Genomic DNA, 132860 nt, shown 5'->3' on the forward strand with positions numbered 1-132860 from the left:
TTTCACTCAGTCTCAGCTTGGTCCAGTCGGGTGCCCACAGGACACGTGGTGGGAGGCCAGAGAAGGCTCCCAGATACCCGCTTCCCTTTTCTAGGCGCCAGCGCAGGGCTGAGTGGTGGCTAAGGGCAGGAGAGCAGGGGGCTGCTAGATGGAGGGCAGGTGGGTGGGGGTCCCAGCAGGAGGCCCCGGGGACCTATGCTGTGACCCCGATGGTTTAACACCTGTGAGCTGGAAGAGACCTGGAAGAACCATTCAGGGCCTCTTGACAAGCACAACCAAGCACAAAACTGCTGCTTTTTGAAGAACAACAGAGCAGCTGGGGTGCTTCAGCCTGGAGGGGGGTGAGGGAGGGCTGAGGTCTGAAGCCATTGGTGACCTGGGGAGGGGCAGAGGACCAGGTGCTCCTGTCACCCCCAGCACAAGAAGAGGGGCAGCCCAAACAACACCAGCCTGAGACAGCTTCAGAAGAAGCAAAAAGGGCTTCTCCACCCCACCTGTGGCTGGGGACTCATTGCTACGGGATGCTGCAGGTGCTGACAGTTTACAGGGGATCAAAAGAAGACTGATAAATCACAGATTTATCCACTGATGGTTATTAAATGGATAAAAAGCCCTTAGGGAGGAGGTATTAGTGCCCCAAAGGAAGTAAGAAACTTAATGGACGTGGGACAGGCAGAGCAGCCCCATGATCCCGAGAAGAAGGGATGGGCCACCACTGTTTAAAACCCACTGTTGCTGAGGGAGCTCAGCCTGGGGCCAGGGCTAGGCAAAGCACCTCCCAAGCTGGACATGTCTCTGGAAAGCCCATCTCCATGTGGCCCTGTATAATATGGGGACAGAGGAGGCAACTGCCAAATTCTTTGGCTGGGACACCTGTGTACCCAACGCCTGATCACCCCCCCCGTTTCCTCATTGGCTGAGTGCTACAGGTTCACAAGCTACTCGACGCTCCTCTATACCATATATGTACAATTTTTCTTTTTTTTTTTAACCTTTTAATTTCTCCCGTTTCCCTTTTTTTCCCTTTCTTATGTTTTGAGAACCTGTGATCTTTGTTTTACTGTTCCCACACTGCTCATCCTGTTTTTCTCAAGCTTCCACCTTATTCTGGAACAGTGAGGCCTTCTACTGTCCACTTATCTACTTAGCATTTCTCCTTATTATGACTACACAACTACCTTGGAATATAGAAAAGTAATTCTCTACTGCAAAAACACAACTTAGTTTCTCACACCAAGAACCTGACAGAGATCAGGGGAGGCTCCAGGCACGTTCACAGCATTCCCCTACCTTCGCCTCCTGTCACTGTGGGACTTCCTCAGCCTTTTCCAGGTTATTACAAATTCTTGAGCGTTTAACCAAGACCCTTTGCTGGCTAAGCCAAGCCCTGGCTGCAGCCATCTGCTCAGCCCATGGTGCTGGGACCTCAGGGAAGGCTGAGCCCTTCCACTGCTCCAACCACTGCACCACGGCCCTCCCTAGATTAGTTTGTGCTGCACCAGATCAGCTCTTTTGGATTCTCTCAAAGCATCCAAAAGTTGTCTTTCCCTGCCTTTGCAAGCACCTTGCTGGCTCAGCAGAGAGCTCGGTTCTTGCTGCATTTGGACAGGGATTTAACCACGAACGGTTTGGGCAGTTCGACATCTTCAGTGACATGATGAGGAGCTTCAGCTGTGATTTGTTTGCCTCCGAAGCATCCCGTGATACTGTCTGTGCTTGCTTTGCCAGGGAGGTGCACACAGCCCAAGACGTGGGGCACGGGAAGCTGAGGATGCCCCTCACCCACCTGTACCACGCGTGGGGCTTTCCATGAGCTCCGGCACCGTGGTTAGCCGAAGGCCACGGCACGTGCTGCCCGGGGGCACACCGCCTGCACATCGGTGTTTTGGAAACCTCCAGGGTGAGACGCTACCATCCTCGCTGGGGCCCACAGCGTGGGTGCTTTACACGGAGCTGATTTCCTTGCCCAACTAAATCTCGACCAGACGCAACACCACCAGCCTGCTTCGAAGTGCCACAACAGTGGTTTGGGGAGGTCCTTTTGGTGTTTTTTTTTAAGCACCTCAAACCTTCTGGCACAATGCACACCGCCCTGGGCCCTTGCCTTGAGTGCGTAACAGCACGCAGTGAGGGGGAGCCACAACCACTGCCCTCAGGAAAGGCAATCCTAAGCAGAGAGCAGCCTGCCTGCAGCTTGCCACCAGCCAAGGCACAAGCTGGAAACACAAACTGTCGGTTACAGCAAGAGGCCATGGAGGACAAAGCATCTGCAGCCAGCCGTGATGTCTCTTTGCTCTGGTCCTCGCCTCCTGTGCGGATGAGATGGTTCTTCCACACTGGTTCGTTACTCCAATTAGCAACAGCTACGGACTGAGGCTGTGGGGCAGAGGTTGGCTGGAAGCAGAAGTAAAAGGGACAGAAATAGGGTGCCTGCGTGCTGGGGGGGATGGAAGGAGAGCGGCCAGGCTCCACCACGGGCAGGACAGCCACCCGGCTGCTCGGGGCAGGAGGAAGGTGGGGAGCAGGGCAGCTGGCTCCAGCAGGAGCCTCCTGAGATGGCCGGGGAAGCAGGCAGAGCTGGCCCGGCACAGGAGGAAGCCATTTGCTTGATATTTTAGCCAGCCTTCACGTAGGAGAAGCAAACAGCACTTTGTCTATACCCACAAGCCCTCCCCAGGCTGGAAAGCAGGTCAAACATCCTGCAAAGCAGGTTTGCTGGGGTTTCTACAAACACCAAACCACCAACCTGGAGACAAGCACAAGTAGCTCACCACTGGCCTCTCTATGCAGCTGTTCCTTCTTCCCACCCTTTTAGTTTTGCAAATGCTTGAACTGAATGTGGCTGTGGGCATGCCTGAATCAAGGTCCTTGTGCATGCAGCCCCCAGAGACCCCTGGCAAGGGGCCCGTGGCTCCACAAAGTGGCTTCCAGGAGGATTTGCTCCCTCAGCTCCCCAGAGACAGAGGGGTGGCTGGGCAGGCTGTAGCTCCCCAAGCTCTCCTTCTCACCCTGCCCCACATTGGGTGTGATGCTCGCCTTGTCCCACTCTTCAGGAACCTCCCCAATCACTATTGTCCAAAGAGACATGGCATGGGCCAGCTCCCTCAGCACCCTCCAGTGCATCCCACTGGGTCCTGTGGACTTGTCTGTGTTCGGCTGGCTGAGGTGTGCCCTGAGTCAATCTTCTTCTAGCATGGGTGATGCCTCCCTGCTGCAGACTCTGCTGCTAGGACCAGGGGCTGGCAGGCATGAAGGCAAACCTCAGCAGTAAAAAAGTCAAAGGTGGCCTTGAGCACCTCGTCTGCTCTGGCTCTGTGGTCACCAGGTGTCCTGCCCCCGTGAGCAGCAGGGCCACCTGTCCCTCAGCCTCCCTTCTGCTGCCCATGTACTTCTAGGAGCCTCCTCCTGACCCTTTGCATCCCTTGTTGGTTCCCACCGCAGCTGAGCCTTGGCTGTGGCGATGCGAGGTGCCCCGGCACTCCTGCCGTGTGCTCGCTGCCCCTGGAGCTGCACGCGGGGCTGTGGTCGGGGACGCTGAGAGCCACCCTCCCTGCTAGAAGGAATTCACTTCTGCCAAAGTTCAGCTCACCCCTGGCATACTGCACTTAACAAAATTAAGCTTGTTTTGATTTCCTTCCTCATTCCAGCCTGGCTCAGCCACTCCGTGAGCTGCTGGAGGTGCTGGGGCTTTCCAGAGGTGTAAACTCCCAGATGTCACAACCTGCGGCATCCCCCTGTGCTGCCCAGGGCCGGATTCCTGCGGGCCAGGGAACCTCCTGGAAGTTCAGCGTGGGAGGGCTCCCGCGCCTTCACCCACTGCCTGCGCCTGCCATAGCTCCTTTCATTTTCACTTCGCTCCTCACCGGGTTTTCAGGAACTATGCGGCTCTGCCCTCGGCACTGGGAGCAAGCCCAGGCGCTGCCCTCGGAAGGGAGACAGAAGCAGTGTTTGTCTGGGCTGGGCTCTGCGCACAGCGCCCACAGCGCACAAAGCCCAGGCAGCTCCCGGCGTCGCGGCCGTAGTCGCTCCGGTGAGTGCACAGCGGGAGCCCCTGGGCGCAGAGCTGGGGCTTGGCATTGGTGGGGGAGCGGGGTGGCCGGCAAGGCTCTGGCTTGCCAGCCCATTTGGGCACTCGGGGCAGGGAGGAACCTCCCCAGACGCACACAAAGGAACTGGTAGCTTTGTTGCAAGCTCTGGGGTGCTGGCTGAGCTCTGCATGTGCGCGTTTGCTCTCCACCACTGTGCTGATGTGGGTCCTGGGGGCCACAGCTGCTGCTGCTGCTGACCCCCCCCTCCGCTGCAGATGTCTCAGGAACCGCAGCGCCGGAGCAGCCCCGCTGCCTTGCTCATCCCCAAGCCCAGGGAAGGGCGAGCGCAGCGCGCGGTGTACGTCCTCCTGGCCACCTGCACCGCGGCGCTGTGCCTGGCTGGGGAGCCCCTGTCACCCGCTGCCCACCGCCTCACCGCCCACCTGGCAGCCCTGCAGATCGGGGCCCTGCTCAAGGGCTGCTGCTGCCTGGCAGAGGAGATCTTCCACCTCCAGTCCAGGTGAGCCACCTCGGGGCCGCTGTGGAGACAAGGCCACGGAGCACCGCGGGGAAATCTGCTCCTCGTTTCTGTCCCCACGAGTGCCCCCACAGCTGCTCACTGTCATCCTCGCTGCTCCCGACTTTCCCGTCTTCCTCTTCTCCTCCTGCCCTTCCCCACGCCTCTGTGGACCTATGCGTGGTCACTCGCTGGTGTCCCTTTTCCCTGGGGCAGAAATCACAGCCCCAGCCTTCCTCCACCATCAGCTTCCAGAGAGCATGGGGATTTTGGAGATCTCCCCTTGGTGTCCAGCCCCACACTGCTCCCCTCCAGGCCCACGAGCGCTGCTGGAGACCCAAGGTCCTTCCTGACCAGGGGCTGCAGGGTGCTGTGCTGCTCCAGGAGGCCTGGCGGGGAGGTGGGAGCACCCCTGGACAAGCACCCCACAAGTGGGCGTCAGCCCACCTCGCGCCTCCCTCTCCCACCCAGATACCACGGCAGCTTCTGGAGGGCACTGAGCGCCTGCTTCCCACCACGCTGGCACCTGGCCCTGCTGTTCATCGGTGGCTCAGCCTACCTGGACCTGCAGCAGGGAGACAGGCTCAGCCCCTACCTTGCCCTGACCTGCCTGTGCCATCTCCTCGCCCTCGCCCTCGGGCTCCAGGTAAGGCACCGGCACCCTGCGCCTGCCCGTGCTCCCCGGGGATGCTCAGCACACGGTGCGGGGTGCCTGGCTCCGTACCTGCAGTACAGCCCCACCCGCACGCTGCCCTGCTGCAGGAGGGACAAATTCCACCTGGCTTGGCTCAGCCCTGCAGAGCTATGCCCTGGGCAGCAGCCTGCCAGGCGTCCATCCGGAGGGCCCCGTGCTCCTGCGTTTAATGAGAGCAGCCGCTCTGTGGCACGGGCACCAGCCCTGCACAGCAAGGGCCCCGCAGGGATGAAAAATGGGGGTTACGTCTGTCAATCAATGTAGTCTTTGGTGGAAAGGGCAGCCCATGAGGTCTCCAAAGGGTTGACTCTCATCACCAGAATGCACTGAGTGCCGAGCTCCAGGTCCCTCTGCAGCATTGCGGAGGGCTCTGCCTTCCTCCAGCAGTGGTGGAGCGGATAGGGATCCCACAGGCTACCCAGGGGTGCTCTGAGGAGGCCTGAACACCCATTTCCACCTAAACAAACACACAGGGCTAGCGGGCAGCAACAATGGCCCTGGAAATCCCAACGCTGTCAAACACTGGGATGTCTCCTCCTACAGGCTGGAGGCAGTGGGCTGATGCACAGCTTGTGCTGGGGTACAGGGCCACAAAGGTGCCAGGCTCACCCAGCACCACCCGCCTCGCCAGGGGCTGCTGCGCCGGGTCCTCTGGAGACGGCCGCCGCTCTCCGTTCCCGCTGAGAGCCGGGTGCTGCCGGAGAGCCAGGCAGGCGCTGCTGCCACTTCCTCTCCTCTGCCTTCTTCTCACATCTTTCTCTCCTTGCCTCTGCAGAAGCCCTCGGCGGCGGAGATCTCTGAGATGACTGAGAGGTCCAAGCAGAACATCGCTCATGGGCTTGCCTGGTCTTACTATGTTGGGTACCTGAAAATAGTTCTGCCACGTACGTGGCTGTTTCCCTGCATTATCAGGCCTAGATAGGCAGATAAGCCTATAGCAGAGCAGCAGGGAGCAGACTCCATAGCAGCTTTCTTCACACAGGCACCCTTGTCCCATGCTCTCTCCCCCCAGGCATAAAGGAGTCTATGGAGGAAATCAGCAAAGCCAACCCCAACGTGCAGGCATGCAGGGAGACCTGGAAGCTCCACATCTTGATCCCTCTGAGCTGTAACATCTGGGATGACCTGGAGAAAGCTGACAGCAATATCCAGTACCTGACAGACCTCACAGAAACCACCCTGACCCGAGGCGGCATCAAAAAAAGGGTCTACAAGCACAGCTTCTATGCAATCAGGGATGGGGACAACCAGGTATGCCAGGGGCAGCCCCACTGCAGCACTCAGCATGCCCGAAGGTCTTTCTGGCCTCAGGTCCCAGACCGAAAGGAGCTGTAAGGGCAGGACAGTGACCCTGCTCTGTTAGAAATGCCCAGCTTCCAGCAGTCTCCCATTAGATGGAGAGGTCCTTCCCATGCCCCCCTCCCTCCTGGCTCCCTCCCTCCTGGCTGCACGCTCCCCACCTCAGCCCTGCAGGCATCTGGGGCTTGCTTAACCCCTCCTGGAGTTGATTGGAGTCCAGAAAACTGCAGAGAGCTGAACAGAAAGAAAAAAAAAAAAAAAAAGCAGCGGATGTCAGGTCTGCAGCATCACTTGCCCTCTTCCCATGGGATGGAGGAAAATTTCCTTCTGTTAAGAAAAGGTGCTTGAAAATGCCCATGTGATTTCCCCTGGGAACCTCTTTTCCAGGCTGGTGATCCCCCAGCCCCCTGCAGTGCGCTCATCTCCTTCCACATCCCCACGCACCCTTGGCGCAGGCTGCACGTCGGTCCTGCCGACACATCTGGGGATAGAGGCACGGGCATAGCCGTGCTTCTCACGGGGGTCCTTCTCATCTGCCTTCTGATGGTGGCAGTGCCTTGAATCTCTCCTAAATTGTGTGGTTGACCACCCTCCTCCTAGCTGTACGTTCACCTTGCCAGGATCTATCCTCCTCCCATGTCCCTGCTCTCCATCAGAGTGCTCAGACGTCTCTAGCAGAGGAGCCACCAAGAGGGCACAATGGAACGCAAACAAGGGGCATCCCCATGGGGACCCAGCCTCCAGGGGGAAACTGCCCCCAGGCTGTGCCTCGCCAACGCTGTCCGCAGCCCCCGGGCAGCTCTCCGAGCCCCAACACTTGGGACATGGCACTGCCAGGTCCCTGCCCGGCCGCTCGCTCCCTCCCCGCGCGGCACGGCCGGGGGACGCCAGTGGCCGCACTCCTCGCCTCCCGCCCTGCAGGCCAGGCACTGTGCGGTGGAGTACGCCACGCCGCTGCAGACGCTCTATGCCATGTCTCAGGACGAGTGTGCTGCCTTCAGCCGGGATGACCGCCTGGAGCAGGCCAAGCTTTTCTACAGGACCTTGGAGGAGATCCTGAGAGGCTCCAAGGAGTGCACAGGAACCTACCGGCTCATTGCGTACGAGGGTGAGCGAGCGGGGGATGAGGGCAGGGGTGCCCAGCACGGTGGCCGTGCTCTCCAGCCTCTTGTGTGTTGTTGGATCAGGACATGCAAGGGGAAATCTGCAGGATCCGTGCAGTGTTTGGCAGCAGGTGTGGGTAATGTGACTTGTTGCTGCAGGCCCCAGAGCAGCAGGGAGGATACTGGTAGGATGCTGGTCCCCACTCAAGTCCCCCCAGGCCCCTGAGATGAGCAGTCTTCAGCTGTGGCAGCAAGATGCTCCTGCAAACCTTAGATATAACAGCAGCCTTCCAGGGGCAGGAGCAGGTGCTGTCACTGCTGATTTTGCTGGGAGAAGTGTCTGGGGTCGTCAAGTCCCCCAGCAGCATGTGTGCTGCTCCCCAGCACTCCCCAGGGAGTGAGCCTTCCCCTTCACCCTTTCATTTCCCCTTTTCCCACCTCTGCCAGGACAGCGGGGCTTGACAACAGCTTGCTGTTTCTTGCCGAAACAAGAAAATTCTCATCAGTTTTTTTCAGAGAAATTCAGTGCTCTCCCTGACTGGGAGCAGCATTTCCGCCCAGCAAGGTAGTTCCTACCACAGTAGGCACTACTGGGAGCCCAGCACATGGTGCCTGTGTTTTATTCTCCTTCCTGCACTTTGTGTTTTATTTTGTTTGTTCCGGTGTGAGGAAAAGGGAAGTAGGAACCATATTCTGACTTTTCAGGAAATTCTGCATATTTTGGGGCATCTCTCAGAGACTGCTTCCTGCCCAGAACCCTGCCTCAGGCCAGACCATGAAGGATGGTTTCATCTTTCTTCTGTTCCAGAGCCGAGAGAAGCCGAGCCCCACTTCTTGTCCAGAGAGATCCTCTGGCACCTGCGGCAGCAGCAGCAGGAGGAATTCACGGTGTACGAGGGGACCCCTCCACGCACCCTGGCCACGGCCCTGGGCTCAACAGATCTCAGCCTCCAGATCAGTGCCTCCGACCTGCCCCAGCCCCTGCGGAGCGACCACCCCTGAGGTCCCCGTCCTGCGAGCCCACTCCTGCAGCAGGAGCCTCCCGTGGCTGTGAGCCCCGGCCTCCCGCAGGAGCTGTGCACCCGGAGCTCCCATGTTTCACATTTACAGCTGACCCAAACCACAGCCTTGTTCCCATTTCCCATTTCCTTTGTTTTGTTGTATATTTCTAATATATTATATACAGAATCAGAATCACAGAATCATGTAGGTTGGAAGAGACCTCCAAGATCACCGAGTCCAACCTCTGACCTAACACTAACAAGTCCTCCACTAAACCATATCACCAAGCTCTACATCTAAACGTCTTTTAAAGACCTCCAGGGATGGTGACTGAACCACTTCCCTGAATATATATTATTATGTTATTTTTATTTTTTAGTCTGCTTCAATTTTTATCATATACAGCATTTTTCTCTGGGGTAAGTTGCATGACCACAACTCCTGGGAATGGCACGCAGCCTGCCCTTGGACACCCTGCAATGCTGAAATCCCAGCCCCACATGTGTAGGTGTGCGCTGGGCCCAAGCAATCCTGGCCTTTCAAGGGGCTGGATTTGGGTTTTCCTGCTGGCCCCAGGCAGGGGCTGAGCCTGTGCCCCGTTCCTGGCCCTCAGCTGCCCGGCTCCTTTTTGCAGCTCCCACCCCAAAGATGCTGGATGCACCTCACTCTGCCCACGGCTCCCACAGGAAGAGTCATGCAGACAGCCTGGGACAGCTCGCAGCTCACGGGGCTGGGAATGGCCATGGCAGCACTCCAGCAGGAAGATGGGTGCCCTGCCAGGCCCCAAGCCCCGTGCTTCAGTGGTCCCGACTGAGAAAAACTAAGTGGCTGGACATGGATGTCACTGCTTCCTCAAGCACCTGGTGGAACAGCTTTGGTGACAGTGGGGGCTCCGGCGGGCAAGAAGGCAGTTCCAGTGGGCAACGTGGCACAGCAGCAGCCACGGCCGCAGACAGGCTGAGGAGCAGCCTTGCTGCACTGCTCCGGCACTGCAACGTGAAGGGCTCCAGCACAACGGCGCTGCTCCAGCCTTGTTTGCTCTGCGAAGGCAGCATTGGACTCGCCTCTGAGACGTGGCCGTGCCACCCCGTGTTCCCCTCTAAGTGCAGGGAAAAAAGCCTGGGTGCAAACCGAGGCACAGAAAGCCCATAACCTAGCACCTAACCACGCTGTGAAGCCTCTGGGCCCACTCTCCTGACCTGGATGAGCACAATGTGGTGACACCTTCTGCACCCCAAGGGTCACCCCCTCTTTAAGGGATCAGCTGCAGCTTGCTCCTCCCTCATCTAAAGCCACTTAAGAAATAGCTCCCGCTCATTCTGCCTCCCCTCAGCTTTCCTTCCCAGGACAAAACTGCTCGTGGCTCGCAGCTGCCTCTCAGCAAAGCAGCCCAGGCAAACAAGAGAGCTCCATCTGCCATGCACCAGGAAGAACGAGATGGGAAATGCTTCTCCCCAGCACCAGCAAGCTTACAGAAGAGGTTTGTCTGCACATTGGTCCCGCTGGGATTTGGAGTTGGAACCCATTGCAGGATTTGGTAAACCTTAACCTGAAGCCTAATCTCTGGGTATTGCATCTGCACAGAAAAACAAAAGTGACAGATGAAAGGTGAGGGACCCCTCGCCGGCAGTGGGAGCACACACCCCTCGTGCAGAGAGCAGAGTCCTGGACCAAGGGGTCTGGTCCCGGTGCGTGGGCAGGAGGACATGCTCCTGGCTGCCCCACATCACCCATCTCTCCTTTTTGGAGCACAGAGCGGCTGTGACCACCTGCTGAGACTGGAAACACACAGCACCAGGGCTGAGCTCAGCAGCACAGGCACCGCCAGCCACAGCTGTGAGGGATGCAGAGCCAGCACGAGGGCACCCCCAAGGTTTGTGCCTTTTTTCCCCCAGGGATCCTCGTGCGGCAACAACACAGCCTCTTTCCTGACTCCCTTCGGGTACGGGCGCTTCCCACCTTCCCCGTCACCACCCCCAGTCTGGCTGAAGCTGGGCTCAGCCCCTGTGAGCAGGGCACAGGCAGACACAGGAGCCTCAGAGGAAAGCTGACGGTGCAGCCTTGTTCCAGCAGAAACCATGCTGGTGTCCGACAGCTCAGCTTCTGACGCTGCTCAAGAGCAAACCAGGGCCAAGCAAATGGCAAGGTGACAGCCTTCGCTGGCAGAGTATGGCAGGCAGGGCTGACAGAGGCAGGAATAGCAAGCCTCAGAAGGAAGTGGAAGCTTGCTGCCCACGCTGGCAAGCAGAAGATAGCCGTTAGGGATAGCCATTAGGGATAGTTTTCCCTCAACCTCCCTAACAGCACAAATTGGCCAAGTCTTTGCACTAATTGCAGCTTTCTCTGTCGGCCCTGACCCAGGGTTCCCCAGCTTGTAGGTGGGTGAAGGTGCCGCAGGGCGTCAGCAGCACAGCCTGGCCTGCCGCTGGCTGGCACTTGCAAAGTGGTGGCATCCCCAGCAGCTATTGTCACCTGTGTGTCTGCTGACCACAGTGTGGACACCACCACCCAGTGCCACTGGCCTTGCTCGGTGGGGTTCGTGCTGGCTCAGAAGTGCCCAGCGTGGCACAGGGGTGAGGGCTGAGCCCATGGCACCTTGCAGGGCAGCACGGACTCGGCATGCCACATCAGGAAGCCACGCTTGCCACTGCAGAGATGGGGCAGGCGTCCCTGGGGAGCTGGAGCCCGCCCCCCCACCCCCAGCCTGGCAGACTTGCAGCAGCTGCTCGCTCAGGGCTGTGGGCCCCAGATCTCATCTGTGACCAGGGTGCCCCTGAGGCACCAACCACCCACCAGCCCCTCCAGGCCCAGGGTGCTCTTGCTGAGCACTTTTCTCCAACACCCTGCCTGCTCTCGAGCCTGAGCAGCTCTCCTCTGCCCTCAGGATGGAGGAGAGGCGTTAGGGAGCGGCAGACCCCCCACCCCGGCTGGGATGGAGTTAAGTTTTCCTGCAGTGGCCCATATAGTATTGTGTCACACGGATGTTTTGTCTACTGCTGAGCAGTGCTGGCACAGCACCAAGACTCTCTCCAAACCCCCCGGGGCCAGCAGGCTGGGGTGGGCAAGAGGTGGGGAGAGGACATGGCCAGGGCAGCTGACCTAAACCAACCAAAGGGATACCCCATGCCATATGGGGTCACTGTCAGCAACAAAAGCCGGGAAAGGGGAAGGAGAAGGAGGGCTCTCGTTATGAAGACACCTGTCCTGAGCAGCCACTATGGGTATTGAGGCCATCCCAGGACATGGCCAGACATTGCTTGTTGATGGGAAGTAGAGAATATTTTTTTTCTTCTCTCTGTGCTTTCTTTCCTTTTTTTTTTCCTGTTCCTTTTCCCTTTAATTAAATTATCCTTATCTCAACCCATGAGCATTTTTTTTTCTTTCCAGCATACTTGCTTATTCCCCCTCTCTTCTTTCGAGGAGAGGGAGTGAGAGAGCGGTTGTGGTGGAGCTTGGCTGCCCAGCAGGTTGTAGAACAACCACAGGCAGGCAAGCCAGAAAGCCCCTCTTTGGGGTCTCCTGCCATCCAGTGGTGATGGGACGGGCCTGGGGGTGAGCAGGGAGGTGAGTTCATGGTCAGGGTGCAGGGGAGGAAGGCAGAGCCAGGCACAGCCTGGTTGAGCCAGGACTGAGGCCAGGGTTGAGCTTGGATGCTCAAAGCAAGGACAAGGCTTCTCACAGCTATTCCTCGCATCCCATCTGGTTTTGTTAGTGCCATTTGGATATAAATAAGCCCAGCTCCTGTTTGTTCAGAACCACGGAGTTTGCCAGGTTGGCAGTTCTTTCGGAGGCACACTGGTCTTCTCTCCTTGTGGGTGACCAGAAATTCGACTATTAGCTGCCTGGAAGGATCCAGTCTCGCTCCATGGAGCAGAGGCTTCTTTTCTGACCTCAGGGTGTCTGATGCATGAGTTGTCTCAAAGACTCGTCGCAAAGCAGGTGCTTGGGCTTTCATCATGAACTTATGACAACTGGCCTTCTGTTTTTCTGCTGGAGATGCACGTGCCGATTACAAGTGTCTTTACTCCTGCTTTGTGTGTCTTCTTCGAGATGGGTGAGTGCAGCCTGGGATGTCTGGGACAGAGGCATGGGGAGAAGGGAGGCAGAGTGCTCCCTAAATCTTGCCTTTTTGTTTGGCTATAGTGAATTTAGGATTTATTTTTACAGAGGTTGCTTTTTACTGCCTAAAACATCTCTGGACTCTATTTTTTTTTCTTTGGAGGGACATGTGCATTAAAGATCACTACACTGAAAGTCCCAGGAACTTTAAGGTTGACTCTGGCTACATGGATCAATGTTTAAAGCATCCGAGAGCTGACTTAGGTTTAGGATGAGAGGTGTTTTTGCCTCAGGAGCCAGCTCCAACCCACATGGCACCGGTGGGTGCCAGAAGACAGCAGGAGATCTGGGCACTCCTCCCCAGCCCTGCATCAGGCAAACAAGAGCCTTTGGGAGGGAGAGCACATTGCCCAGAGCTGCCTTCCCCAGGTGTCCTTTGAGATTTTGTAACTCCTACTGCTTTTGCATAGAATTCTCAGCTGACACTGACATCTCTGTGACTCTGGGTTTAAGGCTAGAGAGTTCCTCTTCTTCTGTTTTACTGCGGGGTTCGGGGTTAAGAGGTCAGCACCTATATGGCCCTCTAGAGTCTGTTCCTGTAAAGGACTGAGGTTTGGGAGCTGGAAAACTCATCCAGCTCTTCTGGGAAACCTTGTCCATTTTCTTTTTGGCCTGTAATGGATGGTGGCACCTCAGACAGGTTTTGGTTGCTCCTGCTGCAGTGATGAGCAGCAAGAAAACTTTTAAAAAGATAACTTGTGTTGCTCATCAACACTAAAATGTGGCCCTTATTGCACACTGGTTCCTTCAGTCTGGCAACTCTTATTGGCTATCTTCAGCAATGACTTTTTTTAAGTCTTCTCAAACATGTCTAGGTATCAATCGCTTGGCATCCAACAAGGGATTTGGGGAACATTGCTACTGACCATTGGGAAATGACCCTTTTTGTTTGTAGATTTAAGCCTCTGTGCAGTTTCTCTGGCCCCCAGACAGTGCATAAATCACTGCCTTGCTCAAAATCAGAAGAACTCGTTGAGTCATTTAAGTTCATTCAGTTTGTGGTGGGAACTGGAATTGATAAAGTGCTGTACAAAATGCTTATGCACTCACATACCATTAGCAGCAGAGTAAGGAAAGACATGTGGCTTAAAGGAAGAAGAAAAAAATGCAGGGTTCCTTGCTCTTGGCTATTCTATCACTAACATTTGTGAGGCTGAGCAGCTGATCTGCACGTTGGTTTTCTCCCCCTTGCTCTCACTGGTGTTTAGTGACTGGATCATGGAAAATGGGTTGAGGTTTCCCATTTTTGCTTACATTCCTGGGAACTACCGTCTGCTGTGTCTTGAGATCATGTGCCAAGTATATACCTTGGCTGTAATGTTTCCCTAGGAGCCACGGTGAATTTTGAAGCTTTGAAAGTTTTATGGAGTGGTTTGAATATACATGTCGGCATTAACAACATAGATCTTCTAGAAGACCCCCAAACCTGACCTCTGGTGCTGAGGCAAGAAGGGTTCTCAGCTTCATTTGTGCTCCCACCCACCCAACAAACACATCCTGCCGCTTGGGCCCTGGAGCATTTGGGCAGAAATTTGCTGATTTTTTTAAAAGGCCAAATTCTGGATCCTTGCAAATGCAGGATGCTTCTGTATCTATGGCAGGAGGGAAGGAGAAGTCAAAGGTTATTCCTGAAGCCTGAGAATAGCTAAAAATATTCAGCAGGACCTGCTTTTATTTGTGTTCGTAGGTCTTACACCCGTGTAATTTCTACCGAGCAGGTCAATTTGGTTGATAACTGCAACTCCCAAGCAAAGAAGGCTTTGTGAATGATGATGCTTTACAGTCAGCTTTGCAATGGTGTTCACTTCGTGAGGCTGGAATAAAACAAATTATTGGCAAATTCGTGTGCATGGAGTCAGGGAGCTCCATGTGCTGCGATGGAGAAAAACGTTCTTCTGCAGAAAGGGGCTCGCAAGGCTGGCACTTGGTAAACGTCCCACGAGGAACCAGCCAGAGGAGGTGAGCAGCAGTGGCTGTGCAGCGGTGCTATGCTGCCCTCAAGTGTTGCTTTTTAGGGATATTCAAATCTGCAAGGCCTGCAGTTTGCACTTCTAAAGTTTGGTGATTGTGCTTCAAGAAAGGCCCTTGCAATGACGCTGATTATTTTACCTTTTATGTAGGAAACTTCCTGCTTGAAAAGTGGGCTTATTTGAAGTGATTGATTTAAACAGCGTGTTGACCAAGTTCACTCCTCCCTGCGGTTAAAATTTGGCATCCTGCAAAGCAAGGAAAACAGCAGCTCAGGGCTTCGGCTATCAGCCTCTCACATATCTCTGGGGCTTAAACTGGCTGTTCCTTACCTGCCCTGGTGTCGTGGGGTCCCTGTGCTGACTTTGTAGTCCCTTTCATTTATTCTTCCCAGCAATTCAGGGGGGGACGTGTAATAAATATGGTGAATGGGTATAAATAAAATTTGAGAGCCACCAGCAAGACAGTCCAGAAACCCTCATGGGGCTGACTCGATGCTCGTGCATGCTGTAACTGCAAGCTCACACCTGAGCCTTTAAATTCTGGTGTAGTGTGCATGGGGTTAACGTATACATCAAGCCCAGCACCCCAGTTTTCAATTAAATTGTTAGCCAAGCATCCGAAACATTAATTTCTTTCAATTGCTCAGGCTTGCTTCTATAGTCCCTATTTCCCAAGCTGTTAGTGATGTCACTTATGTTTAGCAGGTAGCATTAGTGGCTGTGTTAGACTGAGTAAGGTCCCCAGCGTGACTTAGTTCTCACAAAAAGGTGCACAAAGAAAGGCAAAAATAAATGCAAAGCTCACACAGGGAAAAAGGGTTATTTCTATGTGATGGGTAAGGGTCACATAGCATCTTACTTGAAGCGTGCTTTTACCCCCCAGTGAGATGCAGTGGAAGCTGGTGACTTTTTTCCCCTCGAAGCAATATAAAAGGATCTGCCTTACCAAGCACCTGGGCTTGTCTAATCCTTGCAGCCCGTGTCTGTGCAAAGGCAGACTTGTGCTGTGAGCAGCTGTGCACTGGGGACGAACAGGGGCACAGTGTTTCTTCTCTCTCATGCCTGGTGCAGCACCCACTGCCTGCTCCCAAGGAGCGGTTCCGTGAGGCCATAGGTGCTTCCAGTGCTCCAGATCACAGCGCTCCACTGAGATGTGTGGTGGGTTGCTGGGAATGGCCACTGAAGGCATTTATTTTCCTTACAGTAGGAGGTGAGTCTCTTTGAATTCAATGGTAAGTTCCATCTTCATGTCCCAAAGGCCAGCTCACCAGCTCTCTGTTCCCAGCAAGGGCTATAGGATCACCCATGGAATTGTCATGGGGTCTGCAGAGCCACCATGTGGACTTGCCACAGGGGGCTGCAGGGCCACCACAGGAACCCCCACGGGGGCTGCAGTGCCACCCACGGCTCACAGCGTTGGGTGAGGGGCACTGCCAGGCTGGGCAGAGTGCAGAGGCCCCAGGGACCCCTCTACAGAGGTTCCAGCCCAGGTCCCTCTGAGCAGTGGGCTGAGAGCCCGGCCTGGTCCGGTGGTCTACTCCCAGGCAGCTCAGTGGAGTGTTTTTTGCATTGGGTGCAGGAACAGAGCCACATCCCATCCTGGCCATCCTCCCCCCAGGTACTCGACTCCCAAAGGGGCCAAGTCCCATTCCAGCCATCCTCCCTCCTGAGGTGCATCCCTGTGACACCAGCCTCTTCTCAGAAGGAACGTACTCACACAGAAAACAAACTGGGAGCAGGTGCCAGGTGTGACGCCTCCTGGAGGAAGCCACAAGCCAGCACAGCACAGGTTGGAAGACAATATCACATTCATGGTGAACCAGCCCAAATACCAAGGAACAAAGTGTGGCAGCAGGATGCCGAGTCAAGCACTGACAGATCACTGTTTGTATGTGCAGGGGATGAGGTGTCCCCTTGACTGCCCTTCACTGAAAAAGAAGCTTTATTCCTCAAGGCTTTGGCCAATTTTTTTTTCCAGACAACTCTGCAGATGGAGCAGTAACTAGATTTTGCTTTCATTAATCCACGGGCAAAATACTGCAGAAGAAGGGAAGCAGGCAGGCCTGCAAGCGCATTTGTGCCCATCAGTTTGCACTGCTCCCAGCAGCTTGGGCATCCTTTTCTGTGGAGCTACCACAGGAAAAGCTGAGCAGGAACCACACAAGAGCAACATGCCACATCGTTTCCACTCTTGGGAACAAAACCTGGATGGCCACAACTGAGACAAAGCAGTTCTTCATGCATTTAATCCATGGCAACAGACCTAATTTGCAGAAGGACTACACAACCCCACTGCTTGTAGCCTAGCTCCTCTTTGTGCAGAGCTCTTGGGCAATGCTGCTGCAGCTGGGAGAGGTCAGCCAAAAGCCATGTCCACATCCCTGCTGCTCTCTGCCCACTTTTCTCCCTTCAGCGAGCCTCAGTGGGGAAGGGAGCATTCTCCTTGGGTTCTTTTCTTTCACTCCCTCTTTACACACACTTCCTTTGTCCCACCTTGCTCTTTCCCTTCCTCTTACAAACTGTATCGAAAGCACAATCTCAGTACTTACATTGATATGTTCTATTTACAGGGCTATAAAACACTCATAAATCAATACTAATATCATGGTTTAAATATTAATATATATATATATTGGAAATAGAAGACCCTGTCTACTCCTGTTCCCTGGGTGGAAAGAAAAGTAGCCTTTACCCTGGAAACTGTATCAGCACATGAATCAGATTCCTGTATTGCCTGTTTGTAGCTATTAGCATCTGAAGAGAGATTCCACTTTCTGTAGCACCCAAGCAAGCATCCTGCCTGTGGTTTCCCCAAAGACCGACACCAAACCTCCCATTTTGGCTCCCAAACCAATCAAGTGGAGCCAAATGCCCCAGTCACTGGTGTAGTGGCTGCTGAAGGAGAGCTGAGGCCCTGGAGGCCCTGTTCCACATACCGAACCCTGCTGTGCTTTTATTGTTTGGAAACTGCAGCTACACTTGATAACTTGGCAGAGACACAGCCATCAACTAGGTCACTTGGATACAGTCTCTCCACTGCTGTTAAAGAGCTTCCCCATTCCTAAAGTCCTCTCACAGAATAGTAGCAGCTGCTGATTCATCCCCCTCTTCAGGAAAACAAAACGTGAGAGCTGGAAAGGCAGCCAGGCAGAGCAGGAGGCGCTTTTTCCATCCCACAGCACTTGAGAGGAATATACATACCCTGTCCATGTGCTTGCTCCAGGGCAAAGGAGGAGCTGAGGCCATTTTTGGTCCTGAATGTACTACAGTAAATACAACAGACCGAAGCCAGAGCATATCTCCGTGGCCCTGGGGCCCCAAGCAGAGATGTTTTCTTGGGGCCATCTTGCTTTGGAAGGAGACGGCATTGGCAGCAGTTTGCTTGGACTGCAGGTGCTGTGTTGCTGGGGCCCTGCTCTGCCTGGACGCAGGGCTTCCAGGGTTACTGGTTTCTTGCCAGCAAAACATGTATCTACTCAGCTGCTGAGAAGGCAAAGCAACATGAGTAACCTTGCTTCAGCAGCTGCAAAGCGGGCAAGGAAATGGGCTGAGACCTAAGATGGGAGCTGGGGGCTTTTGTCCAGTTGCCTCACCCTGAGCAACCTGCTGTGCTGGGAGCAGATCCCTGCAGAGAAACCACCCTGACTGCTCCAGAGCCACAGCAGCCTGCTTAGAATCAACTGCCAGCTCCAGCCCCTAGAAAGTTCAAGGCTTTAGTTTTGGGGAGTCGTTCTTGTTGTTTCCTCATCAATTTTGTTCAGGACTCTGGTGCTGGGGTCTGCCAAGCCACTGTTTCCACCATACTTGAATATCTTTGCCATGGACGTGCACCCCGGCCACACAGCTCTCCTGAAAGGCAGACACATGTTCACATCTGCCCAGCCCCTGAGGGGCGCAGGGCAATGACACGTCCTCTCATCCCACCAGCAGTCCTGTGGGACTTGTCCCAGCACCCGGGCAGGGAGGCGGGTGCCGCTGCAGTCCCACCAGCCCTCCTCACAGCCCACGGCAGCCCCCACTTCCCGCACGAAGGGGCCGCCATCACAGCACGGCGGGACCGCCCCGCCTCAAGATGGTGCCCGGCCGGCTCCGCACCGCCCCGCCTCAAAATGGCGGCGGGCAGGGCCGGCCTCTCCCGCCCCCCTCAGCCGGGGCGGCGCCTGCGGCAGCATGGCGGACGATAAGGTGAGTGGGGCGGCTAGGCAGGCCCGGCGCGGCGCTGCGGGCACGGTGCTGCAGCCTGTGTGTTTCCCTAGGACCCGCTGCCCAAGCTGAAGGACCTCGCCTTCCTGAAGGGGCAGCTGGAGAGCCTGCAGCGGCGGGTAGAGGACGAGGTGCACGCCGGCGTGGGGCAGGTAAGGAGGGCTGGGGCCGGCCGGCTCTGCTGCCCCGGCCCCTCGCGCAGCCTCACTCCTCTCTGTCCCCGCAGGATGGCTCCCTGCTGGCTTCCCCTTTCCTCAAGGGCTTCCTGGCCGGCTACCTCGTAGCTAAACTCCGCTTCTCGGCAGTCCTGGGTTTTGTGGTGGGGACGTGCACGGGCATCTACGCAGCGCAGAACTATGCCGTGCCCAACGTGGAGAAGACGGTCCGGGACTACCTAAGCTCTCTGAGGAAAGGTGGGGACTAGTGAGGGGAACCTGGCCGGCAGCGGCTGTATCAGTGGCACTCCTGGGACAGGCAGTGGGGCAGGAGGCTCCTGGGGCACCCGGACACATCCTGCGTGACGTTCCTGCCCCTTGGACAAGAGCTTCACACCAACCGTTGTGAGACACCCACAGGTCTGGTTACGGGGTGTCCGTAACCAGTAACGGTGAGAGGCAACCACACCATTACCCCCAGCAGCTCGGACGTGTCAGCAGCCAGCTGGGTGCCAGCTGCCCTCTCCCTTGGCCCCTCTCCCTGCAGACCCCCAGTGCTGTCACTGCCCACGTGCCCTTCCACTGAGCAGGCGCCCTGCCCTAGGAGTGTGCTTTGTGTGGCTTCCTGGGGAGACTTCTGCTTCTCTCCTTAATGAGAAACAAAGCCATTCCCTTCCTCTGTATCAGAAATGTAACAGGTAATATCCTGTTTTAATCAGGTTCATTAAATTCATGGTATTTGCTCTCTTCTTGAATGTGCCAGGGTGTGAGTCTATCTGGCCTCTCCCCATTAGTAGCAGCTCACCTTTGCTGGCTGCTACCTGAAAATGGGCATGTTTGGTAAAGCCACTGGCACTCTGCTCAGCCCTGCACCCTGGGTGCTGCAGCGGGGGCTGTGGGGACTGATGCTGCTCTTGTCTGTGGCTGTATACGGCTCCCATGCTCCCCTCCTGACCCTGTGCAAGGTGGATGGCACAATCCCATTCAGCTCTTCATCTGTCGTGGTTCTCGTCGAGCTGACAAAGCTGGTGCTCTCCCTCTTCTTCCTGCTGACCTGGGACCGGCAGCTGCTGGGAGTTGCCGTGTCCTGGCACCACGTCGTTCCCTTTGCCCTTTCTGCCCTGCTCTATGCTGCAAACAACAATCTGGTGGTTCACATGCAGCTCTTCATGGATCCCAGCACCTACCAGGTCCTGAGTAACTTAAAGATTGTCAGCACTGCGCTCCTCTACAGCCTGTTCCTGCGTCAAAGACTCTGCATGCGCAAATGGTTGGCACTCTTCCTCCTGATGGCTGCTGGGGTGAGCTACAGCTTTGGAGGCTTGCAGGACCCACAGGACTCTACCAGCCCCTCCAGGATGCAGCTGCACGTCACGTTCGTGGGGTTGTTGCTGATCTTGGTGTACTGCCTGATATCAGGCTTGTCTGCTGTCTACACAGAAGCTATCCTGAAAACCCAGGCCCTGCCTCTCAGCCTTCAGAACCTCTTCCTTTACTTCTTCGGGGTCCTGCTCAACTTGATCGGCCATTTCTGGAGCAGCACAGAGAGAGGTTTCTTGGAGGGCTTTTCCTCCTGGGTGTTGGTGATTGTGGTCAGCCAGGCCTTGAACGGCTTGATCATGTCTGTGGTCATGAAGCACAGCAGTAACATCACCAGGCTCTTTGTGATCTCCTGCTCTATCCTGGTCAATGCCGTACTGTCTGTCATGCTCTTCAACCTGCAGCTCACACTCCTCTTCTTCGTTGCCGTCTTGTGCATCGGCCTTGCTGTTCACTTGTACTATGGGGTCACATAGCTGTTGCCTTCCTGCCCTGCATGCACCAGGGCAGCCTTTATTTGTTACTCAGGGGTGTTCATTGCTTGTGCTGGGGCTGGTGTTAGAAGCATGGTGGTGCCTCTTCACCTTTTCATTGGCGATAGGTGCCTGGATGTGTTACTGATGGCCTAAAGCAAATGCACATGAGGGCGTTGCTCAGCGTGTACGTGCCCAGGAAGCAGGGATAGTGTCCTGCCTGTGCTCTGCTCCAGCCTGGCCAGGACTCCATTCCATGAGGCTCTCGCTTGATCCGGTGGACCCAGGCTCTAGAGTGAATCCTGAGCCCCTTGTCATGCAGTACATCACAGTCAAGCTGCTTCCCCCATCTTCTGCACACCAAAGCACACACCCATCCCCTGTGCCAGTAAATGCTGTTGCAGGGTTAGCTCTGGTGTGCTTCTGACGTGCATGTGGCCAGACCTGCTGCATGATCCTGGCCAGAGGCACCGGCCTTCTGCACGGAGCAGCGTGCTGCTGCCTGGAGAGCCCCACACTGGCTGGGGGCATTGCTCCCACCTCCTCTGCAGTTTTCCAGCCTAATCCTCAACCCAGCCCCTGGCTGAAGATCTGGTGGGCATTGGGCTTCATTTGCCTGTCCTGGGCACAGCATTACTACCTGCCTCTGTGGACAGTATGAGGGAACTGTTTTGCCTGCCTTTCAAAGGGGAGACAGCACCTGAATTTGTACAAATGCTGTGGCTAGTGAATTCCTGGTGGGCGGAAGTCACTGCTGGCTGTGGCATGGTTATTAAAGCTGTGTTTCAACAGTGTGTGCGTTTGTCCTCCCTGCAGGAAGGCATCTCTGTCACTTCACAGAGCCTTGCTCTGCCCTGTTTGGGGACACATCTGATCCGGACACTCCTTGGTGAGGGGGCACCTACTTTATTGCATGTGGCTGCGCACCCGCAGCCACGAGCCCTCCCATGGTGCGTGCTTCAGCCTTGTGTCTGTGTCCGCTCGGTGCCACAGAGGGCCCTGCCTGTGCTGTTGAGAAGCCAGCGCAGACTGGACCAAAGGCTTTGTCCTAGGCAGCAGTTGTCACAGTGGCTCAGCTGTCCCCTGGCAGCAGGGGTCAAGGCGGCAGGGAGCTGTGGCCGCACTGTCCTTGCTGTCAGTGCAGCTATGCCCCCCCATTCAGGGACGCTGGCTCAGGGTGCCTGTGTGGTGGCATCAGCTGAGCTGTGGCTTTTGGCTTCCCGCAGCTGCTGGTTGTGTGCAGAAAGCTGCACGGCGTCCCGCAGCACCTCCTGCAGCAGCGCCTGGTACCGGTGCTCCAGTGCCTCCGCCCGCTCCTCCGCCTGGAGCCGCTGGTCCCAAAGCACCTGCGGGGATACCCAGGGCCCCCTGGCATCTTCCTGGCCCCCGCAAGTGGGATGGTGCCAGCAGCCCGGGTTTGGTGCCCAGCCCCCCCTGCCCACCTGCTGCAGGTGCTGTCTCCAGGCCTGCATCTCCTGCCGGTGGCTCTGTAGCAGGGCCTCCAGGTCCTGCTCGGCCGCCTCGCGCTCCCTTCGCGCTGCCTCCAGGCTCAGGCGCAGCATGGCCACCTCCTGTTGCCAGCGAGCTGCATCCCACTGCGAGGACAGGGGCAAGGACAGGGCAGCTCTGCGATGTCTGGGAGAGCCTGGAGCCCTCCGGGTCGACTTCTTACACCTTGTTCTGCCTGGGGCTCTCCTGTGCTCACCTCCTGGCCCAGCGCTGGCCCATCCCCGAGCTCCCGCTGGAGGAGCAGCTGGTGCTGAGCCTGCAGCCGCTGCCTCTGGGCCTTGGCCATGGAGTATCCAACCTCCAGGGACGGGCATGGCCAGCACCGGCTCCCTGCCTGGCAGAGGCAGGGCCGTGGGGCACGCTGTGAGGTGCTGAATGTGGGGGCACCTGGTGGGGTCTCGCTCACCACGTGGCCCCCGGTCAGTGCCCACTGCTCCTCCAGCAGGCCTTGCCCCGCGCTCCCTGGGGCTCGGCTGGTCCCTCCCTGGCAGCTCTCGCTGGCCCTTGGTGCTTTTTGGGGAGAACAGTGTAACGTAAGCAGTGCCCCCTGCCACGGCAGCCCCCCAGGCATGGGGCACGTGCCCGTCCCCTGCTCCTGACCTCCTGCTGTCTCCAGGCTGGCACCGTCTGGGGACATCTGGGTCCCAGGCTTTTGGGCTGGTGCTGCAGTCCCTGCAGAGATCAGGTCCTGTGGAAGCAAGAGGAGACGTTATGGGGACACCGGCAGACCTCGGTACTTCTCCTGTGCCCAGGTTGTCCCTGGGGGAGGTGGTCATTGCCTGACCTGCGCCCACCTTGGCACTGGGCTGATGCACCTGGTTTGTCCCAAACACCTTGGTTGCTGCCTGCTTCTTCTCCCACCTTTGGCTTTTCAGTACCTGGAAAAAGGAGCTGGGGATGCTGGAGACTTCCAGACATGGACACACCCCACCCAAACCACCTTTCCCCCCATCAGGTAGCCCCCAGGTGCTGCCCTCAGTGCTGGGCGAAGGCCTGGGACACCGGAGGATCGGCGCCATCCTGGTCCTGGCCGGGCCGTAGGGTGTCCAGGGGGGCTCCCCCACCTGCAGCTCACGCAGGGCTCTCTGCAGCTGGGCCACTGCTCTCCCCTGCTCGGGGCCGCCAGCTCCAGCCAGCAGCTCCGTCCGCAGCCCTCGGATCTCCTCCCGCCGCGCCGCCACCTCTTGCGCGGGGTCCCAGTGGGTGGGTGACACTGTCTTGGCTGCCCCCTTCACCCGCTCGGCCAGCGCCAGGGCTGCCAGGATCTCCTCCCCGGGGGTGTCTGGGGGAGTGGCAAGTCCTGGGTGCCCAGGCAGGGGATGTGGCATTCGTGAGCACGGGGATGTCCCCGGGCTGGCACAGCATTGCTGCTGGCAGGGGTGAGCTGGTGGCTGGCATGCTGCTGTGTGCCAGAGCAAGCAGCGGGACGTTGAGGAGGGCACCGCGGTGCAATTCCCGGTGCTACCTGGCAGCGTCACGCACAGCAGCAGGAAGGTGAGGCTGTTCCCCTTCAGCAGCTGCTCCACGATCCAGGGCAGAGCCCCGGTGCCTGATGCCAGGATCGTGGGATGGGGCACCCTGCCAAGAGACCCCCCGGGAGAGGGATGGGGCATGGAGCCGGGCACGCGGTAGCAGGACGAGGCAGGGCCGCAGCTCAATACGTACAGCTCAGGACAGGGTCCTGGGAACGCCAGGATGCGGAGAGCTGAGCGCTGGTGCCTGCCGCCCTCCAGCTGCCGCTCCACGGTGAGGGTGAAGAGGCTGCAAGCCCTGGGGAGAGGCGGCAGTGAGCGGCACCGTGCGGTGCCTGGACCAGCCCCTGCCTCAGGCCCTGCATCGGCCGGGCCCTCACCCCTGTGCAGCCGAGTGCCCGTCTGCTGGGGGCTGCCCCTCGCGCTGCGGGAGCGGTGCTGGGGCAGCCCCCAGCCCCCACATGTAGACGCTGATGGCAGCTTGGGCGTTGGGCACAGCGATCTCCATTGCCTCCTCCACCATCCTGGAAGCAGGGAGATGTGAGCAAGCAAGGAGGGAGCCTCCTGCCTCTGCGTGCCCAGGCCCCTTTGGGGACAGCCCTGGGCAGCCCCGTGCTGGATGTTGGGGTACCAGCCCCCAGGTGCAGCTGCCACCGCGGGGCACCAGGTACCTACAGGCCCAGGGGCGTGATGTCCATCACTTGCAGGGCTCGGCCGTCAGGACGGAGCAGGTCCCAGGCTTTGCCCTCAGCACAGACCTGGAACAGGGCTGTGTTAGACACGGGGCAGAAAGGGGGAGCCGCTGGCAGCCACCAGGACCCCCTGTCACGGGACAAAGGGCTGGAAGGGGATGACCTTTGGCCAGGGAAGGCCAAAGCCTTGGGAACCCCAGATTTGTGTAGGGCTCATGCCGAGGCTTCCCATGCCTGGGGAGCCCTGTGAAGAGGTGAGAAAGCCTGAGATGCAAAGCTCTCTGGTCCTGCATGCAGGACTGGGCACCAGGGTCTGGCCAGCCCTGCTTCCATCATACCTGGACCAGGCTGACTGTTTGCAGGCCCTGTGTGTCACTCCCTGAGGCCTCCAGCTCTTGGAAGACAGCTTCGATCACCTGGAAACAAGCTGGTCAAGCTGGGACCCGTTGGCTCTTGGCACCCATGGCTGGTTCTCACACGTACCAGCAGGACTGGGGTCAGTTGGCTGATCCTGGAGCCCAGTCGTCCACTGGACGTTCTGTCACCTCTCCACAACCACCCCTGTACCCTCACCTGCCAGACGATGCCTTGGAGTGGCAGCTGGGTCCCAGGACCATGGGGGTCCCACAGCAGCAGGGACACGCTATAGCCAAGGGGCACCAGGGCCAGCTGGGGTCTTGCCAGCTCCAAGACCTTCTCCTGGCAGGAGAGATGTCGACAGCAGAGCATGGGTGGCGTGGCACAGCCGGGACGGTGCGGATGGCCCAGCACGGGGGGCATCAGATCAGATGGCATAGATCATAGATCAGAGAGAGCACTGCACAGCACGGAGGGCATGGCACAGGTAACGTGTCACAGCACGGCAGCCACAGCTCAGCACCCAGGAGGAAACAGGCTGAGAAACACCAGCAGAGCCACATGTAGGAAAAGACCCAGGACCCAAGCATGCCTGAGGAGCCAGCAGTGGTGCTCAGCACCTCCTGGACAGAAGCCCGGTGGGCTGCAGGTGTGCCCCTGGTTCCCCTGGCTGGGGTTGGGGGTGCAGAAGGACGTGGGGCACACGGTACCTGTCCTGCATCCAAGTGAAAGATGCCATCTACAGTCAAGCAGCTCTCCTGGCATGGAGTGAGGGCGATAATGTTCAGCTTCCCTGCCATCCCAGTATGACCAGTGCAGGGTAAAGGAAGGACTGAGCACACTGGGCTGGAGATGGTGAGGGTGTACAGAGGGTGGGGGGAGACCCCTGTTCCTTCTCCTGGTGATCCCCAGGAGCACCCCCCCCCTTCATCCTTCCCCCTGGATGATGCCTGGGCAGGCATCTGCTGGGCAAGTGGCCGGGATGAGGCTCCCTGCTCCCATCTGAGCCACCAGGGTCCCCTGCCCCTTGATGCCCCTGTCCCTGCCGCTCTCACCTGGATCTCCTTCTCTGCAAGAAGTAGCTGCCGGGGGTCTCTGCTGCTGGCCCCCCAGCTCCCTCCTGGCCCTGAAATGGAGTGTGGTCACCCTGCCTGCCCTGGTTCTGCCCCCCCCCCCAAAACTCCAACATCTGAGGGCCAGGTCCTGGGGCTTCACATTGTCCCCAAGCCCTCCCACTGTGACCACGGTGCTCAGAGCCACCGGGGTGGTGTGGACGCCCTCTCCCCACCACCAGCCCCGCCAGCACAGCTGGCAGTCCCGGCCCCAGCACTACCTGCAGCCTGGTGGAGTCCCACGGCCGCTCGCACGCACACCTCCTGCTCGGCCTGTGGGGACACACGCAGCAGAGGGGCAATAAGCAGGGTCCTGCCCTGAGCACCCACCAGGATCCGGATGTGCCCCTGGGGCCACACCACACAGAAAACGGGAGGCAGACACCCCCCAGCCACCCTGTGATGTGCCCCACTCACCTCCCCAGCATCCATGGCTAGCTCAGCACTGAGCTGCCGTTTCAGGCAGGGCAGGGGATGGGGTTATGCAGGGCGATCATGTTCCTGTGCATTATTGATGGGTATCAGGCACAGCTGTGTGGGCAGAGCCAGGCAGGGACTGAGCCGAGCCTGGAGGCACCAGGTTCTGGAGGCTGAGGTCTTTCAGCCTTGGAGATCGTTTGGCATGGGGCTGTTCACCAGGTGGTGCCCCCAGAATGCTGCCAGCCCTCCGGTGCCATGGTGTGGGGCGAGCGGTCCCAGCACTGTGCGTTATTGGCACCAGGCTGGCAATCTGCCCCGGGGTGCCACCTCCCCACGCACCCTGCGGCTCAGCTATCCAGAAATTGCTCCCAGCTCCACGAGCCCACTGGGGCCATGGGAGGTGAGCAGCTGCCTGGACCCACTCACGGCCTCAGCGTGCTCCTGGCTCCCAGAGCGACATCTTTGCGAGCCAGGGACAGGAGATGAGGAAACTTCAGTTATGAAGGTTATCTAGGCACAAGAAGCAACCACAAACCACAGGCTCATGCTTGCTGCAGATCGGTCTTACCAAGAAAGCAAAAAAGGAAATGCTGAGGCTGGGGATCCTGCAGCCTGCTCCAGGACCCTGTGCTCTGCTCCAGCGCCAGCCTTCAGCATCGCCCAGCCTGCATTTGCTGGCAGATCATACGCACAATACAGTGAGACACTAAAAATGCCCAGGAACAGATTTTAATGAGAAGGCAGGACAGATTTGGGGGATAAGCAGTGCTTACCCACAGCCAATCCCTTCCTTCCCCATCCTCCCCAATCCCCCATGCTCGTTCTTGCCGCAGCTGCCCACCATGGCCCCCTCCCCATGCACTCTTTTTTTTTCTTTTTTTTTTCTTTTTTTTTTTTTTCTGCAGTCCCCCAGTTTCCCTCAGCATCCCATAGTCAGTTTGCTCTTTCCTGTGAGGTGTTTTCTGATAACCCAGAATAAACCAATTTCCTTATTGGTTACAAAGGTTCTGGCTGAACCTCTTTGAGGTCACACGTGAGGAGTTCATCCACCAGCGCCCTAAGAGCACTTTGAGAGGTCTTTGCTGCTGTCTTTGTCATCTCCTGCTCATTAGGGTTTGTGTGTAGAGATGTTTAATTTGTTGTTTTTTTTGTTTGTTTGCTTGCTTGTTTTTTTCCCTGTCCTTTGTGTGTTTTTTTTCTCCGGTGCTGAATAGCAGTGAAGCAGACATCCTTGCAAACCAGGCATCCTTACAGCTGTAACCCCCAGAACAGGAGAGGAAGAGGACAGCCTGCAAACATGATGGACCCAAACTCCTCTTGATCAGCGCTGACAATACCAGAGAGGCAATGGGTATAATCTGAGACTGGGGAGGTTGAGGTTGGATGTAAGGAAAATCTTTCCAGGGACAGAGCACAGCAAGGGGGGGGTCTCCCCATCCTCGAGGGTTTCCAAGACTCAGATGGGAAAAGCCACCGCCACTGTGGGACAGTCCTGTTCCACAGGGAGCCTGGATGGGGAAAGAGCAAGAGAGCCCCTCACGAGCACATCGGGCTCCTGCGAGCCTTCTCACCGAGCTCCTGGCCGTGCCCCTGGGGCTGAGCAGCGGTGGGAACGGCCGCGCGTCTCCTCCGTGCCATGGCCAGCCAGCCAGCCCCGGCCACGCAGAGCAGGGCGAGGGCCGTGCAGACGGGAGCAAGCACCGCTGCTCTGTTGCACTGCAGCACCGAGGCAGGCACGTCCCTCACCAGCGTGCCCTGGTACTGGGGGGGCGAGTGGCACGCGTAGTCCTGGGGCCAGCCCTGCCTGAGGCAGCCCGTGGCTGCCAGCGCCTGGAGGGCCCCAGCCCCGGCGCAGGTGCAGTTGTAGGGGTTCCCAGCCGCAGACACGTCCTGCAGGTTCTCCAAGAGCTTCACCTCGTCCCATGGCCACTCCGTAATCAAGTTGTTGTCGAGGTGGAGGGAGTGCAATGTGGGGTAATTCCTGATGGAGGGGGCGGCCAGCAGCAGGTTTTGGCTCAGGAGGAGAGTCTTCAGGGAATGGAGGGAGACGTCTACAGCATGGAGGTGGTTGGAGCTCAAGTCCAACACTTCTAGACCAGGAGGCAGAGGTGTGAGGACTTTGTCCAAGCCAGCGTTGGACAAGTTAAAAATTCGGAGGGACGCCGGCCACTGGCAAGAGGAGGATGGGCTGGCCACGAGCTTGTTCTGGCTGAGATCTAAGTGCTGGAGCTCGTGCAGCAGCTGCACGCTTTTGCACACACCGTGGTAGGATGTCAGGTTGTTTTCTTGCAGACTCAGGACCTGGAGCTGTGGGAAGGCCCCCTCGCAGAAGGCAGGCATCAAACTCCCATCCCCAAGGCTGTTTTGTGCCATGTCCAAGGAGCGCAGAGCTCTGAACACCCTTCCGATGCCACAGGGCAGGCTGGTGACGTGGGAGCTGGTGACAGACAGCTCCTGCAGGGTCCCCAGCCAGCTGCTCAGTTTAGAGAAGTCCTGCTCGCGGCCCGTCAGCGGGGCAGATGTCACGTTGTGGAAATGGAGGGACAATATGGGCAAGTTCTGGCCAGCCATTTCATCCCAGCTGCTCCTCCCCAGAAAACTGCAGCTCTCAAATGCCATCTCCTGCACCCGGGTGTAGGAGAAGAACCTTAAGACACGGGCGAGGAGGACCTCAGGCACCAGGAGGTCACCAAAAATGATTTTCCTGACTTCAAGTGTGCCAAGCATGTCAATGGTGGAGGGATCCAGGTCTCTGATGGGCAAGTCAACATATCTCTCCAGCTCTCCTCCCTGAAACTCCACAACAGAGGCCGCGAGGCACTGGATGATGCTCCCTGCATTGTCCTGGGACAGCTTGTAGCACACACAGTACTCCTGAGCGCGATTGAAGAAACACCTGCCTTCCGCCTCCAACAGCGCCAGCCCCAGGAGGAGAACAGCCACCCTCATGGCAAACAGCCTAGAAATGAGGAGAGCAGCGGTGTAAGGCAGGGGCAGCTGAGGGGACCATTCAGACCAACAGAACGGAGGGTGACTTGGCCAGGATCAGCACTGCAGAAACATCCTTCATAGGGACACTGAGCTGCACTCATCGCTCCTTCCAACTGCTGGTGGGTCCAGCATGCTCCACCAGCACCCGTGTGGCTACTCAGAGGTGACTCAGGGCAAAGCTCCCAGCCCTTCGTAATCATCAGTGCAACACCCAGGAGCTCCACCTGTGCCACCCGCTCCTCTTTGGCACTGGTCCGACCAGACCCCAGATGCAGAATTTCAGTGAGACCAGGGCTGAGACGGGGAGATAGGGTGTAGAGATTCCTGTCTGTGAGCAGCCAGGAAACTTCACAGCAACTAGAAAAGCTGAGTTATGTACAGCGCAGGATGGGACAGCCACAGCTCTGTTTGTTTCTCTGTTCAATCTGGGGCAGGAAATTGCAACAGAGAGCTTCATATTTTCCTTTTTCTCACCCAGGGATTTGATTCATTACCAGCCTCAAAGGGGAAAGTAGAAAATAGTCTCTGAGAGTCTCTGTACACCCCCGTCAGCATCAAGCATAGCTCTGCAGAAATCAAAAAATAAAGGCTCCCAAATATGCACTGACTCGACTCTGCCGAAGAAGGGTGATGGGAAAGAGCCTCAGGGGGTCTCTAGTCCAGCCTCCTGCCTGGAGCAGGTCTGTTGCTGGCACCAGCCCAGATCAGCCACAGCTTTTCCTGGCCAAGCCTCAGAAGCCTCTGAGGACAGAGCTCTCACCTGCTCGGTGCCGCCGTGCACTACCCTCCCCGGGGGGACCCTGCTCCAGCCCCTGCACCAAGCCCCTGTCGCGGTGGGAGCAGCATTCGGCAGGGGTGGGCTGCGCTGAGACTCACCGGCCAGCTCCAGACTGAAACGCTTCCTTGCCCAGTGGCTGCTTCCTCTAGCTGCTGCCAAGTCCCAGCTGTAGGTGCCAAAAGCTCTGCAAGTGCTCAGCTCTCCTGCGCCTGATCCTCCCCTGCCTCCAGCCCCGTGCAGCCACGGTGACCGCAGGTGCCTCCCAGTTGCTGTTTGCACATTCGCAGCCCTGTCCTGCTGAAGTTGAGTTTAGTGAGCGCCTCCCGCCCTGATCACTGCGCTCGGGGCAGGCAGATAGCAGCAGCAGGCTCCTGAGTGCTGCAAGGCTCCTTCCGAGCAGCTTCCTGAGCAGGATGGGGCCAGTGGTGCCACGGGAAGGAGCAGCCGCCCAAGTTACTTCTGCTTTGCCTCCCTGTAGCAAAGGCTGCTCTGAGCTGCAGCTGGAAAGGAGTTCACTTACTGTCCTGGGAAGGATGGGGAACGGCGTGGCAGTAAGCTGCCCTAAAATGTACTCTCAGGACAAGCCCCAACACACCTCTGTCTCCAGGTGCTCTGGGTTTGCCATGCCCTGGAGCCCACTGCGTGGTTAGCACCCAGCAGGAGGTGATGCAGAAAGGGAAGGGGCTGTGATGCCCCGTGTCCAGACCATGCCCTGTCCCCATGTCCTGTGTAGGATGGGGACAGCTACTGACCCAATATTCCCCGCTCCCACCACGCAGCTTGCTCCCCACCACACATCGCAGTGCTGTGACAGCACTACCTGAGGTCAGCCTCTTGGCTTGGCTGAGGAAATGCCCTGCGATCACCTACTCCAAAATGTCAATGCTCCTCAACAGCAACCGCAGGCTGCTAGGCATTCAGAAAGATTGGTCTGTCAAGGACTTTTTCTTCCACGGGGTTTTCTCTGCCTATGTTGGATTTCAGAATGGATATCAGAGAAACAGCGAAGCTGCACAGCTAGAAGACGCAGTTCCCAGTGTGTGGTTAATGTACTGCAGGAAGACACAGTCAGCACAAGAGCAGCTGGGTTGCAGGATGCCTGCACCACGTGTCCTGGCACTGTCTTGCTAGGATGGGCAAATGGAAGATCTCCTTTTGGCTTTTAATCTCCCTGAGGTTCACTCTTGGTGTCTCAGGCAGGCTCTGTACTGCTTTCACTTCCTCCCCTTGGGCAACCTCATGATTCCTCTTCCAGGTTCTCCAGTTACATGGAGCTGCTGCTGTGTACATCATGGAAAAATCAGAGCAGATATCCTGAGCCCTCCTCACTCCTTGCTCTGGTGACATGGCTCTAACCATCATGACCTGGTACCTTTTTAATTGTTTCTTCTTGCTACCTGCTGCAAATTCCCCCAGAGATCTGCCAGAGAATAATAATAATATATATATATATATATAAAAAAAAAGGAGCTTTGTCTCCTCAGTGGTCAGCCATACTTGGTTTCAGTGACATTTGGTTTCGGAGGTTTCCTTTGGGTGATGACTTTCTGGTTTTAATTTCGACCGTGGAAGATCCTAGGATACTGAGACCAATAATCTGATGTGGCTGCTGAGTCTCTGGGCTATTTTTGGCTTCAGCAAAAATGAAACCTGGCCCTACGGGGATGGAAACCTTGCCTGAGGCTGGAGACTGACCAGTTTTTCTCCCTGCAAGGCATATGGAATTCTTCTTGGTAGCGTCCCCTGCCTGTGTATGCTCATGTCTATGTTTCCAAGTGAAATGGAGACGAGGCGATGGCCTGCAACAGCAGCAGCCCAGTGATGGGCTGGAGATGGTCACCACACGCTCTCTGTGGCTGAATCACGGGGCTGTGTTAGAAATGAGGGCAGAACTCATCCTGCAACACCCCACTCTTTGGAAGGGCTCATAACAGAGCAGCCCAGCTTGCAAGGGACAATGAAGGATCACCAGGCCCAACATTGTGTGTGAGAATGGAGCCTAAATGAGATTACCCACGAGGCGCCCAGCATCTTGAACACCTCCAGCGATGGGGCTACTACCACATCCCTGGGGAGGTTGTGCCCGTGACTGATTGTTCTCGCTGCAGAACGTCTCTCTTACATCAAGACGAAACCTCCCCCAGTGCAACTTGTACCCACTGCCCCTGGCCCTCTCCAAGCGGCTCCTTGTGACGAGGGCCTCCTTCCTCTTTGTACCCAGCCCTTAGGTACCGGAGTCCTGCGACGAGCCCCCCCCCCCCGCCCCCCCAGCCTGCTTTTCCCCAGGGTGAAGAGACCCAACTCCCGCAGCCCTCCTGCCCCGCCGGGCGGCTTCCCCAGCCCCTGGGTCACCCTCGTGGCCCTCTTCGGGCCGCCCCCGGACACCCCGAGCCTTCCCGCGGCTCCCGCAGCCCCCCCGCCCCGGCGGGACCCCCACAGGGCCGGGGGCGCCGCGATCGCGGCTCCGACCGGAGGCGGCCGCGGGGGGGCTCCGGGCTCCGGTCACGCGGCGCCTCGCCCCGCCCCGGCCCGGCCTCCTCCTCCTCCTCCTCGGCCCCGGCTTCCTCCTCCCCGCCGCCATGTGGGGCCGGCGGCGGCGCGGGGCCGGGGCCGGGCCCGGGCCCGGGGGGAGCGCGGAGGAGCTGCGGGCCCGGCGGCGGGAGCGGGAGGCAGGTGGGGGCCGGGCCGGGTTCGGCTTCCCGACCGCGGGGCCGCCCTTCCCCAGCCGCCCGCTGCGCTTTGGGCTTCGCGGGGTCTCTCCGCGGCGTGAAAGCGGTTTTGTCCCCCCCCACACACTCCCTCCGTCCCGGCAGGGCGCAGACGGGCGCTGTGAGCCCCGCCGGTGTGCGGCACCCGCAGCCCCGCGAGGTTTAAATCCAGCCCCTGCCTCTTGCGTCCCCACCAGCTCTGCGGGAAGGGACCGGCGGCTTCTCGGGGTTAGGAGGAATTAGGCTGTTCGGTGCCTCAGTCCCCCCCCCGTCTTGGTCCCCTGTCACCACCTGCCAGCGGGGCAGGTGGTGACAGGGACTGCTTCCATCGCAGCTCTGAGGAAGGCCCGGCGGCAGGAGCAGCTGGTCAGCAAGCGGCTCCTGCGGGAGGACGAGCAGGATGGAGCCGAGGTCCTGCTGCAGCCTCTCCCGGAGGACGAGGTGAGAGCGTGACGCTCGCCGTGGTGATGGGGGGCCCAGGGGTCTCCCCTCGCCTTTAGATGTCTGGTGGTCCTTTAGACAGCGTGGTGGAACCACCGAGGCTCTTTGCGAGCAACTGCAACGCTGCCTGGGTTTCTTTGCCTCTAGGGTTAATGGCGTGAAGTCCTAACACCGGCACTGCTTGAAATTCACACGGCTCTTAATTTTTGGACAGGTCTCCGAACTGCTCAGGGGTGTGCAGAGGGGTTCAGAGGACAGGAAAACATTGCTGAGACGCCTCCGTCGGGCTCTGCAGGACAAGGAGACTCAGCAGAAGTTTGTCAGGTCAGCCCAGGCCTGGCACTACAAGGCCGTTTGTCCCACTTGTCCTGTGGATGAGCAGGTGTGTGTCTGAGGGCAGGAGGCAGCAGGTAACAGCACCCTTTGTGTCCCCCCAGGCTGGATGGCAGTGTCCGGACACTCATCGGGCTGTTCACCGGCAGTCTGGCTGATGTGCAGATGGAGGCAGCCCGCTGTCTGCATGAGCTCTCCCACTCCAGTGACGCTGCTGTGGCTGAGGCGTGCATGCCGGTGACCTCCTATCTCCTGACATACCTCTCGGGACACAGTGTTGAGTTTGTGGTAATGTCCGTGCTTGGGTTTGCCAGGGCTCTGGCTCCCAGTAATCCTCTGGTAGCAGTTGGGTGGCAGTAGGACCCGTTTTGGCCAGGCTTTAGTCTGATATGGTTCATATGGAAGCGCTGGTTTGAAGGGCCCTCTGGAATTCCCTAATTCATCCTTCCCTGGGGAGCAGCACTGTCCCCAGAGCTAGCCCATGGCAGCTGTGGCTGGCCTAGTCTTGAAAACCCCCAAGTGTGGAGACACCCTTGGCTGTCCCCTGTCCCAAAACCAAAAGGAGTTTGATTCCATCGTGTTTACATCTCCTTCCATGTAGCTGCAGACTGCTTGTGAATGTTGCCAAGCCTCCCCTAGGCCAGGCAAATTCGGCCCAGCACCCCCAGACTTTTTTGTAACCCTCTGCCCCAACCCAGCTGTCCTGGCAGCCTTGCAGACATCACCTCACCTGACTTGGGCACACCCAGGTGTAGCCTCCTCAGCACCAAGCACAGGGGAATAACCCCGTTTCATACTCTGCTGTCCCCAGTGCTCCGGACACAGCCCAGGTCACAGAGTCATGCCTTGTTTGCAACAAATTCCCCCACGTAGCCCCGTGAGCATCTGCCCTCCAGTTCCAAGCTATGTTTGTGGGAGCAGGAACTGCAGGCTGTGGCTTTTGGACTCCATCACCAGATGTGTGGTCTGGGCTCCTGATGCAGGCTGGGCCTGCGCAGGAGGTACCTTGGTGCGAGTGTGGTAGGTAAAGCAAAAACGCAGGTTGTTTAAGGAAGAGCAGAATGCCTGCAGTTCCAAACTGTAGAGTTTGATCCAGGTGAAGGAGTGAACACTTGGAGTGGCTTTGGGGTGGCTGAGTGATTTGCCAGCTGGGTGCCTGCAGATGCTATGGCTGGACAGGCAGTGGAGTGACAGGGGGAGGTCCCTGCAGAGCCCTAGGTGGTGGAGCAGAAGGCTGAGGTCCTCAGCCAGGGCTCATGATGAGTGGTCAGTTTAGGGAAGGAGCCATACCTGAGCTGCAGAGCTTAGACAAGACGGGATCAGAGCTCAGGGATAAAACAGGGAGCAGCTTTAAGAGGATGATCATATTTGCAATACACAGGCAGTCTCCAAGAGAATACCATGGAATTAGAGGGGTTTCAGGGAAATATAATAGCAACAATTAGAAGCCTGGAAAAACTTTTAAAATGGAAGTGATGTTCTTCTAGTCCCAGCATGATTAAGAGAACAAGGATAGATTGAAGCCAGCTGGGAACAGGGGTGTCTGGGAGGGTCCAGCAGTATTCACCCACGTTTGTCCCTCTGGAGACAGCCTCTGCCCTGCACAGGTGAAGGGTGACCTGGGGTGCAGGGACCCAGAGGGCTTGCTGGCTGCTCTGGGTGCCCAGGCAGGCCAGGGTCCTGCTGGGGAATGTGGAGGAGGTGACACGGTCTCTTGGTTGTGTTTCAGGAGCTGTGTTTGTACACGCTGGGCAACTTGGTAGTGGAAAGTGAAGCTGTGAGAAAGCAGCTTCTGCCTCAGGGCATTATTCCAGTGCTGGCATCCTGCATCCAGGTGGGTAAAGTAGCTCAGTCACACTCTTCTCATGCCCTGCCCCATAAAAGGACCTTTTCTTATACCCTTTAGGCACTGGCTGAGAGGACTGAGTTACCATTCCAGCTGGGTAGAGATCCTTCTGTACAGGACTGTCCTGTTGCAGCAAGTGAGGGCCTCTCATAGGCTCCTTGCGCTGCTTTTTAGGGGCTCAGGTTACCACCTTGTGTCCTTTTCAAGCTGCATGTCTCACGTTGATAACTGTGGCTTGCAGGTGAAGTCTCGAACACAGTGAGCTGCAGACTTTTTCCCTCTGCACAGTTTGGCTGCGGCAGGTTTAGGAGACCAACACAGTGAGCAGTGCTGTCAGCTGCAGATCTAAATGTGCAGAGCAGCAACGCTGCCGTGGTTGGGCTTCTGAGTCCCTACAACTGCAACCCCTGAGTGTGGGGCCGGGGGGGACAGCTCAGCTTTGGCTTGGCTCAGTGTTACATGAAGGTATTGCCCTTTCCCTAGCATGCAGGTGATGCCCTGGGACCCCTTGCCTCTGTTGTGTGGGATCAGCTTTGTTCTGTTTGATTGCAGTCCCCGCATGAGGCTGTGCTGGAAGGTCTGGGTTACGTCTTGTCACAGCTCCTCCAAGCCAAGGAAGCTCCCACAGAGATCATACCGTGAGTCCGAGCTTTGTACCCTGCGTCGGGATGGGCCCTGGGGCCCTGCGTGGTATTTGCGTGCCAGGGACGATGATGCATTTCCCATCCCAGAGATACTAATAATTCAGAACAGAATCCTACAAGAACTATGCAGGCTTTTCTGCAGATCAGGGTGCAGGGCTTGACTCTTTTCCTTCAGCCTAATCTGAGCAGATGGCTTTGGTATTTCAGTAAAGGACAGTGTTGAGCAGGGTAGGCCAACGGGGAAATTCTGGCCGCATTCTTCCTGCTAAGGAAAAGATCAGTTTGACAGCCCTCAGTGCCAAAACTGTGCCCCCAGCCAAGGTGTTCTGAGTGCCCCCAGGTCCTGCCACTCACAGGGACAGCTTGCACATGCCTTGCATTGTGCTGTGGTGGTGCCTGAGTCTGTAGCCCTTACCTAAGAGCCTCTTCCAGGAGTGTATTTGGAGCTGCCTGGCAGCTGGGGACGATCTGTCCCCATCGGTTGTCTGTCCTGCCTGTGCTCCGGTCAGTGCCTCCATTAACTCTGCTGTTCTGACCCCAGCTTGGTTCTGGACTCTGTTCTCCCCCAGCACATGCTTCGACTGGTTTGCTCTGGCCTCAAATTTGGGACAGGAGCTGCTGTGGAATTTGCATGGTGTCTCCACTACATCGTTTGTAGGTAAATGTTCTTTTATCCTCATTTTGAGTTCCCTGGGGGCAGACGAACATAGAAGCATAAAGGCTCTGCCAGCTGGAGCACAAGCCTGTGTGGAGCCTGTGGTTGTGTGTCTGGGTCCTGCATTGCCTCCCCTCACCCCTTTCCCTTTGGAAAGCAATTTCTTTCCCCTCCTGGGCGCTCCCGGTCTCAGATTTTAGCACAGCATGTTTGCGGGATTGATGAGTTTGTTTACAGGGTGATAACAGGTGACAAAACTGAGGCTGTTCTTGGTGCTCTAAAAACCCCTTGATTGCCTCCTGCGTTTGGATTTGTGTCCTGCACTTCCCAAGGCGAACTCCCTGAATCTTCGAGCTTCTGGGTTTGGTTCAGTGTCACTTGTCCAGGCTGGCTGCTGCCAAAAATCTCTACCTGCCTTGGCGTGGCTGTTCTGGTGGTGTCATCTCTTGCAGCAGCCCCAGCAGAGAGAAAGCACAGTGTGGGTACTTGGAGAAGAACCAGAGCTGTTGTTTCCTGGCCTACGTGGCTAATTCCAGTGGATCTGTTTTCCATGGGCTTTTAAACTTTCTCTTAAGTATCTGCTCAGAAACAAGCTGCTATTTAAATGTGAAATAAATCTGACTATGGTTTCAGGATAGTACTCAGGATTTCCAGGCCCAGTTGGTTCGTGGAGGCTGCGGCAGGTCCCTAGCTGGGTGCAAAGAGCAACCGTGGTGTCCCTTCCCTTTGCAGCCATACAGCCAACGCGACGCTGGTAGCACTGGGGGCCATACCTGCCCTCACCTCGCTCTTGTGCGACATCGCTTCTGAAATCTCCCAAAGCATTTCTGAGGGCCTGGAGCTGGTAAGACGTGGGCAAGAATACTATTCTTTCTCTGCGTTGCTTTGGGGGTGTGATCCAGCCCAAAGGCATCGTCTTTCTCACTCTCAAAGCTCACCTGCCCGGTGCTGCGGTGTCTCGGCAACCTGCTTGCAGAGGAGACAGGATGCGAAGCCCAGATCCAGGACGAGCGCTTGCTTGTGGCCCTGTTCATAGTCATGCAGTGCTACCTCCAGAAGCACCCCTTCATCATACCGGAGTGCCTCTGGCTGCTGAACAACCTCACGGGTGAGTGTCCCTGCGTGGCTGTGAGCAGAGCTAGAGCTGCTGCTGCCAGGACCTACTTTGACTGCTGGCTTCAAGCTCACTACATGGGGAACCTCCCAGCAGAGCTGCGCCGTGCGGTGGCACAGTCAGAGCATGAAGGACTGCCAGGTGGTGTCTCAGTTTATACAGATGGCAATGCTTTTAGGGAAACAGCAGAAACACTCCTAAATCAGCCAGGTTCTTCCCTTTATGTATGTTGCCTCCTTGATTCAGTTCGCAGGATAGGTTTTGAGTTTAGTAAGATGGAGTGGGTGGGTGGGAGCTGTCTGTCCACTGACACCTTGTGTGTCTGAGCTGGTCTGCTGTGGGCTGAGTGTGCCTTGTGCTTGCCCAGAGCGGTTAGCGTGCACTGTCTGTCCCTCCTGCGCTGAGGCAGTTTTATTAACGCGCTCATTCTCTGCCCGTTCCAGCGGACGAGCCCTTCTTCTGCTCTGCTCTGCTCTCTCTGGACTTGCTCCCAGCCCTGCTGCAGCTCCTGCCATGTTCCCAGGCAGCGAGCGTGTTGGTAAGACCCCGCTTCGTGCCCCTGAGCTGGGGAAAGCTCTAGACTTTGAGGAACGTGAGTCCTGTGCGTGCAGTACTCAGGCTTGGGATGGTAATAACAGCTTGGCGGAAAGTCTGGTGTGGTGGTAACATCCCCACCTGCATCCCCTGAAGACACTACCTCTGTCTCATCAAAGGAGGGATCCCCTACCTGATGCTAATCCCAGGCACCCAAGGCAGATACTGACCTAGGTCCGGGCCTGCCAGCACCTGGGGTGGGCCAGGGGAGGCTGCTGCCACCTTCTTTCGGAAGACTGTAAAGGTGGAGGGCTCTCGGGGTGCTCTGTCAAGGGGGGTGTGATTGTGACCGCTTGGCGGAGATCCTGCTGAGATCTCCAGGGCATGCAGATGAGCTGTGCCCCAGGGGGTGGGGATGCCCCTTGGCGGGGGCGTGGAGCTGGGGAAAGCACCTGGCAGGATCTCTGGGGAGGGAACGGGGAGTTCTTTGCAGCCCTCCAAAGGCCGTCAGGATCGCCGCCCCTTAGCAGAGCGTTCCTGGCTTGTTCCTGGCTTGCTCACTCACGGCTTCTCTGCACAGGGCCTGACGGTGCTGTGCAACGTCGCAGAGAAGGGGCCCGCCTACTGCCAGCAGCTGCACCAGCGGGCTGCCCTTCCCCTGCTGCTGGGCGCCCTGGCGCTCCCTGACCCAGAAGTGGTGGGGCAGTGCCTGGAGCTGCTGCACCTCCTCTTCCTGCACTGCCCGCAGGTAGGCCGGGGGTTCACGCCCACGGACCCAGCGTTAAAACGGTGGGTGTCACTTGAACAAAACTGTTCTCCCTCCTTCCCCTTCTTGGCCCATACTCCTTCAGTACTCAGGCGTGCACCGAAGCGGGGTGGGGAACGCTTCTGTGACAGAGTTGGAAGTCCTCACGTCTCCGGGGGAGGGGGGGGGATGTTCCTTTTTGTTGACTCTGTTTTCTGGGCAGGTTTTTTGCACCCTTTAAGTCACTGATTATTATGGGGGGACTGTTTTGCTTCAGTTGTGCTTTCTTCAAGTCCCATGCACTCAGACCAGGGACCAACATGGCTGGATTTACCTGCTCTGGACTCAGTGTCTGGCAGGGCTCTGGTGAATTCCTTCAGCCCTGATCCCTGCGCTGTACAAGGGGAGATCGAGGCTCGGGACAGAAGGGATCAGCTGCAGTGCCTACTCGGCTGTCTCAGCCCTCGTGTAGCAGGCAGCCAACCCCCTTCTTGCTCTTCTCTCCTTGCGCAGGCTGCTGTTGACTTTGTCAGGCAAGGAGGGCACCAGACCCTCAAGCAGCACCAGAGCACCCCGGAACTCCAGGAGCGGGTGCAAGCACTGCTGGACATGGCCCTACAGCCGCCGGGAGCCTCTGTCTTCAGTTCCTCACCAGCTGCATCGTCCACCTTCTCCTAGATTACACAGCCTGCCCTCCTGGCCCGAGGAGGAACAAACTATTCACTCACTGCCCTGCTTTCCTGCACCACTGCCCAAGGGCTGGTCAGGCAGTCACACCACCCACGAGCAGCAGCGCTGGCTGCATGGAAATGCTGGTGCTGGGTGGGCTGTTCCCCGCTCCCCTCCCTGATGTCCGTGTCACCTTGGAGCCACCACCAGGCTGCCCCACGCCTCCCTGGTGCAGGGGCAAAGCTGAGCTGAGCTGCAGCCAGTGCAGAAGAGCTCTTGTGGCTGTGGAGGGGAATACAAACCCTGCTGGATTTGCGGCTTCCTTTAGCATCTCCTTTTGGTGCTGCAGTTTTAAATCCAACACACGAAGCTCTGGGTAAGCATGTATGTTTATATGATTGATAAGTTAAGGACACATTTTACATTAAAGATCATCGGTAAAGCGTTCAGTATGTGCACAGTTGGTGTCCATCTTCACACCTTGCCTTTCACAATGTTCTCCAAGGCCTTGGCCACTTCATCCACGGAAAGGTTATCCAGTGACACGCTTTTCTCCTTGCCAAACTCTGCAGAAAAGAGTGAGGGTGAGAGCAGGAGCCTCATTCTTTTTGTCTTGGGTGAGCTAAAGCCCTGCTTTGTGTTTCCCCAGGGCCTTAGTCAGTGTCACAGCTGACATCTCATCACCATCCCTCAGCATTCAGCATTCTCCAGTTGCCTCCCTGTGCCCAAGTTACTGTTTCCACCTTCCTTGATCCCCTTGTTCAGCCACTCCCTTGCAGAAACCAATGCACCCTACCATGTTTGCTTACCTTTTTTTGTAAACCTGGGGTGCTGCTGAGCAAAGGCCACTGTGCTATCCCACAGCTACCAACCTGGTGGCATTTGGCCCAGTCACATCAAGCTCCTCACTAACACCTCAGTAAAACAGTGCTGAAAAAAAACACCCCTGCCGCTGCAGCGGTCCCTACCTGGGGCAGTATGTTCCTGCAAGTCAGAGGCACGCGCTAACGCTTGCGGGCTACGCTGGCCTTTGTGCTCGCACTGAGGAACTCGTGTTTAGCATTGCGTATCTGAAGGGACGTTTGTAACCTCGCCTGACACAGACGGCTTCAGGAGAAAGAGCCTTTTTAGAGGGCCTTTTCCGCTCCCTCCGTGGCGTTTCACCGAGAACGCGGAGCAGGATGAAAAAGCAGGAGCGTTTTTTACCGCCTCCTGGGGTCCCCCCCGCAGCACCCCCACGCCGAGGTGCTGCCGCCGCCACCGCCGCCCCGGGCACGCGGAGGGCCCTCACTCACCGTAGCGGGCCCACAGGCGGGGCCGCACGCCGGAGCACTCGCGGATCAGGATGGGGAAGCCGGGGTTGGCCTGCTTCAGGGCCACGTAGTGCTGCTCGATGAACTCCCTGCGGACGGGACGGGACGGGACGGGGGGCCATGAGCAAGGCAAGGTCCGCGGTGCCGACCCCGGCACCCGCCCCGGTCGGGCGGCACGGCACGGCACGGCACGGCACGGCACGGGCCTCGCTGCCCCGCTCTCACCTGACGCCGCGGCTGCCGGCCGAGCTCTGGCACAGGTGGACGCGGAGCTCCCGCAGGCCGCAGCCCAGGCCGCCCCCGAGCCCCCTCACGGCCGCCGCCGCCGCCGCCATCTTGTGCGCCCTGCCTGCCGCGGGGCGGGGCTGCGGGGCTGCGGGGCTGCGGGGCTGGCCAATCGCCGCGCGCGCCCCGCAGGAGCTGGCCAATCGCTGCGCGGGGAGGGGGGGGGCGGGCCGGGGAGCGACGGGAGCTTGCGGCACTTCCTGCGCAGCTGCTGAGGGGAGCGGAGCGCAGCCGAGATGCCGGAGCGGGACGGTGAGGGCCGGGGGGCGGCGGGGGGGGGGGGGGCAGCGCCGTGACAGCGCCGTGACAGCGCCGTGCCCGCCCGGTGCCCGCCCGAGCCGGGCCCGTGCTGTGGAGGTGGCGGCGCGGGGCCTGCCGGCGCTGCGGGGTGTCTGAGCGCCGCCCTCCCCGTCGCCCCGCAGGTGAGCCGTTCTCCAACCCGCTGGCCCCCGATGGGCACGACGTGGACGACTCGCACTCCTTCCACCAGTGAGCGCTGCGCGGGGCTGGCGGCCGTGGGCTGGGAGGGGGGGTGGGGGGATCCCGGGGCTGCGGACCCCGGGGCTCTGAGGCCGCCCCTTGCAGCCGGAGGCCGGGAGCGCCCCGCGGGGCCCTGAACCCGGCGCCGCGGCTCCTCAGAAGCGCTCGGGCCGCTGCAGCTCGCTGGGAGGGGGGCAGTTGTTGTTCTCGCTGTTCCTTGCAGGTCCAAGCTGACCAATGAAGACTTTCGGAAGCTTCTCATGACCCCGCGGGCTGCGCCAACGTCGGCACCACCATCCAAATCTCGCCACCATGAGTGAGTAGAGCGTATTTCACAGAACCGTGGGGCAAAGCACGGCCTTCTTCCCTCTGGGGTTCTGCTCCCATCTGACTTACTCCACTGCAGAGTACGAGGGGGAGAACGTAAAGGCCTATGCTAATAAGCATACAGATGGGGCCTGAAGAGCAGACCTCCACCTTGGTTTGTGCTGGGGTCCGTGTAGGCTGTACACGTATGTTATTGGGGTTAACTGGAGAAACGAGTGGGTCGGGACTGTTGAAATAACAGAGTGAATTTTGCATGGTTGTTAGGACGCTTCATGCAGGTTTTAAGAAGCAGATTAGGTTCTTCTGTGCAAACCTATGCTTTGCCCTCCTCTATCTACTGGAAGAGTGGAATTAGGGAGAAATTGGACTGTACTGTTCCCGTCTTTGGGTATCGTGGTGTCCGGCTATGTCTGAGTAACTGTTCTGACAAGCTGCCTGTGTTTGTCCGGCTGTGCAGATTGTATGTGTGGTTTCTCACTCTGTTCCAGGATGCCCCGGGAGTACAATGAAGATGAAGATCCAGCTGCTCGCAGAAGGAAGAAGAAAAGGTAAATGTTGAAAGTGATGCATCGGAACCTGTCTTTTGATGTTATATCCTTCTCATGGAAGCAGCTGTTGAGCTTTTGGGCTACCAAAGAGGACCCTTAGCAGCCTGGATTATTCTGGGGCTTTGGAGCCAAGCAGTGTGCGGTGAGGTCAGGCTGAGTGACTGTTACAGCTTGTGGAACAGAAGTGGAGTGGCAGCGGCAGGGTGGGGTTGAAGCTTTGCCTCCAGAAGAAGTGGGAGAGGCTCCTTTGGTGTCTAGCGGGGCAGAAGAGTGCTAGGACATCCGCACTAGCGACTGGGTCCCTTAGGATCTAAGACGTTTTCCTTTTGGAAGGGAAGGCTGAGCTCATTGTTAAGCCTCGGTACAACAGCTTCTTCTTGTCTGGTGTTCTTGAGGCATGTTTTGTCCCACAGTGCTTTAGTATGTTTTTGGGGAAGGGGTAGGGAGTGGAACAGGCATGCGTTGGGCTTTAGTGGCTGTTGCCTGAGCAGCACATCAAATGTGAACGTGTCACTCTAACCATGAGCTGTTTCTCTAACCCCAGCTATTACGCAAAGCTGCGCCAGCAGGAAATAGAACGCGAAAGAGAGCTGGCTGAGAAGTACAGGGACCGAGCCAAGGAGAGAAGAGATGGCGTGAACAAGGACTATGAGGAGACAGAGCTGATCAGCACAACTGCCAACTACAGGGCTGTGGGGCCCACTGCAGAGGCGTACGTGAGCTTGTGGCACATCCTTCTCTTGCCAGTCTGCTCCAGAGTGGTCATCTCGTAACAGTCTCAACTCTTGTTGTACAGGGATAAATCTGCTGCAGAGAAGAGGAGACAGTTGATCCAGGAGTCCAAGTTCTTGGGTGGTGACATGGAACACACTCACTTGGTGAAGGGTCTGGACTTTGCGCTGTTGCAGAAGGTGAGCAAGGATAGCACCGTGCTGCTGGGTGGCGGGGAGAGGGTGCTAGTCTCAACTTAGAAACGATTCAGCGTTGTCAGTGTGTTCCTGGAATGCATTTTCCTTTCAGGGAAAGATTTATATAAGTCTGGGGAGCTGGTGGGAGAGGCCTCGCTGGTTTTGTTGGGCAGCAGTGGCATGGATTGGTTTGTAATGTGTGAATTTACTTTGTGGCCAGGTGCGGGCTGAGATTGCCAGCAAAGAGAAGGAAGAGGAGGAAATGATGGAGAAGCCCCAGAAAGAAACTAAGTGAGTAGCTGAGGATTTTGCACTCCTGAGTGCAGCCGCCTCGCAGACAGGAAGATGCAGAGGAGGCATACACTTAGCTTACTTTTGTTTCTTTTTTTGTTCCTTTTCAGAAAAGATGAAGATCCTGAGAACAAAATTGAGTTTAAGACCCGCTTAGGTAAGACTGCGTGTGGCTGTTCCCCACGTTATTTGTGTTGTGTCATGAACGTGGGAGAAATACTGAAGTCATTGAAGGGGGGCATCTGGAGCGTAGCAGTTCTGAATTTGAGGTCTGGAGTGCCTTTCTTAGGAGGCGATTCTGATGTTTTTAATCAGCTGTGTGTGCTTCTCTACGGTCTCGTCCATTGCTCTCTTAAGAGCATCTCCCCCTTGCATTTCCTTCCCCTCCAGGTCGCAACATCTACCGCATTCTGTTCAAGAACAAAGCCTACGAGCGGAATGAGCTGTTCCTGCCAGGGCGGATGGCCTACGTGGTAGATCTGGACGATGAGTATGCTGACACTGATATCCCAACCACGCTGATCCGGAGCAAGGCTGACTGCCCCACCATGGAGGTACCCTGACAGCCTCCAGGTTCCCTGGCAGCACTGGTTTGGATCAGCCAGTGCAAGTCTTGCCAGGAGGGGTTCCCTCTTTAAAGAGTCAGCCAATTCCTCGGGCGTTTCTCTTTCAGGCGCAAACTACGCTAACAACAAATGACATTGTCATCAGCAAGCTAACACAGATCCTCTCCTATCTCAGGCAAGGGACCCGTAACAAGAAGCTCAAGAAGAAAGACAAAGGTGGGTGCTGAAGGGAGCTAAGTGGAGAGGCTCAGAAGCTTGAAGCCTGCTTGAAGCCTGTCCCAAGAGAATGAGATGCATTTTGATTTGCTGCGTTCCCTACACCCTGAGGCAGGGGACTTGGAGGACAGTGATCTCCTATGGTTCCCCAAGCACTGCATCCTGAAGGCAGGCTGTGACAGGCGGGATCACAGCAGGCTGGATGCTGAGAAACTACAGCTGCAGGGGTGGCTCTTGCTGCTCTGTTCTTCCTGGTTAAGGACCAGTTCCTTGGGGAAATGTTCTCTGTCGGGGTGGGACTTGGTGGCTTGCCGAGGGAATGAGACAATGCGGTGGCCTAAGAGGAAGCTGGGAGGACATCCTCCAGGCCTGCTGCTGTTTGGGCTTGGAAGGTGGACTTGGGGACTGGGAATGAGTGTGGGCTGGGTGTGGAGTGATGTGCATCTTACTGCTGTTGTGTCCTTGCAGGGAAGCTGGATGAGAAGAAACCCCCTGAAGCTGATATGAAGTAAGTGCCCCCCTGTTCCCACAGGCTGTGGGGTCAAAGCTGTCTGTCCAAAGCAATGTGTTTTTGGCTGACTGGGTTCAGAGAGGGCTTGGCTTAGTGCCTCTGGAGCAGGCTGCCTCTTTGGACCTGCTGTTAGAGCTATTTTTAGGACAAGGTGGCCAAGGCTGGAGGCAAGTTCTGGTTTTTATTTCAGACTTGAGACAGGCAAAGGTTCTCTGTTGTCCTGATCAATAAGAAGGAAGTCCAGGCAGCAGAAGAGAGCAGAAATACAGTGATACATCTGACAGATGTAGAAGCCAGTACTAGAGGGCATCCTTAGCTCTGTGGCCATGTTGGTGACACGTGCTCCTTTACTAGGCTTCATTTCAAAGGGAGGCAGTGTTGGCTTCTCTTGCACAACGTGTAAATGTGGGCTCTTTTCCACTTCTAGTATCTTTGAAGACATTGGGGATTATGTGCCCTCCACTGCAAAGATGCCACGGGATAAGGAACGGGAGAGATATCGTGAGAGAGAGCGTGACAGGGACCGGGAGCGTGACAGGGACCGGGATAGGGACCGGGACAGGGACCGGGAGCGTGATCGTGAGGAGGAAAAGAAGAGGCACAGCTACTTTGAGAAGCCCAAGGCTGATGATGAGGTGAGTGCGTGGTGAGTGCAGCTTTGGGGTTGGTGTGGTTATGTTCCCAGATGTGCCTACGCTCAGCTCATGTTTAGCTCTCTCCAGCCAGGGGCTGGTGGGTGGCTGGGTGCTTGTCCTCTCCTTCAGCAAGTAAGGCAAGACTGTCACAAGCCGGTAGCTTTTATGGTTCAGCTCTGTGCACATATGTTTGCTCCAAACAGTCTTAAAGTGAAGCTGCAAGTCGCATAGCTCTGTCACTTGCCTGATTTCAGCCCTCCCAGGTGACATGGTATCTCTCCCTCTTCTTTGCAGCCCACGGATATTGACAAAGGTGAGTCAAGTGGCGTGGACGCTTGAATGAGACTGGACATTTCAGTGAGGCCGTATGGGGCTGCAGGCTGCTGAACAGCCGCTTGCCTCGCTGGTCTTCTTGAGCTCAATTCTCCCAGAGACTGCTGCAACAGAGGGAATTGCCTGCTGTGAGGGATGGGTATGGGGGTGAAGTCTTGTGCCTACAGCCTGCTGCCGGCCAGCCCTGGTTGAGTGTGTGTGCAGATTCTTCCCTAGCAGCAGACCTGCTCAAATGACCTTACGCTGGCTGTAAGCTGAGGAGGATTCAGGCTCTCCTAGGATCAGCCTTCATGAATTGCCCCTGCCTGTGCTCAGACTGGAGTTTGCTGCTCCTAGGTGCTCTCCTGCTTCCTCCTCTCCTACCTCGTGTGCAGCCTGTCTCCAGCCTGCTACCCCGTCCCAGCACCGTCCGTTCCATGTACCCTGCAGCAGGCCACCCCTGACTGCCCTGAGTGGCTGCATGCAGAAGAGGGCTCTGTCCAGCCCCAGATGTATTAAGGTGAGCTGTTCCTCCACCAAAACTCTGCTGCTCTCTCTGTCCCAGGACCTGGCTCGGCCAAGGAGCTCATCAAGTCCATCAATGAGAAGTTTGCTGGAGCTGCTGGCTGGGAAGGAACAGAGTCATATCCTTTACTGTCTGTGCCATCCTGTCTGACTGCAGTGCTGGGCTTCCTCTGCAGGCCAGCCTTGCCTGAGTGTGGCTGTGGGACTATTCTTCCTTACTCTGTGGGAGGGCTCTTTCTCCTGTAGCAGAGAAACGGCACTCGAACCTTGTTGCTCATTGTACACCAAACACAAGATCTGCAGCCTCCGATTCAGTCGTGCTGGGGCAGGTGCCAGCTTGGGTGTACGGGGGAGATAGCTTCTTGCCTGGCTGTGCTCAGCCCTTAGCTGTAAGGCTACGTGGTGTTGCTTTCCTTTACTGTTGTCACATTGAAGAAGCCGGAAGACAAGAAACAGCTGGGAGACTTCTTTGGCATGTCGAACAGCTATGCTGAGTGCTACCCTGCTACGTAAGGAAGCAGCAAGAAGCTGTGGGTTGGGAGCAGGGTGCACCAAGGGGCCACTGTACTGTCTACTCATCAGCCTCACTGATCCTTGCTGGAAGGAGGATCCTTCCTTTTCTTATCTGGGGAGCCTTGCCAGGCTGTGCAACTTCTTGGTGAAATGTTCCTGGAGTCCTTGGGTCTGGTAGACCTGGCCTTTTCTTACCTGGTCTCTGCTATAAATGGCTCCCTGGAATCTGATGCTTCTCAGTGCCAGGGGAAAGCAGAGGTGGCTGAGCCCACTGGGTTCCCTGTAATTCATGTGGTCATTGAGCTCTGGCCACAAAGCAGTCATTCAGCATTTCAGCTCACCTCTGGGGCTTGCAGTTGGAGGAACTTCTCAGTGGTTCAGGCATCAAGGTCCTGGGCAGTGTCCCCGACGTGCACTCTGAGCACTTTCCTTGCTTTGCTTTTATACAGAATGGATGACATGGCTGTGGACAGCGATGAAGAGGTGGACTACAGCAAAATGGATCAGGTATGCTGCTATGAGCTTTTTAGGGTCAGCCAGTGAAGTAGGTATCGCTGCAGACCTAGACGATCCCGCTTCTTGCAGGCTTGTGCAGTGGGGTTGAATGCCTTGGAGCTGGGTGTCGGATGTGGTTCGCGGCTTGCCAAGCTGCTGTCCCAGGGGGCAGACATGACCAAGACATCGTGGTGGTGTATGCTACTCTGTCTCAACTCCATTTTCCACAGAGTGTCCTGCTTGGGGCTTCCCAGGGAGGGAGATCTCAGAGCCAAGTCCAGACCGGGTGCACAAGTGTGTTGAACTGGGGCTGACGGGAGTTTGAGATCTTGCCTGGGCGTATGAGGTGCATGAGAAGTCGTGGTCGGTGTCAACTAAGGAGTTGTTCTGAGTGTTCTCTGTTCTGTTTTGTTTTCCTGCAGGGTAACAAGAAAGGGCCTCTGGGCCGCTGGGACTTCGATACCCAGGAGGAGTACAGCGAATACATGAACAACAAGGAGGCTCTGCCCAAGTGAGTGAGCACTTGTGAAGGGCTAGATCCAGCTGAGGAAGGATTCTGGGTGGGGGTGGCAGTGGCTGCCAAACTCGGGTTGGGGGGGGGGGCGTAAATCAAGAAGAGCAACCACTTGTGAGTGGGCAGGAGGAGGAGCTGTGGATCTGGGGCATGGTGGCTTCTTTGCTTTTAGTATTGCTTGTGAGGATGCCTGTCCAGCCACTGTTTCCAGCGTGACAAGCCAGCTCTGTCGAGTACAGGCTTGTGACTGGAACAGTCGTTTCCATTCCACCACCAGGGCACGGATCCACACCAAGCACTGAGCTGTCTCATTCCTTCTCCAGGGCAGCCTTCCAGTACGGGATCAAGATGTCTGAGGGACGTAAAACCCGTCGTTTCAAGGAGACAAATGACAAGGCAGAGCTGGACCGGCAGTGGAAGAAGATCAGTGCAGTGAGTGTCTGGTGCTGGGGTGTTGCTTGTTCAGGCTGTGAACTGCCAGCACATCCCTGGGTTAGGAGAGCTTCCACGTAGCCCTGCACTTGCTGTCCTAGGCACCTCTCTTTGGCCCACTCCATGCCTTTGCAGCCAGGCACTGCTGTTGTGCGTGTGCAGCAGGTCTGACTTTCTCAAAAGGCTGGGTCTGCTCCTCGCCAGAGTAGCAACCTGTCTACTTACATCTACCAAAACTTGAAGCTCCAGGACCAGAGAGCTATCTGGAGCTGCGTGTTCAGTTTGCAGTTGTTACCCTGGGAGCGGTTCCAATCCCTGGGCTCTTTGCTCAGGACTGTGCAGCAGATGGATGTTTCCAAAGTCAGCAGCCCTGAGTCATCCAAATGGACTTGGAGGGGACAAAGCATGTCTTGAGGCTCACTGTTTCCTAAGAAGCAGAGCTGGGAGCCCCAGGAGGAGGTTGTCATGGCAGGGTGAGCAGGCCATGAGCACTCCCAGTAGTGTGGGATGGGCTAGGGAAAGGTGAGGACAGATGCTCATCCTTCATGGCCAAAATGGAGCAGAGGGGGAGAACAGGCCAAGCCTCTCCAGACTTCAGGCAGCTTGTGGACAACTTTACCTCACCTCAGCTCTAGCTACAGCTCTCACTGGGTGTATCTTGCACCCTCCAACCCTTCTGTTGCAGGCTGAGAGGCTTTGTCCCTGTGATTGCTTTGCCCTTGTGGAGACAAGGAGCAGTTACGGGCAGCCAGCTTTCCTGAAGGGTAACAGGAACTTGTGTTTTCTCTGCAGATCATCGAGAAGAGGAAGAAGCTGGAGGCCGATGGGTTAGTAAAGTTACCTCTGCTGTTGGCTTGGCAACAGGGCCGTGCTGGGGCCTGGTTGTCTTCTGCCACCTCTCCCTGGGGCTGCAGGGTGCAGAGGTGTCTCCGCCAAGCTCTTGGCGGTGGGGCTGGCCGGATAAGGGAGAACATTCAGCCCCTGCAGTGTGCTCCTGCACTGCTCAGCTCAGCAGGGCTTGCAGGGCGCCTCTCCCCTGAGCCACGCGGGTGCTGAGCAGACCTGGGAGGTGAGGACTTGCTTTGGGCTCTTCGTCACCGGGCACTCCTGTGCCATCCCGCTGGGCGCCCTTGGGCTGGAACCGGACCTTGGTGCTGAGCCCCGGATGGGGTTGAGCTGCCTGCCCTGCATCCCAGCCCACCCCCGCGCCTGCCTGTCTCTTTCCAGGGTCGAGGTGAAAAGGCCCAAGTACTGACGCCCCAGCTGCCTGCCTGCTTCTCGTCCTTCACCTCCCGGAGCCCCAGCCTGCTGGATGCCGCCTCCCAGAGCCCGCGGGGTGCCGCTGCCCGGGCCGGCCCTCGCCGTTACCCGCACCCCGTCGTAGTTCAGCCCCTTCCGCTGCGGGGCCCCCCTCGCACCTCAATAAACCCGCGTTCAGCGTTGCCGGGGCTCCAACCGTGCGGCGCGCCTGGGCCGGGCGCTGGGGGCGGGGCCGCGGATATGTAAATGAGGGGCGGGGCAGGTGAAACGGGGGCGGGGGAGGGGGTCGCGCGGTGTACCCGGAGGGGGCGTGGCTATGCAGATGAGGCGCGGAGCACGCGCACCAGGCGCCCGCAGCGGCATGGCGGCGGCGGCGGAGGAGGTGAGAGGGGGGCGGCCGGGCCGGGCGGGGAGCTGCGGGGGGGGTGTCCGCGGGGTCCGCCCTCACCGCGCCGCCCCCCCCCCAAGGAGCACCCCGCGGGCCCGCGGCTCCGCGACACGCCCGAGGACATCTGCCTGGAGGCGGCGGCCAACGCCATCGCCCTGCACCCGGCGCGGGCCCTGCTGGCGGCGGGGGACGTGGACGGCGACGTGTACCTGTGAGTGGGCGCGCACCGGGACCGGCCTCGCCGCCGGCGCCGCCTCGGTCGCCTCACCCGCTGCCCGCAGGTACTGCTACTCCTGCGTGCCGGGGGACACCCGCCAGCTCTGGTCCTCGGGACACCACCTCAAGTCGTGCCGGGACGTCGCCTTCTCCCCCGACGGGCAGAGTGAGTGCGCGGGGACGGGGATGGGGTCGGGCTGTGGCGGGGTCCGCGCTGACCGGCGGCCGCAGGGCTCCTCACGGTGTCCAAGGACAAGGCCATCCACATCCTGACGGCGGAGGACGGGCGGCTGGAGACGCGCATCGCCAAGGCCCACAGGTACGTGCCTCGCCGGGGACGGGCACGGACCCGCCCGGGCCCCCCAGGGACGCCGACTGACACCGGCGCCCACCCTGCGCAGCGCGGCCCTCAACTGCGTGCTGCCCGTCGATCACCACCTCCTCGCCACGGGTGACGACGGCGGAGAGCTCAAGGTGTGGGACCTGCGCAAGGGGGAGGCCATCCTGGAGGCCCGGCAGCATGAGGAGTATATCAGCGCCATGGCCGTGGATGGGAACGGGAAGATCCTGCTCACCGCCAGGTACTGCAGGGCTTGGTGGCACCTGGATCAGGCGCCGTGCCCATCGTGGCAGGGGACACGGGTGGCTGCACCCCGTGTCCCTGTGCCACAGGGCCATTCTGTCTCTCACAGTGGTGATGGCACCATGGGAGTCTTCAACATTAAGAGGCGTCGCTTTGAGCTGCTCTCTGAGCCACAGAATGGGGACCTGACATCTGTCGTGCTGCTGAAGGTAGGTGCTGGGCCCTGTTGCGTAGCAGATGTACAGTCTGGTAGTTTCTTTGCCATGCTCTAGGTCTCTTGTTTTGCCTCTGCCTTGCTCTACCCCTTCCTGCCTAGAGAGGAAAGAAAGTGGCTTGTGGCTCTAGCGAAGGAACCATCTACCTCTTCAACTGGGATGGCTTTGGGGCCACCAGCGACCGCTTTGCTCTGAGGGCTGAGTCAGTTGACTGCATGGTCCCCATCACGGAGAGCATTGTGTGCACAGGGTCCCTTGACGGAGTCATCAGGTCAGAGCGCTGAGGGCATGGGATGCGATGGGGGGAAGGCCCTGGGGAGGGTGGGGAACGAGGTTAGACCTGGCGAAGGAGGGCAAAGTTTCTGCTGGCACTGGAGGGATCACATCTGAGCTGGAGAGGTGGGCTCGCAGTTTTCCTGGGGCTCTGTCTCTTAGAAAGGTCCTCACTGTGATGTCCCCATTCACCTTGTCCCTAGGGCGGTGAACATCTTGCCCAACCGGGTCCTGGGGTGCGTTGGGCAGCACACGGGGGAGCCCATTGAGCAGTTGGCTGTGGCCCCAGACGGGCAGCTCCTGGCCAGCTGTGCCCATGACCAGAAGGTGAAGTTCTGGGACATCTCCTCCCTGGGCTCCATGGTGGTGGACGAATACCGGAAGAAGAAGAAGCGGGGTGGCCCGCTGAAGGCCCTGAGCAGTAAAGCCACAGGCAGCGGAGAGGACTTCTTTGCAGACCTACGAGAGGAGCAGGAGGCCACGGCAGAAACAGCGACAGGAAGCGACAGCGATGATAGTGACTGAGGGGCCAAGAGGGTTGTGGTTTGGAGGTGGACAAGGCCAAGGTTTGCTGGTGGACATGGAGGTCCTGGGGTGGGGGGAACAAGGCAGGATACTGCCCAAAAGGGTGGGGGCCCATGGTGCTGGGGGCAGTGTGAGTAAGAGGTGGGCAGCACCTGTGTGGTACAGGGCTGTGAGTTGTCCTGCAGGGGTCCTGGGATCCATGGGCAAACAGATCCTTCCTGGTCTTGCTTGTCCTCTCAGCCATGGTGTGGTGCCATGCCTCCTCAAGGCTGTGGCAGAGCTGCCCGCGCCACTATCCCGAGCAAACGTGTTGAGCATTTTTTATTAACTAACTTGAACATGAGATGTATTAAAAAATGCAGTGCCTTTTTGTTTCCTAGCAGTTTGTGCTGATGATTCGGCTCGCCCCAACTTCCCTGGTATTTTATAGCACATTGGGGACCTGCCTGTAGGATACTGGGGGTGACACGAACCCTGCTCAAAGTGCTCCTGTCAATTGGGCCAGCATCATGAATTGTAGCTGTCTTTAGTAGGAAGCCTCCTTCCCCCCACCCCCGCCAGTGCTCAAAGTGACACAGGAGCACACGTGGGGTGACTTGGGCCACCAGGCTCCTTTGCTGTGTCCCCTGCAGCAGGGTGGTTGTTTGCCTGCAGGTGATAGAGGTGATAGCTCCCCAGCCCGCCGCTTGCCTTGCTGCAGCATGGCTCCCCTCTTCTTTTGCTTCTGCCTTGCTCACAGCCCAAGAGCGGTGAGCCCGCTGCACTCTGCCTGCTGCACACGTCGGCTCTCCCGCTCCGTGAATGCTGCCCAACACTCCTTGGTTCGTGCCCCATCCCTCAGCACTGCTGAGGGGCAACAGAAGTGTGCGCAGGTGCTTGCTCGCTTGGAAGACCCTGGTGCACTGTGGGAGACTGTGGGTGCAGAGAAGGGCCCTCGGGGACCAGGGCTGGGAGAGCATCGTCAGGCTCTCCGAGGAACCCTGGGAGTGCAGCACTTTGTAGGCGTAGGCACACCAGGACCTCAGAGGAGCCTCTGAGGAGCGCCACAAGGTCCTGGGAAGGCCCTGACATGCTTTAGAAAGCACTGTTAGCCAGTCAGGCCTGCTGGAAGCCCATGGACTAGTGGAAGGCAGCACTTGGAGGACCCCAAGGCTTGCCGAAAGGGCACCGGGAAGCGGCGGAAAGACGGTCTTCCTGGCAGTGGCAGAAAGCGCTTAGAGGGAGCCAAGGATGCTGCTGGCGCTGGGTCTGTCTACCAGGCGCTTCTGGAGAAGGGTGGGCGCTGGAGGAGCCAGGCTGGAGCAGGGATGCACCCGAGGCCCTGCTGAAGGAAGCTCCTGGCAACAGTTGCCTGGAGTACCAGGCACTGGAACAACAATGGTAAGAGTACGTTGAGGCTATCTTCCTATCCAGAGCAACGGTAAACATTGCTGTGCTAACACGTGGTTTGAGCCGGAAACAAGCTGCTGGACCTGTTGGGGAGTTGCATCGCTTTGGTAAACAGGGGACACCCCCTTGGCTGGGGGGGCTGCGCTTCAACTAGGAGAGTGGCTGTGGGCTCTTGTCCTGCCGCAGTTTTCCCAGAGGGGTCTGATCCTGAGGGTGTGCCCGGGCTCCCCCTGCGTCAGGGGACAGCATGCCTTCCAGTCACTTGGCGAGAGCAGAGGCCGCACAGACAGCTCCTGCCTCGGCCAGTGGCCCCCGGGGGACTGAGCGCCCTGCCCCTCACGTGCGGCCTTGCTGCGCCTTCGCCTCGTCCGTGCCTGCAGCCACCCAGGGCAGGAGGGCGGCGGGCAGGGCCCCGGCTCCGCCTCTGAGGCAGGGAGCGGCGTGCTCAGGCCTTGAGGCGTGCGGAGGAAGGGAGTAGCCGTGGGCCGGCTATAGCCCAGCGGTTCCTTCGGCTGCTTGCAATGGCTTTCGTTCCTCTGCCCCGGCAGGGGTTCGATCCCGCGGGCACCCCTGGCCCACTTCTTGCTCGGGAATATTTGCCCGACGTTCTCCACATTTTCCTCCTGCTCGTGTTCTGCCCATTACATTTCATCCGCCTTCTTCACTTTTATCCTCTTCTGACCTCATCCTGTGCCCTGCTCGCGTGCTACGTACCAACTCTGTGCCTATGAAAAGTGCACAAACAACCAGGGGAAGATGTGACCGTAATCATTTTATTCACAGAATCACAGAATGGACGAGGTTGGAAGGGACCTCTGAAGATCATCTGGAGATCAAGGTAGAGCCTGCAGCTGCACAACCATGACTAGGCAGGGGACACCACCAGGATGCTCTATTGGGTTTATGTGGTAAAGTTTTGAAATTTTTTAGAAAATATAAATTTTTTAGAAAATTAGAAAATTTAGAAAATTTTTTAGAAAAATAGAAATTTTTTAGAAAATAATATTTTAGAAATACCTGAAGTGTGGGAGGTAAAGGGATATGGCCAACCTCTTTTCAGTGGTTTGTGGGGACAGGACAAGGGGCAATGGCCACAAAATGGATCACAGGAAGTTCCGCACCAACATGCAAAAGAACTTCTTCACGGTGAGGGTGACGGAGTACTGGAACAGGCTGCCCAGGGAGGTTGTGGAGTCTCCTTCTCTGGAGATATTCAAGACCCATTTGGATGCCTACCTGTTCAACTTGCTCTAGGGAACCTGCTTTGGCAGAGGGGTTGGACCCGATGATCTCTTGAGGTCCCTTCCAACTCCTACAATTCTGTGATTCTGTGTTATCATTATTCTCATCCTAAATCCAAAACAAAGCATATCAGCTACTAGGAGGAAAACTAAGTCCATCCTAGCCCAAACCAGGACACCATGGTATGGAGTATCCATTTGGGCAGTTAGGGTCAGACGTTTGTGGTACTTTAACACAGTTGGGCAGTTGAGCTCCACCCCAACCGCTCTCTTCCGCTCCTCAAAGGGAAAGGCAGAGAAGATACGATGAAGGGCCCAAGGGTTGAGATAAGAACAGGAAGATCACCCTACAATTATCGTCACGGGCAAAACAGTCTCAACATAGGGAATTAATGTAATTATTACCTATTACTATTAATAAAACATCGAGAAACTAAAACCAAACTAAGACTACCTTCCCCCCATCCACCCTCATCTACATCCTATCCCTGAGCAGCACAGGGGCATGGCAAATGGGGGTTGCAGTCAATCACTTTGTCTCTGCTGCTACTTCATAGTCACTCTCTTCCCCTACTCCATCGTTGGGTCCCTCCTATGGGATGTCATCCTTTCCGAACTGATCCTGTGTGGGCTTCCCACAGGCTCTTCAAGAACAGCTCCAAGATGGGTCTGTACCATGGGGCCCATCCATCCCCCAGGAGCAAACTGCTCCAGCACAGGTCCCCCACAGGTGGGCAGCAGCTCCCCCCAGACCCCCTGCTCCTGCGTGGGCTCCTCTCCACAGGCTGCAGCTCCGGCCCGGGGCCTGCTCCTGCGGGGGCTCTCCATGGGCCGCAGCCTCCTCCAGGCCACATCCACCTGCTCCACCGGGGGCTCCTCCACGGGCTGCAGTGTGGAGATCTGCTCCATGTGGGACCCATGGGCTGCAGGGGGACAGCCTGCTCCACCAGGGTCCTCTCCACAGGCCGCAGGGGAACTTGTGCTGCATGCCTCGAGCACCTCCTGCCCTCCTTCTGCACTGACCTTGGTGTCTGCAAGGCTGGTTCTCACTCTTCTATCTCAGCTGCTGTGTCACAGTAGGGTTTTTTTTCCCCCCCCTTTCTTAAATCTGCTCTCACAGAGCATGAGCCCACTACCAAAACTTTGCCACATAAACCCAATAGAGCATCCTGGTGGTGTCCCCCTGCCCGGTCATGGTTGTGCAGATGCTGGCTCTACCTTGACTTCAGCAAGGCTTTTGACACTGTCTCCCATAACATCCTCATAGACAAGCTCAGGAAGTGTGGCCTGGGTGAGTGGGCAGCGAAGTGGATTCGTGACTGGCTGGATGGCAGAGCTCAGATGGTTGCACAGAGGGTTGGTGCAGTCTAGTTGGAGGCCTGTAGGTGTCCCTCAGAGGTCCAGTGTTGTTCAACTTCTTCATCAATGATGTGGACAATAGAACGGAGTGCACCCTCAGCAAGTTTGCTGATGACACAAAGCTCAGAGGGGTGGCTGGTACGCCCCCCACCCCCCACCACAGAGGGCTGTGCTGCCAGAGGGATGCGCCGAGAGGAACCTCAGGAAGTTCAACACGGGAAAGTAGAGGGTCCTGCACCTACGGAGGAATAACCCCAAGCACCACTACAGGCTGGGGGCTGACCTGGTGGAGAGCAGCTCTGGAGAGGGACGTGGGGGTCCTGGTGAACAGCAGGCTGACCATGAGTCAGCAATGTGCCCTTATGGCCAAGAGGGCCAGTGGGATCCTGGGGTACATTTGGAAGAGTGTTGCCAGCAGGTCAAGGGAGGTGATTCTCCCCCTCTACTCAGCCCTGGTGAGGCCACACCTGGAGTATTGTGCCCAGTTCTGGGCTCCTCCGTACAAGAGGGACATGGAACTACTGGAGCAAGTCCAGAAGATGGCTACTAAGATGACGAGAGGACTGGAGCACCTTTTGTATGAAGACAGGCTGGGAGAACTGGGCCTGTTTAGACTGGAAAAGAGAAGACTTAGGAGAGACCTCATGAATGTGTATAAACATCAGAGGGGAGGGTGTCGAGAGGATGGAGCCAGTCTCTTTTCAGTTGTGCTCAGTGACAGGGCGAGAGGCAACGGGCACAAACTGAAGCACAGGAGGTTCTGGCTGAGTATGAGGGGGCACTTCTTCACTGGGAGGGTGACAGAGCCCAGGAACAGGTTGCCCAGAGAGGTTGTGGAGTCTCCTCTGGAGATCTTCAAAACCCGCCCAGATGCCATCCTGTACAATGTGCTCTAGGTGATCCTCCTCAGCAGGAGGGTTGGACCAGATGATCTTCAGAGGTCCCTTCCAACCTCGTCCATTCTGTGATTCTGTGAATAAAATGATTACGGTCACATCTTCCCCTGGTTGTTTGTGCACTTTTCATAGGCACAGAGTTGGTACGTAGCACGCGAGCAGGGCACAGGATGAGGTCAGAAGAGGATAAAAGTGAAGAAGGCGGATGAAATGTAATGGGCAGAACACGAGCAGGAGGAAAATGTGGAGAACGTCGGGCAAATATTCCCGAGCAAGAAGTGGGCCAGGGGTGCCCGCGGGATCGAACCCCTGCCGGGGCAGAGGAACGAAAGCCATTGCAAGCAGCCGAAGGAACCGCTGGGCTATAGCCGGCCCACGGCTACTCCCTTCCTCCGCACGCCTCAAGGCCTGAGCACGCCGCTCCCTGCCTCAGAGGCGGAGCCGGGGCCCTGCCCGCCGCCCTCCTGCCCTGGGTGGCTGCAGGCACGGACGAGGCGAAGGCGCAGCAAGGCCGCACGTGAGGGGCAGGGCGCTCAGTCCCCCGGGGGCCACTGGCCGAGGCAGGAGCTGTCTGTGCGGCCTCTGCTCTCGCCAAGTGACTGGAAGGCATGCTGTCCCCTGACGCAGGGGGAGCCCGGGCACACCCTCAGGATCAGACCCCTCTGGGAAAACTGCGGCAGGACAAGACAAGAAATACTACACAGACGGTGCTCTCCAGGCTACTTTAATACCAAATCGGTGGCTGGCGGCCAGTCCTCTTGGTCCAGAGGACTCATTCATGACGGCCAATAACCCCGGCTGCTTCCCGCAGCCCAACTGGCTCTGTGCCTTCCAGAGCCCACAGCCACTCTCCTAGTTGAAGCGCGACCCCCCCAGCCAAGGGGGTGTCCCCTGTTTACCAAAGTGAGGCTGCTGCTCGGGTACCCAACATGCAGTGGAGGAGAGCTGAGGCCACACATTGTCTCCCTATTCAGCTAGGCCACCTCCCAAAGGTCCCCTATACCTCCCCAGCCCACACCCAATGCTGGCAGCCTTTCAGAGCAGCTGCTGCTGCTTCTAACTTCTCCCAAGACCTATGCTGGGGCCCTACTGCACCAGAGCAACACAGAACAATTTTATAAAAAATGGAAAAAGCTGAACCAGGCAGGTCAGGCCTACCTCCCCCAGAACAGAGCAGAACCAAGTGCCAGCTGGGAACAGGGCAGCTGTCACGCACCATGACAGCACCCCCATCTTCCAGCGCTGGCTCTCAAAATGAACCCCAACAAACTGAAACCAAAGCTGAAACAGGTCCACATCCCCACCAGGCCCGTGCTCCACTCCTGCAGACAGCAACAGGACGTCTGATGGCTCGGGTTCGGTTCATAGTTTGGGCAAAACAGCTGCCTACGTCAGCAGGCATCCTGCAGGAGAGAGGAAAACATTGGGCTCTGTGTGGTTCTCTCCCTCCCAGCCTGGGCCCCCACCTGCAGAATGAAGTCCAGCAGCCCCTCAGTCCCAGGAAATCCTCCAGGACTTCAGGAAAGGTGGGAAATGGCACCAATTCTGTGCCAGGACTCACCTAGCTTCCTGAGAGCCAGCCGTGCCACTGCGTCTTTTGCTTTCTCATGCCCACTGGTGCTTGGCACATCTTCCTGCACCCACAGGAACCCACTGAAGGGCAAGGGCCACGCTGGGATCACTAGCTGGCACCAGTACTGCAGCCACCCACCAGGTTTCACCTGGACACACTTTGTGAAGAAGCGGGGGGTCCCCAGGCACTGCTGACGGCACAGGGTGTTCAGGCAGTCCAGCACGTCGCACAGCTTCAGGGACAGCAGCACTTGCTCGGGGCTCCCCAGGTGCTTGCCACGCTTCTCCTTACACAACTGCAGTTTCTCCTTCAGCTCTGGTTTCAGCCACCCCACCTTCACATTCTCCCCGCAGAGCCTCACATTCCCTAGGAGAGATCCACAGCAGCTTGCAGGAGATGCTCACACACCAGCCTCCAGCCTGCAGTCACCCTGTGCAGCCAGTGTCCCACCACCACATCCTGTCCCCCAGCATCTGTCCCAGTGACCCCATGATGGTCTGACCCTGAACCAGAGCGCACAACGACACCTCCATGACTCGCCTCCACTGCAGCGCCACCAGGCCTGCACAGGTACTGCCAGGGACCAGCCTCACTGGGGACAGCCAGCCCAGAGGGGACACAAAGAGAAGCCAAGGGATGTCTCAAGCCTGTAGGCACTCCTCAGCTGAACCTGGTGCTGGAATCTATGCTCACTTACAGACACCCAAACGACAAAGCCGAGCAGCATCCCACAGCACCCCAGCCTCCCACTTGCCTCCCAGTACCTTCCATCAGGGTTTTCTTGGCCATGGCAGCAGCCCGGTGTGAGCTGTATTTCAGCACGGCAAACTTGGCCTTCTTCTGGTAAGGGCTGGCATGCAGGGTGATGCTGAGGACCCCTTCGGTGGCCCCCAGCACCACAGCCTCCAGGCCCTTCTGGCTCACCGAGGTGGGCAGGCCGTCCACACTCAGCTCGCACTTCTCCAAGCTCTTGCACACCACGATGGTGCAGCCCTCCTGCACCTCCAAGTTGTTGAGGGTGGCAATGGCCTCCTTGGCACCCTGCCAGTTGCTGTACTTGGCGTAGGCAAAGCCCCGGTTGAGGCCGCTGAATGTCATCATGAGGCGGAATTCGTAGAGCTTCCCCACACTCTGGAAAAGCGGGATCAGCGTGTTCTCGTACATTTCCTGTGGCAGCTTCCCGATGAAGACCTCCGAGCCCACCGGTGGGGGGCTGCCCACCCAGCCTGCAGGCACAGAGCAACACGTGGGTGAGACGAGCTTGGCCACGGTGCCTGCCCTGATGTGCCACGCTCCCAGGGCACTGCCATGCTAAGCTTGTCACGTACCTGGCGGGGGGCCACCGTATCGCCTCTGTCCATTGATCTGCACCAGATCAATGCCGGTTTCTCTTACCCAGTTGAGCAGGGCCATCTTATTGGCCTGGTTGATACTGTCGGCCCACGCCTGAGGAGGGAGGTGATGTTAGTGCTGGGCAGTTTCCAGCCTCCCAGCGGGGGGCATCTGAACCCCACAAAGCAACAAGAACGAGCACAAGCCAGGAAGTGGAGGAACAAATGCCGGACTGCTCTGCCCTCAGGAAAGGGCAATACACATCCAAACAACTATCCTGTCCACCGTCCAAGACTGCTCCAGCAATTTTGGTAGAGCACAAGAACACCAACACTCCAGAGATGCCTGCAAGGGCTTTGAAAACAGAGGTTCTGGTGCCTGCTCAGCAGCTGGCTTGCATTACGAGAGAGGGTGGGAGCAAAGAGCCAAGGCGAACCTTGTATCACTGGAGCTTCAAGGAGGAATTAAGGACATGACCCATGTGAAAACATCGGGTTTTAGTTCATTAAGTACTACCAAGTCTCATTAGGGTCTCTGAAGACCATACGCTGAGTGGGATTAAAGTATCTCAGCTCATGCTAAAAAGCCGTTTGGTTGCATCTCGCCCTCGTGCATCCTTGGGTGCGCCACCAGGTGGTGGCACCTTTCTGTCTTCACGAGGTTTTGCCTTTCTCCAGAAAACCCTTTCGGATGAAGGTGTGGGCCTTAACGGGACATCTCTGCCGAGAGCGTGCACAAAGCCAGCCCCGGGCTCCTCCTTGCCCTCTGGAGCCACCTTTCCGCCCAGTCCCCGCCGCCTCGGGACGGGACGGGCCAGGCGCCGCTCTTCCAGCACAACCCCAGCGCAGCCCGGCCGCTGCCACGGCCTCCCCTCGCGGGGCTCCGAGGCCCGGGGAAGCCGCTGCCGGGCGCAGCCTCCCCCGAGGCGCCCGGCCCCGGAGGCTCCGGCAGCCGCAGGGGCTCCGAGTCCCGCCTCCGACCCGGGCAGCGGAGAGCCCGGCCCCGAGGGCTCCCCGACGGCCGCTCCCGGGCGAGGGGGGTCCGGGGAACCCCCGGCGTGTAGCCGCCAGGCCCCTGGGGGGGCGCAGCGCCGCGGCCCGTGCCGGCAGCCCCTCGACGGCACCTACCTCCTCTTCCATCGCCAGTCCTCGCCCGGCTCTGGAAGCTTCCAGCGCCAACAAGGACCATTGGGCCGCGGCTGCTCCGCCCTGGGGAGGGAGGGTCCTGCCGGGACCCCCCCCAGGCTGCCCTCCCGTGGGCGTAAAGCCATGCAAGTGGTAAATAAAAAAAAAAAAAACACAGCTGAATGGCCCCAGCGGGGCAGGAGGCGGGCCAGAGCTCGCCCCGCGGCCAGGGGAGCTGTTTGAGGCCCGGCTGCAGCACGGCGAGCCTCCACGTGGCACCGGGGCCACCACAGCTCAAGGAACTGCCCCCATGGCCTTTAGAAGTCAGCTCTCACCCACAGAGGCTGGGGCATGTGAGCAAATCCCCGCCCGAAGCAGAAAGTAGGGACAGAAGGCAAGGAAGGGGGTTGGCAGAGTATTTATTGTTTCTTGGAACAGCTGGCTTGGGATAAGGTCACCTCCCTGCAGCCACACGCTGGACTGAACATTTATTCAACATGAAGGGAACAAGAAGCTGCAGCCAAGAGCCTGGGGTCTGCTGACAGTGCGGGGCTCCACATGTCACAGTAACAACTGCAGACAGGAGGCCACGGTGTGCCAGAGCCACTTGCAAAACATCTTTCCAGCAACATACTGAAGAGCCAGGGCATTCTGTAAGAGTCAGTGTAGCCTCTCTCCCCCCGATGGGAAAGGGAGCGCACAAAACAAGAATAAATACAGCTTTCAAGGGCTCCCCCTGACCCTGCGCTTGCTGCCACCTGGCCTGGTGAAGGAGACGACCAACTTGGTATTTAGAGGAGGAAATCTGTCCACCAGAATCCAATGAACAAGTAGACAGGTCCATGCAGACTTTAAAGCTGACTTGTTCGCATCCTGATCTCCTCAATGAGGTTCTCCCTGCGAATGTTGACCTACATGGGAGAGCACAAAGGTCCATAAATACAACACAAGCAGCTTGTCACTGGGTGACTTTCTCTGGTCCCACACCCCACTTGTGGCCCTCTTGTCTCATGAGATCCCACCATCACGTCACCAGTCCCTTTATGGGGCGAGTAGGCAGCAGCACCATACACAGAGCTGAATGCAGCCCTGTGAGAGCAAGCACTGCCCATCCACCTTGCCAAGCACCCTCCTGCCAAATGACCAAAAGCAACATGCTTTCAGTATTTCCAAAACTGAGGCCAGTGCACAGATTGCCACAGGTCCCACCAGATCACCTTCAGCAATGCTCCCACACCCCGGAAGGTACATGGAAGCAGCCACACAGCCCATGATCCAACCCCTCACCCCAGGCCCCCAAGGTGAGGAATATCTAGGAGTTCAAGGAGGCTGCGTGGTGGGAGACTTTCCAGGGGAGACAACAGGGAGACAACAGGGAGACAACAGGGCTCCTCAGCTCCAGGAAACTGCATAGGACAAGGAATCAGAACCTAGGATGTTACAGAAGTCCCTGGAGAGACCACAGCTAAAAAAAGTCTAGTGAGGAAGGCAAGGTACAAAATCCTGAAAACCTGTCACTTGGTGGTGAACTGATGCCGAAGCATGTGTTCCACAGCAAGTCAAGAAGGGCTGGAGACTCACCTCACCCAGTGTCTAAAAGTGCATGCACAAGACCGCTGCCATCAGCCCGCAGGCCTCACCTCAAATCTGCCAGTTCTGGCTCACACCCTCTTTCCTCACTACACCTTCTGTAGGAGCAGCTTTGCTGAGTCTTGGAGGCCTTCCACATTAGATGGAAGCGCCATACACCCTTCATCTCCCCTTTGGGTACCACACCTGAAGCAGGAGCCTGCAGAGCCACCTTGCTATGTACAAGCTGACTGCACTGCAACTGGACAGGGTACGGATAGGTTTGGAGGGCTTGCCTGAGCTGGGAGGGAAGGTAAGCAGCCATCACTCCCCCTCCAAGCCACCACGAGCCTCACTCACCTCCTCACGGGTTGCCACGACCCGCAGCTTAACAACTCCATCCTTGAGTTCCTGCTCTCCCACAATGGCAACAAGGGGGATGCCCGTGTCCTCGCAGTACTGCAGCTGATTCAGGAGCTTGGGGTTCTTCTTGTACAGTATTTCTGCCTGGAATGGAACCAGAGCACAACGCTGTACTCAGCATGGGCCTGTTTCTCTGCACCCCCATCATCACAACCCCCAGCATTCCGGGCCAGTCTCATCATTGCCATTTGGTGGGTGTGGATGTATGCACAGACTGGCTAACGGAGAAGGCAGGGCACTGCAGCTAATGAGTAATGCAACACAGCTCCAAGGTCCTCAGCAGACAGTGCTGCTCCTGGGAAAACACTAGGTCACCAGCTCCAGTCTACATCTGACCAGGGCTGACACCTCTGGTGACCCTAGCAGCTCAGAAGCCCTGTGGAGCACCCATTCTCCTCTGTTCAGCCAAGGCAGACTGCCTGCAGCAGGAGCAGGGCCCTGACACAGGTTGTCTTCAGCCTGTGGGAAACACCGCCCAGGCTCCTCCCCTCCTTGCGAGGTTCTGCGCTTTTTTTCTGTTGGAAGTGGCATCACAGCTGCCATGCAGCAGAGGCTGAAGCACTGCCTGCTTTGGGAATCTGTCCTGAGTAGACAAAGCCAGAGCATCCCCTGCAGTATTACAGGGCTAATCAAGTTGTACCACCCAGCCCCCACCGGAGAACATCTCATCTGGGACATTTGGAAGAAGCAGGCTCGATCCAGGAAGGCAATCTGCTGCCCATGTTCTCCCTGTGACTCCTTTCTCCCACAGCAAACCCAGGTCTGGTCCATTCCTGGCGTAAGAGAGCGGATCAGGCAGCAACTAACTTGGCCATTGCCTGGTCATACCTTGATCCCAGCATCCCATAGCTCAGAGATGAGCTTCAGCCGCTCTTCAAGGAGCTTCTTTTGGGCAGAGGCCACCAGCACCTGTGTTTCTGTTGTCCTGATCTTCTCCTCAGAGGCCTAGAAAGGGGACAAGACTCAGGAGATGACACAGATATATGGACACACCCGAGACCCTATGACCCTATGAGGTCCCCACCCCACGCCCATCAGTTTAGCAGTGAAGAGGCTCAGGGTCAGTGGGATGAACAGCATAAACTCTGGAGAGTTAGGCAATGCCCCAGAGACCCCATCCTAGACCACAATCACTCTGCGCGTGTTCCATGTTGGGGGCTTAACCCAGTCTCCCTCCTGTGATGTGGGTTTGCAGAGGCTGGAGAACATGCTGAGAATGAGCAATTTCCCTGACAACTTCTGCCTAGAGGTTGTTCCTCCACACCCAAAGGCCTGTGGCCTCTTGGAGATCTGCTCTGAGTGGCTAAGGAGCAGCAAGCTAAGGAAGCTGCACAGAGCCAGCTGCCAGCTCTACAGCTGGGCTGGGAACTATAGGTTAGATTAACAGCGGCGAGCTGAGGTGCTCCAGGACTGTCAGGAGCCACCTGCTCCCATGGCAGATGCTGGATACTCAAAGCAGCACCTTCCTGCCACTGCTCTCTCTGAAGGGATAAGTCTTTAAAAGGTCAGCTGCAGAGGACCAAACCTGGCAAGGATTGGAGGTTGTGAGGGAAGAATTCAGTTTCCTCTTAGAAATCCCAGTTGTGTCTGCCAAGAGAGATCTCCCCACAACAGGGCTCTGGGTGAGGGAAATGTGTGGCAGTATTTTGAGAGCCAAATAAGACCTATTTAACACCCACTGGATAGGACTGAGAAGAACAAACTAGTAGAGCAGCTCTGAGGAGAGGCGAACAGGAAAAATGTACCTGGGACCCTGCGAGAGGTGCTGCACTCCCTACCCTGGGACATCCAACCCGTCTGGTCTCTGCAGTGCCTTCAACTGGATGGGCACACGTGCAAGGCGATGGTCTGCCAACCAGCCTTGCAGAGCAGTGCTGGCTTGCCATGAAGGTGGTGTGGTCACAGGGATGCTTAATGCAGTGGGGAACACGAAGGCATCTGGCCTAGGTAGCTGGCAGGACTGAGGATTCAGGCTGCAGCTGAACAAGTTGTACCGGGGGCTGCCAGATGAGGGGTCGTGTCCCAGCGAGACCCTGAGAGATCATCTCCCAGGCCAGAGGAAACAGGAGATCGTGACCTGGTTCTGACTCCTGCTGTAGAGTGCAGCAGGGGCCTCTCTCAGTTCTCCAACAAAGACCGCAGCAAAGAAGACTCACTTAAGCATTTGCTGGACTGGGTCACTGTGGTGGGTACGCTCTGCTCCTGCACTTAAGTCTTGCTCAGGCTTATAAGCCACAGTAGGCCTCAGTGGGATCACTCCTGGAACCCTCATTGGCAGCTCATTAACAATGGAAACCCAGGAGAGCTCATCCCAGGAAACAACCTGGTAAGAAAACTGAGCTTGACTATGAGTCGCGCACTTTATGTAATAAATATGAAAGCGAAAGCCTTTTCTTTTCTGACATCATTCCTCTGTTATCTACAGAGGGCTGCCTCACACCCTTTACTAATTGACAAAGACATGATTAAGGGCTAAGGGAAGAGGGGTGGTACAACCTGATTCCTAAACAAACTGGCAAAAGACCTGAATCCTGGAAAATTACTAATCAAAACACAATGGCTTTGCAATCCTATACATAGCGATCTCAAGCAAGAATTGTTTGAGCTCTCAAGGGACAGCAGTGGGCTGCACCCTTGATCTCCCCCTGTAGAATACTGCCAGGCCTGTTGGTGTTGAAATACTGAGTGACTGTAAATCAGCAGAGGGTTGCTGAGACTGGGCTTGAGCAGGAATGTGATTTAATTGACACGCAGGAATGTGAACTGATTAACACGCATATCTTGCTCATCTGGCCAAAGTACAAAACAGTTGTTGGAGATCTGCAATTGAACAATGGGCCTGGGAACTACAACAAATAAGCGGGAAGCCTCACAGCCCGATGTTGTTTCAAGTCAAGCCAGGAAAGCAACCTGTCTCTGTTGGTCTCACCTCCCCTTTCCTCTTGACCAAACAATGCAACAAGCCTTGCTGAGAGCCAGTCACATGATAAACGACTCAGTCCCGTCTCACCAAAAGTATAAATCTGCTTTACAGAAACCTCTTTTTGCGGATGTAGAGGATGAGAACTCCAATTATCAGATGGGTTGACGGGCCTGGACCTCTCTCCTTCCCAAGCAGGGACGCCTCTTGGTAAGACTTCTGCGTCCAGCTCTGTCAGGTATTACTCAGGAAAATATTGATAACTAAAGCACTAAACTATTAACTTGAGCTCATTTATTGCAGTAAGTGAATTTATTAATGGCAATCCCGAATCTGTGATATCTGTCACCTTAATAAATTACCTATCTTTTCAACTTTGCAAAACTGTCACTCTGAAAGTCCTTGGCAGGGCTCTGAAACAGGCAAACGTTGACTCTATAAAGTGGCTATACTCATAATCCTTTAGACATAAACCACTGACCAAGTCTGGGACTAGGACTGGATCCAGCTGCACCTAGGCTCCTCTCTGAGAAGGAGTTTAGAAAGCAAGGGGGTCCTTTCTGAACCTCGTGACTCAATGGGAGGGCCTCCCTCAGCCACATACCCTTAACGCAACACCCCCTTAGCTGAAGGCACCTCTCAGGGCACCCCGATGGGATGTGCATCCCAGGGCTGACTCCTTGAGGAACAAACTCATCCGTGGGCAAAGGCAGACAAGGGATAAGGGGGAGAAATCCACTCTAAGAGGGGTATTTTGGAAGCACACAACTGCTTTTAGAAACCTAGATCCTCCAATAAGCCTTCTGTGAACCTTGCCATTCATAAATCTTTAACAAAGTTTCTGTTTCTATTGTAGCAAATTCCTTTAGATCATTGTGTTAATTGACTGATGCTTACATACTGATTAAGTGCTGTTAAAATCATGTAAACTAACCTTATTTTCTATAAAAATATATAACAAATCCTTAATTTCTGCTACATTAAAGCTGTGCAAAATTCTCCAACAGGTACATGAGGAGAATGTAAATCCTTACTCTTTCTCTGTGCTTAGTTGAGCATCAAGGCACTTACCTCCACTCTCTGCTCTAGGATGGAGAAGATCCGCTCGATCCCTATGCTGACCCCCACACAGGGCACCTTCCGTCCCTTGGGATCAAACATCCCCACCAGACCATCGTAACGACCGCCTCCGGCCACGCTCCCAACGCTGACCGGGTCCTCCACGTGGTCATTCTGCTGCTGCAGCAGGACAGCCTCATAGATCACCCCTGTGTAGTAGTCCAGGCCTCGCGCCAGGCTCAGGTCAAACGAGATCTGTGGGACACAAGGGAAGCCCCCTCAGCGCCACGCTCGGGGCTGCCCAGACACCAGGGCAGCACCCCCTCCTGCCTCCGCCCCTCCTCACCTTCCCCGTGATGCCAAACAGGGTCAGGTACTCAAACAGCAGCTTCATGTCCCCCAGGCCCTCCTTGGCCAGCTTGTTCTGGGACAGCTTCGGGTCCTGGAGAAGCTGCTCAATCAGGTCCAGGCCACCTGCGGGAACAAGTCATGCCTCACATCTGCCAGCACAGCAGCACCCGCAACGACGGGCCCGGCCAGCTGCACGCGCTGCTTCGCTCCCCTCCGTCCCTGCCCCGGGCACGCCAGCCCCTGCCTGGCCTGGCAGAGAGCAGCTGCACTTGTCGGGAGCATGAGGGAGGGACAAGGGCTCCATCCCACCGTGCTCACCGTGAAGCTGGACGTACTCCCCAATGCGATCTGCAGCCTCGGGAGAGAGCCCCTTCTCTCCTACCATCTCATTCTTCACATCCTCCCAGGGCGCCTGTGAGGGGTGAGAAGAACATGAGCCACTGCCCCAGGGATACGGTCTCTCCTGAGGGACGTCTCTGGTAATACAGTCCCATACAAGTGAAGAGACGTCCGCCCTCACACATCTTCACACTGCAGAACTCCTTCAGGGTGGTTAAAAGGTGCATGAGAAGAGCTGCAAATCAAATGCTCTTGAGGGATGGTTCTAAATACACTTCTTGTACCTCTGCACAGTCCGTTTGTATCCTAACCCTGAAGTCACCAAAGCTGCCCAAAATCCTGACAGCCCCAGGACAAACAAATGTTTGGTTTAGATATCTGGCCAGAATTAGACATTTGCACTGAGTTTGAGAGATGTCTTGCTGCTGTGGTTTCCATGGTTAGGTACAGTCATATACACCAGTTATGGAAGCGTTGCAGGTCATGCCCACCACCTGGAAAGTTGTGAGGAGATGGCTGGATAATACAGAAGCCCAATGTAAGCAGGATAAGCGACAGCTTTCCCACCGAGCAAGGGGGTCAAAGAAACAGAGCTGTGATGGCATCCGGCTGCACTAAGTTAAAACACAGCCTTTCAGTACAATAACAAGGAAATTACGCCACCCCAAAAAAGCCCGGTCCTCCCTTCCTGCTGCTCTTCCATGCATACGCAGCCCCCAAACCTACACTTCAGTCATGCCTCTGCAATACATCTCACTGCTAACAGCACTTTGACTAAGGCCTCCTCTACCTGACTTCAGTCAATCAGATAAGGCCTCCAAAGGAGGCCATCGTTTGTTCATCCTTGAGCAAAGCAATGTGAACGTACAAGATGAGACACCAGGTCACTTTGTTTAACAGGATTCCACAGGAAGGCTAAAAGCACTCCTTTAAGCAATCAGCCCACAAACTGTGCCCCACATGTCTCCGATGACACTGAAATTCCCCTTGAAATTCTGATTTGGATCCCAAGCCAAGAAAACTGAGTCTATAGATGGCACTTCATTTTAAGGTTCCTCTTCCTTAGCTTTTAGTGGAGGACTGTACACACATTTATAGACTGATCTCTCCAGCATTCTCGTACCTGAATAGGGCCTATAGTAAAGACGATTGGCTGCAGATAAAGAGTTCTTCCTACACTGGCACCTTTCCCTCCTCCCAGAAGTCCACATACGGGCCTGAATCCCTTAGAGACCAACACAACAGTCAGAGCTTTTGAGGCAGCTTGGTGAGCACAAACCTACAGGTTGTACCTACTTCCTGCCTTGTCTCTTACAGGAACAGTTGTACAGAGAGGGCCGTTCTGCATCACACCGAACTAGAGTAAGATAGAGATGTCCACATACAGCACGTTCGAAAAAAAACCAAACCCGTCCTACAAGTCCAAACCATTACAAGTGTGAACGAAGCGACCAGGAGATGTGGGATGGGCTACTGCAGTCTCACAGCACTGGGAAGAGAGATTACGGCACTGAGCAACGTTCTCCTTGTGACTGTGTGCACCCTGCTAGGATGCTGTGCGGTCCAGGCCAGCCCTGGAGCCCTGTTCCTAGCAGTAACGCCCTTGCGCTGATGGTAGCAACAGATGAGAGTGAAGACATGCTGTGGGGACACATACAATACAGAGCAGTACCAAACTGACCACCCTTCCCCTGCGCAGGAGGCAGGAAAAGTGCTGCTGGTGTTATTTTACAGCTCTGTGTTTCTAGTTTCCTATTTCTTCTCACTCCAAGCACTTTCCTCTACCTCAGCTCTCCACCTCCAGGTGAACACGGAAACCTCGTCCATACAGTTCCGACTCACCTCCCTTTGCTGCATCTCTGATGCAGCTACTTGGGACTATCTCCTGAGGGTCCTCAAAAGAGCTGGAGACGCATGCTGTACAGTGACACCCTGCTCACGCACAGCACGGCCAGCAATGTGCACGTGATGCAGGCTCTGTGCTCTCAGCAGGGATGCTAGACATCACGGTACCAACCAAGAACAGCACGAGCTTGCAGATAGCACAACAAAACAACTGGACAACAAAGCAACTTCAGCAGCCTCGCCACCTGGGGAAGTCCATTTGTCTCAGCCTTGTCACCTGTAAGCTCACTGCCTTATACATCCACCGCTTATGACTGCAATTCTCTACTCCTGAGAACGACAGAGATTTTCCCTTTATGTCAGGTTGTTTTTTTTGCCTTGCTACTGAGGTGTGAAATTTTAGCAAAGGTTCCAGGAAACAACTGTGATTCCTCACACTGCCAGAACTGAACCTGCTGCACTTGAAAAGTCTTTTGAATGCCCTGGACTAGTCTGGGGGCAGGTTTTCATGACCTAGATTCATAAGCAGTAGCAGCTTAAGAAAGCTAAAATTTGGGATGTTGAACCTCCCATATGAAGAGCTATTTTCCCTCCCTTCTTTTCCATTTCTCAGGACCCTGTGGGATGCTAGAGGAGGAAGTGCAGAATCCAGTTTTGCTATGTGACGGACATGCCTGGTGTGCCCCCCTTCCCTCTCAATGCATAGGGTGAAAGGGCTCACATGGGCAACTTGATGTTTACCAGCGTTTTCCAGACTGTTCTCATAGACCTGGACAGAGACTCACAGGAACTCCAGGAGCCCGGAGCTCCAGTCCATACCTTATCCAGTTTGTCAACACTGGAGCAGATTGTTCGGAACTTGCTGTCCGGGACACCACAAACTGCAAACATCCCATCAAGGATGCGCCGATCGTTGACCTGGGAGACAAGGAAAAAGTCATTTCCTACGAGCTCAAGCAGATGCTTCAGATGAGTTTTCTCTCCTCTCTAGTTTTAAGCACAAAAGAGAGAACCTAGCGGTCCCCCTAACCCCAATGGAAACATGGGCCCCAGACACCCTGGTGTTCTGATGTGCAGGTTATTTCCCACTGCAAATCTGTGCTGAAAAAAAAGACAGCTATCTGCGTTTTCAAAAGCCTCTGCCAACATGCCTCTCTAGACACTCAAGAAGCCACAGTCAGAAGGGGGTAAAACTTTGCTGTATATTAGGAACTGACAGAGGGAAGGTGAGAAAATGAGCTTGGCAAGAACATGGTGAGCCAGACTCAGCTGGAACAGCACAGAGGAGCAAGGGATGGTGGAAGAACCATAGTACAGTCTACCTGAAATAAGCATGCCTACAGGGAGGCTGCCAATTTTTTTTTTTCCTCAGTTTACAGTTTCTGGGCAATTTCTGTCTCCTCCCCATTCCTGGAGAGCTAAGCTGCCTCTCGCCCCAAGAGCAGGCCAGCCTGCACAACTGCGTCCTGCCATGCCTGGGGAGAGCCACTGCACTCTCCCTCCAGAGCCACAGACACCAACAATCAACAAGAGAAGGAAAACCAACGACACTGTAGCGAGTTGACCTTGGCCGGCCACCAGATGCCCACCAAGCTGCTCTCACTGTCCCCCCTCCACAGGACAGTGGGGAGAAAATAAGATGAAAAAGCCTGTGGGTCGAGACAAAAGGTATATGATCTCCCTGATCATACACCAATTACTGTCGAGGACAAAGCAGGCATTTCTTGGGGAAGATTAACGTAATTTATTCCCAGTTAAAAATTGAACAGGATAGAGGGAAACAAAAACAAAACTAGAACCACCTTTCTTCCACCCCTCCTTCTTCCCAGGCTCAGCTTCACTCCTTACTTTTCTACCTCCCACCACCACCCCCATGAGCAGCGCACAGGGATAGAGAATGGGGGCTGTGGTCAGTCCGTAACACTTTGTCTCTTCCCACACGTGGGCTTCCCACAGTTCTTCAGAACAGACTGCTCCAGCATGGGCCCCCCGCAGGGCCACAGCTCCTGCCGGACAATCTGCTTCAGTGCGGGCTCCTCTCCACAGGCTGCAGCTTCCTCCTTCAGCACATATCCACCTGCGATCTCTTCTTGCAGCACCCTCGCTACCAAAACCTTGCCACATGAACCCAGTACAGGGGCCTATGAATCATCTCGTAGGGGGATACGTAAAAACAACTCGGGAACAGACCGCAGACTGCGGAGATGAATGCGGTATGTTACACTGCACTCTCAGTACAAGAACAAAGGGACATCTGGTTATGTTAAAACCTTACTAAGACATTTTCTTTTCTTTTACTTCTTTTGATAGTGAAGTCAATTCCACGGTTTAATTATGTTCTGTAAGAGAAGGCAATTGAGGCCAAAGGCTTAGCTGAATTCAAAACGCCATGGGTAGTGAGAGCATCTACAGTTAAATTAGACAGAAACAAAGACTGCTCAGGAGGTTGTAACCCTCCAGCGTTGATATCAACCAAAGAGTCCCTCATAGAAGTCATGGAGCCCTCCTCCACTGCAGGCAGGTTATTCTGCTGTTCCCCATTGCAGAGATGCTTGCTCATCCTCAAATAGATTTGCTCATACCACTGGCCAAACACAAACTAGCTGGACTTGATCTAGACACGCAGCTCCTACGCACAATGCTTCAGCTCATCCCGGACTGGTTCAGGGGCAGGCAGCTGGGAGTGCAGCACCCAGGCCACACCACTCACCTCCCCTGCACAGCCCAGCCACACCACGACTCTGGGGCCTTTGCAGAGATCCCACCAACCTCCTGCGCATTAGACCCTCGTATCCACTACTCTCCTACACCCTTCCCATCCTGTCTGATCCCCACATCCAGCACCATTTGCAGTCACACCAAGGTAACAGAGGTGTTCTGAAGTGCACTACAAGCTCAGCCCTGGAAAGGAGTTGGTGGGAAGGCAAGAGTTTGCAAACTACACGGTGCACACACACAGGTGTTCATACTAAGCGGCATTAATAGCTGGGACAAGTGCAGGAATCCTGGGCCAGAGCCTGTATTTTACTGCAGGCAGCGAACGTGGCAGTCATCTCGTTACTTTGCTGCCGGGCGTTCTGTAGGGGACCATGGTTGATGAGAAAGAACTCTGCCAACTACGGCCTCAGGAAACCTCCTTGAATTCCCATCTAAAGGGGAGCCTGAGATGAAGTCCAGCCCTTTAGTACAGACACCATGAGAAGGCAGAGAGGCAAAATGACTACTGCACCTGAACCACATGCCTCAGTATGCATTAGAGTAGGAACAGGTGCTGTTGTGTAAAACCACAAACAGCAGGCACTGCTTCCTACTGTGGCACAAAGAAACCTGTCTGAGGACCCAGCTCTGGCCTCACCTTAATGAGAAAGTCCCCAAGCTGCAGGTCACTCAGGATCTCGTGCACTATCTTCAGGCACTCAGCATCTGGAATCATAGGGTCAAACTGGCCAGCGATGTCAAAATCCTGAGGAACAAGAGAAGGCAGAGAGCATTTCAGCACAGCAGAGAGGGCTGCAGCCACACAGCTTCAACTCTGCTGTTAATAGCAGTTTGTTTACAAAAAGCAACAGAAATGTTGTGAAAAACAACAAAAAAGAAGACAGCAGAGATCATCAATAGCAAATAAATAGAACAAAGGAACCAGGAAGGGGAGGAGAAAACTACTTGTTATTTGGTATGACCTAAATGCCAAATGTTTTTCCTTGATCCCCATGATGTTCTGTTTTTTTTTTTTCTTTTTTTAATATACAAGCAAATCAAGTTAATGACCACGCACACAATGGGAATAATACAACAGAAGTCATCAACATTCAGAGAAGAAAAACAAAAGAAGCAAAAAGAGACCTCTTATTCCACCCCAACTTACAAATCCCCAAATGCAAAGTTTTCAATCACATCTTGAGTAAAAGAACAATTAGGAACACAGGAATGATTCGCGACTCAGTAAATTTCAACGTGCCTTCAACAAGCTTCCAAAATAAATTGGGTCAATGGAGGAAGAAAGAGATGAGATTGCATCTGTCAATTCTCCAATCAGCTGAGTGTGAGGAAAGCTGATGCAATCCCTAAGAAAGTTGGGCAAGGTCTGGTACAGCCAGGAAAACGCTGCTACCGTCGTACAGGGCACAGGTGAAATCTCACCGGAAAAACCCAGCGGAGGGCTGGTCAGTTATATTTAAAAGATGCAGAAAAAAACCTACGAGGCTGAGCAGTGAAGTAAAGCATCTCCAAGGAGAGAAAAGCAACAGAGCTTGATCTAACCAGCCTAGGGAGGGGAAGATTACTCTCAACATTTCCAAAACATTTGTTTGGGAAAGGGAAGGAATCAGTATCAAGGGATGACAGCTACCATTTAAAAACCTGCACTGGCACAAGGAAAAGTAAGCTGTCAGACACAAGTAAGTTTTAGCCTATTTGCAGCTAGCTTAAGAAGATGATCCTAGAAAGCTCTTTCAAATGAGACAGCAAGCAAAGACTCCAAGTTGTGTGAAAATGGGCGTTCACCAAGGTCCGAAGCTGGAAGGTATAGGCAGGGATTGTATGAAGAAATGGAAATATTCTCAATTAAGAATTTACTTGCCATGTGATGCCCTGAGGACTGTGATAGTACAGTGGAAAAAATCCATTCCTCAGGGCTATCACACTGAGAAAGCCACAGAGGAAATTGAATTCTTTGTTCTGGAATTAGGTCTCAGGGTTTTTCCCTTCCTTTGAAATAAAGATGGACTAAGCATGGGATGGAAGCAACGGGTGCTGTGGCTGAGTCACTCACCTGGCTCATACATTCTTGCTCACACACAAAAAAGTTCAATTGTTGCCACATTTAGGATCAGAAAGAAATTCTTTCCCTCAACCAGGCTGACAAGCACTGTGGGACAGAGTAGGGAGCTGCCCTCCTCCACGGTGCAAAGCATGCCCAACATCTGGGGGTTACATTGCAAAGTTCCCTGATACGGCAGTGCCCCGTGTTACAGCCATCATCCACAGTCTCTCCCACTCTCAAGCTGCTTTTCAACCCCAGAGGGAAAAGGAGGAGAAGATTGAGTTTCCCACCATCACAAGGAAGGCGACTGCAAGATAACACAGCCTTCGGTCCTACGTCCCTACAACCACTGCCCAGCCTAGAGACCCGCAGAGCAGCACCCCTGCTGCTGGCCAAACTCACACACTGGTAGAACTCCCTGTAGCGGCCCCTGGTCATGGCCGGGTTGTCCCGCCTGTACACCTTAGCGATGTGGTAGCGCTTGATGTTGGTGATTTTGTTCATTGCCAAGTAGCGAGCGAAGGGCACCTGGGACCGCAGAGTTAAGGATGGGAATAGAGAGGGATCACCCCACCCAGTTATCAGTCACAGGCAGCGCTGCAGCCTCGCTATCTTCCCAATGCCCAGCACAGTTCGGCACACGTCCCTGGGGCAAAGCAACAGCTACCACACAGCTTGCCTGGCCACGGTGCTGCAGGGTCTGCACAGCTGTCCATGACACAGCCCACGCATTCTGCCACTAGCACAGGGACAGGTGCCCCTGCAGGCATCTCCCAGCAGTGCCTTGGATTACATCTCACTCCCTAGTCTGGGTTCCCTGCTGTAGAAGAAACCCCACTCAAATTTTTCTTCCCTCCACACACAAAGTGTTACTTTGCCTGACAGAAACAATGGGCAGTAAATAACTGAGCAATGGTTCTGTGCCTGCTAAACCACACTACCTGCTCATGCTTTCCCTGCCTGTATAGGGTCAGAACCAAGGGACTGTCCTCCCTCTTCCTCCCTTGCCCTTGGGGCAGCACTGTCCCAAAAAGAGGGCAGCAAAGATGACAAAACGCCCCAGTGCTGGCTGTTGCAGGATACAGTCAGGTCATAGCGCAGGGACAGCAGCTCTCCTCCTTGATCTTTTAGATCATAGATGAGCTTTGAGTCTTCTCCGTATTTCCCTGTTAGCGTCTCCTACATAAAAAAAAAAAAAAAGACACATGAACAAACAGCATCTTCAGCAAGAGTAGAAGAGTCCTAGAGCACACAGAACAAGGACGGAAAGGAAGGACACCTAGGAGATGGAAAAAACTCAGCCCTCAACACAGGCTTTCAACTGCAGAATCCCCACCAGCTCAGCCAACTTGCTGCGCTCTTGCTCACCTTCAGCTCAAACACTGGCGTATCAATGACTTCTGCTCCGTGGCGCTTGAAGCAGTTGATGATAGCACTGAAAACTCTCTCACGAATGGCCATTTGTTTGGGGCTGTAGTCCCGCGTGCCCTGGGATGAGAAAAGGAAAAGAAAAGCAAATGACACATTGGCTTAGAGATACGCAGTGGCAGACAGATGTGAGAGGTGACACGAAGAATCTGTCATACTGCTTACAAAGCTAGAGAGATCAGGTCAATTCACCAGACACCAGCACAGGGGGTAAAAAGCAGCATTGGTAAATATTAGGCCACAACTCAGATGAGATCTGCTACAGTCTACACTACTGAATATGTCAGAAGTTTCACCATGTACAAAACAAAGGAGCTAACATGGATCCAACACCCAGACAGTTCAGCACCTTCAAGGATGACAACGCAGCTAGGACCTGTCCACAGCTCCCATTCATGTGCAGCATTAGCCAGACCCTTACACAAGCCACCCAGAGAGGTGGAAATAGGAGGACAGGCAATACTTTGAAGTTGTGGAATAAGCAACAGCTTTATGCTTTCCAGAGTACCCACAGAGAAACTATATTTCCAAAGCACGATACCTGTGAAGTTCACTGGGATGGGCTCCCTTTTAATCTTCATCACTGTTAATAGTCACCACATTGTTTCAATGACCGTCTTCAAGCTTTCAGTAACTCACAAAACTGTCAGTTAACTATACCTCTCACTTTAATTTTTCCAGGGCCCAACAGTTAGACAAGGAGGAAGCAGAGAGAGAATGCACATTACACCCACAGGTCAAACAGCAAAGGATTGCTTTCAGCAGCGCACTGACATGGCTAAGATAAGCTGGAAATCCAAGCTGTTTCCCCTGATGCTCACAGAGCTTCTAAATCCTCTCCCTACATCTTTAAACAGTGAGATATTCTTTCTTCCCAGGTCTCACACCATAGTTACGTTTACCAAAAGATGTGATAAAGGAAATGGACAAGTGAGACTCTGTTGAAGCACTTCCTTTAAACCAGTGACACTAACGTATATTACTAACTGTCTCTGTGCCACAGCATGAAAGCACAGCTGGTCTCTGGTCAGCTGCAAGTGTTGAAACATCCAGGATACAAAAGAACTTCGGCATAAATTGCATTATGAACGTTCTTGTCAGGGAGACTTGGAGACTGAAGAGCTGCCACTGAGGGAAGGGTTCTGCTGGAAGAGGACAGAGAGATGCCTGCAGCTAGCCAGACCCGCTCCATAAGCGGGATGACCCCACTCTTACAGACTATGGCAAAACCAAAAGCCATGAGATCTCTGAGCATTCCTGGCAATGCTTCCAGGCACCTAGAGCACTTCGCAGCACTGTGTGCTCACCCGGCCTGCAGCAGCTTTACCAACTCTGCCAAGGTTAGCAGGAACAGGAGCAGCTTGAGGATCCTTATCTGTGAGAGCCAACGTTTGCAGGCACTAGTGGGGTCAGCACTACAAGAAATTTTAAGTTCTAATCCTAAAAGCACTGGAGCAACGCAAGTCATGACCTCCCTTCAAAGAGAAGAACCCAGTCGGGAGGGAAGACCTCATACTGGGCAGCTAGGACAGACCGGCCAAAATCGATCCTATCAGCTGGTGGTTGGCTTGCCACAGAAGCACTGGAAAGCTTTCGGTTAGCAGGGTGTCTGGGTTTGGTGTTGCCGGGGTTATTTTGATCCCCCTCTCCCGTCGCCTCGCTGCTGGAAGCAAAAAGGGGCTGAGCACGGGGCAGGTCCGTGCTGCACGCCCAGGCTCGGCACGAGGCGGCCCTGCACACGGCGAGGCGAGCGTGTGGGCTGCGGGACGTTACCTTTGGGGTCTTCAGCACGAACTTGTGCTTCCCCTCATCTCCCCCGAGCTGCGCCTTCATCTCCAGCAGCTTCGCCACCTCCTTCGCGATCTGCGGACGGAAGGAGAGGGGAGCCGGGGGTTACCCCAGGCCGGCCCGCAGCCTGCCCCAGCGCCTCCGGCCCCGCCGCCCGTCGCCCCCCGCCCTTCCCACACGGCCCCGGCCCCCCTCCAGTCGCCCCGGGCCCGGCCGCACCCGCTCGGGCTCGGCCTTGTCCTGCTTCAGCCGCCGCACCGCCTCCGCCTGCTCCCGCACCGCCACCGCCTCCTCCGCCGCCATGGCCGCGCCTGCGCACTGCCGGGGCCGCGCCTCGCCGGGCGGAGCTCGGCCAGGAGGCGGCGCTTCTCCAAGTTGCATTTTATTTTATTTTTTAATAAAAAAAACAAAAACGCCACAGAGGGGCTCGGCCCCGCCCCAGCAGCGCCCCCAGCGTGTGCGGCTCGCCCGGCCGCCGGCCAGAGCCGGTGCTCGGGGCACGTCCTCGGGGCCTTCGGGCAGGGTCCCCCCGGGTCTCCCTGCTTGTGGGGACGTGGCAGGGCCCCCGCTGCCACCACACGCGTGGCCTGCCCCTCGGGGCCGTCAGCCACGGCACCGCAGCGTCCGTGATTTCAGAGAACCCGCGTGTTCCCTCCGGGCACAGCCCGCTGCAGCGCTGCCGTCAGCCTGGCAGGTGGGCAGAGGGTGGCCGGACCTCGGCAGGAATCAGCGGGCACTGGGGTTTCCAGCTGTGCAGCAGTTCGGTCAAGCAGCTCTGGACAGAACGATTCTAGGGCTCCAGCCTTCTTCGGATCTCATCGGCAAGCCCTTCTCTTGGGATATCAACCTACAAGGCAAACAAGGAGGAGCAGTCATCTGCCAGGTCCGTGATACAGCTCGCAATTAGAATACCGTCACTGACTGAAAACCCAGAGCCTTTCAGCAATTGCTAGAAGCACTTTTGAAACCTAGCGTAGAAAGGCATTCTCCTCACCTCCTCTCTTGTTGCAACATCTCGCAGCTTGACAACTCCATCTGAGAGTTCCTGCTCTCCTATAATGGCAGCAAGAGGGATCCCCATGTCCTCACAATACTGCAGCTGTTTCAGCAGTGTAGGATCCTTCTTGTACAGCATTTCTGCCTAGAAGGAAGCAGCAGTGAATCATCAATGCAAAGTTTGCTCTGATGGATCTTGCAGCAAAACTGCAGGCACTGAAACTGCATGGAAAACTCTGCCTCATTACTCCTGGAGCAAGCGACTGGCTTTAGTGCTCTCAGATGCCTTCCTTCTCTGCCTGCTAGATCTCAGGCAGGCCAGTTTTGAACAGACAGCTAGTGGAGTTGGTCTAGCTGGTCCAGCTCCCCCCTGAGACTCTCCCTCCCTGACAACTTACAACACCAAGCCCACATCCTTACTTTACCTTGATCCTTGCATCCCATAGCTCAGAGATTAGCTTCAGTCTTGCACTGAGTAAGTGTTTCTGAGGCGTAGCCACCAGCACTTGTGTCTCAGTCGTTCGAACTTTCTCCCCAGAAGCCTGCAGGGGCAGACACACTCATGGAAGTCACTGGCTCAGAGGGAATCTGAAGCTCACAGCAGAAGCTCACCTAGGTCATCTCGCTTGACCTAAGTCCTCAGCTGTTAGCTCTCCAAAACAAGAATATTTAAAGGCTGATCGTCGCTATTCAGTGAATATTATTGAGCAAGGCTAACCTTTCAGAAGCAAAAAGTGTGCACAGTTAAGACAGCCTGGGCAGGTTTAATCAGTCCTCCAGTGCACCTGCATTCTGACACACTAATCATGTCCTGCTGTTTCTGTGGGACCTTGACTTTCCTCCATCCTAGATGAGAGCTACGCTGCTTTCTAATCTATCCTTTGATTCTTCAGATGCAAACACTTTGCCTCAGCCTCACTTACTATGAATCACAAGCTCAGAAATAAATGCAGGGTGATAAATTTCCCAACTGACTTTCCTGTTATAGAATGAGTGCCACAGATATTATTGAATTTATAATTTCACAATCTCCAGGACAGAAAGCTTCACAAGCACGAGACAATTAAAGTGACTTGGGAACAAACTTCAGGGAACGGATGAGAAGTCAGAGGATGTCTATGATACTTCCATTGTTTCTGCTACAAAATGCTGCCCATGACTGCAACCTGATGAGCTACAGGAGAGAAAAGGGCTCTGTCTTCTGCATGGACATTCAGGCATGAGATGACCTACCCTCTCCCCCCAAATCCTTTCTTGAACACTGTAGAGCTCTGTAGTAAGTAACAGACTGCTTCCTAGAGCCCTCCCCCATGTGACACACTGCCAGCGGCACCTACCTTCACTCTTTGCTCTAGGATGGAGAAGATCCGCTCGATCCCTATGCTGACCCCCACACAGGGCACCTTCCGTCCCTTGGGATCAAACATCCCCACCAGACCATCGTAACGACCGCCTCCGGCCACGCTCCCAACGCTGACCACATCTTCCACGTGGTCATTCTGCTGCTGCAGCAGGACAGCCTCAAAGATCACCCCTGTGTAGTAGTCCAGGCCTCGCGCCAGGCTCAGGTCAAACGAGATCTGTGGGACACAAGGGAAGCCCCCTCAGCGCCACGCTCGGGGCTGCCCAGACACCAGGGCAGCACCCCCTCCTGCCTCCGCCCCTCCTCACCTTCCCCGTGATGCCAAACAGGGTCAGGTACTCAAACAGCAGCTTCATGTCCCCCAGGCCCTCCTTGGCCAGCTTGTTCTGGGACAGCTTCGGGTCCTGGAGAAGCTGCTCAATCAGGTCCAGGCCACCTGCGGGAACAAGTCATGCCTCACATCTGCCAGCACAGCAGCACCCGCAACGACGGGCCCGACCAGCTGCACGCGCTGCTTCGCTCCCCTCCGTCCCTGCCCCGGGCACGCCAGCCCCTGCCTGGCCTGGCAGAGAGCAGCTGCACTTGTCGGGAGCATGAGGGAGAGACAAGGGCTCCATCCCACCGTGCTCACCGTGAAGCTGGACGTACTCCCCAATGCGATCTGCAGCCTCGGGAGAGAGCCCCTTCTCTCCTACCATCTCATTCTTTACGTACTCCCAGGGCACCTACAAAACAAGAACATCCATTACTGGCCAATGCTCTTGTCACCCACCATCTCCACCAGCCCATGTATTCACAACGTGCAAGGTAAGATAACATGCTTCTTGGTGAGCTATTTCACTAACGATCTCACAGGGATTAATTAAGATCATTGAAATTGCCGTGTCTTATTCTTGGCCACTGCTACCAGCCTAAGAGCTCTCCAAGTCCTTTACAAACACCAGTGGCTTAATTATTGTGATGAGAATAACCATGACAGTGGCCAGCCAAAGCCGTCCAGCCCCTAAGACTGGAAGTGATTTGCCCTGAGAGCACAATGCTTACCTTGTCCAGTTTGTCTATGGTTGAGCACGTAGTTATGAACTTGCTCTCCGGGATGCCACAAACGGCCAACACACCATTCAAAATTCGTCTGTCATTGACCTGGGGAATGGAGAAGCATGCTTAGCTGAGGAAAGATGTCCCACCACAGTTTCCCCTTGCCCTTGCTCAAGGGATGCTAAAAGCTGCAGCTGTTGAAGACTTTGTGCCTTTTGGCTGGTGTCTCAACCCCACAACACACTGGAGCCAGGAAGAGAAGGTGCAAGCGTGTGAAAACCACCAGGCTCTGATCTCACCTTAATGAGAAAGTCCCCAAGCTGCAGGTCACTCAGGATCTCGTGCACTATCTTCAGGCACTCAGCATCTGGAATCATAGGGTCAAACTGGCCAGCGATGTCAAAATCCTGAGGCACAAGTAGAGGCAGACTCTGGTGTAGCAGGACTGTGGCTGAAATCTGGCGCTCAGCTGCCATCCTGTGCAGCACTGAATTCTCGCTGCTTCAGCACTACCCCAGCTCCAGGCTGGCTGCAGGGCCTCTGCCCCAGGTGCAGCTCAGCCAGGCACCTCACCTGGCCCCGCAGCTGAGCGCAGGCTGTTGGTATAACCCAGCAGTCCACGCCAATTCCCAGCTCTGTCCTCCCAAGCAGCCCTGTCCCCGCTCCCCTTTCAGCAGGCCACAACACTCACGCACTGGTAGAACTCCCTGTAGCGGCCCCTGGTCGTGGCCGGGTTGTCCCGCCTGTACACCTTAGCGACGTGGTAGCGCTTGATGTTGGTGATTTTGTTCATTGCCAAGTAGCGAGCGAAGGGCACCTGGGGGACTGAAGAGTTAAGGACGGGAATAGGGAGATCCTCTGAGCTGCAGAAAGCTGAACCTCAAAGCTCCCTGTCTTCATCTCACTCTGCTCCCAGACCCCCAACAGATCTCTGAAGAACAGCCTTGGCTGACAACGAGTACCATTGTCCTGAGAACAACGTGCTCTTCTAGCAAAGGGACAACTCCATTCCCTCCTTCCTAACCACAGTATGTCAGCACCCTGCAAACGCAGGTCTTTACTAGGTCATTTTGCTCTCTTAAGGTGCAATACAGATAAAATTCAACATATAGTGCACATGATAAAGAAGAGAGCTTTTAGGTGAGGCGTGGGAGCCGCCCCAGGATGGATGCCTGCTTTGTACGTGCAGCAAACATTGCTGCTCTCTCACAAGTACCACAGCACTGGAAATGTGGCACAGCCAGGACAAGAGGGCACAGAGGTGGGGACTGTAACAAGCACGAGGTACAACCAGCAGCGTGGAGCATACTGATGCATGGCCACAGAGTAGGGAAGAAAGGGCAGCTTTGCTGCAGATACTGGACTGACTGGGAGGTGATTTGAGGCAGGGGTCACACTGATAAAAGACCAGATGGGGCGTCCACTAGCCAGAGGGAAGGAGGTTTTGTTCATCCTGATGGGAAAAAGCTGGGATATGCAGACAGGTGAGGACAAGGACGATCCACCTAACACCTTTAAACTAGGCAGGGTGGCAGAGACCTCAGTTTGTCACTGTCCCTGCCACCAAAGACATGTACTACGAGTGTGTGGTAGAGGCTACTGCAGGATACAGTCAAGTCGTAGCGCAGGGCCAGCAGCTCTCCACCTTGATCCTGCAGCTCATAGATGAGCTTTGAGTTGTCCCCGTACTTCCCCATCAGCGTTTCCTAGGGAGAAGCGAAAAAAAGAGTGACTGTCAAAGGAGGCAAAGGACAGCAAGAGGGTGCCCAGCATAGAGGACAGACAATGGAGCCTGATCTCCCGAGCAGTTAGTCCAACCCAACCCACAGCTTCATTGTGAGGAGTCATTTAGGGGGGGTGTTTTGTTTTGTTTTCTCCCCAGGAATGAAACCACTGTGAGGAGGCCTTGGGTTCTGCAGGGCAAGAGCAGCATGCCCTTCCCCATCTTCCTGGGGTCCCTCAGCCTGGAAAGTAAAGGGCAGGGAATGGGCTGAGGTTCCCCTGAAGGAGAGCAGGGGATGGAAGAGTGCCCCAGCCCCACGGCGGTGGTCCTGCAGCCCCAGCAGCGGAGCCGGGAGCTCTCGGGGACACATCCTCCTCCCTGGGGCGGCCCCAAAGCGGAGCTGCCCCCCCTCACCCCCGACCCCAGCGGCAATGCCGGGGGCACCCGCAGCCGTCTCCGGTCCTCACGGGGGGCGCACGGCAGCCCGAGCCCGAGCCGCTGGGGTCCCCGCTCTCGGTCCCCACCCCCCGGCTGTGCCCCTCACCCGCAGCTCCAGCACGGGGGTGTCGATGGCGGCCGCCCCGTGCCGCTTGAAGCAGGCCACGACGGTGCCGACGAGCCGGTCGCGGAGCGCCACCTGCGCGGGGGGGTGGTCGCGGGTGCCCTGCCGCGGGACGGAGAGCTGAGCACCGGCACGGCCCGGCACGGCCCGGCACGGCCCGGCTCGGCCCCGCCGCCCCCGCGCCCCGCCGTTACCTTGGGCGTCTTCAGGGCCGAGCCCGCCGCCAGCCCCTGCGGGGACACGGAGAGGGGCCGGCGGGGCGCGGAGCACCAGGCGGCGGCGGCCAGGCGCAGCCGCAACATGGCGGCTCCGGGGCCGCGGAGCTCCGGCGGCGGGAGGCCGGAGGGCGGCGGGCGGGCAGCGCGGAGGCGGGGCTGCCGCGGCCGGGCCGCCGCCGGCTGAGCGGGCGGATCTGCAGCGCTTTACGGCGCGGGCGGCGCGACAGTTCCTGGAGCCTCGTCGCCTGCACCCTCAACATGGCGTCGGGCAGCGGGGTAGGTGCGGGGCGGCGGCGGCGGCGGCGGCGGCGGCGGCGGCGGCGGCGGGGGCCGCCCCCGGGGCTGCCGGGCCGGGCTCGGGCCCTTCGGGGGTGCGCGGGCGGGCGGCCGGGGGCGTGCGAGGGGGGGTGGTCCTGAGAGACCTCCGCGCCGGCAGGGCTAAAATGGTGGGGAGCGGCCCCGTGCAGGGCCTGGGAGAGCCCCCGGAGAGCCCCCTGCTTTCCAGTCGTGCCCCGGGCGGCCTCTGGAGGAGAGCAGCCCGTGGGGCCTGGGGGCAGCGCCCGCCTTCCCCTTCCCTTCCCTTCCCTTCCCCTCCCCTCCTGCCCTGCTGCTGTTCGGCTCCCCCGGGAGGTAGGCGGCCGGCCGTCACGGGGTTGTGCTGGAGTCTCTGCCTGCTGCCCCCCTCTCCTTTCCGTGGCTGCGATAGCTCCCGAGTAACCCGGTTATTTTAGTGGCGTTGCTCAGTTCGCGTAATAGGGCAGCGAGGTTTTGCCGCCTGGATCCTGCAGGGTTTGGTGGTGTTGGGAATGCGAGGTGGATCTGGTTTGTGTAACCTGGCTGGAGAGCCAGGCTGGTTTGAACACCTCGAGTAATACCGACTAGCTGTCAGCACCACAGGGCTGTGTTTTTGGGCTTCTTTGGCAAATCTTCCCTTCATTTGAAGCCACTTGCTGAGAAGCAAGCAAAGCTGAGAGGGCACAAGGAGCAGGATGTCTGCCAGGGAATGAGGTGGAGCCTGTGCTTTATTTTCAGCTGCTGGGGTTTCACAGAACCATAGAATATCCCGAGTTGGAAGGGACCCATAAGGATCATCAAGTCCAACTCCTTTTTGTGCTCACGTTACTTAGAGCTGGGCTTGAGATTCTTGTATAGGCTTTGACACTGATACTTGGCAGACCAGACGGGCTCCATGTCCGCAGCGAGCAGGAGGGCACTTTGATTTTTTAATTGTTGTAACTTACTTGGGAAATACTATCTGTCACCCAGAGCAGAAAAGATTCAGGGACTCGCAGCCGCCTTCACCTCCACCAGGCCAATTAAGAGAGGTTCCTTTGGATATTGTCTAACCAAGATGCCCAGCTCAGAGCTGGGTTTGGTTTGTTCCATTGTGCTGGCACTGAGGAGAAAGCAACAGTTTCCCTTTTGCTGTAACAGGAGAGTGAAGCAGCAAGTAAGTTGCTTTCTCTTGGGGCTCCGACCAGCTATGATTTGTGATAATGCGCTGGCATGCGGGAGGATCTTGATTCTGGAAAATACCCTAAAACATTAATTTACACTCTGTGATATTTTCTTTTCTTTTGCTCAGGATAGTTAATAAAACCTGTTATGACATGCTTAAAGTGCTTAAGAAGCTCTGGGAATAAATGAGAATTTTTCTACGCTTCCCTAAGGCATTTTCATTCTTATCAGTAGTTGTTCACTCCATTTGAAGGATTGCCAGAAGAGAAAACGTTAAATGACTGTGCTGCTGCTAAAGCTTCAAATGGGATTTATTTTCTTTGGATTGTGATTGGATTCTTGATTTGGCTGAGCGGAGAAGGCGGTGGGTGGGTGTGGGTCCTTTCTTCCCGGAGGTGTTTTAAAATACATCCATCCTTTTTTAATATGAAGCTGGGAGCCTCTCACTGCTATTCCGAGTGAAATGCAGCTTTCTCGCCGTTTGAGAGCTTTCTTCATAAGAAAGTAAAGAAGCATCCGATTTGTGAGACCGGTGTGGGGGCTTGTGGCCCTTGTTGCATTCCAGCCTGACATGGGGAAGGGGCTGCCTCAAGCTGTTGCGTGAATACATGGGAAAGGAAAGGATTCTTGTCGTGTCACCTCTGCCCTCAGCGTTGGTGACGGTTCTTTCTGGAGGGGACTTTTACCCCAGTCTTTGTCTTTATTTGTTGCCAACTTTACCTGAATTCTGCTTTTTTTTCCACCCAGTTTGTCCTGTCATTGACAGCTTAGTGTGCTCTGGGAGGCTGGTTAAGGGCCAGGCTACCTCAGAGATGCTTCTTCCCTTCCCTGCTTGACTGAGATGGGGAGGTACAGGAGCAGGACAGCTTACGGTGTGTTTCATACAGATGTTTTCCTGGTATCTCCCCATCCTGGCTTGACATTTGGAGTTTTCAGAGCTTTTTTTTTTTTCTGGTTTGTTTGTATTCCTGTCTTATGTGAAAAACTCATGCTGGTTCCTGTGATTTAATATCAAACTCAGTGCCTTGATTCCTATAACCTGTTGACATACTGCTGATGTTTTTGAGAGCAGGTATACACATCTTTCTGTATTCCTGCATCTTAATCAAAGCCTTTATAGCTCGTGTTGTATTTCATGACTTCCTCATCTGCTATTTGCAACTGAAATTTAATCAGCTTTGGAAGAATCACATATGATCTGCTAACGACTATTCTGTGTTCATCAGGTAGCACTTGTATGGTCTTGGATCAATCAGTTTAAATGCCGTTTGCCTCTGTTTTTTGGAGGGAAGGGATGGGTGATCTTCTCAGGAACTATTAAGATAAACTCATTACTTTGCTCAGTGCTTTGAAATCCTAGAAGAAGTAGATATAGGTGTGCTGAGTGTTATTCTCTTAAGCTCCATCCTTAGTTACTGGATATGAAAACAGATGACACGGGAATATAATGTAGTGCCCCTAATTTACTGCTGTGGCCTCACAGGCCAAATGATTCCATTTCTTTCCCCATTCTCCTCTTAGAGTTAGTCAAACTGTATAACAGATGTTAATGCACTTTGTTCCCTTCTCAGACTAAGAACTTGGACTTCCGTCGAAAGTGGGACAAAGATGAATATGAGAAACTTGCAGAGAAGCGGCTCACGGAGGAGAGAGAGAAGAAAGATGGTGGGTAGTGTACTGGCTGCAGGCAAGCTTTGCTCATTTGGCTGTGAATTGCCCAAATCCTCTGAGCTTTGGGTGATAGAGCAGCTAGAAGTGAAATCCCAAAGGGAAATAGCGTCAGTTCAAGGCTGCTTGCTCTTATCCTTTTTCCTGTGCTAGCCACTGGATATGTATTTTTTTATAGATGTAATTACTGAGAATTTTTGTCTCTGGCCTATTCTTTATGGAGGGAGAGGAATAATCAGGCACTGGAAATGGGAAGATCTGAGAGCATGACCCAAGTCAGATCTACCTGCATCTAATAGTCTTAGTTTTTGCTTACATAATGAGGAGAAAATGATATCTTTTACTGACTTTAAAAACAAAACGAACAAAAAACAACCAAATCCCCTCCCCAAGTGCAATTTCTGCATGAATCACATAGTTTACAGGTTCCCAATAGGCTTCTCTTCATCAATGGTAATGTAAAATCCAGCAGGTAAAGCTTGACCTTTTCTGACAAACACTTAGTATTTTTGCTTATGTTTTAGGCAAACCAGCTCAGCCCGTCAAAAGGGAACTTCTGCGGCACCGAGACTACAAAGTGGACCTGGAATCAAAGCTGGGGAAAACCATCGTCATCACCAAAACCACCCCTCAATCAGAGATGGGAGGGTAGGTTATGGTCTTTCTGTTGGAATCTGAGTTGTGTTGGTAAGACGGGGGGGTTGTGATAAAGCAGTGAGCCCTTACAGAGTAGTGGTGGGGATTTCTCCTCCAGTGTTTGAGCTGTGCTGCACTGAATTGCACCAAAACTGCGTCTTCTGGGATAACGTATGGAAGAGAAGCAGCAGGCTGAGCCCCTTCTGTTGCTCTTGCTTGACATCAGTGTTGCTTTGCCCTGCTGTAGGAGCAGTTGAGGCAGATCTCTGCTGCCCACTTGGGTTTTGTTAGCCAGGAGGCCTGCTTGCAGTGAGGCACTATCTGCAGTTGATATGATGTCTGAGCACTGGGAGTGGGAGAAACATCCAGATACCTCTCCTTAGGAATGGCATCTGGCCACTATTTGTGTAGATCATGTTTGGCCAAAGGCTAGAAGGATTCTTAGCACATCCAAAGCCATCCTAAGTGTCTCAGGATCGCAGCCTAATAGCCAGCAATGCCAGGGAGGTGCAGCATCCAGGGATGGAAATGCAGGCCATGGCTGGGCTTCTGCATTAGCTGTTAAGGTGGGTGGAAAGCACTGCTCTGTAAAGCAGGGGGATGATTCTGTGAGGTGATAGGCGTGGGAAGGCTCACCGTGCAGCCAGGTGAGAGCCTTCAGTGGGCTGCAGTCAGGAGCCGAGGTGGAAACCTGGGCTGGTGGCCAGTGTTGGCATGGAGGAGGGCAGCACTGGGGTGTCACAGAGTCCAACCCTCCCCCTGTCCTTTGCAACTGGAAGGGGAAGATGCCATGACTGCTGTCCTTGCAGATCAGCTCATGTCTTGGTTTCTGTCCTCTGTCAGAGGGGCATAAGCATCAGGGTTGGTAACTCCAGATGTTAACTCGGGTGGCTTTGTAAATCTGGCGTATGGCCTTGCACGTGTCCTTTCACCAAGGCTCTCGGTAATAGAGGTAGCTTCCCTCTTGCCCTGGGTAGTGGAGCTATGTCCCAGACAAAGGCCTGATCACTCAGGGGCTCTGAGCCCAGGTAATCCAGTGAGTGTTACTTTTTGTAATGCTGGGGCTGTGCTTGTTTCAGTACCTCCAATGAGGACTTGTGGTATCAGACTAGTTTGATTTTAGGCTAGAGCAGCAGTCTGAGTTACAACTAATAGGTCCAAATGATATGGAGATTTTGAATTTTAGATCATCTCAAATAGTTGTTCTGTGAGATGAGGTTTGTCTCATGCTTTGGAGTTAATGTTTTCTCTCTCCCTCCTGCCAGGTATTACTGTAATGTATGCGACTGTGTGGTGAAAGACTCCATTAACTTCTTGGATCACATCAATGGCAAAAAACGTAAGGATAATTTTCTGCATTGTTGGGGGGCTGGTGCAACTCTCTGGGCTGTTCCCTTCATGCATCACCGGTTTCTGAGTTCTGAACATTCATACGTGGATTAAAATGAGATCAGGGTATAGGCAGAGTTTACTCGTGAGAGCTATGGAGATGTTGCCTTTATCTCATGGCAATCTCTCCAAGTTGATGGACTATTTGGGTGGAATAAGGCTGGAAGAAATAGTAGGTGTCCGGTAAGGTGGAAGTGTTTTCCCCACTCTGAGAGTCTGCACTGCAAGAAGCTCAGGGTCAGCAAATCCTGATGTCTCCTCTGAAAATCTCGAGAGGTTTTTTAACAGCAATGAAACTTTAAAGCAGTTCTTAGAAAAGTAAAAGGTGTGGGACTAGCCTATTTTTGGATCGTAAGCTTCTCTTTGTAGAACCAGAGTATGAAGCTCAGAACTAGCTTGTCTCTGAGCTCCAGGGCTTTGAATCAAGAGATTACAAGGATGGAGGCTGTGGGTTGCTGAAGTACAGCAGAGACAGGGGTGGGATAGGATGACCCCAGAGTTGCCGTGTCCTGTACAGCTGTTCAGGTGTGATCACACACAGTGTGATCTCCAGAGTGCAAAGTATAAAGCCCACAGATTTCTGGTTCTTCTCGCCATTGTTGTGATCATGCAGGTAAGTTATCCTAAGATAAAAGGCAAGAGAAGAGGTCCTTGTTGATCAGCCTGTATCTTTAGTATGTTTACCTTGAGTAAGAGGACAGTAGTGCAGCGTAGTCAAGGAAAGTTTTCTATAGCTTGGAAATGAAAAGCCATTGCATTAAAGCCCTGTACTTTTATGTGAGTGGGAGGATGACAAAGAAGTGCTTCGTCTGACATGTGAGGGGGTCAGCAGTAAGTCTGTATGAGAGAATCTGGAATCAAAAATAACTGCTACATCTTTGCGCGTGGTCCTGCGATAAAGGGTTGAGCTGGGGCTGGAAGGGGGCAGAGTTCTTTGGTACAATACAATTTACAGTTTGGGAGCTTTTGATCCAGCCCACAAATCTGGCTGTAACCTGCTTGTTCTGGCAGCATTCTTGCTAGGTACCAGCGCGTAGTTTGAGCTCCCTGGTGCTGCTGCATCCCCGGGACAAAAGTGTGCCCAGTTACTGGAGTCAGCAGGCTGTTTGGATCGACCGGGCAGCGTGGGTTGGAGACATGGCTGGGGGTGGCCCTTTCACACTGGGCTCACTTACGAGTGGAAACCTGGGAATCTGCTCTAAACAGCCACTGGATCGGAGGCCTGTCTTAATGTTTCATGTCTTTGCTTTAGTTAGAAACGTGCTGTGTAATCAGGATCTTACTGAAAGCCACTTGTTAGGTTTGTCCCACAGCTGAGAAAAAACAGCTTGGCAGTTTTATTCTGACTCCTTTTTCAGCACTCCAGTCCTTGTTTCCCTGTCCCAAGCTTAAATTCCTTGAAGTGTCAGAACACCAGCATGATGGGGAGCACCCTCATAAAGAACCTTAAAAGAAAAGGTTGCATCTTCTTCCTTGTTACAAATAATAAAAGGATCGCTGTAGTCAGTGACTAGTATGGGTTATCATATCCCCTAAAATCTCCCTAAATCCTCCCTAATCCCCTCTGACATAAGAAGTCCGAATCCATGCAACAGTGTGGGACTAAATGAGGGCAGAAAGTGTGCGCCTCTCTGGGAGGAGGCGCATCGTTCAGTCAGACTCCCCAGGCTGGGTGTGAATTACCTGGCATGTCCGTAGGTAGAGACGGTGTGGAGAGGAACCCCTGAAGGCTGGGCAGTTGCACAGTACAGTGCTGGGCTCTGCTGCTCAGGGATTTGGGAGACTGTGCTTTGAGTGGTGATGGGATGCCATGCTCACATACTTAAATGGGGATCAGAGAAAGGGGCTACGTACAGACCTTTAAAGGCTAATAATGTTGCTGACCGCGGCTGGCTCTGTTCCTCCAGACCAGAGAAATCTGGGCATGTCCATGCGGGTGGAGCGCTCCACGCTGGACCAGGTGAAGAAGCGCTTTGAGGTGAACAAGAAGAAGATGGAGGAGAAACAGAAAGACTATGACTTTGAGGAGAGGATGAAGGAACTCCGTGAGGAGGTGAGTAAGGGCAACAGCTGATGAAGTGGAACCCCCAAGGAATGTGTTTCCTGAGGAGGGCAGCCCTGGTTCCTAATCTTGTACTAGCTGGTGTGGGCTTCTCATCTGCTGCTCTGAGTGGGTTTTGTTTGCTTGTTTTTCTTTGGTTGTTTTTTTTTTTTTAATTTATTATTATTATTATTTTTAATTGTTGCTCTCCCTGGAAATCCCTTTCCTCTCTTTGTGTGTAAGGATAATTTTTGACACTGAAAGTTTCTACTGAGAGTGTAGCACAGCCCTGGCAGCGCACCTGTTTTGTGTCCCATTACTTGTGTTTGATCTTCTGTGCTCTGATAAGCAGACCTGTAAGTTCCTGAGGTGTGACATGGTTCTGGGGATTGCTGGGATTCCTCCTGTGTGCAGCATGTTGCTTCTGTGCGCCCTCCTCAGGCGTGGAAGGGTTTTGTGAGCGGCGTGCTGTGCTGTGACGTGTGTGTCTGTGTGTGTGTGGAGGCAGTGAAAGGTACCGGATTCCTCTTAAACCTGGGCTTAGGTGCCAGTTCCCTGAAATGACGATCAAGTTTATTTGAAAAACAACTGACAATGTTCTGACAGTTGAGGAGCTTCTGTGCATGCTTCTCCTTCATCAGCAGTTGTGAAAAAAACAAGCGTTAAAAACTGCTGCCTGTTTGAGTCTCCCTGCCCAAGCTCTGAGCTTTGCTTCACAGCAGGGGTGCTCTGCTGGGATCCTGCGCAAGTCCTGGCACTCGAGCAGCCCTGTGCTCTGCTCTCAAGCAGGCCTCGGTGCTGCTGAGGCTAATCTGTCTGGGGGAGGCAGAAGACGAATGCCCCGGCAGCGCAGGGCATACTGTGGGTTGAAAAGCTACTGTCAGTCAATGCGTGGCAACAAAGAAATTAGCAGCAGCTTTTGGTGTAGCTTTCTCCAGGGCCTGGCTGTTTTCAATAGCTGCAGAGCAGTAGATGGAGATGGGAATGGCAGGCTCAGTTGCTAAGTTGGGAGGTGAAGCCATACTTGCGTGTCGCCCAGTACAAGCCTGGCACTGTTCCAGGGCTTGTGATCCTTACAGAGCAAAACGCCTTGATTAGCGCAGCGCAAACTCTTTGATGCCAAAACCCCCAAAGCCACTTAGAGCTCAACTTCTGTTCCAAAGAGCAGCTGTCACTCCGCTGCACTGAAAGCCAACAGGCAGTGACATTCAGCGTTACAGCCGTTGGAACGGGGCATCATACGCTGGAAATGTCTCCTGCTTTACAAACAGCCCCTTCTTGCCTCAGCATGGATTCCAGGTGAAACCTCCGACACGTTTGCAAGCGAGAGCTGATGATTTCACAACACTTCTCTTTGGCTACGTCCTCTGTGTGTGACTTCCTTCTTGGGGTGGGAAGTGAGTGGTCTGTAGGCAGCGGGAAACCTCCTGGAAGGCTGCAGACCAGGATGTTTGCTGACTATTTTCTTTCTTCAGGTACAGCCTGGGTACTGTTGGTAGAACTTGGGTGAGCTGCAGTGCCCAGTGTCTCAAAAGCTTACTCGGCTCAGGAGATTCAAGTTATTTTGCTGTTCTTTTTCTTGCTGCAGGAGGAAAAGGCGAAAGCTTACAAGAAGGAGAAGCAGAGAGAGAAGAAAAGGAGGGCAGAGGAAGATTTGACATTTGAAGAGGATGATGAAATGGCAGCTGTGATGGGTTTCTCTGGTTTCGGCTCAACCAAAAAGAATCACTGAGCAGCTCTGGACTCTCCTCTTTGTTAAAACAGATTGTTTTTACCCAGGAGACTCTGGATAATTCTTTAAAGACTTGACTGAGGACTTGTATGTAAATCTCCCAGTAGAAGTTGGCCGGAGGAGTCGAAAACTGATTCCATGCTCTACCTGTGCTGCAGAACAAGCTCCACTTGTCATTAGGTTCCCATCTCCTTCTGTGTCCTAGATCTGGCTGCTCATCAATGCTCTTTGGCCTTGTGTGTGCAGGGAAATGTTCTGCTGGGTACATTTTAGTGTCAATAAAGTGCAGCAGTTCTGTACAGATGGCATCGTTCAGAATTATTTTAATTGTCAGCTGGGCATCATTGTTTTGAGGTCATGTGTTTAAGGTGCAGAGAGGGATTCAGCTTCTTTTTGGATCATGTAACTGAAGGAATTGTGCCATAGTGAGTGAGCAGTGCTGGTTTGTACACCCTGAATCTTTACGAGTTGTGCTGAAGCAGAGCTGGGGGCTGCATGGAGTCTGGGTTGCTGAAACTTTTCCTGTGTATTTTATCTGTAAGGGATACTTCCCTGTTTTTCCTTGTGTTTTGTGCCATGACTTTGATATCTATGATCCAAGGGAGAAATTCCTCCCCAGGACTGATCTAGGATAGAGCAAATGAAAAAACAGTGTGCACAATTTGCCCAAAATAAACTGATAGTTTTAATTGGCCCTTTGGTGGGAGTCTTATTCCTTCTTTGTTTTGAGAGCTTCTGCCTCCCATTGAGAAAAGTTGCTGATGTCTCCTGAGGTGCACAAAGCTAGTGGTAGTCTTCTGGGGCCCTCAGAAAATGCAAAGGTAGGGCTTGTCTGCCCTCTCCCTGAGCGGGTACTTGCTCAGCCGCCAGCTCCCCTGTGCAGGCAGCTGCTGCCATTTTTTGCATTTTAAAGTAGTTCTGGAGAGGCATGTAAGAAACTGGGAGAGGGAAGGGAGGTGTGGACAACACCGGGGACCTGCATTTCCATTAGGCAATCCAAGAGCAGACTGGGCTGCATTCCAGAATTTACCAGCCTTCATATACCAAGGGGCGCTTTTACCCTGTCTACTGGCTTTCAGTGTCGTTTCACCTCTGCCCTCCCCTAAATCCACTTCATTTCTGCTTTTATTTACTTCAGTCAAACCGTGTGTGACTCATTTCCGTCTCCAGTTAGGATTTACATTTTGCGTGGCTGGGTTTTCATAGCTCTGTCTCGCTCCCTCTCTCTTTTATGTATATTGATGAGATCCTTGTTCTTGCCCTTCTCTGTACTTTTATGAAATTTCTGACCCAAGGAAGGCTGAAGTGCGTTTAGCCTGCTCTTTCTAATACATCTAGAACAAATCCTGTAATGCTCTGCTGCTGTTTTAATTCCTTAATCTTAGACTGCTGACAGCTTCATTGCCTCGGGTCTTTCCACTTCAATTCAGATTATAATCCCCGTTGAAGATGCTATTGAAATGATATATAGCCACTCAGATACAACTGTCCTTGGAGATTTGACCCTTTTAACTTGGCAATCCTTTGACTTCAGCAAATACTCCCCAAGCACTTCAGCTGCAAGGCGACTTTCATTCCAGCCACGTACCCAGCGCTGCTCAGACTGCAGCACGTGGCTCCAGCTGAATGGGAGGGAGAAGACGCCTGTGCCTTTGTGCCCTCTGGGGCAGCAAAGGGACGCTGCTGTGGTTCCATTTCATACACATTAGAAGTTTAGGTTGTTTCAGACAAGATTTAGTAGCAGCCATTTTATCCCAGCCACCAGCTCTGCAGACACCCAGACCCTTGTTGCAGCCCGAATTAAGTTTGGACAAATGCTTCTGAGCTGTGCTGTGGTCCGGTAGAGCCTGGCTGGGGAAAGGGCAGAGGCTGCACCGCACCCTTCAGCTTTCCCAGTTTGTTGCCTTGGTTTCCCTATGGTGCATGCAGCCCCCCCAAGGGGTGAGGTGCTCCTGCATGCCTTCCTCTCCTCGCTGGGTCAGAGCCTGGCTGGGGCTGACTGAGCCTTTCGGCCGCTCAGCTTGCCGCTACTTGCAATTCCCCACCACCCTGCCCCTTGCTTGGGAGAGGGGGAAGGAAATCCCTCTGCAGTACAGGGGGGTGGGAGACGATTTAAGAGATTCTTCCCAGCCTTCTGCTAAAGCCTGATCCCTAAGCTCAAGCCCGAGGCCATCTGCAGCCCCGGGCCGAGCACCCTCCTCCCGGTGCCAGCATCTCCGTGCTGCCGCCCCGGTGCTGCCCCTGGGGAGCGCGGCTTTGTCCGCCCGCTTGCTGGGAGCGCTGGCGTGTGCAGGAGCGGATACAAGCTCTTGCCAGATTCCCAGCAGCAGGAGCTGCCTCTAGCCAAGGATGAAAAGCTAGTTTCATGGGAGGAAATAATATTTAGAGAAGAGACAGATAGCATTCTCTGCGCGCTCTGTGTTAACCCTTCGCTCCCACCACTGCTCAGTGCTGCTGTGGACTCTTTAACACTTTGCTCACTGCCCCCAGCACGGGAGCAGGATAGTCCTTGGCTCTTCGTTAGCACTATTCATCTCTTGCTGGTGCTGCACATGCCCTTGTAGATCTTAGGGTTTTGTCTGGGTAGGTCTCAGCTCTGCAGCTCTCTGGCCTGCTCCCTGCCATCAGCAAATGGTGCCCAGCTGCTCCGTGCCCGCTGCTTCCCGCTTCACTCTTGCCCTGCCCGCAGCCCCTTTTGGTGTAGCTCTTCCCCAGGTTAAAAGTGGGCCAACCAGGAGCTGGTAGAGGAAGGAGAGGCGATTTATATGGCTCTTATACTCAGCCTGCCATTACCTGGCTCGTGTCTCTGTGTTCGGAGCTTGGTTCTTGCTCTCAGCACCTGGCAGAGGGTGCAAGGCTCTGCCCGGGCCGTGGAGCAGTTGCTCAGGGCGTGCAGGATCCCCCCAGACCTGTGTGCACCTCAGCCCCTGCCAGGCTGGGGGCTACGGTCAGCCTCAGCCTGCCTATTACTGCTCCATCCAATTAAATATTGATGGCAGCGTTTGGAGAAGCGCTCAGGCGTCACAGCAGACTCCAGAGAAAACAAAAATCCATCTTGCTCTCACCATGTCTTCTCTCACAGATATCTTCTTCCCTGATCCCCTACTGGGGGGGGGAGGGGGGGGGGGGCTGAAGCCCTATGGAGGGGCTGAGCACCACATGCAGCATGAAGCTGCTTTCCCCCTTTCTTCCTACCTTCAGAGGCAGCGGGGGGGCTGCTGTGCACCCTCCTCCCTGCCTTCTCTGCTGCCACAGCCTGGGCAAGGCTGGCTCTGTTGCTGTCTCCAGGCCGTGTTCAGGACAAGAGCAGCAGCAGCCAGACCCAGCCCAGCATTCCCACTATCCCAATAAAATGCCAGGGTTTTCCCCCACATCAGGGAAACTGGGGAAGAGATTCAGAAGAAGGGGGTCCCAGCCTGGCCCCATGCACTGACCAGCTGAATCGTTCTGCTCCGACACCTCCCCACAGCACCCTGGAGCTGGTCTTTCTGCCTGCCCGCAGCCCACCAGCTCTATGGACACCCTGTTCCCTAAGTGCCACCTCCATCCCGGTGGGCCTGTACCCTCTGTTCCATGGAAGCCGCTGAGATGGCAGCACGGCCACCAGTGTCCCCTTCCAGGCTCCATCAACCTCAGCCCAACCTGTCCCTGCTTTCCTCAGCCACGGGGAGGAGGTGTCCCCGGGGGAGACCTTAAATACCTGCAAAGTGAGGGTCTGAGCCCTGGCTGGATCCGGTGTGTCCAGAGAAGGGACGGAAGACTGCGGTAGGGGAAGGTAGAGATGTGGGGGGGGAGCTTCACTGAGGTGGGAGGTGTTTGCTTCCCATCCAGAGCTTGGAGGCCACCATTTTCCATATGGGAAGCAGGGAGCAGGGGATGCCTACACCGAGGTCGTGCTTGTCCTGGAGACCCGAGCAAGCTGGGCCACCCTCCACACACTTTATGCTCAAGGCTGAGCCAGGTTAGGCCAAGAGGGAAGCAGTGGTGCTCTTGAGTGCTCTAAAGGGGAGGAAGGTGGTGGCCCCAGTGGCTCCCCCATGCCATCAGATCTGCTCCTCCAGCTGCATGCAGCTGGTGGGCTCTGCGGAGGGGCTCATGAGCAGAGGGGAGCTGTTTCTTTATTGCAAGCTAAGTAAAAACCTTCATCAGCTGGAGAACAAACAGCTCCAGGCTGAAGAAGGGCAGTGATGGGGAGGAGCAGGGGAGCACCAGGACCGGGCATCCGCAGGACCTCTTCAGGAGATTTGTGCTCTCGGAGCAGATTGCTGCTGCTGGAAGCGTCTGCCCGGATCCCACGTGTGCTGGTGCTGCTGGGCTGTGCTGGGCGCCTCGGGGGGCCATAGCTCCTCTGCGGAGTGGGAATATGGTCTCTGCTCTCAGCAGCATGTGATCCACCAGGCTGCAGTGAGCCCAGGGGCACGGACGTGCCTTTGTTCCTCCTTCTCTTTCTTTTCCGCCTCCAGATTTTTTTCCTCTGCTTCCAGCCCGCTGTGCATGCATCACCCCCCTTCCCACCCACAGCTCCTGTCTGATTTTCCTTCCCCTCTACAAATATGTGCTCCCTCGTGCTGTTCTTCCTCCACAGGCTCCTTCCCGTCCTGTTCCCCTCACCAGCTCTGCCTCCCCAACTCATTCTCCTCTCCCTTGCCGTCGCTCCCTGTTTCCCCACGTGCCCTCCTCTTCCCTCCCTGCCTGCTCCTCTCCCCTTCCCCAGCCTCTCATTCTCTGTCTCCCCTTCTCTGACAGTTTGGGGGAATCTGTCTGTGTCAACGCACAAATTCCATTATTTATTGGCTGAATGAGGCAAGGTCCTACACTCATCTGTAATTGTCTGCAGATCAAAGCGCCTGCTGATGGCAGCTTCGCCTTCTTGCAGCATAACACCACCCCCAGCCTCCCGGGGGGGTCGGAGGCTGCGCGTCGTCGGCACCCTCAGCGACTGATCTCCCCGACAGGGAGGAAAGAAGTAGGGCTGGGGTGGGGGGAGAAAGATGTGGGGAGCTGCCTGGGGCGGGCAGGGATGCTGGGGGCATCTCAGAGGGCCTGGCAGGGGGTCGGGGGGAAGTTAGGGGTGGTCCCTGTCCTGGGAATGGGAACACAAAAAGAAGCGAGGGGGGCACTTGGGAGCAGGAAACATTCCCATAGCTGTCCAGCACTAGAAGAACTGCAATTTCTTCTACAGAGATGCATCCCCAGAGATCCAGGATGGCTCCGTAGGAGCAGAAGGCCACAAAACAGAAGTGGGGACCAAGGAGAACGTGCCTTTTTCTGCCTTTCCTTCCTGAAACTGCCAACCTAGCCCAGAGATACAGGGCTTTGAGGAGAAATGCAGGCACGTTTGTTGTTTGGCTGTTGATGCAAGGCGATGTGTGTGGGGAGGACAAGGAAACATCAAACCCAACTCCCACCCCTCTGCGAGGAGACGGGAGGAGAGGAGAGGAGAGGAGAGGAGAGGAGAGGAGAGGAGAGGAGAGGAGAGGAGAGGAGAGGAGAATGGAGGATGTGAGGTCTACCTGAGCCCTTCTTCCCTGGAGCAATCTTTCCATTTCATCCTGATGCATTGGGGAACCTCGGCTTGATGAACCCAAATCTTCTCTTCTACAGACGCCAAGAGACAGACACCATCATCAGTCCGGACAGCGTGATCCCCTCACAGTGACCAATGCATGAAGTTGTCTGGCTCAGGCCATGGGTTTGTATGCCTTTAGCTATTCTGTTGTCCCCAGCATTTTTTCCTTGTAACACCTCCCTGGCTCTACGGTCAAACCTCCTCCTCCTTATTCCTGCACAGAGTTCAGGCAGTTTCACTTAAGCTTCTCGCTGTAAGTTAGTTTTTCCAAGCCTTTAATCTTTTTTTTTTTTTTTAATTTTTTATTTTTTTTTAAATCTTCTGACAAAACTTCAGACACAGGCACTGTGTGCAGTATTCCAGGAATGGCCATGCTGGTGCCTGATAGAGCAGAGGCATCAGCGCCTCTTTCCCAAAGCCTCTTCCATTTTCCCATGCAAGCATCTTACCACTGTCCACCCTTACTTTCCTCCTCACTGATCCCCCTTCCTTCTCAGTCCTTCTCAGAGTCCCAGGAGAGGACATGTTATCACAGGGCATTTTAGGGGAGACCTCTAAGAAGGTGTCCAGGAGAGGACAAGTGCCAGACCCAGCACAGTGGGGACCCCGCCCTTCTCCTTCTGATATGGATCTGATGTTCCAGAGGAGCAAAGCAGCAGCCTTGGAACAAGCTCCTTGTGCAGGCTTGGGCTTGCAAGAAAATCTCCCCCTCTGAAATAGGAACAGAGACACTGGCTTTCTGAGTTGCCATGAAGTTTGTGTCCCATACGGAGGACACAAGAAATCTCCGCTGACGCACCCTGTCCATCAGTGTCCCTCGCCTCGGTGGCCACTTCACCTCTGAGCAGGGTGGGCTGTTACAGACTGGGGTTTTCAGAACTCCATTGTAATTCTGCTCACTCTGGACCTCCGGAGGTCTCTTTTTTCCTGATACCTGAGATGAATTTTCCTTGACCATCTTGTGCCCATAGCTTCTCATTCTCTCCCAGGGCACCCCGAAAGGAGATAGGCTCCATCTTTCCTTCAAGGAACTGAGGAGGGCAATTAGATCCTCAGCTGTGTTCTCTCCTCCAGTCTAATGAGGGTCTCAGCCTCTCCTCACACCATGTGCACTCCAGACTCTGGCTGTATCAGTGACCTCCACTGCACTGGCTCCATTTCATCAGTGTCTTTCTCATACTGAGGAGACCAGTATGGTCCTAGTATGGTTTGATACCTGCTTAATGCTTCACATACCAGCACCCAAGGGCAGGCAGGGTGCCCCCCTAGCCCTGATAAACACATAGAGATGGCCACCATCCCCTTCAGGGCACTGTTTTTTCTCCCCAAGGGAAGGCAGGGAGCAAAAACTTCAGCAGAGAAGGAGCCTTGTGGCTTCAGAGAGCCAAGCCTCCGGCATCTGACCCTGCGCAGGCAATGGGGGAGTGATGTACAAGCTGCAGGGCCAGCAAACAACCGGGCTTGTTCTCATCTTCCAACGGGAGCCCCCCCCCGCTGTGGTTTCCCTCATGGGCAATGCGAACTATAGCTGCTCTCGCTTCTAGCAAGAAGGGAGCAACAAGCCCACATGCATGGCTGGGCACACGGGTGCCTTGGGGAGCTGGGGGAAGGGATATACAGTCAGACAGGGACGGCTTCACTTTCAGACCCTTCTTCTGCCCCACAACGCAGCGGTCGGGGAAACAGAGCGACAGTGGTGGCTGGGCAAGGCTTGGTGCTGGCGGGCAGCTGGCTGCCTGCCCCCCCCCTTTGCTCTCTGCACGGCTTTTCCAAGGTGGCTCAACCTGCGGCACCTCCTGCTGCGTCCCATCCTGATCTCCCTGGCTGGCCTGCCAAGGCACATCAGTGTTGACCTGCGGCAACCGGCCACCCACCCGCTGTGCCAAGACATCTCACAGCAAGCCAAGCCCCCCTTTTCCTAGCTTCCAATGTCTTCCAAAACCAAGCTTATAGCTGTGCCCTGGCTCCTTACCCCAAGAGAGCAGGGGTGACAGCTGAATGCTTGTCTGGATGATAAGAGGGAATGTAAAATCCAAAGGATGTGAACTGGGTGTTAGGTGGGGTGCTGGGCTGTCCCCATGCCATATCCCCCATCCAGCTGCCCTCTGCTATGACCCCCCCACACCCCAACAGAAGGGTGTCTTTTGGGTCCTTGTCCCTCTGCAGCACCCCCAGTCACCCCCAACCTGTGCCATTCCCCCCAGGATCCTCAAGACAGCTTATGCCCCCCCCCCGCCCCCCCCCAGTCGTCCCTTTTGACCTTGGCCCACTGCAGTCCTGGACATGGGGGAGAGGAGGGTCCAGAGGGGCTGAGGCTGGGCATGCAGCAGGAGTTTCGGTGGTCGGTAAAGCACGAACATTGGGGTGTCTCAGTGCAGGGGCTGGGCACGGATGGGGGGGCAGGAAGGGACCCCAAGTTTGGGGGAGGTGAGGAAGAGGAACAGGATGGGGCTGTCCCATTACTTCCATTAGAGGAGGGAATCAGTGGGGGAGAGGGACAGATTGCCCCCCCCAAAAGAAGCCGCAATGAGCTGCACGGGGGGGGGCTTCACCCAGCAGAGCCAGAGAAGCACAGACAGAATTGAGTGGGGGAGATGGCGGGGGGTGGGGGGGGGTGAGCAGGGATTGTCAGATCCTGCCGGGAGCAGATTGAACCCTTGGTGGAGAGAATGAACATTTAAATCTGAATTAAACAAAAGGGTGAGAACAGTTCTGAGGATTTCCCGGAACACACTTGGTTGGAGATGGGAGAGGAATGGGAGAACGAAACCCCCGTAAATCCCCCCTCTCCCCGGTCTCCCCAGTACCTCCCGGTCCTGAGCATCCCTCAGAGCGCTCCTGGCGCAGCCCTACCCCAGCACCGGGTGGGCTGGGGGAGATGCAGGTCAGCCATGGAGGGACAGACTGGGGAGGGGGCGGCGGATCGGAGATTGCGGGGGGTGCAGATCGAGGGTTGTGGGGTCACATCAGGGATGAGAAGGAAACAGATCGAAATGGGGAGGGGGGCGGCAACGGCGACGCCAGGGCTTGGAAGATGGTGCAGGGAACGGGCTGGCAGTGATCGGTGCTTCCAACCCAGCTCGGGCTTCACTTACCGGGAGTCGTCCCGATTCTAGCGCTCCCACTCGCGTCCGAACACACGCGTGACCCGGCGGCGCCTCTTGTCACCTGTCCGTCCCGCGGCGTCACCCCGCGGCCACCCCACCCCTTCCCACGTCTCTCCCTAAGCGGCAGCCCCACGAGCGGCACGTCCCGCGTGGGTCGCGCTGCGCTCCCAGGGACCAATTCCCCCCCCTCGCCGGCCCCGTAACCCCCCCAGCCCCGCTGCCGCCGGGCTCGCCCCCGCATCCTGCCGCCCACGCCGGGCTCTCGGGGGCCGGCCGGTGCCGGCGGTTCCCTTCCCCGGGAGCCCACTGGGGACCGGGAGGCAGAGACAAAGGCGGTAAAATATCCGTGCGCAGCTCCAGCCGCTCCGAGCCCCGCCGATCCCCTTGACTAGATCGTTAGGGGATTATCCAGGACCTCATCACGGGGGGCCGGGGCGTCCGCCCCGTCCCGATACCGGGCGCCTGCGGACGGCGCCGGCGGAGCTACCGGAGAGCGGGGGGCAGCGAGGATCGTCCAGCGGCGGCACCGGGCCGGTACCGGGGCGGGGCGGGGGTCGCCCTGTGGGGGCCGGACGGGAAGCGGGGCTCGGTCCGCGGCCGGCGGAAAGTTTCTGCCGGTGTCCCCCCGCTGCGGGGGGAGCCCGGCGCCCGGTCCCCGGCGGGATCGCGGCCGAGGGCAGGAGGGGTCGGGGGCGGAGGCAGGCGGGGGCCGGGGGGAGTGGGGGGGTCTCTCCGTGCCTCCGCGCTGCTGGGCTCAGCTTTATCCGGGGCTGTAATCCCCCCTGCTCCGGTAATTAAAAACTCCGCATTACAAGGAAAACGGTGTGCGGGGAAATGTAATCAAGTCCGGAGGGGCTTAACCATCTGCTGAAGGTTAGGACCGGCACGGCGGGGGACGCAGCCGGGGGATTTGGCAGCCGCCGCGATCCGGGCTCCTCTTAATATACCGGGGGGACCAGCGCTGCATCCGCGGGGTAACACCGGCTCCAGGGGCGCGGGGGCAACGCTCGGTCCCGCCGCGGGCTCCCCCCGCCTTTAACGCGGCTCCGGGGCCGCGGCGGGGAAGGGGTTAAGCGGCGGCCGCGGCTCGGGCCGGCACTGCGGTGCCGAAACCCCGGGGGGGGCCCCCCCGCCGTCCCCGAAACTCCTTGGAAGTGCAAAGGGAAAGACGAGCACGGCGGGTGGGCGCCGAAGAGGGTCTGCGGGGCCATGGGGGCCGGGGCAGGCTGCGGGCGGGGGCAGCTTTTCCTCCCCTCCCTCCTCCTCCTCCTCTTCCTCCTGGCCGCGCCGCGCTCCGCGAGCGGGCAGCTGCGCTACGCCGTGCCCGAGGAGCAGGAGCACGGCGCCTTCGTGGCCAACCTCGGCGAGGACCTGGGGCTGGACGTGTCCACGCTGTCGGCGCGGCGGTTCCGCATCGTGGCCCGGGCCGGGGCCAGGCAGCACCTGGAGGTGAACCTGGAGAACGGGATCCTCTTCGTGAACGAGCGGATCGACCGGGAGGAGGTGTGCGAGGCGGGGGGCACCTGCCTGCTCCACCTGCAGCTGCTCGTCGAGAGCCCGCTGGAGCTGTACCGTGTGGAGGTGGAGGTGCTGGACATCAATGACCACGCGCCCACATTCCCCTGGCAAGAGTACGTGTTGGAGGTGGCCGAGTCTGCCGTGCTTGGTGCCCGCTTCCCGCTTGAGAGCGCCCAGGATCCTGACGTGGGTACCAACTCGGTGCACACCTACCAGCTCAGCCCCAATGGCTTCTTCTCACTTGAGGTGCAGACACGCAGCGACGCCAGCAAGTTTGCGGAGCTGGTGCTGGAGCGCACCCTGGACCGCGAGCAGCAACGCACGCACCGGGTGCTGCTCACTGCTCTCGATGGCGGCATCCCCAGGCGCTCAGGCACAGCCCACATCCTCATCACAGTGCTGGACGCTAATGACAATGTGCCTGCCTTCGATCAGCCCTCATACAGAGTGAGCCTGCCTGAGGATGCCCCTGCCGGCACCCTGGTCATCCAGCTGAATGCCACTGACCTGGATGAGGGTCCCAACGGGGAGATCGAGTACTCCTTCAGTGGGCATGCACCACCGCGCGTCCGGGAGCTCTTCCGTGTGGAGCCCCGCAGTGGGCAGGTGCTGCTGAAGGGCCCCCTGGACTATGAGCGGGCAAGCCTTCATGAGCTCTATGTGCAAGCCAAGGACCGCGGACCCTCGGCTGTGGCTGTGCACTGTCGGGTGCTTGTGCACCTCCTTGATGTGAATGACAACGCGCCAGAGGTGACCCTCACCTCTGTGTCCACGCCTGTGCAGGAGGATGCCCCAACAGGCACCGTCATTGCGGTCATCAGTGTTCTGGACCAGGACTCTGGGGACAATGGGCGCGTGAGCTGCGAGATCAGCCCCAATGTGCCTTTCGAGCTCCGCTCCTCCTTCCGCAACTACTACACTCTGGTGACCACAGAGGCATTGGACCGGGAGGTAGTGCCCGAGTATAATGTAAGCATCACAGCGCGGGACATGGGCTCCCCTGCCCTGCTGACCCGCAGCACCCTCACCATCCCAGTGTCCGATGTGAATGACAACGCCCCACGCTTCCTCCAGCCCTCCTACAGTGTGTACGTGATGGAGAACAATGCGCCAGGAGCCTCCATCTGCTCCGTCAGTGCTTTGGACCCCGACTGCCAACAGAACGCCTATCTGTCCTACTCCATCGCTGATGGGCACATCCATGGCATGCCAGTGGGCACCTATGTGTCCATCAACTCGGACAGTGGGCACATGTATGCCCTGCGCTCCCTTGATTATGAGCAAATCCGCAGCTTCCAGATCCAGGTGCAAGCGCAGGACGCAGGCTTCCCCCCGCTCAGTGCCAACGTCACTGTTCACATCTTTGTGCTGGACCAGAACGACAACGCTCCTGTCATTGTGTCCCCCATGCCACGCAATGGCTCTGTGGCTACCGAGCTGGTGCCACGGTCAGCTGGGCCTGGCTACTTGGTGGGCACGGTGTCAGCAGTGGATGCGGATGCAGGGCTGAACTCCCGCCTCTCCTACCAGCTCCTCCAAGCCACCGACTTCACCCTCTTCAGCCTGGCGCCAGACACGGGCGAGCTGCGCACCCTCCGCTCCTTTCTGGAGCAGGACGCAGCCCGGCAGCGGCTGGTGGTGCAGGTGCGTGACGGGGGGCAGCCAGCGCTCTCAGCCACCATGTCCCTCCTGCTTTCTGTGGTGGAGACCATGCCTCAGACTCTCTCTGACTTCAGCAACTTCAGTCTCCCCCCAGAGGACTCTTCCTCCTCCCCACTCACACTCTACCTCCTTGTCTCCCTGGGCTCCATCTCCTTCACCTTCCTCCTGGCCATCCTCATCCTCACAGCCATTCGGTGCCGCGGAGAGCAGCGCTCCTGGCGACATGATGGCTGCCACTGCTGTCCTAGGCCCAGGTCCTCCCCTGATAGCCTCAAGACATCCAACCTTACGGCACAGCCCACCACAAGCACAGCCGCCCACCTTGATGTCCCCGATGGTGGCCCCCCGGGCTACTGCTACAAGCTCTGCCTTGGTCCCGAGTCTGCCCAGAGCGACTTCATGTTCCTCAAACCCTGCAGCCTGCCCCGCAACAACGAGAAAGGCCCCGGGAACCTGCCGGCTGCTGGGAAGCGATCCCAACCCGGCCAGCAATTCCATGTCTCCAAGCAGGTAAGGGGGGCATGCTGGGCTCACAGAACTCCTCTCGGACCCCCAGCCCCATCCCTGAGAGGTCTCATCCCTAAACCTGTGGGAGAAACCAGGCACTGATTTACCAAGAGAATAACTGGTACCTTTGATCGGTGCAGGAATTAGGATCAGGCTGTGGGAACCCTCCACTGAGCTTCCCCATGGGTGCAACCACCAGGGGAAGCTGGGCTGGGGTCAGAGGAAATCCCCTCCCCACCACCTTTAGTATGCATGAGAGGCAATGGAGCTGCACTGGTGCCTGGGGGTGGGACAGTGGGAGTGGCATCTCCTTTGTGTCAGCAATTTGCCCTGGGACACCTCTCTGCTTCCCCCATGCCAGGGCGGTGGCCACAGTGTCCCAGTGCAGGATCTGGAGCTGGTCCCAGTCCCACTGGCACTGATTGTGTCCCCATTCTGGCACCCAAGCCGTGGGCTGTGCCACTGGGTATGGAGTGGGCAGTTCAGGGAGGGATTCTGATGTCAACATTTGTTAGGTACTGAAATGAGGAATGTCTAATTTTCATGATGAAAGGCTCTTCCCAAAACACGATTACAAGGATGGAGAGCAATGAGGCATCTAATCCACTTATATCTGACTTAATAAAACAGCCCTTCCAAGGAGAGCACAGGACTCTGCCAACAGGCTCTCCCCGTGCGTCGCCTTGCACTGCTGGACTCACTTGTCTCATGTGTTAACGGGACTTTCCTCTGGTTGTTTTCAGCCCCCCAGGACATTGGGTATGCAGATGATTTCTGAACCTCTCATCCTTTGGTGCCTGAGACCCCGGTTAAGCTGTCATCACACCTGCAGGAAGGGCTTTTTAAAATTAATAGAAATAGGAGAAACCCTTCTCTCTCCCCAGAAGGACAGACCTTGGCAATTGAACTCCCACAGGTGGAGAGCAAGCATCTCCATCTGTGACAACCCCAGTGTCTCAGGAGGGCGGAGAAGCCCGGGAGCGAGCAGACTGGATCAGCTCTGCCTCAGTTTCCCTGTCTATAAAATGGGAATGTGCTGCTTGCTTCCCCACAAGAAGAGGGCAGAGAAGAGACGAGGTCTTACCTCCCTGCTTACTGAAGGTTAAGAGTTGTTCCCAGTGACACACCTTCCCCCTCTGTGTTTTGCAGATCAAGCAGCCCAACACGGACTGGCTGCCCCCCAGCATGCAGCGACCTGCCCTGAAGAGGTACCAAACTCAGTGGGCATGGGTGGAAGGGGATGTGGGGACTGGGAGGTTCTCGCTGATGCAGCATTGAATTGGTCTCTTCCCTTTAGCTCCCAGAGCCTGGAGGACATGGGGGAAATCCGCAGAGCCCTGCAGAAGGAGCACGAGAGGCTGTGCACGTTGGTGACCCCTGTCTCTGGTTAGTGGTGGGGGTCTGGGGTGGGGAAGGGCAGACCCACTTGGTGTCCCTGGGCAGAGATGCAGTGGCCCACACACATCCCTTTTCCTAGCAGTGTGCCCAGGGATACCCCGGCCCCCAGAAAGGAGGGAGGGTGGTGACACATGGCTGTAGGCTTGCACCCTGGGACAGACGTGACGGTCCCACTGAACAGTGGCTGTGCCCTCCCCCAAGCCAGTCACACCCACTCCTTTCTTCCAGAGTTTCAGAAGGCCTCAGCAGGTGCCAACAGCATCTGGGCACCCCAGCACAGCCCCTTGTACCCGGGGCACATCCCGGCCCTGGATTATCAGCACAACGTCTACATCCCTGGCACCCCCACTCTGCTTTCCAGCAAAGACGGGCCCCCTTTCCCAGGCCGGGAGAACAGAAACAGCTTCTCCACCTTTGGCAAGAGGAAGAAGATGACAACTTACTGCGACATGCCTGACAGCGTGGTCATCAACAACGACCTGAAGTAGTGACCAGTGCTGGGTCTGGATCACCTGCATTGTTTCAGCTGCTGGGTCCATCTGCAGCACACAGCTCCACCCGTGAACCACCTAGGAGTTTGCAGGGCTGCTGAGATGGTGGCTCACCAGGGTGTGGAGAAAGGAGCAAGAGACTGGGACAGGATAGGGCCGGGGCAGTGGGTGTGTTTCTCCCATCTCCTTCTGCAGAGCTGTCGGCAGCAGTTGCTGCTGGGGGTCTGGACGACCAGACTTCAGCAAATCTGCCTTGAGTTTTCCCATTCCTATCCATCTCTGTAAACGTTGTCACTTTGTGTTGTCTGGCTGTGTGGATGTATTGAGCTGCATGCCTGTACTTCTGCCCCAGGAGGCACGGACAATTTGCACAGACCAAGCCTGGTCCAGGCAAGCCTGGTGCTACGAACGAGGGCAGCAACCGCTGCTCTGCCCTGAGACCCAGAGGGATGCATTGCATGTCCAGAGCACAAGTTGGTGTCTGGCTTCTCCAGAAAGTGAGTGCAAGACCCAGCCATTACAGGGGCTTCCCTTCAAACCATGATCTGACACTAGCAGGGCTGGAGACCAGAAGTCCAGGACACAGCCAGGCCTTGCTCTGAGAACAGCATGGGATGGCCAGAAGAGCTGTTAGCAGCTGAGAGATGCACAAGGTGAGGCTCTGCTGGGTAACTCTCCAGCCCAAGGCAACACCATGTGAAAGGCAGAGTTTCCAGCCAGTGGAGGGGCCCAGCACAGCAATGGGTCCTCTCCCCTCCTCCTGCCTTCACCTGCATCTTATTTTTCTGAGCACCTCGGACAACTGCCTTGGGGCCCCACCTGCACAGGACACACGCCTCCCACTGTTCCTTGCTCCTCTTCAAGGTCTTCTACCAGGCTGCCAGGTGCCCTCAGGGGCCGGACTCCAGCCCCAGAACTGTCTCTCTCCCATCCTGCTCACCCCCCACCTGTCCACCCAGTCTGTCTGCCAGCATTGCCAACCGCTCACCTGTCACCAACCCATCTGTGCAAAACGTGACAGCTCTTTCTAGACCAAGTTTGTTTCACGGTGTCTGATTTGTACCAATAAATTGTATTTTAATAGCTCACCCTGGCTCCTGGCTGTCCCTGAGCCTCAGCTGCACCCCATGCAGGGGTCATGGCCGAGCTGTCAGAGCAGGGCTCTCAGCTCCAGCACACGTGTGTGTCCCTCGGGCCTCCTTCACTGCTGGAGTGGCCCATGAGAGCTCATTTCATTCACTTCACCCAGAGGCTGGGGGCTTGAGGTCTCCTGCCTGTATTCAGGAACACTTTGGGGTCACGGCCAGGCATGGGTAGAGATGTATTAAAGGCAATGGAGATGCCCTGAACTGCTGGGGAGAGGGGCTGAATCTGGTAATGGCTTATTGTTATTATTGTGCATTGCTTTCTATGGCTCATTTGAGCTTTCCCTAGATGCTTGCCACCCACCAGCTTGCCGCAAGAGCAGCAGGAATGCAGGAAGAGGTGTGTGTCTGGGGTAGGCACCGACTGGGAACAGGCAAGCCTGTATCTGCTGGGGGGCTCTTGGCTGGGTGTGGGAAGGAGCTCACCTTTGGATGAGGTCCTGAGAAGGTCACACTGTGGCTGTCCTCCTACCGCCTGCTTGCTCAGTGTTGGGCTTGGGGAGGCTGCAGTGTGGCTTTTGGGGTTAACCCAGAAAAGTCCTTGTCTGCAAGCAGGTAATGTGCTCTCTGGTGGTGGCGGGGGCGGGAAAGAACATGTAAAGGAGCCCTTGGGAGTCAGAGCTGCAGGAGGACTGGGCTTTGGACATGAAAGAGACATGGCTGCTGCTGGTGGCTTCAGTCCCAGCTCACATCTGCCTGTCTGTGAGCAGATTGAAGATTCCCTGTCCCAGTTAGAAGGTAGGGTGAAGGATTTGATGCTGCCAAGTGGATTCTGCAATGGCCTCTGCAGTTCGTTAAGGATAAAAAAAGAACACAAAACAGCTACTGCCTGAGACCCTGTACTGCATTAGCCTGTTTCAGTGCTTCAAAAGACAAGAGAATTATGCAAAGTGATACAATAAAATTAATAACAGCCTCAAGAAGTAATAAAAACATCAAATGGACCTGACTCCTTGTGGTAGTAGCAAGCATCTCCCTCTCCCAGATTAGCTCTGGTGATAGCTTCTCTGCCATTTTCAGGTGGTGCTGGCTGGGTGTTAGGAGAGTACCGCAGCCCCTCTGCAACTCATGCAACCAATTTACTTGGTGTGTGAGCCCCACAGCACCCAGGATCTAAAAGAATGCATGGAGCCATTGCCTTGAATGGGAGTCACAGGTGTTGCTCCCCAAAGAGAGGTCTCAAAAGTTAGCACCTAAACCGTAGGCATTGGAAATGAACAGTTAGCACACCTGACCTTGGGAATTCATAGCCTTTGCCACCTCCCCAGGACTGTGTCACTCTCTAGAGCATTTCACTGGCATCTCTTTTACCCCAAACAAAGTTCAATTGACCATCAGGAAGTTGCCTCCCTCTCCTCTCCATTTCTCTGGGACATCCTCACCCAGGAGATGCCACAGGTACACACATGCACACACACCTGCGCCTCTTACTGATCCCTGGGTGGCACCACAGCTCCGGGCAGGTCTCCTCCAAACAGTGTTTGGGGGTTAGCACACCCTCAGCCCAGGCCCCAGCACCCCTCTTCCCTGAGCATCTCTTGCTGCTTTGTTGGAGGAAATCCTGCACTAACATACTTCAAATTCAATCTCTCTCCTGGATCAACATATCAATAAAAAGGACAATAAAAAGGCATTTGCTTTAGTGGAGGTAGCACTTAAACCTAACTACAGCTGCACTGCTGTGCCTTCCTCAGAGGGCATGCTTGGTCAGAATGGTCGGTTTAATACATCTTCCTTTGATGATCTTCCATAGGGACAGGTCATCATTAAAAATGCAAGGTCTTTGCCCTGCAACCAGTTATTTTTACAACTTTTCCTGTGCTTACTCTCCTGCACAGTTCATGAGCATTAGCTGATTTCTGCAGCCTGGTAATGCACTGGGCACAAGAGCTGCTTCGGAGACGTACTCAATGCTCTCTATACGCTCTACTCATACTTCCCAGCTCTCTCAGAGATCCAGAGGCAAATCCAGCTTTCAGGGGCCTGCTTTGCTTCTACAACAGTGGGAAAGCTGCCATGTGGTGCAGTTGGCTGCAAAATGCTGCAGACCATGTTAAGCAGGCACATCGTGCTTCTGGGCAACAGCACAAACAGGACTTCTTTGTGCTCTTGCTATTCCTGAGTAGACTCTTTGGAAGGAAACATTACTTATATCTCTATAATGACTTAAAAGGGTATAGCAGAGAGATGAATCTAGAGGCAGAGAGAAAAGTGGTCAGAAAAGGTGTGGAGAGGCTGCTGCTCAGCTCTGCCCAGATCTGCAGTGCACAGTGTCAAGCCACAAACAGTAAAGCCCCAGGAAGTCTTCATGGAGACCCAGCACTCGGCTGGGTCTGGTGGGGTAGAGCCAGGAGCATGTGTGATCTCAGCTACCCAGAGGGATCCGTGTCAGCAGGATGGACCTACAGTCCCCGAGGACCAGGGGGATTGCATTGACCTTGGAGGGGTCTGGATCCAGCCAAAGTCCGTGGCACTCAGTGGTTAATTCCAGACTCTGGTGATGCTATGCCTTCATTTTCTTTTCTTCTGTTCTGACCCGCAGAAGATGCAGAATGATCATTCTTTAATTTAGTCAAGAATGGGTCCAGGCCCTTCCTGATTTCTTTTCAAATTGCCTCAGTGTCTTAAATATCTCCCTGGACTCATCCTACAGAACAGCCTGCTGCTCTTGGCTGCACACACACACACACACATGCCTGCCTCTTTTTGTTGGTAGAAATAAACATCCTCTAGCTCTTGTCATAATAATTTAGCCTCTGCCACACTGAAAAATCATCTGTATGATTGTCATGTGTTGATTTTCTCTGCTCCTTTGCACCTTTTCTTTTTTTTTCTTTCCTTTTTTTTTTTCTTCTTTTTTTTACTGCTCTGAAAACATCAACTCCTGCCTCCTCCGCAGAGATCAGATGGAGAAACCGGCCTGGGCTAAGTGAGGCTTTTGCCTCCCCAGTTTCTGTATAATGTGTTTTCAATCTAAGTGGTGGAAATGTCACTGGCTCTGTTTGCAGCGTTCACTCAAGTGGAATTAATGTTTCTTGTTAGTGATAATATGACTTAATCATCTTAATTATGGTGAGACAGAAGCAGACACCTTTGTGTATTGAATAACTTATGACATACTGGACCAAAAAGCACAAAAGAAGGCTTTGAAAATAAATTAAATATGACCTCTAGTACAGTCTGCACTTCGACTAATGATTCATCTCCCATGCAATTCAATGATTTACAAATCTTACATTTGAATAAATGATACATTTTTGCATGTTTTAAACAATAGCAGCAATTTTTATTTCAGCATTTGGAATTCAAAGTGTTTCTCCAATGCCAGGAAGCAGGGTAAACATGTTCATGTTAAACGGATTGAAAAATAAAACATTTGTGCAGTCAACCATCAGAAATACATCAAGAGGGTCTGGAGGCAATTGTGATGAGATATTTATTTTAATTCATTGCTAGGAATACCTACAACAACTGGTGAAAAAAAATGCATTGGAAGAAATGAAGTGAGAGCAAAGATTCTCAGAAGGGTCTCTAAGGTCTTCACATCAAATCTGTTCATTCCAGTAATGTCTACAACAGAAATGTCATCAAATAGCTCCAGAAATGTCTTATCATACATTTTGCCTGCACAGAAAATAAATCCTATTTAGACAAAGGAAAGAGAAGAAGAAAAAGTAACCATCAATCAAGAAAAACGTAATGAGTATTAGCAGGAATTCAGATAGGCCAAGTTGTAGAGAGTCTGTAACTGAAGGCTGCATGTGAAATAGGAGAGTGGGGTTTAAATAGCTATGTGAACCCAGAGAAAAGATGAGCTGTCTAAATTGGTTCTGTTCTGCTGCAATGAATCATTGGATGTCTGTATCCAAATTTTCCCCTAAAAAGCACTGGAGTTCACTGTGGTGCAAACAGTAAAGCAGATATCTCTAGGGGGATTTGTTTCAGCCCAAGTTTATCTGCAATTCAGAGGTTAGTTTAGACTCTAGCATCACAGAGACATTTAAATTTCTTTCTGCAGGTTTCGGGGTGGGGGTGGGGGTTGTTGCCCTAACTGCTAATTGAGTTAAGTTGAGTTAATGGTGTTAACAAAGCAAACTTTGCCATGAACTGGCCCCCTCTTGCTCCTGCAGTGCTCAGTGCTGTAGTGCCCCAGCAGGTTCAGGAGTGTCCCAGTTTGCAGCCTTCCTTCACCACAAGGATGCTCTGTTCCCTCCTGTTACTGAGGTATTTCCAGACAGGTCACTTGATGCAGTTGGGGCTGCACTGTCGCCAGCCTGTCCCAGGCCACTGCTTTTTTTCTGTGCTCCCTGCACACCATTTCCACATCTTCTGCAGTTCCCTAGAAGCCTGTGACTTATCCGGTGGGACTATCCCACCTTTTTCTGAGCCCACATCAATTTATAATTTCATGAGTCCCCTCTTAATTCTCATGCCCATTATTTCTTGCTGTTTTAGCTAAAAGAAAAGTTTTGTTTTGGTTTGTTTTCCAAAATTTCAAGGACCTTAGGATTTATTTCTTTTGTCAAAGAGATGTTCTTCTTTTTCATCCAGTTTATTGCAGCTCTTGCTCTTCAGTTGTTCAGTCTGTATTGACTAAATCTCCAAATTTCCCCTGAGTGCAGATGGAACACCTCTACCCAGCTCACTTGAATACGCATACTTTCAGTCATCCAAACATGCAGAGTTTGATCTGGGGCTGAATCTCGTCCCTAGGATGCCACTTGTCCCCAGTCTCTTCCTTGCTCTTCTTTTACCATCATTTATCAGAAGTGGAGATAAAGCCCTGTGTGTACAGCACCTGTCTGTCACCAACATTTTAGCAGAGACCAGAGGAACAGATCTGCTATTTGCTTTGAGTCTCCCCTAGAAAATCAAACTTCAGGAATGCAGTCCTGGAATCAGTTGCTAAAGATAAAGCTTAGTTTTCCTGGTGCCAGGAGATGCAATGTTATACTCAGTTTGCTTTCCTAAACCTCCTTTCTTCCCTTTAATTTCCCTCTGTAAAACACTCTGAGAGTTGCCCCAGTATCTAGAGCTCTTCAGCCAGCCCTGAATCCTTTTCCCACGTTCCCCAGGAGCTCTCTTGGCTGGTTATGCCACATGGAATGAGCCATTTGATGCCATCAGTGCCTGTCAGATGACATTCACCGTGACTGTCATGTTCCTTTGATGTCTGGACAGCCTTCAGCTTTATCCTCCCTTCACTGCTGGGTCCACACTCATCCTCACTTTCCTGCCTCTCCTTTCTTTTGGCTCAAGTTTTACATCTGCTGTTGTTTCCTAGTGAGGCTGGATCAAACCTGACTCTGCTTTGAGCAGGAGGCTGACCTAAAGGCTGCCAGACATCCCTTTCAGCTTCAATAATCATGTGAATCCATGAAGACTCCTGCAACCTGCTAAATCCCTGGTGAAACTGTGCCACTCACATGTCACTCCCCTACTGCACCCCACCACCAGCACCCAGACAGAACAGACCCATCCTACCTGCTATGCTTGAGTCTGCTGACCATCTCCTGGGCAGCACGGTGCTGTCTGAACATCTCCCTGAGGTGGGGTTCAGCTCCTTGTATGTATTCTGTGGTTTCACAACTTTCCTTCACCAGTTCAGTGACTTACAGCCCAGGAGTGTCACCACTCATGATACTTGCTGGTGACCAGAACAGAGGCTTGGGGAGGGAGGCTTTGCCTCGGCACGGTCTGATGACCCTCACCCTGAGCCACACCACAGGGAGCTCTGTGCTGGGCATCACTGCTGACCAGCAAGATGCTTCCAATCTTGCAAGGGAGGAGCCAGAAATTCACTTTTGCTCCTCCTACCTTGGAAACAAGCAGGGGCAATTTTCAGGCTTTGTGTTAGCTATGCATTCTTTACAAAGATTAAAAACAAATTAGAATCTGGGATCAGAATTGCGGGGTGGGACAGTCTGGGAACATGATGGAGACCTTCATGTCTTCCCCCAAGGAAGAGGAAGCAGTGTCTGCTCCAGGAATGAGGAGGGAAGACCACTCTGAGAGCCACTTGTGAAAGGGTCGATTCTGCTGGCATGGAGACGTTTCTTTGCAAAAAGACCTCCCTGCGCAGATAGTAAATGGAAATGGAGTGAGAAATGAGCACAGCAAAGCATCACTAAAGTTTGCTGCTGCCTGCAGGTGGAATTCAAGTTAAAAAGATTAAAGCAAACAAACAACAAACAAACAGACAACCTCCTTTCCACGTAGATTACATTGCTGGAGAAGCTCTGAGCCTTGCAAGGCATAAAAGTTGCCTGCTCTGAGGTTCCTTCCCTGGGGACTCTGCCTGGGATAGCTCCATCCATTTATCCCTGACTCCTGACATCTACATAACACACTCACAGAGAGAGTTATTAGTTTAATTTTCTTGTGAATTACAACAGGGGCACAGAGAATTAGAAAGGGCTTTTTTTTATTATTATTATTATCATTACTTTTTGTTTTCCAGTTGAGAGATTGTAAATGAGGCTATTCATCCTGCTAGCATCAGTGGGGACCCAAATCCAAGCCTTTCTGGAGTAATTGGTTTCTGATGAGCAATCGCTTGTAAAACCAATAGCAAAAGCAGGAAGCAAAATATAAATTCTCCCTTTACATGCCGAGCTTTTCATTAGGATTGTGTGTCTGGCCTCTTTCTGGGATTCAGTGGAAAAGCCAAGAAGTGGTAAACAAGGCAGCAGCCTAAGCCTGAGAAGGATCTTGTATTAGCAAAAAACTGGGAGAACAGCATTGTCCAGTGCCCCTGGGGACAGATAAACAGTCACAGAAACCCTCAAGCTCCATCTTTCCAAGCCAGAGAGAGCAGACCTCAGAAGTGTGTTTCCATGTGGGGCAGGCCTGGATGCAGTGCTGCCCAACAGAAAACATAAGATTGAGGAAGGCAAAGAAAAATTAGAGACCAGGGACAGGTGTCTGAGCTGCACATGGAACCAAGGAGGGCTGGCTGGTGGAAATTCACAGCCTCTGATATCCTGCATACGCAAAATATAATGGACCTTGATGTTTGGATTTGTTACAAGGGTTGAGACTGTGAATCTGGCTTCAGTTACCTATTTTTTTTCCTAGTTCCAACTGAGGAGGCTGCTAATCTGCCCTGGCTTTTGTTTCCCTGATGAATGCTATGGTGCTTAAAGCTTGATTTGTTTATTTATTTTGGTGGCAAATTACATATCAATCCAGAAGCAGCTTTCAGTGTTTTCTAGGTTGGGATTACGAGACTCTCGTTCATTGGCTTAACTGGATTGCTTGCTGCTTTATTATTCAGTAAAATCTGTTGGCACACATACAGCTGGTTGTTGCCTTAAAGATGAGTGGAGAATAGCAGGGCTGACAAAGACAGAACATTTTTAAACTCATGTACACAAAAAAATATTTCACGTACACAAAAAGAATGATGTAGGCATATCTTTAACAAAGCAAACAAACAAAGGAAAACCCTCCAAACAAACACCTTTTTTCATGTTTCTGATGCTGAAAGCTGATCCCGAGGAAACCAACAACCAACAAGTAGAGTCAGATCACTGATTAGACCCAGACCTGGGCAGCCAGCTTGAAGCAGAGGGGCTTGGAGCAGGTGATGCCCAGCCATCTTTTCCCAGCTCCATTCTGTGATTCTGTGATCATAACTGGTCAGCTTTTCACTTTTCTTCACCCTATAGTGATGGAGGTGTCATTGTGGCTGCAGCAAAAACTCAGACAATACAGAGATTTCCATATTTGCATCTGATTTGCTTGCAACATATATCCCAGTGCAACACTGTGGAGCAGTCAGATAAACCAGTCTCTGCTTTTCCCATTTGCAGCCAAGCTCCCCAGGAGCCCTGGATGTACCCTGTCCTAACCATGCCTTGCTACTTGTCTCACACCAGCTGGGCTCTGATGACTGCCCTGGTTTTTGGGCCTCTTCCCTCAAATATCAGGCAACATTGTAATCTTGGTACTGTTTGAGCAAATGTTCTGTGACAATACACAGCATCAGTTACTTAAGCTTAAGCCCTGGGAGTTTGGGAATTATAAGACATAGAGAAGAGCAGAACATAGCTCAGAGTGTAGTGTGACCCAGGAGAGGTGGAAGAGGACAAGCCATTCCCAGCAGCTTTTCGAATGGCACAAGTCCCTGGAATTGCTGATCATCCAAGCCTTTCTGCCTGCCGCGCGGGCAGGGGCTAAGGTACCAGATTTGTACCTTAGAGACCAAAGCGTGCGATGGGAGGCTTGTGCCTTCCTGCCAAACTGCACAAGGGCAACACCAGGGCGTGACCCTGCACTGCTGGTACCTGTGTAGAAGTCTGCATGAACAGGAGAGTCTGCAGGCAAGGAAGCTTTTTCCCTACTCCAAACAGCTGGCCCATGAACACTGCTTCCCCTTCGCTTTCTCTCTTCCCCAAACACTTCCACGTGCCCTTACTCCTGTCAGAGCTGAAGTTCCCAAATGACTCTTTTGCATGTACATGCAGGCTGAGCTTCTGAGCACACTTCCGTTTGGTCTTTATTGGGATATGTCTGTCCTGAGGTGATGGCTGATCCTTTCACTCTCAAGGTGATTATGCGTGGTGGATTTACTCAGGTGGGCATAGAGATGAGGATGACAGTTGGGAGAAGTAACAGGCAAAACATGGACTGGATATTTTTTTATGAATGTAGCAGTTGTGAAGAATTCAAGAAAGTAGTAATTATGAGGAATATGTTTCATACTAGTGTGGTGAAGGGAGAAGGGGTGGAGTGTGTGTAAATTGTCCACTTTGTCAGTGTTGTGATGACGTTATGTTTATTTTGGTATGGGAAATTCTTTTTCTTTTTGATGTAAGTGAACTTTGTGAAGACTGTGATGATTGTGACGAAAGAGTATACTGTGATTCTTCTTAAATATGCTTTTCACAGAGGCGAGGGGTGGAATGAAATGGGTTTACGTGGCAAGGTTTTTGGAATCGGGGAAAACCATAGGGGTGGCTTCTGTGAGAAGAATCAAGGAGCTGCTCCATTTTAGATAAGGGCCCTGCCGCTGGCCAGAGCCAAGCCAGTAAGTGATGCTGTTTGCTTCTCTGTGAGAAAGGAAAGGAAAGGAAAGGAAAGGAAAGGAAAGGAAAGGAAAGGAAAGGAAAGGAAAGGAAAGGAAAGGAAAGGAAAGGAAAGGAAAGGAAGGAAAGGAAAGGGAAAGGAAGGAAAGGAAAGGAGCGTAAAGGAGAGGAAAGGAAAGGAAAGGAAAGGAAAGGAAAGGAAAGGAAAGGAAAGGAAAGGAAAAGGAAAGGAAAGGAAAGGAAAGGAAAGGAAAGGAAAGGAAAGGAAAGGAAAGGACAGGAACGTAAAGGACAGGAAAGGAAAGGAAAGGAAAGGAAAAAGACTGCTGGGGAACAGCAGCTGGGAGAGAGAGGAGTGAGAACCAGCCATGCAGACACCAAGGTCGGTGAAGAATTAGGGGGAGAGGTGTTCCAGGTGCCAGAGCAGAAGTCCCCTGTGGCCTGTGGTGAGGACCATGGTGAAGAAGGCTGTTCCTCTGCAGCCCATGGAGTACCATGGTGGAGCAGGTGGACCTGCACTGAAGGAGGCTGTAGCCTGTGGAGGACCCCCACCGGAGCAGGCCCCAGGCTGGACCTGTAGCCTGTGGAGAAGATCCCACACAGGAGTTGGTGACCTGGCAGGAGCTGCTGCCTGTGGGGGACCCAGGTTGGAGCAGTGTGCGCCTGATGGATGGACCCCATGGTACGGACCCATATTGGAGCAGTTCTTGAAGAGCTGATGCCTGTGGGAAGCCCACACAGGATCAGTTTGGGAAGGACGGCATCCTGTGGGAGGGACCTCATGTGGAATAGGGGCAGAGAGTGACCAAGAAGGAGCGGTGGAGACCAAGTGCTATAGATAGACCACAACACCCATTCCCCCGTTCCCCTGTGCCACTCAGAGTGGATGGGGGGAAGGTGTTTTGGGTTTCTTTCCTTTGTTTCTCACTTCTCTAGCTTGTTAGTAATAGGCAATAAATTTTATTTTTTATAATTTTTTTTTATAATAAATTTTATTATCTCCCTCTGAGTCTGCTTTGCCCATCACGATAATTGTTGAGTGATCTCCCTGTCCTTATCTCAACCCTTGAGCTCTTTGCATTGTATTTTCTCCCCCTTTCCCTTTGAGGAGGGGTAGTGAGAGAACGGTTGTGGTGGAGCTCAGCTGCCCACCCAAGTAAAACCACCATATTATGATTAAAAAAAAAACAGAAGCAGAAAGCGAATCCTTCACACTTTGTTTTTGTTTGTTTGTTTGTTTTGTTACTAGGTTCTACTTTGTAATTTTCATTATTTTGGCTATGTCTCATATTTCCCCCTTTCCAAATTCAGCAAAGAAGAGGTCAAGAGTGAAAAATTCACGTAATAAGAGGTCACATCATTATGCATTCCTTTTAAATGCATGTTATTTAAAAATATTTACTCACTGGTGACAATTTGTCAAAGACTTGAAGTGGTGCATGATAGAAGAATTTCTTTTATCAAGCCAGACAACATTTTTGTTGCTGTTGTTGGTTTTGCTCATTTTGTGCTTTATGTTGTGACCTGGTCTAGGAAACTCAGTGAGGACATAGGTATTTGGGAAGTCTGTGAGTGGAAAAAGGAAATGGTGCTCATGGCTTGCAGAGCTTCTGCACAGAAAAGGAGAGTGGAAGAAAAAAATAGTTGTGGTGAGAGATTTGTCTAAATGAACAGCCTATGAGAATTTCTGAACTGGGAGAATATTTGCAGTTGTTGTTACAGAAAGACGGCAGAAAGATGGAAAAAATATGAGGGAAACTGGATAAAATACCCACTGGGAACCCTCTACCGCTGTTGAAATTTCCTTCCTCGCCCTTTTGGGTGGACTTTTGGGGGGATGTGTGGTACTAGGGGAACCTATAGATAGGAACTGAAGTTGCAGAGTGCAAGGCCTTCTACGGCTTCCTCCTGAAATTGCAAATACTTCGCTCTCTGAGAGTTCCTCCCTATCCTTATTGACCATCTTAACACAACACCCCCAGCTTTTGCACCCCAATTTTCCTTTCCGTAGCAAGCGCAGCTGGCAACATCTTGTCCAGTTGTTCTCTATTGCTGTAGAGCAAGGAGGAAAGAACTCTTTTTTTTTTTCTTTTTTTTTTTTTCCCCTGTAATTGCTTAATTCTCTTACTGCACTTAAAAAGGTTAAAATGAAGAAAATGCATCCCTGCACGAAGTATTTTGGGCACAGGGAGCATGGTGAAGGCAAGGAAGTGGAATTATACTGCAAATGTCAGGAGCTATGAAAAATGTAACAGACTTTAATATTCTTCTGCTGTTACTGCTGAGAGTGTCTCTTACCTGCATTCACAGGAAGTGAAATGCCTTTTATTGAGCACAGCTGCCACTGAGCAGAAAAGATTTCTGTGCTTCCTATATTTATTTTAAAGCTACACTGTGGCATGCATTCCGATAATAAATGTTCTTTCCCTACAAACTCTCACTTAGCCTTCAACTTTAAGATTAGTTTAAGCTTTTAGGATTAACCCCTATACCATGCTCCACTGAAATTCAGCCCCAAATGCCCTGCTACTTATACCTTAGAATGGATTTCTGCATTCCAAATTGTAACCACCTGTGATATATAATGCTAACTGGTGATGTGCCAGCAACTTGGATGCTGCTCTGAAGATGTAAAACATTAACCACGCATTTCTCTGTAGCTCACTTCCCCATGGGATTACTTTTCAAGGTAAGTGGTTTGTGTAAGATCCCTCAGAGACCTGCATTTAGTTTATTCAGCAGTATAAACAACCTGCTGCTTTTGTGCTTCTCTCTGCAGACCAAAGAAAAACCCATTTTACACATTAAAATTGAAAGTAGCATTGCTGAAAGGGCCGTGATGGCTCAGAGCATCTTGTCTAGCTCTGGAAGGGGTCTCACGAGGTGCAAGCAGCCTCTCAACCCGCATCCCCCTCCTGTCTTGAGACCCTCTGCCTGGCGGAGATGAGGTCAGCAGCCCCCACTGCTGCCTGTCTCACTGCCCCTGCCCAAGGCAGGGGCACGGGGACTGTATTGTTTTTCTTGGTGGGCTGCTTTAATTTCCCCTTGATAAAGCCATCCCCACGGCTTGGAAAACAGCACCGGGAGGGGGGGAATCCTGTCTCTGCAACCCGATTAGCGAAACCCTGGGGAGTAACGGGCACGAACCCCAGCCCCCGTTGTTTTACCGGGAGTCGCTCCCTGCCGGCCACCGGGAACAAACGGGCCGGTGCTTGTGCGGCACAGACAGCAGCGGCGGGAGATAAACGAGCAGCTCCCCCGCGCCGGGATTTGAGCAATCAGGAAATATAATCCGGGCTGGAAAGTGCCCGAGCATCTGCTGGGTTATTAATAAATTGTATGCAATCTGTCCGCGGTGAACCCGGGGCGGAGGGAACCATCTGCTCCCGAGCTGCAGCGCTGATGGGATCTGGGGAATGAACTCGGCGGGGTCGGCCGGCCGCGCTCCGGGGCTGCCTCCCGCACCTTCCCGCCGCCGCCGGGGGCAGCGGAGCTGGCGGGGCCGCAGGTCCCCAAGCGGGGACGTGGCGGAGGGCGCGGGCTGAGCACCCCGGGGTGCCTGCTCCCCGCACTGCTTTCCCTGGGCCACGGCTAATTGCCCCCTTAGATATAATTCTCCACGTTTTATTAGATATTATTAGATATTATTCTCCACGTTTTATTCTGCGCCAGCAGCCGACGCCCAGCCCGCCGCCGGGTCCCCGTGCCCGTTTGCACCGGGGTATGTGGCGACTCGCGAGGTGCTGCTACAAACGATATGGTTTGCAGAAGGCTGGGGCGCGGAGAGGTTATTGCATGAGCTGTCTCCACAGGTTGAGGAGCCAAAATGATAATCGCTGAAGGATGTCTCTGCATCGCCGCGGTCGTCCTGAGGAGGTGGGCTCTGACACGGGAGGGGGGGGGCCTTCCCCTGGAGCAAGAACCCGGGGCTGCACAGCGCATCCCTAAAATACTGGCACGTGACAAACGCTGGCTTCCATTACAGCACTCGGAGCAGCGCTATCCTAAACAAAGGCGAGCTGTGGACAAAGCATCCAGCGACAAGAGAGATGCAGAGAAAGAGCTGCGGCTGGCCATGCGAAGCCAAACCCTTGCCGGACTCCAGCGCTCGGATCAAGGCACGGCCGCCGCCAGCCTCCGCCGCCTGCCCGGCGCCACTTCGTGCTCACGGTGTCGCTGTCGCCCGCTAGAAGCCGCCGCGGCGCTGCCGGGATATTTCCTGTGCTGGAGGAAGGGCGAAGAGGAAGAAAACAGCGGATTTTCGCCTGCTCCCCTGCGAACGCTGCGGATCCCAGCCGGGGAGGGGGCCGACCCCGCCGAGGAGGAAGGGTTTAGAAGAGGCGGATTTTCCCCCAGCTCTCCGGCCGGGACCATCGCTCGGTGCCGGGGCCGGCATCAGGGCGCCAGCGGAAGGCTTTTGCCTGGCCCTGCGACACGTCCTGTCACCGCGCGAGTGACAGGCTGAGCGCCGGCAGCAACCACCCGGGCACAAAGCAATGGACATCGGCAGCAGCTTCCCTAAAACCGCCGGGTGAGGAAGGCTCCGACTCTGCCAGGGTCCTGAAGACAGAGGCGGAAAGGGGCGGATTTGTCGCTCGTTCCCCGCTCTGGGATCCTGGTTGCTGAAGGCGAAGCGCGGAGCAAACCCCGCGGCGCCTCCGGTCCCCGAGCGACCGCTCAGCGCCCGCCGCAGAGGGGCCGGCGGGCCCCCAGACCGCCGGATGGTTCCTTTCTCCGTGCTTAGGGCACTTCTGGATTTAAACGTTTTCGGTCTCGAGAAGGCTTTGAAACCCGATCTCCGCTTTTCTGGGCTGTGCTCGAACCTCCAGGCTCTGTCAAAGAGGCGTGAGGGACCCGCTCCGCGGGATACAGCTGTGAGTGCTTTCTTCAGTGCTACTTGGCTGCTCCTCATCGTTTTCCAGACCGAACCACGAGGCTAATTAGCTCATGTTTGGAATCCTAACATTTTATACAGATTAGCATCACTTCCAACCGACACAGACCCTCACCAGTTGACATACACACGGAAATCAAAAATTTCTTTGTTCACCGGCCCTTCAGGAGGCGACAGGCTCTTCGTCCCGGATCCCCGTCGATGGGGACAGTCACCCTGTGCCGGCTGGTCCGGAGCTGCTGCTCGGCCCTTTCCATCTCGGTGATGGAAAATGTCCTGGGTCACGGCACCGACTGCCGGAGCTGCGGCTTTTCTCCCTCCTCCGATTCTCCATCTCTTGCCTCAAAGCATAACTAAAGTCATGCTTTGAGTTCAGCGGGGGCCGCCATAGGGCTTTTCAAATCTCCCTCGAAAAGTCTGTCCGTCTCCACTGACTCTGTCTCCACTGACAGGTGGAGGCGAACCTCCCAGCCAGTCGGAGCTGCTCCAAATCCCTGCCGTTGGGCTGTACTTATTCTTCTAAAAGTCCAACTCTCACTCCGTGATCTCTGAAGATGGGTAGACTGAATTTGGGAGGCCCAGAGTCCTGGTTATTTCACACCCCTTTAGCGAGGCAGTCACCCCTTCTGTCAAATGCAGGAGGCTCGGAGATCAACGCCCAAGCCCTCAGTCAGCCGTCGTGGCCTCAGGGCGAGCAACACTCCTCGCCTTATGCTCAGTCCGAGGCACAGGGCGCACTCGGAGACTCACCAGCGTCGGAGGAGGGAAACTAAGCCATTAGACATTAGAAACTCCACCAGCTCGGGTGCTTTTTTTTGCAGAATCTTCTCAGCTCCTCCCTATGAACTTGGTGGCTTCACATTACAGATACAGGTGGTGTAAAAGGCAAGTTAGTTGTGCATCTGTGTTTACAATGCAATGCTACAATGCTTGAGGATTTGCCTTACCCTCTGCAGAAGCTGGATTTAATCAGAAAGTGAGAATCCCACGTGGGCTGGATTTGAGTACGGACAAATCTCTTCCAACTTGTAGGTTATCTTGGATAGTTTGTTTCTTTGTTTCCAGAAACATCTTTATCCCTAGCAAAGCTCAGATCTTCGGCATTGTGGGACCATTTATTCGAGCTGCTTGGTGGATATAGAAATTATATAGAAATGATGCAGACAACTACTCGTAACACAGGAGGAGGGACACCGTGTCCTCTGTCCTTGGTAGTAATTTTTCTCTTTAGCAATTGTCTTACCGATTAAAACATCCTACTACATTTTTTAAAGCAGTCTTAATTTAGACCTTACCACAGCTCTAAGATACTTGCAAGTAAACCAGTGCTGTTTTTGCCGACAACAGTAGTATGTTCTCATCCCTATGAATATGGCATGAAACTATTTGTCCAGAGGCGATCTACTTATTCCAGGTAAGTGGATGAATTTAGCAAGCGGGTAAGCAGGAAAAAAAATATATATCCTGCTTAAACACATCTCGTCCTGGATTCACGTGGAATGATCTTGGTGGCTTTGTTGACAGAAGATCTGTCCCAGCATCTCTTTCTATGCACGAGTCAAGACGCTGATCTCCACCCAAACCCTTACTTCCTTTTGCTACACGAAACTGAAACAAACAAACCAAAAAACAACCCTACATTTAAATCTTATTTTCCAGGAAATTCAGCAATCGGGAACGTGTCTCTGGATTAATTTTGCAAAATCGTGCCTTGTACATTCTTACTCGTGGAATTCCTCTGTTTGATAACAGAGGAACCATCTGCCTGCGCCTGGAAAAGTCAACAAAACGCTTTTACACTGGACGGGATAGATTTTGTTTCTGTCTGTGGTAATAACAGAGTGAGCCGCAGAAAATCCCTAGACTTAAAGAATGGAAAAAAAAGGACAAAACGTGCTGTGTTACATTCTGGGTATCGCAGGAACGTGTCCGTGGGCTTAGGAAGTCTCAGTCCCGGCTGCGGCAGTGTCTGCCAGAGGTCACGATTACCGTTCTCCCTGGGCTGCTCCGCTGGGGAGCAGTGCCGGAGGGAAAGACCACGCTTCTTCTTCGGGGGCTGAAAATCCACTGTGCTTCATTTGGAAGGATTTGGGTCAGGAAACGTGGTGTCTCTGAATGACTTCCTCGGGGCGATGAGCCTGTCGTGGGCCGGGATTAAAAAAAAAAAAAAAAAAAAAAAGTCAGTAAAGGTGCAAAGACGCAGGAGGAAGAAGCGTTCATCTTTTGCGTTCTGAGTTAAAACCGGATAAAGTCAAGACGGCATAAACCAAATACGGCGGGCATCAAGGACTAGATACGGATCTGGACTCGAGACATGATTGCTGTTCCTAGAAAGCCTGACTACCTTCAGCGGTGGATTTCCGCATGAACCGGCGAGAAGCCGGAGAGCAGCGAGGTCAGCCGGCACAGCCGTGGTCAGTGCTCCTGAACCAAGTTCTATGTGCGGGATCTGCAGGGATAAGACGGCGACTTGCTCCCGGCTTTAGCGCGGCTGCTGCCGGTGCGCCGGGCAGGTGACGGCGGATGCAAAGGTGGGCAGAGAAGAGCTGTGTAGGCAGGTGGTGGACTTTGCCCTGGAGCTTCAGAGGGTGGTCGAGAATCCTCTCAGTGCAGTGCACCCGGCTTTGCCGGGGACTGGGAGAGGGTAACACTGAGGGGTAACACTGAGCCACCGGTGGCAGCATCCCGCCCCGCCGGCGTGCCTGCAGAAGATGGCGAGCAAGAACGGCGAAGATACCCTTAAAAGCAGAAAATCTAAGCCCTGTCTCGTCTGAAGGAAGGATCTCGCCGGTAACACGACTCTTCCGCTTTCTCCCAAGGGACTGCAGCATCCACGCGTAATGTGCTTGTCTCCGCTCCCCTCCGCCCTCCCATGGTCCCCACTCCGAGAGGTTTGGAACTGGCGCTTGCGAGAGTTTGCTCTCACTTCGTGTCTCCTTTCCTTTGAGCGTTTCACAGCAAGGTTACTGCAACCCCGCACTGTCAGCAGAGCGGGCGGGTAACAGGGAACCTCCCCCGGGAAGGAGCTGTCGCAGAACCGCCCTGTTCCCACTGAAGGAAGCCGTGGAGAGGACCCAGCGACCGCGAGTGGAAGAAGGGGATCTGTTTCCCTGTTTCGACTTCGCCCCCTGCACACAGTCCCTGTAAGAGTTACATGATCAGTCTGAGAACCCGCTTCCCGGGTGTTTTGTCTACAAGAGAGGTTTAGATTTATTTGGTTGTAAGGTATGAATAGAACGGCATGTGAATAGAGCATGTTTTCGGAAACACTTCATTTAGACCTCAAGGTTTCTAACAGGAACACGGATCACGGTGATTTTGGGAGCTGTCAAATACATTCAGTACATTTCAGGGCATTATAGTTTCACTTGGAAAAGAACTGTGAATGATTAGTTGGTGTCACATTGTAAAGAAAACTACATGCACTTCTCCTGAACTAGTACAGTGAAAAGCGTTGCAGGTGAGTACTCGGCAACAACCTCCAACAGAAGTACGTGGAATGGAAAATGGCAAACCCAGAGCTAATCAAGGGCGATATGCAGAGCACGGTAAGAGGCAATATCTACAGACTGCCACATGATGCCGCTCTGACCTAATAAACGCACGATGAAAACGGGGGAGGAAGAGGGGAACACCCTCCGGTACCCGTGAGAAATAACTCAGATGACAGAGAGAGCCGCAAGGAAGAGGACGCGCCGCCATTGAAAGAGGATCCTAATACCGAGCGCAGCCAGAACCTCTCAATATACGCATCAGTACCTACATGGTGGAGAGAAGAGGAAATCGGTGACAGCAATGGGCGTTTGCGGAACTACACGGCTGAGGTGGGGGCCCGTGGTGCGGGTGCTGGTGCTGCAGGCGGCCTGGGCGCTGGGCGGCGGGCAGGTGCGCTACTCGGTGCCGGAGGAAGCCAAGGGCGGCACGGTGGTGGGGCGGCTGGCGCAGGACCTGGGCCTGGAGGCGGGCGAGGCGGAGGCGCGGCCGCTGCGGCTGGTGTCGCAGGGCCGGCGGGCGAGCGTGGAGGTGAGCGGGGCGAGCGGGGCGCTGGTGGTGAGCTCGCGGCTGGACCGGGAGGAGCTGTGCGGGAAGAGCGCGCCCTGCGCCCTGCGCCTGGAGGTGCTGCTGGAGCGGCCGCTGCGCGTCTTCCACGTGGAGGTGGAGGTCACCGACATCAACGACAATGCCCCGCTCTTCCCCGCCGCCACCAAAAACCTCAGCATCGCGGAATTAACGACGTTGCCGGGGTCCCGCTTTCCGCTGGAGGGCGCGTCGGATGCAGATATCGGAGCCAACGCGCAGCTCTCCTATACCCTCAGCCCCAGCGAGCACTTCGCTCTGGATTTGCAGCGGAGTGGTGAATATCGAGAGTCGTTATTCTTGGTGCTGACGAAAGGTCTGGACCGCGAGTCTCTGGCCGAGCACCGTCTGGTGCTGACGGCGAGTGACGGGGGCAGGCCGTCGCTGACGGGCACGGTGGAGCTGGTGGTGTCGGTGCTGGATGTGAACGATAACGCGCCCCAGTTCAACCAGTCGGTGTATAAAGTGCAGGTACTGGAGAGCGCAGCGGAGGGAACGTTGGTGGCGCGGGTGAGTGCTACAGACCCAGACGAGGGAATCAACAGTGAAATAACGTTCAGTAGAAGCAATACCTTTCCATCCGGAGGATTAAACCTGTTCGAATTAAACCTGCAGTCGGGGGAGATCCGTCTCCAGGGCCCCCTGGACTTTGAAGAAGTGCGCGTCTACGAATTACAAATCGAAGCGAGAGACAAGGGGACGCCCCCGTTGTCGGGGCACTGCAGGGTGGTGGTGGAGGTGTTGGACGTGAACGACAACGCGCCCGAGGTGTGGGTGACGTCGCTGTCGGTGCCGGTGGCCGAGGACGCGTCGTTGGGGACGGTGGTGGCGCTGCTGAGCGTGTCGGACCGGGACTCGGGGTCGAACGGGCGGGTGCGGTGCGCGGTGTGGCCGCCGTCGCCGTTCGGGCTGGTGGCGACGTTCGCGGGCTCGTACTCGCTGGTGCTGCGGGAGGCGCTGGACCGGGAGCGGGTGTCGGAGTACGAGGTGGAGGTGCGGGCGGAGGACGGCGGGGCGCCGCCGCTGCGCGCCAGCCGCGGGCTGCGGGTGCCGGTGTCGGACGTGAACGACAACGCGCCGGCGTTCGCGCAGGCCGTGTACACGGTGCTGGCGCGGGAGAACAACGCGGCGGGCGCGGAGCTGGCGCGGCTGTGGGCGCGGGACCCGGACGAGGCGGGCAACGGGCGCGTGAGCTACTCGGTGGCGGAGGGCGGCGCGGGCGCGGGGTCGGGGTCGGGGTCGGGGTCGGGGTGGCGTCCGGCGTCGAGCTACGTGTCGGTGGACGCGGAGAGCGGGCGGCTGTGGGCGCTGCAGCCCCTGGACTACGAGGAGCTGCAGGTGCTGCAGTTCGAGGTGCGGGCGGTGGACGCGGGCGAGCCGCCGCTGTGCGGCAACGCCACGGTGCAGCTCTTCGTGGTGGACGAGAACGACAACGCGCCGGCGCTGCTCCCGCCTGCCGGCGGCGGGCCGGGGCCCTGGGCTGCGGGCGAGGCGTCGGCGTCGGCGTCGGCGCCGGGGTCGCTGTGGGCGTGGGCGGCGTGGGGGGCGCCGGCGGGGCAGGTGGTGGCGAAGATCCGCGCGGTGGACGCGGACTCGGGCTACAACGCGTGGCTGCGCTACGAGCTGTGGGAGCCGCGGGGCAAGGGCCCGTTCCGCGTGGGGCTGTACAGCGGCGAGGTGAGCACGGCGCGGGCGCTGGAGGAGGCGGACGGCCCGCGGCAGCGGCTGCTGATCGTGGTGCGGGACCACGGGGAGCCGTCGCGCTCGGCCACGGCCACGCTGAGCGTGTCGCTGGTGGAGGGCGCCGAGGCGGCGCTGGCGGCGGCGGGGGCGGTGTCGGCGGGGGCGGGGCTGCGGCCGGCGTCGGGCGCGGAGGGCGGCGCGGCGGCGGCGGCGGCGGCGGCGGCGGCGGCGGCGGCGACGAACGTGTGGCTGGTGGTGGCCATCTGCGCGGTGTCGAGCCTGTTCCTGCTGGCGGTGGTGCTGTACGGGGCGTCGCGCTGGGCGCCGCGGGCGGCCGTGCTGTCGGGGCCCGGTCCGGCGACGCTGGTGTGCGCCAGCGAGGTGGGCAGCTGGTCGTACTCGCAGCGCCAGAGCCGGAGCCTGTGCGTGGCGGACGGCGCGGGCAAGAGCGACCTGATGGTTTTCAGCCCCAACTGCCCGCCGCCGCCCGGCCCCGTGCCGAAGGAGACGCCGCAGGAGCCGCCTGCTCGCCTGGACACGGTCAGTGCCACTCGCCCTCCTCTCACCCCTTAATCTTTCTCCGTTTTCCTCGCCCTTTAAAATCTTTTCCTCGCTCTCTTCTGCTCCTTCTTCGTTCCCGCTCGCAGCCGCCCCCTCGAAGCAACTGTGGCAGCCGGGCACAGTACCCGGTCCCGCGACCGCTTGGTGCTTGTCAGGTGCTCGAGCTGCGAGTGCCGACAGCGCTGTGGCCTGGGTCTATGCCCCAGCACGGGTCCTGCCAAGGGCTGTTGTACTCGGAGCCCTGCTCCTGCTGCCAGGACAGGGCCCTTCTGGAAACCTCTTGTGCTCTACAGGGTCAGCTGTGAAGCCATTTCTTCACGCGTTATGTCTGATACCTATGGTACCTGAATATTGATGTCTTTCCTTCTCACACACTGTTACAAAGGGACATGGTGCAGGTGAGCACCGCTGGTGTCTGTTCAACTTGTTCTAGTTGTGGCCATGTATGCCAGGTCCTATTATTGTGCTACTGTCTGTAATCAGCTGATGATGGCATTGGCATCTCTGTATTTGTGTCTCCAAGATCTCCTCATCTCCTGCTTTCGAACATCTTATTGAGGCTAGCTGTTCAGTATCTGAGTTTTTCTCACAGAGAATGAAATCAATGCCGATTTTCATTAGATCTGTCACAACATGGTCTCTGCATGTCCTGTTGGTTACCGGTTTGAAGCATTTCTGCTCGAGAATGTTGAAGGACTGCAGGCCAAGAAGAGTTGATGTGGTGGTGACTGTGCAGCAGGCACTATTGAAAGCTATTTAAGTAGCTGAATGACAAGCCTGCTGTTGTCGATTTTTTGTGTATTGTTTTTCTTCTTGTTGAGAACTTTGTGTGTTTTTACTGTCCTGTCAAGAAGAGATGACGAAGGTGACACTTGGGTCTTTGGGCTTTTCTGACTGTGGATTTGTATTCCTCGTTAGGGAAGTGGCATGTCACACATTACAAAGAGTCTGTGAGACATTGTTGATTTGGTATCATTGGAATATTTTGCATTTTTGTAGCTGTGATTGATGGGAAAGGTCCGTGAAATCTGAAGTGATCCATGGGGGTGGGAAGGGAAATCATGTAATCAGGTGGAGGTGAATGTGGCCATGGCAGTGAATGGGACCTGGTCATTTCCTGATGTGAACCATGAACTTGAAAAGGAAATCAAGTCTGCATTGCATGTCATAACACACGATGGAGAGATGCCTACTTGTGTTAAGAACACACATCTCAGTGGCAGATCATGGGTGCCTAAAGCAAATCCTGAGGCAGAATGTTGCCGGAGTGTTGCTGTGGAATACCCTTTCCCAGACTCCAAGAGACATGATTTGAAGGTCTTCCTTAACTTGAGACAGTATGTGGTGTTGAAATGGTCTGGATGTCATTTGAGGCATATTGCCTTTCATTAGTTGTGAATCCCTCTTTCTCCTCTGGAACATGTTGAATGAGAAGGAAAAGCTTCAGGCATCACAGAGAAGTGGACTAGGAAGTGGAGGGGGATGTGTTGTCCTCGTGTGGAGGGCTGGAGTTGCGTTAGATGAGGTTGCAGAGGGCATGTCTTGTGCAGGTCAGAATATGTCAGGGGAAGGCATTTTGACTCTCTCCCTATCCTGCTGTTGCATGGCTTCCGTGTAGAGTTGCAGTTGCTTGTGATCACCATGTCTCCACTCTCTGCAAGCCATGCTTGTGTCCCCCATCTCTTTTTATGCTCTTTGAAAATATACCGACTTTTTCACCCTCTTTACCACCAGAAAGTAGTTTGTAAAGGGAAAGATGCATCTGAAACCATGTTATACTTTTTCCCTTTATGAGTATGCCACTAGTGTGCTTTGCAATACAGAGGTAGAAGAGCACAGCCAGAGGTCAGGGCAAGAAAGAAGCTGGTTTGATGCATAAGCCGAGGTGTTTTGTTTGAGGATGGCTTCAGAGGATCTGACTGTGCCAGTTGTATGCATTCTGCAGTGACTGGCGTCGGTTGTGTCCTTGGAGTGCTGGTAAATGTGGCGTGATTGTTTCCTTGTGCCCAGCTCATGCTCATTACAGCTGGATGCAGTTGGTGGGTTGTCTGATGCTCATGATACACCAATGTTGGAGTCTTGCTCCTTCACACACAGAGCTGGTAATGGAACATGAGATAGGGGAGTACCTTTGGTGTTTGCTCAACTCGTTCTTCTTGTATTCTACTGCTGTTGGTTTTATGGACTTACAATCCCCTTATGTGTAATCCTTTTATTATTATTATTTTTCTTTTTTAATTTTCACATGTCTGTTGGCGTGCATCGAAGAGGTCCTCAGCTCCTGGTTTGGAACATCTTACTGAGGCTAGTTTTTCAGTATCTGAGGTTTTCTCTGACAGAATAAAATCAATGCCGATTTTGCTTCGAGCTGTCATGACATGAGCTCCACAAACGCTGTTTCTTTCTGTTGTGCAGCATTTACACCTGAGACTGCTGAATGAGTGCAAGACATGAAGGGTGGTGATGGTGGTCCTGCAGGCACTATTCTTTGTCATTCAGTGTGCCCTTGAAACCTTTCTAATGAAAATGTCTTTGGTTGGTTGGTTGTTGTTTTTTTTGGTTGGGGACCTTGTGAAATCTTCTTGCTATGTGTGGTTCCAGAAGGATGCCTGAAACTGTAGAGCTGCTGGAGTTGTGATGTTGGCACATTACTCAGAAATGCATTCCATGGAGGCACATGAAACAGCTGTACTCTCATCTTTGCCTGATTGTGGCCTTTTGTTCCTGACCAGAGAAATGGTTTGACATACGGTGTCCTGATTTCATGTGCTTTCAACATTGGCATTCACAGCCACCCCCTTCAGAAGCCCCAGAACTCTTCATTGAAAGAAGACGTAACACATACATGCATAGAGTTGATGTTATCCATAAGAGTGCTTTGCTTGTCAACATCTGGGGTGTTCTTTCACAAAATGAAATGAGCACCCATTGCCTTTTGGGCTGTCACACCATCACCTTTAGAAATAGTGTCCCTCATTCACCTGTAATGTTTGCATCTGAGATTGCTGAAGCACAGAAAACTGGAAGGGTCAGCTGCAGAGGGTGTGCTGGAGACAGCGTCTATGTGATCCTGTTTGTATGCTTCTCTGTGGTGCTTTCATTGATGGGAAGGTTCTGCAAAAGCTGGAGTCAGCCTTGGGGTGTGGCGAGCAAGTGTGGTATCTGGTGGAGGTGAACATGTCAGTGGCACTGAGTAGGACTGGGCCATTTTGGATGTTCCCAGGGTGATCTTGAGCAGGGTGATCTTGCCTTGTGTTTGCTTGCAACTTGCTGGAAGTTGATATTTTCCTGGGACGATCTCCCTTTTTGCAGTGGAAGTGAATGCTGAGCACCTTAAGGAACCTCATGCTGAAGGTGACACGTGGACGTCCGTGGTTCCCTTGCTGAGAGCAGGACGAACACTGCATTTCGATGAGGCTGGTCAGGGCCTCATCCCGTCAAGGTCTGTCTGTCTCCAAGGAAGGCTATTTGTGTCAATCCCTGGCCCGGGGTTCCAGGGCCTCCCCAGGTTCTGTGTGGAGTTTTGTTGTTGTCTGCCCACTTGGTTTTCCTTCATGTCACTCTTCTGTACCATAGGCTTGGATTTGCAGCAGTCTGGCAGATGGCCTTTGACTCCTGTGTTCCTAAGCATGAGGAGTGGCGGCTCCAGCAGGAGCTGCTGTAAACATTGTCCATCGGTCCAGCTTTCTCCGTTTCACTCTGAGATTGCTGAGCCAGTGAAAAACCTTGCGAGTGCCGTTTGTGCAGGGGGGAAGGGCCTGGCAGTGGTGGGAGAAGGCGAGGCTCTGCAGAGGGTGATGCTCAGAGGTGGGTTTGGAGCTGGATTGTTTCGGTGGTGTGGAGCATTGTTCAGGTGTTGTAGCAGTGATTTTGTGAGCGGCACGGAGAAGGGGTGGCCATTCAATTGTGGGGAGGGTGGTACTGAGCAGGAAATGTGTGTGGAAAGGGGTTGGAACCAGAGTGTGGCATTGGCCAAGAAGTGTGGAGAATGGAAAGATGTGGTCTCTGTGTTTATGATGTTGGAAAAGGTTGTGTTTCAATGAAGGGGAATGGGATCCTTTGGTTTTCTTCTCTCCTGCGTGACAGCTTCCCGTGTGATAGCTGTGTGTCATGGAGCACCTCACACTCTCCCATGACTGGGGAGCTTTTGATGAGCTTGATGATTTCTGTTCAGTCCAGCTTCCCTAGAAATCACTGAAGATTTTGAATGAAAACTTCTAATTTAAGCCAATTTTCCATGCATGAATCTATTCCTTTTTCTGAGCAAGCAACCACTGATGCTGCCTGTAAGTTGTTCACATGCAAAAAAAATATGTTTGAGAGACAGATGTATGTATTTTTTGCTGTTAAAAAAAAAATAGTGAAAGACTCACCTGAGCTATATGGAGGTCTTGGAAACTGTTTGCAGTTGGCATCCAGGTCGTCTGGTGTGCAATGGCTCATCAGAGAAATTCCTGGGGAGACATGGTCCTCATGACTGCTAAGGGATGCCGTACAGAGCAGAATGGAAGGTGGTGACGAAGAGGAAGAAGACGTCTTGCCTCGGAGCATGTCTGAGCTAGATTGGAAGAGTGGTGCAGGCATTTGGAAAGCATTTTGACAAAGGAGGAAAAAAGATGAAGAGGAGGAAGAAGAAAAGGAAAAGGAGAGAGGAGAGGAAGAGAAGCAGATGGATAGAAGGAGTGAAGGAAAGGAAGGAAGCATGAAGAATCTGTAGGATGGATGAAAGAAGTAAGAGAAAAGGAAATAAAGAACTGAAAGGA

The 132860-nt window shown here is 54.9% G+C and overlaps 15 protein-coding genes across 19 annotated transcripts in view; 9 read left to right on the forward strand and 6 right to left on the reverse strand.

Annotated features, from left to right (window-relative positions):
* Positions 1-3575: 3575 nt before the first annotated feature.
* STING1 (stimulator of interferon response cGAMP interactor 1) lies at positions 3576-12003 on the forward strand. 2 transcript variants are annotated; one of them, XM_040573655.1, is made up of 7 exons: positions 3576-4030; positions 4273-4548; positions 5017-5191; positions 6015-6123; positions 6252-6490; positions 7460-7646; positions 8450-12003. In XM_040573655.1, exons 2-7 carry the CDS (start codon positions 4304-4306, stop codon positions 8641-8643), a joined length of 1149 nt encoding a protein of 382 aa, XP_040429589.1. In that variant the 5' UTR covers positions 3576-4030; positions 4273-4303; the 3' UTR covers positions 8644-12003. The 2 variants fall into 2 exon arrangements, with proteins under 2 accessions (XP_040429589.1, XP_040429588.1); XM_040573654.1 differs by having other exon boundaries at positions 4304-4548.
* Positions 12004-15947: 3944 nt separating this feature from the next.
* LOC121077884 (SLC35A4 upstream open reading frame protein) lies at positions 15948-19839 on the forward strand. The gene is made up of 3 exons (XM_040573502.1): positions 15948-18917; positions 18989-19087; positions 19162-19839. Exons 1-3 carry the CDS (start codon positions 18903-18905, stop codon positions 19357-19359), a joined length of 312 nt encoding a protein of 103 aa, XP_040429436.1. The 5' UTR covers positions 15948-18902; the 3' UTR covers positions 19360-19839.
* A 78-nt stretch (positions 19840-19917) lies between these two features.
* On the forward strand, positions 19918-21677 carry SLC35A4 (solute carrier family 35 member A4). The gene has a single exon (XM_040573501.1). The coding sequence runs from the start codon at positions 19918-19920 to the stop codon at positions 20884-20886; it is 969 nt and encodes a 322-aa protein (XP_040429435.1). The 3' UTR covers positions 20887-21677.
* A 116-nt stretch (positions 21678-21793) lies between these two features.
* On the reverse strand, positions 21794-23720 carry LOC121078133. The gene is made up of 2 exons (XM_040573946.1): positions 23457-23720; positions 21794-23270 (listed from the first exon to the last, which is right to left on the reverse strand). The coding sequence occupies exons 1-2, from the start codon at positions 23718-23720 to the stop codon at positions 22056-22058; spliced, it is 1479 nt and encodes a 492-aa protein (XP_040429880.1). The 3' UTR covers positions 21794-22055.
* A 3444-nt stretch (positions 23721-27164) lies between these two features.
* Positions 27165-31583, reverse strand: LOC121077885 (toll-like receptor 2). Its single transcript, XM_040573503.1, has 2 exons — positions 30313-31583; positions 27165-29404 (listed from the first exon to the last, which is right to left on the reverse strand). Exon 2 carries the CDS (start codon positions 29392-29394, stop codon positions 27982-27984), a length of 1413 nt encoding a protein of 470 aa, XP_040429437.1. The 5' UTR covers positions 29395-29404; positions 30313-31583; the 3' UTR covers positions 27165-27981.
* A 1210-nt stretch (positions 31584-32793) lies between these two features.
* TMCO6 (transmembrane and coiled-coil domains 6) lies at positions 32794-40350 on the forward strand. The gene is made up of 12 exons (XM_040572964.1): positions 32794-32887; positions 33257-33363; positions 33578-33687; positions 33801-33984; positions 35426-35530; positions 36095-36180; positions 36728-36844; positions 37574-37685; positions 37775-37949; positions 38399-38493; positions 39070-39237; positions 39748-40350. Exons 1-12 carry the CDS (start codon positions 32794-32796, stop codon positions 39910-39912), a joined length of 1518 nt encoding a protein of 505 aa, XP_040428898.1. The 3' UTR covers positions 39913-40350.
* On the reverse strand, positions 40277-66829 carry NDUFA2 (NADH:ubiquinone oxidoreductase subunit A2). The gene is made up of 6 exons (XM_040572970.1): positions 66825-66829; positions 65773-65779; positions 46839-46842; positions 41442-41565; positions 41199-41305; positions 40277-40469 (listed from the first exon to the last, which is right to left on the reverse strand). The coding sequence occupies exons 4-6, from the start codon at positions 41549-41551 to the stop codon at positions 40378-40380; spliced, it is 309 nt and encodes a 102-aa protein (XP_040428904.1). The 5' UTR covers positions 41552-41565; positions 46839-46842; positions 65773-65779; positions 66825-66829; the 3' UTR covers positions 40277-40377.
* IK (IK cytokine) lies at positions 41654-50216 on the forward strand. Its single transcript, XM_040572961.1, has 20 exons — positions 41654-41753; positions 41924-41990; positions 42205-42297; positions 42797-42856; positions 43401-43568; positions 43653-43767; positions 43985-44055; positions 44166-44212; positions 44446-44609; positions 44729-44837; positions 45306-45345; positions 45776-45983; positions 46278-46296; positions 46861-46939; positions 47249-47329; positions 47783-47840; positions 48251-48339; positions 48666-48774; positions 49567-49601; positions 50002-50216. Exons 1-20 carry the CDS (start codon positions 41738-41740, stop codon positions 50027-50029), a joined length of 1656 nt encoding a protein of 551 aa, XP_040428895.1. The 5' UTR covers positions 41654-41737; the 3' UTR covers positions 50030-50216.
* WDR55 (WD repeat domain 55) lies at positions 50381-52613 on the forward strand. The gene is made up of 8 exons (XM_040572967.1): positions 50381-50416; positions 50503-50633; positions 50704-50804; positions 50870-50957; positions 51040-51219; positions 51331-51430; positions 51538-51707; positions 51913-52613. The coding sequence occupies exons 1-8, from the start codon at positions 50396-50398 to the stop codon at positions 52232-52234; spliced, it is 1113 nt and encodes a 370-aa protein (XP_040428901.1). The 5' UTR covers positions 50381-50395; the 3' UTR covers positions 52235-52613.
* Positions 56378-61422, reverse strand: DND1 (DND microRNA-mediated repression inhibitor 1). Its single transcript, XM_040572968.1, has 5 exons — positions 61152-61422; positions 60021-60138; positions 59457-59918; positions 58681-59058; positions 56378-58522 (listed from the first exon to the last, which is right to left on the reverse strand). The coding sequence occupies exons 1-5, from the start codon at positions 61161-61163 to the stop codon at positions 58506-58508; spliced, it is 987 nt and encodes a 328-aa protein (XP_040428902.1). The 5' UTR covers positions 61164-61422; the 3' UTR covers positions 56378-58505.
* HARS1 (histidyl-tRNA synthetase 1) lies at positions 61551-77984 on the reverse strand. Of its 2 annotated transcripts, XM_040572962.1 has the most exons (13): positions 77852-77984; positions 77618-77707; positions 75785-75904; positions 75500-75595; positions 74819-74944; positions 73010-73117; positions 70474-70572; positions 67789-67882; positions 67466-67593; positions 67132-67374; positions 63969-64085; positions 63078-63224; positions 61551-62059 (listed from the first exon to the last, which is right to left on the reverse strand). In XM_040572962.1, the coding sequence occupies exons 1-13, from the start codon at positions 77933-77935 to the stop codon at positions 62000-62002; spliced, it is 1512 nt and encodes a 503-aa protein (XP_040428896.1). In that variant the 5' UTR covers positions 77936-77984; the 3' UTR covers positions 61551-61999. The 2 variants fall into 2 exon arrangements, with proteins under 2 accessions (XP_040428896.1, XP_040428897.1); XM_040572963.1 differs by lacking the exons at positions 77618-77707; positions 77852-77984 and adding an exon at positions 77383-77498.
* A 21-nt stretch (positions 77985-78005) lies between these two features.
* LOC121077626 (histidine--tRNA ligase, cytoplasmic-like) lies at positions 78006-83664 on the reverse strand. 2 transcript variants are annotated; one of them, XM_040572965.1, is made up of 12 exons: positions 83509-83664; positions 83297-83416; positions 82640-82735; positions 81721-81846; positions 81329-81436; positions 81036-81134; positions 80623-80716; positions 80300-80427; positions 79966-80208; positions 79054-79170; positions 78627-78773; positions 78006-78479 (listed from the first exon to the last, which is right to left on the reverse strand). In XM_040572965.1, the coding sequence occupies exons 1-12, from the start codon at positions 83614-83616 to the stop codon at positions 78423-78425; spliced, it is 1443 nt and encodes a 480-aa protein (XP_040428899.1). In that variant the 5' UTR covers positions 83617-83664; the 3' UTR covers positions 78006-78422. The 2 variants fall into 2 exon arrangements, with proteins under 2 accessions (XP_040428899.1, XP_040428900.1); XM_040572966.1 differs by lacking the exon at positions 83297-83416 and having other exon boundaries at positions 83509-83649.
* Positions 83665-83674: 10 nt separating this feature from the next.
* Positions 83675-93145, forward strand: ZMAT2 (zinc finger matrin-type 2). The gene is made up of 6 exons (XM_040572969.1): positions 83675-83808; positions 86562-86655; positions 87183-87306; positions 88560-88633; positions 90591-90736; positions 92313-93145. Exons 1-6 carry the CDS (start codon positions 83791-83793, stop codon positions 92454-92456), a joined length of 600 nt encoding a protein of 199 aa, XP_040428903.1. The 5' UTR covers positions 83675-83790; the 3' UTR covers positions 92457-93145.
* Positions 93146-102341: 9196 nt separating this feature from the next.
* LOC121078037 (protocadherin-10-like) lies at positions 102342-107784 on the forward strand. The gene is made up of 4 exons (XM_040573732.1): positions 102342-104822; positions 105969-106027; positions 106117-106205; positions 106446-107784. The coding sequence occupies exons 1-4, from the start codon at positions 102342-102344 to the stop codon at positions 106703-106705; spliced, it is 2889 nt and encodes a 962-aa protein (XP_040429666.1). The 3' UTR covers positions 106706-107784.
* Positions 107785-124485: 16701 nt separating this feature from the next.
* The window catches only part of LOC121078017 (protocadherin alpha-2-like), an 11726-nt gene continuing 3351 nt past the window's right edge, over positions 124486-132860 (forward strand). The window contains exon 1 of one of the 2 annotated variants that reach the window (XM_040573712.1): positions 124486-126169. In XM_040573712.1, the coding sequence (XP_040429646.1) occupies positions 125572-126169 (598 nt within the window). In that variant the 5' untranslated portion in view covers positions 124486-125571. The other variant, XM_040573710.1, reaches the window with a different exon arrangement.

The sequence above is a fragment of the Cygnus olor genome, chromosome 14 (assembly GCF_009769625.2).
Source record: "Cygnus olor isolate bCygOlo1 chromosome 14, bCygOlo1.pri.v2, whole genome shotgun sequence".
NCBI lineage: Eukaryota > Metazoa > Chordata > Aves > Anseriformes > Anatidae > Cygnus > Cygnus olor.

Excerpts from the sequence above, each read along its gene's own strand:
- ZMAT2 (XM_040572969.1), top strand. Across the intron at positions 86,656-87,182 it reads GGAGAGAGAGAAGAAAGATG|GCAAACCAGCTCAGCCCGTC; the intron begins GTGGGTAGTGTA and ends CTTATGTTTTAG. Across the intron at positions 88,634-90,590 it reads TCACATCAATGGCAAAAAAC|ACCAGAGAAATCTGGGCATG; the intron begins GTAAGGATAATT and ends CTGTTCCTCCAG.
- SLC35A4 (XM_040573501.1), top strand. The coding sequence starts at position 19,918 with ATGGGCATGTTTGGTAAAGCCACTGGCACTCTGCTCAGCCCTGCACCC.
- LOC121078037 (XM_040573732.1), top strand. The coding sequence starts at position 102,342 with ATGGGGGCCGGGGCAGGCTGCGGGCGGGGGCAGCTTTTCCTCCCCTCC. Across the intron at positions 106,028-106,116 it reads CAGCGACCTGCCCTGAAGAG|CTCCCAGAGCCTGGAGGACA; the intron begins GTACCAAACTCA and ends TCTTCCCTTTAG. Across the intron at positions 106,206-106,445 it reads GTTGGTGACCCCTGTCTCTG|AGTTTCAGAAGGCCTCAGCA; the intron begins GTTAGTGGTGGG and ends CCTTTCTTCCAG.
- DND1 (XM_040572968.1), bottom strand. Across the intron at positions 59,919-60,020 it reads ATACGGTGGCCCCCCGCCAG|GCTGGGTGGGCAGCCCCCCA; the intron begins GTACGTGACAAG and ends CTGTGCCTGCAG. Across the intron at positions 59,059-59,456 it reads CAAGAAAACCCTGATGGAAG|GGAATGTGAGGCTCTGCGGG; the intron begins GTACTGGGAGGC and ends GATCTCTCCTAG.
- LOC121077626 (XM_040572965.1), bottom strand. The coding sequence starts at position 83,616 with ATGTTGCGGCTGCGCCTGGCCGCCGCCGCCTGGTGCTCCGCGCCCCGC. Across the intron at positions 83,417-83,508 it reads CGGCCCTGAAGACGCCCAAG|GGCACCCGCGACCACCCCCC; the intron begins GTAACGGCGGGG and ends GTCCCGCGGCAG. Across the intron at positions 79,171-79,965 it reads TCCTAGAGCAAAGAGTGAAG|GCTTCTGGGGAGAAAGTTCG; the intron begins GTAGGTGCCGCT and ends CTGCCCCTGCAG.
- LOC121077884 (XM_040573502.1), top strand. Across the intron at positions 19,088-19,161 it reads TGCACGCCGGCGTGGGGCAG|GATGGCTCCCTGCTGGCTTC; the intron begins GTAAGGAGGGCT and ends CTGTCCCCGCAG.
- WDR55 (XM_040572967.1), top strand. The coding sequence starts at position 50,396 with ATGGCGGCGGCGGCGGAGGAG. Across the intron at positions 50,805-50,869 it reads CTTCTCCCCCGACGGGCAGA|GGCTCCTCACGGTGTCCAAG; the intron begins GTGAGTGCGCGG and ends CGGCGGCCGCAG. Across the intron at positions 51,220-51,330 it reads AAGATCCTGCTCACCGCCAG|TGGTGATGGCACCATGGGAG; the intron begins GTACTGCAGGGC and ends TGTCTCTCACAG.
- NDUFA2 (XM_040572970.1), bottom strand. The coding sequence starts at position 41,551 with ATGGCGGCGGCGGCGGCGGCCGTGAGGGGGCTCGGGGGCGGCCTGGGC. Across the intron at positions 41,306-41,441 it reads GCCGGCAGCCGCGGCGTCAG|GGAGTTCATCGAGCAGCACT; the intron begins GTGAGAGCGGGG and ends TCCCGTCCGCAG. Across the intron at positions 40,470-41,198 it reads CCGCCTGTGGGCCCGCTACG|AGTTTGGCAAGGAGAAAAGC; the intron begins GTGAGTGAGGGC and ends TCTTTTCTGCAG.
- STING1 (XM_040573655.1), top strand. The coding sequence starts at position 4,304 with ATGTCTCAGGAACCGCAGCGCCGGAGCAGCCCCGCTGCCTTGCTCATC. Across the intron at positions 4,549-5,016 it reads ATCTTCCACCTCCAGTCCAG|ATACCACGGCAGCTTCTGGA; the intron begins GTGAGCCACCTC and ends TCTCCCACCCAG. Across the intron at positions 6,124-6,251 it reads CCTGAAAATAGTTCTGCCAC|GCATAAAGGAGTCTATGGAG; the intron begins GTACGTGGCTGT and ends CTCTCCCCCCAG.
- IK (XM_040572961.1), top strand. Across the intron at positions 44,610-44,728 it reads CTGACTGCCCCACCATGGAG|GCGCAAACTACGCTAACAAC; the intron begins GTACCCTGACAG and ends TTTCTCTTTCAG. Across the intron at positions 46,940-47,248 it reads GGCTGGGAAGGAACAGAGTC|ATTGAAGAAGCCGGAAGACA; the intron begins ATATCCTTTACT and ends TACTGTTGTCAC.
- TMCO6 (XM_040572964.1), top strand. The coding sequence starts at position 32,794 with ATGTGGGGCCGGCGGCGGCGCGGGGCCGGGGCCGGGCCCGGGCCCGGG. Across the intron at positions 37,686-37,774 it reads TTTCTGAGGGCCTGGAGCTG|CTCACCTGCCCGGTGCTGCG; the intron begins GTAAGACGTGGG and ends TCACTCTCAAAG. Across the intron at positions 38,494-39,069 it reads CCCAGGCAGCGAGCGTGTTG|GGCCTGACGGTGCTGTGCAA; the intron begins GTAAGACCCCGC and ends TTCTCTGCACAG.
- LOC121077885 (XM_040573503.1), bottom strand. The coding sequence starts at position 29,394 with ATGAGGGTGGCTGTTCTCCTCCTGGGGCTGGCGCTGTTGGAGGCGGAA.
- HARS1 (XM_040572962.1), bottom strand. The coding sequence starts at position 77,935 with ATGGCGGCGGAGGAGGCGGTGGCGGTGCGGGAGCAGGCGGAGGCGGTG. Across the intron at positions 75,596-75,784 it reads CGCCAGTGTTTGAGCTGAAG|GAGACGCTAACAGGGAAATA; the intron begins GTGAGCAAGAGC and ends TTTTTTATGTAG. Across the intron at positions 63,225-63,968 it reads TATGGGATGCTGGGATCAAG|GCAGAAATACTGTACAAGAA; the intron begins GTATGACCAGGC and ends GTTCCATTCCAG.
- LOC121078133 (XM_040573946.1), bottom strand. The coding sequence starts at position 23,720 with ATGCCACATCCCCTGCCTGGGCACCCAGGACTTGCCACTCCCCCAGAC. Across the intron at positions 23,271-23,456 it reads GAGCCCTGCGTGAGCTGCAG|GTACTGAAAAGCCAAAGGTG; the intron begins GTGGGGGAGCCC and ends TCCTTTTTCCAG.